This window comes from Schistocerca americana, chromosome 7, assembly GCF_021461395.2.
Source record: "Schistocerca americana isolate TAMUIC-IGC-003095 chromosome 7, iqSchAmer2.1, whole genome shotgun sequence".
Taxonomy (NCBI): Eukaryota; Metazoa; Arthropoda; class Insecta; order Orthoptera; family Acrididae; genus Schistocerca; species Schistocerca americana.
This window is the reverse complement of record NC_060125.1, coordinates 391,520,601-391,664,779: the sequence shown is the minus strand read 5'-3', so window position 1 is coordinate 391,664,779 and position 144,179 is coordinate 391,520,601. Positions and strand designations below refer to the sequence as shown.

The window sequence follows — 144,179 nt, the reverse complement described above, 5'->3', positions numbered from 1 at the left end:
ACTATGGGACTCAACTTCTGAGGTCATCAGTCCCCTAGAACTTAGAACTACTTAAACCTAACTAACCTAAGGACATCACACACATCCATACCCGAGGCAGGATACGAATCTGCGACCGTAACGGTCGCGCGGTTCCAGACTGAAGCGCCTAGAACCGCTCGGCCACCTCGGCCGGCTATCACAAGGACACAGCTGTGTAGAAAAGGGAGCAAGGTACTGCGTATTGATTGAAATAAGATGGTTTTTACATCATATGTAACACTAATAAAGCTCTGAACACTACAGGTGATCTTTTTAACATGCTACAGAATCATATGATGGAAGGAAATTCAACATTTTTGAAGAGTTATGCATACATGCACCATTAAAAGCCTTTGCCATTTATATGATTTTGCACTAAATGGGTGGGACGCTGTGTAGACTATGCGATTTGGTTCGTGGGAGCTGACTAAGTATACTGACATAGGATCCCACAAGCTGTTTCTTCTGCTTTGCTGTAGGACGCACATGGCTTACTTCGCAAATACTTTTGAAATGCATCCTGGAAGTACCCCTGCGATTCTGTTTGAGTCTCCTCCACAGTATCAAATCTTTGCTCTTCAAATTATCATTTTTGATGAGTGAGAGGAATCATCCGGAGGTAAGTTTGATGAGCAGGGCAGCTCGGGAATAACGTCACCTCGTTTTTAGTAGAAAACTGCTCCAGCTTCGCACGTATGACTTGACTGGGGTACCGGTGATTAATTATCTACACAGACCTTCCTCGTGGATCAGGCTATCTATCAATGAAAACTGCATCAAAATCCCTACAGTAGTTCATGAGTTAAGCCTTCACGTACAGAATATATAGTGATAGATTCCTCAGTAACGTAGGGTCATGAGTTGCCACGGTGGAGCACCCAGTAGCTCGTACAACAGTTCTGTGGGCATTTTCTCCCCGTGTTCTACCGCAAACATCTTAGAACAACGAGACAGAACTCTTTATTGAGCGTTTGACCAGAACGGTAGAACTCTTCTTGAAGACTTCCATTAACTTAAGAAGGATAAACAAGGACTTGAAATGTTACTTCTGACTAGTCGAGTTTTCTTCAGCTTACAAGTGGGAGCCATGACGTTTCGATCACGGATTTACTTCAGAATTTGTACATTTTTAATAGTCCATTAGAACAACATAATGAGCAAGTAGTAAGACGTCCTATAGTAAGACGTCCTACTATCGAGAAAATCGCAAGAGAAGTTTTATGTGTCTGAGATGGCGGCGGTCATGGACTCCTTAATCAGTAGATCGCTGGATCGAGGTACGCTTATCTTTTTCTTTATTTATATTATTTCGTATATATTATATCTGAAAGGCAATGTGATGAATAGGCACGTCTATTTGCATGAACTTTTGTAGAATTTCCAAAGTTATTTAGCTGTTTTCTAATTTTTATTAATACAAAAATATTACGCGACTTTCATTTCTATATGCAAGTTAAAAACTTTATCCAGCGCCTTCAAACTTGTTCATATTTCAACAGACCAGAAATTTCTTCTCGTAAAGATGCTGTTAAAATACACCCAATCGCATATCGCCAATTTTCGGCACCGATATTTGCGAAAATGTTGCTTTATGCACGGTTTGCATCCAGATTGTAGGAGGAAAAAGGAATTTTACAAAATATCAATGAGCTTTGTATTTTCCTTAGAAACTCTGAAGATCCCTCATGCACGCGTGGAAACTGCATTCATTCGTTGCGGTAGATGCCGTTTCAATTTATGTTTTACGTGTTTGTTTGAAAAATATCGCCCTGTAACTTGAAATGTGGAAATCATATCTAACGATTAATCGTACATTACCCTCACGTTGCATCATACACTCCTGGAAATGGAAAAAAGAACACAGTGACACCGGTGTGTCAGACCTACCATACTTGCTCCGGACACTGCGAGAGGGCTGTACAAGCAATGATCACACGCACGGCACAGCGGACACACCAGGAACCGCGGTGTTGGCCGTCGAATGGCGCTAGCTGCGCAGCATTTGTGCACCGTCGCCATCAGTGTCAGCCAGTTTGCCGTGGCATACGGAGCTCCATCGCAGTCTTTAACACTGGTAGCATGCCGTGACAGCGTGGACGTGAACCGTATGTGCAGTTGACGGACTTTGAGCGAGGGCGTATAGTGGGCATGCGGGAGGCCGGGTGGACGTACCGCCGAATTGCTCAACACGTGGGGCGTGAGGTCTCCACAGTACATGGATGTTGTCGCCAGTGGTCGGCGGAAGGTGCACGTGCCCGTCGACCTGGGACCGGACCGCAGCGACGCACGGATGCACGCCAAGACCGTAGGATCCTACGCAGTGCCGTAGGCGACCGCAGCGTCACTTCCCAGCAAATTAGGGACACTGTTGCTCCTGGGGTATCGGCGAGGACCATTCGCAACCGTCTCCATGAAGCTGGGCTACGGTCCCGCACACCGTTAGGCCGTCTTCCGCTCACGCCCCAACATCGTGCAGCCCGCCTCCAGTGGTGTCGCGACAGGCGTGAATGGAGAGACGAATGGAGACGTGTCGTCTTCAGCGATGAGAGTCGCTTCCGCCTTGGTGCCAATGATGGTCGTATGCGTGTTTGGCGCCGTGCAGGTGAGCGCCACAATCAGGACTGCATACGACCGAGGCACACAGGGCCAACACCCGGCATCATGGTGTGGGGAGCGATCTCCTACACTGGCCGTACACCACTGGTGATCGTCGAGGGGACACTGAATAGTGCACGGTACATCCAAACCGTCATCGAACCCATCGTTCTACCATTCCTAGACCGGCAAGGGAACTTGCTGTTCCAACAGGACAATGCACGTCCGCATGTATCCCGTGCCACCCAACGTGCTCTAGAAGGTGTAAGTCAACTACCCTGGCCAGCAAGATCTCCGGATGTGTCCCCCATTGAGCATGTTTGGGACTGGATGAAGCGTCGTCTCACGCGGTCTGCACGTCCAGCACGAACGCTGGTCCAACTGAGGCGCCAGGTGGAAATGGCATGGCAAGCCGTTCCACAGGGCTACATCCAGCATCTCTACGATCGTCTCCATGGGAGAATAGCAGCCTGCATTGCTGCGAAAGGTGGATATACACTGTACTAGTGCCGACATTGTGCATGCTCTGTTGGCTGTGTCTATGTGCCTGTGGTTCTGTCAGTATGATCATGTGATGTATCTGACCCCAGGAATGTGTCAATAAAGTTTCCCGTTCTTGGGACAATGAATTCACAGTGTTCTTATTTCAATTTCCAGGGGTGTATTATAACTCAGTGTATTATTGAATAAAGTTATTTACAGCTTTATTTAGCGATGACTGAGTTGGGCTTTCCAAGACAGATATGTGTCTGCAGATCGAAGCGTCCAGGGCCGGCCGGGGTGGCCGAGCGGTTCTAGGCGCTACAGTCTGGAACCGCGAGACCGCTACAGTCGCAGGTTCGAATCCTGCCACGGGCATGGAGGTGTGTGACGTCTTTAGGTTATTTAGGTTTAAGTAGTTCTAAGTTCTAGGGACTAATGACCTCAGAAGTTAAGTCCCATAGTGCTCAGAGCCATTTGAAGCGTCCAGGTGCGAAGCAGTTCTCGGTACTGTACCCGACTGCAGGCACAAGGGACTTCGGAAATCACGACAGTCATAGATTTCCAGGAAAACTTTATGCATTTGGTCGTTTACTTGTCCATATTTGTAAACATTTTTTGGATAGTGAAATTAGCAGACAACCAAATGACACTGGAAATTCAATAAAAGATTATGTATGTTTTTATAATATTACATTTCACGTGTAATATATATAAAGTACCATGACTAGCGCTGCAAAAAGAAAAAAAAAATGCCAGCGAACCACAGTTTATGGAGCTTGAACGCCAACCCCCTGGCGCCGCCATCTAGTGCTCAGCATCGCTGCGCACCGGCACACGCTGACGCATAAAACTTCTCTTGTCATTGGCTCGAAATCGCCTAAGCAGTACGCGTTACTGTTTGCATATTACATTGCCCCAACGTACTACTAAAAGTGTACAAAGTCTGAAGAAAATTCGTGATCCGAGCGCCATGACCTCCTCTTGTTCTTTCAGTGTCGTTGCCAGAAACATTGCTTTCATCGCCAGTGACAGTCTTTGAAAGGAAGCATGAGTCGTCCCGAAATTATTCGAGTTCTTTAAAGAAACCACACGGCGTTCCCTTTACCCAATTCACTCTACTGCTCAACTCTTCTGAAAGATCACCTAAGGGCGTACCATAATGCATTCCGCAGGGCGTTGCAGAGGTCTTTATAGGCCTGTTTACTGTCTTGCAGATCCCTCACATTCTGTGCATTTTTGATTCAATACCAGTTAACGATCGACCGGAACAGTCATCATCAGTCGGTGTTCGTCAGTTTTGAAACGCTTATATCAGTTTTAAGTCTATGTCTACCATAGTGCGTTGTGTCAAGAGGCTTTCTTCAACACTTGTTGCGTTTCTATAGTGATTTTTCCTAGTTTGAAACGAAAATTTATACAGACACGCTGCTCTTTCAAGTCGGTCATCGCAAAATCGTAATATCACGGAAAAACAAAAGTAGTAGATCAAGGTAATCTTTGGCACATCCCTGAACTCTGAGTTTGGGTCTAGAGATCTTGAGCTTAGGATCCGGTGAGGAAATCTTTGCCATTATTTGCGGGTAGCCTAGATCGGGGGCCAAGACGTCACAATCCGAGATGAAATTAAAATTTAAAAATATACATAAATTATCTGACGCAAAGGGTGGCAGCTATCTGTGGTGGTTGATGATGATACTGTGGTGTACGATAAAGTGTCGAGGTTGAGTAACTACAAGATTATTCAGACAAAATTTCTAGCTGGTGTGATGAATGGCAGTTAGTTCTAAATGCAGAAGAAGCAAGATAATGCGGATGAGTAGGGAAAACAAACCCGTAACTTCGGTTACAGCATTAGTAGAGTCCTGCTTGGCACAGTCATGTCGTTTAAATGTTTGGGCTTAACGTTGCAAAGCGATAAGAAATGGAACGTGCATCTGAGGATTGTGGTAGGGAAGGGGAATGGTCGACTTTGGTTTACTGGGAAAGTGTGGTTCATCTAGAAAGGAAACCGCATACAGGACTCTAGTGTGACCTATTCCTGAGTGCTGCTGACGTGTCTGGGATCCGCACAAGGTCGAGTTAAAGGAAGACATTGAAGTAATTGAGAGGTGAGTTACTAGATTTGTTACCATTAGCTTCAAACAACAGGCAAATATTGCAGAGATGCTTCGGGAACTCAAATGGGAATCCCTGGAGGGAAGGCGACGGTATTTTCGACAAAATTTAGAGAACCGTCATCTGAAGCTGACTGCAGAACGGTTCTGCTGCCGCCAACGTATATTTCGCATAAGAACCAAGAAGATAAGGTATGAGAAGTTAGAGCTCATACACAGATATATAGTCATTTCTCCCTTTCTCTATTTGCAAGTGGAACAGGAAGGGAAATGACTAGCAGTGGTGCAGTTTACCCTCTGCCACGCACCGTACGGTGGCTTGCAGAGTATGTGAGTAGATGTAGAAATACGCGTGATGGCATTGGGGGAAAATTTATGAAAATCTAATTAAACAGCCAATCACAGCTCAGTATTTTAAAAACTAAACTCCGTCCGAACAGGCCTTAAAGGCGAAACGGTATCGACCGACCGCCGTGTCATCCTCACCCCACAGGCGTCACTGGATGCGGACATGGAGGAACGTGTGATCAGCAGACCCCTCTCCCGGCCATTGTCACTTTTCGTGAGCGGAGCCGCTACTTCCTAATCAAGTAGCTCCTCAATTGGCCTCCCAAGGGCTGAGAGCAAGCCACTTGCCAACAGCGCTCGGCAGACCGGACGATCACGCACCCAAGTCCTAGCCAAAGCCGATAGTGCTTAACGGCGGTGATCTGACGGGAACAGGAGTTACGGCTGCGGCAAGGCCGTTGGCAGCTCAGTATTTTACCAGTCATTAAAACAAACAACCAATCAGAGCCCAATATTTTACCAGCCGTTAAAATGAAACAGTCAGTCACAGCATATTTTACCGAACGTTAAAACAAAACAATCAGTCAGTATATAGCTGCCATGTTGAAAAGTATCCGAACGATTTGAATTTTGCGCTCTGTCCACAAATATTCCAACGATCTAAATTATTTATCAGAATATGTAAAGATATTTACAATACTACAGTTTTTCCACGTCAAAAAACAACCAACTGTCCTATGTCATCAGTAAATTCCATCTTCAACTCTGTGTCTCACTCACTCTCTCTCAGTCTCTCACTCTGTCTTTCTTTCTGTGAGTTTCACTTTAATTTATGAAAACAGTGACACACTCTGTATGAGATCAGGACGCTGACAGACTAATCAGATAATGTCATCAGATAGAAAACCTTTAAGTGCATACATTGTCATTTCACAAGGGTTAGCTCAAGTGTGACAAACGTTATAAGGTGCGAGGTTAATGATTCACGTATTAAACTGAAGAAAATTTGGTTCGCTGGCGTTAGGCTAAGGGCGATTTGCAGTTTTCTTGTTTCGTGTTATGAAACACTAGTCGTCTATTGATGCGCGCAAACATCTTACTTGCCCTTTGATCGACGTTCATACTCTGTATGTAGGACACTCCCGACATTACTGCACAGCCACTGTGGCTTAATAGAGCGAAGTACTGATCGCAGAGAAAACGTCTGGCCCGTTGTTTGCTGATCTTCGGTATGCATTATTTAAGGTACTTTTTCACGTTTATACCTTGCTATGTTTCCTGTAGCACAAAGTATGGCTTCCTTTCTTGTTGCTGTATTTCGTTAAATTATAGAAGGCGGTAGGTTATTAAACGAACAAGACGTAGGTGTGTGCAATGCTTCGCTACGATTTTGCTTTCCCACTATTTCAAGGCACTACCAGGTTAGCTAAAGGAAAGTATTGTCTCCCCGACCCAACCTGTACTATTCGGTTACATAGTTTTTACCAAAGGATCTTTACTCTGTCGTGTGGAAAGTAGTACGCCTTTGCCAACAGTATATGGCGAATCTCTGTGTTTAACTGGCGATCTATCATATATTAAACCTTCAGTGACTCGTACATTAACGTCATTTTTTTTTTATTTTGTAAGGTAGTATCTTAATGTTGTACGAATTAATAATTATTTTCTTTGGTGGCTGTAGATTCTTTGTTTCATGGCACACCAGAAGACACCATAACATAATATATTCCAAGGAAAAAAGAAGAAAAGAAAATGACGCATCACAAAGAAATTATCCGAATGGGACGAAAATCGGTAGATGTTTCGTACATGTACAGGCAAACAAACGATTACAGTTTCAGAAAAACTGGATGATTTATTCAAGAGAACGAGTTTCACAAACTGAGCAAGTCAAAAACGCGTTGGTCCATCTCTGGCCCTCATGCAAGCTGTTATTCGGCTTAGCACTGACAGATTGAGTTGTTGGATGTCCTACTGAGGGAAATGTTGCCAAATTCTGTCCAACTGGCGCGTTAGATCGCCAATATCCCGAGCTAGTTTGAGAGCTCTGCCCATAATGCTCCAAACGTTCTCAATCATGAAGAGTCTGGCGACCTTGCTGGTCAAGTTACGATTAGCAAGCACGAATACATGCTGCAGAAACTCTTGCCGTGTGCGGGCGGACATCATCTTGCTGAAAGGTAAGCCCAGGATGGCCTTCCACGAAGGGCAACAAGACGGGGCGTCATATATCGTCGACGTACCACTGTAAGGGTGCCTCGAATAACATCCAAAAGGTTCAGTTGGGAAAAGAAATGGTACCCAAGACCATCATTCCTGGTGGTGAGGTCGTTCGGCAGTCGACAGTCAGGGTGGTATCCCACCACTCGCTGGTCATCGGGGCTCATTTCGAAGCAAGACTCATCAATGAAGTTAATGCTACTCCAGTCAATGAGATTCCAGGCCGAAGACGTGTACGGAGACCCTGACTGTCGCCAACCACACGACCTGACAGCCAGGAGTGATGGTCCTGAGTCTCATTTCTTTTCATAGCAGGACTCCTCTGGTTGTTACCTACGACACCCTTACAGCATAGTGGTCCGCCAACAATATTCTACGCTCTGTTAGGGTGTCCTTCATGGCAAGCCATCCTGGGCTTACCTTTCAGCAAGATAATGCCCGCTCGCACATGGCGAGAGTTTCTACTGCTTGTCTTCGTACTTGCCAAACCTTACTTTGGCCAGCAAGGTCGCCAGATCTGTTCCGAATTGAGAACTTTCGGAGCGTTCTGGGCTCTAATCCAGCTCGGGGTTTTGACGATCTAATGAGCCAATTGGGCAGAATTTGGCACGATATCCCTCAGAAGGACATCCAACAAGACTATCAGTCAGTGCCAAGTCGAATAACTGCTTGCATAAGGCTTGGTCAGTTTGTAAAGTTCTTTCTCTTGAATAAATCGTTAAATTTTATCAGAAATGTCTGTATATGTGTATCACAGCTACCGATTTCCGTCCCATTCGGACAATTCCTTCGTGGTGCGTCTTATTTTTCCTTATGGTTTATTTCGATAGTGTGTAGTACAATAGTGTTTATTGCGATAAGTTGAATTTCTATTCCATTTATAACGAACACACGAAACAAGTTTCTACCATCTTCTTTGATTTGTATGTTCACAATTGTAATAAATGAAGTCAGTTAGTTGCTGGTGGATCAATGCGGCCACGATATCCGGCGGCTTGCCGCCTCGATGTTACGGCCGGTGAAACGTACCAGGCTGAAAAATTGACTTAAAATGAATTGCATATTGTTAAGCTTTCACCACAAAAGGAAGTGTACAATTGATGAAGTTTTGTACTAACTGAGGGGCTCCTACTTGGATGATTTCGGTCTACAACGAGATGTTTGTTTTCAGCGAGAGTTTCTACTGCATTGGAGGGCAGCGTGGAGGGTAAAAATCGTAGAGGGAGACCAAGAGATCAATACACTAAGCAGATTCAGAAGGATGTAGGTTGCAGTAGGTACTGGGAGATGAAGAAGCTTGCACAGGATAGAGTAGCATGGAGAGCTGCATCAAACCAGTCTCAGGACTGAAGACCACAACAACAACAACAATGTGTACCTATTGCGATCATCAGGATTTTTTTCGGCTAGAAACTCGAGCCTTATGGAGAGCGGCAGTGACGTCATCTCCTGTGTCCGGACCACCGACCCACCAATTAGCCGTGGCTAGACAATCATGCTGCCTTTCACATACATCTGTTACTCGCTGATGAATAGAGACCGAATTTTTATGTAATACCAGTACGCAAAACTTTGACATTTATGTAATAAAATGTGTCAGATATGTAAGATGGTTGGTTTGTGGGATTGAAGGGACCAGACTGTCAGATAAGTAAGAAAATATTTAATAGCGCTTAAATGTTTTATTAAATTTTTAACATAATTTCAACTGAAATAAGCTTCTGATTTACACCATAGCCTTCTGTATTATCTTAACAAGCCCCTGAACGTACTAAAAACACGAAAAAAACATCAAAACGGTACACATTACATTACCTTAGTTTTATTTTGAAAGTCTATACTGCACTACTAAGCGAAAATTATTTTCGATCACGTCTTTTTACTAATATTTCCACCTTTCCCTTAATTATGAAGGTACCCACCCTTATTTTTAATTCTGAAGCACAATGAACAATCAGGAGCTTCTAATTTTCTGCATCCGTATGAAGTCAACAGTCAGGAAGCGAAATTTTAAAGGGGAAAAGTGATCTCTCCACATTACAAGACGTTGAAGAAGCAAGTTTTAGGACTCAACCACTGAGTATACTGCAGAAAGTAATAAAAGTTCAGTATCTTGGATTTCTTGCCAAAACAGCGGCGGACTTATTGACTAGTCTTTGCCCAGTATCACCTCTAATGGCAGTCAGCTTGCATTTGAGATTCCGAAAATGAAATGCGGTAGGGAGCTAGTGTTGTGTGGAATCGTACTGAGCCACAGAGGAAGACGGCACTGCAGTTCCTTCTCTAAATCCTCGCACAAACGAAAAAACGGCTGACATTGAAATAAGTGTCCAAGGAATAGAAAAGCAACTGAAATCACTCAACAGAGGAAAGTCCACAGGACCTGACGGGATACCAATTCGATTCGACACAGAGTACGCGAAAGAACTTGCCCCTCTTCTAACAGCCGTGTACCGCAAGTCTCTAGAGGAACGGAAGGTTCTAAATGATTGGAAAAGAGCACAGGTAGTCCCAGTCTTCAAGAAAGGTCGTCGAGCAGATGCGCAAAACTATAGACCTATATCTCTGACGTCGATCTGTTGTAGAATTTTAGAACATGTTTTTTGCTCGCGTATCATGTCGTTTCTGGAAACCCAGAATCTACTCTGTAGGAATCAACATGGATTCCGGAAACAGCGATCGTGTGAGACCCAACTCGCTTTATTTGTTCATGAGACCCAGAAAATATTAGATACAGGCTCCCAGGTAGATGCCATTTTCCTTGACTTCCGGAAGGCGTTCGATACAGTTCCGCACTGTCGCCTGATAAACAAAATAAGAGCCTACGGAAGATTGAAGAGTTTTTAGCAAACAGAACACAGCATGTTGTTCTCAATGAAAAGACATCTACAGACGTTAAAGTAACCTCTGGCGTGCCACAGGGGAGTGTTATGGGACCATTGCTTTTCACAAAATATATAAATGACCTAGTAGAAAGTGTCGGAAGTTACATGCGGCTTTTCGCGGATGATGCTGTAGTATACAGAGAAGTTGCAGCATTAGAAAATTGCAGCGAAATGCAGGAAGATCTGCAGCGGATAGGCACTTGGTGCAGGGAGTGGCAACTGACCCTTAACATAGACAAATGTAATGTATTGCGAATACATAGAAAGAAGGATCCTTTATTGTATGATTATATCATAGCGGAACAAACACTGGTGGCAGTTACTTCTGTAAAATATCTGGAAGTATGCGTACGGAACGATTTGAAGTGCAATGATCATATAAAGTTAATTGTCGGTAAGGCGGGTACCAGGTTGAGATTCATTGGGAGAGTCCTTAGAAAATGTAGTCCATCAACAAAGGAGGTGGCTTACAAAACACTCGCTCGACCTATACTTGAGTTTTGCTCATCAGTGTGGGATCCGTACCAGGTCGGGTTGACGGAGGAGATAGATAAGATCCAAAGAAGAGTGGCGCGTTTCGTCATAGGGTTATTTGGTAAGCGTGATAGCGTTACGTAGATGTCTAGCAAACTCAAGTGGCAGACTCTGCAAGAGAGGCGCTCTGCATCGCGGTGTAGCTTGCTGTCCAGGTTTCGAGAGGGTGCGTTTCTGGATGAGGTATCGAATTTATTGCTTCCCACTCCTTATACCTCCCGAGGAGATCACGAATGTAAAATTAGAGAGATTTGAGCGCGCACGGAGGCTGTTAGGCAGTCGTTCTTCCCGCGAACCATACGCGACTGGAACAGGAAAGCGAGGTAATGACAGTGGCACGTAAAGTGCCCTCCGCCACACACCGTTGGGTGGCTTGCGAAGTATAAATGTAGATGTAGATGTATTTATTAACGTTTCGAAAAACACTAATGAACTTATTTTTAAAAAGCAAAAATCCAAGAATAACATTAACAAACTGCCTCCAGAACTGAAAAGACAAAATTTCAGTAACACAACATACAGGAAACACCTCAGAACGACAACAGCACAAAATCGCTTTCTTTTAGTAAGGAATATTAAATGAAGTAAAAATACATTTACACTTCAAACAGCAAAACATATGATCAAATAAATATGTCAGAAATATCAATCATCAGCTATTGCCAGTATTTATCAAAACGCCATTGCCTTCGAAGTAACCAAAATGACTGGCAAATGTGGTTCAAATTTATGATGATAGATGAGGTGGCAGAGGCAACGGCATTAGCAATAATTCCCGCTTCTCTACTAACATAGGACGGCGGTTGCCGCTACCACAATACTAGAAACCTTCATTAAACATTTCAGTCATGGTACACAGGCATCTTTAACTAGACCACAGTTAACATGAGGTACAATCACTTATCCTGTAAAACAGAGACAACAACTCGTTAATTATTTAGTAAAAAACATACTACAAATGCAGGAAAGTACGAACGCTATACAGGAAACTGACTTGACTACTGAGCCATAAAATTTTTCTGTAGTTCTTTTTTGGTAGATGCAAACAATTTAGTAAACATTTCGAGCTCTTGAGACTAGCCAACAGGTAAATATAGACATGCCTCAGAAATAAGGTAGTTAGATTAAAGAATTTTCACTGACTAGAAAGTACAATTCGTAAATCAGAAGAATTACATCTGCATTCTATACCCTTTGATTCTAAAATCAGTTTGGTATAGTGACAGTCACAAGCCCCCATAGATTCAGCAAGTAGTACCTGGAAAAACTTTCATAAATAACACATTTATATATATTACAACTTGCAACCAGGATACGGTGTCAAAATAGCCACCACGCGACACCAAGTGGCGTGCACACTAATCGGATGCTCACCGTGATTTCTCGTAAAATCCATCGCCCATTGACAAACAAATGCTTGTTCAGAGAGCACTGAGAGAACGATGTAACGAAGATTACTCGCAGTCGGAAACCCACGAGTATCATCCAACAGACGCCACCGCTTCCACTACTTGCAAAGGGCAGACCGGAGTCCAACCGAGCACCACAATGGACACAAACTGCTTGCAATTTGAATAGCAGAGGACACGCCGAGTTGTGTGCGTCCAGCCGAAGTAGCTTTTAACGAGCAATGTTCACGGCTATGACCAACACTCGGCCCCGCCAAACCAGCTGTAAGCAAAGGCACCACTCTTGCCTAAGGGGCCATGTCAGACGCTTGGCCACAAAAACATGCCGCCTCACTTGCGCTCTTCGCCGCCCGTGTCACTCTCTCCTTTTTCTCCAGGACGCCGCAGCCCTTAACTACCTCCTCCCCCGACCTGTACTCTACCAGCGACAGTAACGCTCCATGTGCTCTTGTGGCCAATGGGATTCCAAATCCGCGGGAATTAAGCGAAATTAAAAGCGAGCTCACGGCACAGAAACATTTCTAATGTTTCCTGCAAAGGCAGCCTGACACATCCTGGCTCCTTAAAGCTACTGCCAAGGAATCCAAAGTTGCTGTGGATGTACGCCAGAGCGTTTTCGATTTTATATCCAATGAAAGCAATTTTTCCTCTAGTGCTAAAACTACAGATTCTCTCGCAAATGAATCAGTCACACATTTCACGGCTTGAGAAACCGACAACTTGAATCCATGTACCCCGCTTCATTCGGACAGACTAAGTCTGATCGTGTGGTCTGTGAAGTCCCTAGGTATTACAATTACGAACAATTTAAATTGGAAGGAACACGTAGAAAATGTTGTGGGGAAGGCTAACCAAAGACTGCGTTTTATTGGCAGTACACTTAGAAAATGTAACAGACCTCCTGGCCGGCTGAGGTGGCCGAGCGGTTCTAGGCGCTACAGTCTGGGACAGCGCGACCGCTACGGTCGCAGGTTCGAATCCTGCCTCGGGCATGGATGTGTGTGATGTCCTTAGGTTAGTTAGGTTTAAGTACTTCTAAGTTATAGGGGACTGATGACCCAAGTCTCATAGTGCTTAGAGCCATTTCAACCATTTTTAACAGACCTACTGCCTACACTACGCTTGTCCGCCCTCTTTTAGAATAGTGCTGCGCGGTGTGGGATCCTTACCAGATAGGACTGACGGAGTACATCGAAAAAGTTCAAAGAAAGGCAGCACGTTTTGTATTATCGCGAAACATGGGAGAGAGTGTCACAGAAATGATACAGGATTTGGGCTGGCAATCGTTAAAAGAAAGGCGTTTTTCGTTGCAACGGAATCTTCTCACGAAATTCCAATCGCCAACTTTCTCCTCCGAATGCGAAAATATTTTGTTGACACCGACCTACATAGGGAGGAACGATCACCACGATAAAATAAGGGAAATCAGAGCTCGTACGGAAAGCTATAGGTGTTCATTCTTTCCATGCGCTATACGAAATTGGAATAACAGAGAATTGTGAAGGTGGTCGATGAACCCTTTGCCAGCACTTAAAGGTGATTTGCAGAGTATCCGTGTAGATGTAGATGTAGATGTAAGTGGCAACACTAGGTTCGGCAGCAGTTCCTTGTAGAGTGACACACAATTTGGGGTTTTGAGAAAAACATTCTTGGTTTATTAAATTATTTAATTCACTTTTGGGTAGCTACCATGCACTACTTCGGTGACAGTTGCAGTACATGGGCCAGACAAGTGAAGGGGATTGAATGCGGATAGCACAAGCAAAAGGCCGTCTGCACGCATGCCACATCATCTGAGTGTATAAGAGAACTTTTTCTTTCCGAATTCTCTCAGGGAACTGCGCTTCAAGGCTGCCTTTCACAAGAAGAGCTACTGTTGAATGACTTGTATGCTCCAGCACTTTGCAGGAATTTAGCAATGGCATTGAGGGTTCTTCTCCGCCGAATTTGACAATAATGAAATTGACAATGAAACGTTCACATGCATCGATTTTTCCTCGATGGCCATCCATTTGTACTGTAAAGCGTCGCACGCTTTCCAGAGTTCCTGGTAACAAAAATAGAAATAGTTTTTCATTAACATTTGTAGAAACGCGTGAAATTCAGGCGCTTGAAGTCTGAACCATCGAATGTTCGCAGCAATAATAGCAGAGCGAATGTCATGAAAAATAAAAAAATAAAAACATTTTTGGAGTTTGGAGTCCTTTGGATCTGCGTCGGTAACACTTTCTTTATAGTCAATCGCACTGTTTTGTTCTTTGCGCTACAAATCAGTATGTATTGCTAAGATGGGGCTTCACAGACCACGCGACCAGATTATTGGACACTCGACTTAGAACAATCTCCCCACAAGAAGGGAAAGTGTCGTCCATCGTAATCCAAGATCTTACTTCAGATGATAATTTTGAAGCAACAGAAGACATCATGAACATAAAGAATCATGAACTCTGAAGTAGTACCATTTTGCAAACTTTTCTTGGTGCATACAATACGTAGTTCTTCTTCTTCAGTATAAGTTGCTGGTAGTCGGCAAACTTCAGGCTGTTAGTCTTATTTGACTCACTGGCAATCTCGACAGCACACAAAACCCTATGCTACACACAATAATGGCTGAGACAATGCTACACACACTGTTGTTATCATATCGGATTTGCTTCTGAGAAATGAAAAGTCAGATCTTAGATAATTAACTGGGCGCACGTCCTTCGTAATCCAGATCAAAGTACAATTAACTATGTTTTATTCCACTATAATGTATTTTTAAAGGTAATTTACTTCCTGTCTTCAACTTTTATGGTAGATCTGATTTAGATATCTCACTAACAAACAGCTTACTGAGGTTAATTAGAGTGAAAAAGCAGTAATACTTAATTTTATTTAGCATAAAGTTATAATGTATAAAACATATAATTATAGTTAAATACGTAAAAATGTGTAACCATAAAATATACCAATGCTGGCAACATAATTCGTGGACACCAGCACTTTTCACCCACAGAGGAATAAAGAAAAGAAATGTGTAAACACATAAAAAATAAGTGCTCCAACAGTGGGGTTTATTTCACTGATTATTTTCACACTCAATAATAGTGACATTTGGTACTATGAGAAAATGCTTGTAGTTTGCTGTGCCCACACTATCTACAAGTATACCAAACGAGATGGAGATGATTCTTGTAGAAGTTTGATTCTGTGTTGAACAGTAGGGCATTCCCTGCAATTCGTCTATACATAGCTGCAACACACTACACCCGGTAGCACATGTTAATGTAGCAGGTGGCACCACTGCCATGGCTGTATGTATTAGACTACCGTCACAGTGAACTATATATGCCATCAAGCCTATATGGCATGATTCAGCCCTTGTACCACAGACACCTATCCCGAAGACATGCTATAAGGTAATAGCCAGACACATATGCTTGATTTTATGAGGCTACTCTGAAATGTTTCAGAAGAAATTTGGACTTTGAGTATTTCATAAGATATGGGAATATCTATGGAAATTGAAGAATTTATGTACTGCAAAGTGAAGAATACATAACACTTCACAGCGTATATCTACAAGTTTCAGCAAAAATTGTTGCTAAATGCCCCCAAAACTGTGACAAATTGTTCCAAAATTGTAACAACTTGCCCCAAACAGAAACATGATGACAAGCCCTAACGCAGTCTGCTTGATAAGCAATCCAAGATGACGATCATGAAGGTATTTGTGCCGTCTGCATGATTATAAATTTAGAATTCAAGATGGTAATCCATAACGTCGTCGATGACTTCAGAATCCAAGATGGCTATGCAGAATTATGGACCTTGGGTTATGGAACAGCCTGTAGTGTTAGCAGTCCAAATTAGTAGTCCCAACTTCCATGGCACTACCCTTACCACTCATCCTCAGCGTCCAGGCTTACTAACCATCAAGTGTTTCCACCAATTGTGCTGCGTAGACCATAGTTAAAGGATGATCACCATCATGAAGTATCAGCAGAGAACTGCCATTTCCACACAGAAAAAAAATTACTAACATAGTTGGAAGTACTAACCCATTCGTCTCTCTCAATGGTCATTGTTATTATACATTATGTATATCCATGTATATGTGGTTTAATGGTTTTCTTCTACTTCTCCCACAGCCCAACCAATTCCTCATGTGGATGATGTAGTGTCTGGTACATTTGAGCAGCAGCAGAAATCAAGCCAGCATGCAGATAGGGAGTACTGATGCAGCATCTGAGACGCTGGAGTAGAAATCAATTCAGCATGTAGAACCGTTTCCAGACTTTGAGTTTCCACTATATCTTGTGTCAGCACTACTTGTCGAGCCTCAGAAAGTCGTTTAAGAATAGTGTGTGTTTAGTGTGTGTGTGTGTGTGTGTGTGTGTGTGTGTGTGTGTGTGTGTGTTTTGGCTTTACAGGCACTAAACGGAAAGTTTATCAACGCCCTGACATGTTAAAAGAGACCAATGTGGATAAAATCGCTGAAATTGTTGGACGCAGTGAGGATGAAACCTAAAAGAACGTCATTTACGCACTTGCTACCACCTCACTGGCGTTGACTCACATAGTCACTCTACATCATACCTCAGCTCTATGGAGAAAGGATGAAAGCTTCTAATCCAGGGAATAAAACACAAACAAAACGAAGTAAGAGCTAAAACAATGGCACAGGCAAATACGACCGGCAGACCATTTATCAAAAACATGGGTGAGCCAGTCAGCTTGCTAACACACTGACACTGTCTCCCTAAAATCTTGGGAATAATGTTGCGCAATTCACAAAACTTCAAAACTCTGACCATATTCAGTGTAAAGTCACTTAAAATAGAGGGCAGGTCTGTCGGCAAATCTGTCGCTACCCGCTGGTCTGAAAATAAAAGTCTATCTATATCCGGATCCCGCTCCAGCTATTGCCGGGTCTGGGTGCTGACGAGTCCTCTCCATTTGGCTCGGTTCTCCCACCAGTTTTCTTCCTCCACTTGCTGCCAGGTCACACTTCTCCTTTCCACAGATATTCTCACTCCCTTTTTCCACCGTGTTCTTGGGTGCCCTCTAGGCCATTTTCCATCCATCTTTAGTTCTTCCATAATTTTGGGAGTCTCTGCCCATGCATCCTCTTAACATGCCCATACCATCTTAATTTTTTTTTTTCAATTTCTTCTCTCATACTTTCTTGTTTAAGGTCCTTTCTAATATATACATTCCTTACTCTGTCTATTCTTGTTTTTGCCTTAACTGCTCTGAGAAATTTCATTTCCCCTGCTTGCAGTCTGCTCCAATCCCTTTCTGTCATTGTCCACGTTTCTCCACCACAGGTGACACTAGGGAAGTAATAATTCTTGTACATAAGGGGTTTTGCTTTTTCTGAAACTTCCTTATTCCAAATCAGGTGTTTTATTGTTTGGTAGAAATTGCCTCCCTTCTGTAACCTCCTATTAATTTCGTTGGTTATTCTTCCATCCTTAGATATTTCGTTTCCTAAATAAGTGAAGCTTTCTACCACTTTGAGGGGTTCTCCATTCAAGGTAATATTCCCGTTGATCCCTTTCTCTCTTCCAAATACCATTACTTCACTTTTATCTTTATTTATTTTTAATCCATACCTTTTCATTATTTCCTTCCATGCATCAAGTAGTAACTGTACATCTTCCTCTTTATATATTACCATATCATCTGCAAAAATCATCTTTTTGTCTTTTTCTTTTACTATATCTTTAACTGCCCTATTCATTTCCTCCATCACAACACTAAAAAGTGCAGAAGATAGAATACTTCCTTGCTTAAGTCCTTGTCTTACTTCGAAGTATTCAGAGTTCCCCAATGGTGTTCTAATTCTACAATTGTGTCCTCTGAACATTGTATTTATTACATTAATGTATCCATCTTCTATATCTATCTCTTTGTTTCTTCCCAGAGTCTTTCCCTGTTAACTGAGTCATATGGCTTTTCTATGTCTATAAAAACCATTATCACCCTTTTGCTATACTCCCAACTTTTTTCCAACACTTGACGGATAGAAAATATCAGGTCGATCGTGCTTCTTCCTTCCCTAAACCCATGCTGTTCTTCACTCATCTCCTTTTCTATCTCTTCACTTATTAGATTTAGCAAAATTCTTTAAAAAAACTTGGCTGTATGTCTCATAAGGGTTATTCCTCTGTAGTTTTTACAAAGTCTTTTATTGCCTTTTTTGAAGATGGGAACAATGTCTCCTCTTCTCTAATCGTCAGGTATTGTACTATTTCTCAACACACTTGATAGTACTCTATACAGCGACTGCATTCCCACTAGACCTGCTGCTCTTATCATGTCCACTGATACTTCATCCGGCCCTGGGGCTTTCCCCCCATTCATCTTCTTCACAGCTATTTCCATTTCTTACAGTGTAATTTGTCTTAATTCTGCTTCCCAACTTCTCTCAATTTCTCCATTATTTGTTGTTTCCTCGTGTACCTGCTCCTCAGCGTTTAACATTTTCTTAAAATGTTCTTTCCAGAGATCTCTTATATTCCCTGGATCTTCAACCACGGTACCGTCCACCGTCCTTTGTCTCCATCTTTACTTGAGAACCTTCCTTTTATTTTTCATCATTTTATAGAACATTTTCTTATTGCTCTTCACATCAAATAAAACGTAATCTAATAAAATGTAGCGCACAGTGATCTATACACCACATGCACCACTTATTGCAGGGTCCTCTGCAAAGCAAGAAGACGTGCATCATAGGGCTGTGGCGTATGGGAAGACGAGAAAGGAGAACCTCGTCCCGTCGACATGGCTGGAAGGAGATACGCCATGGCTGCCTTGTCGGTTTTGCTAGACGGAGCTTATTGTCTATCACTTCCGGCCACTCACCCAACCATCAACGCAAGATTCTGTATCTCAACAGGGAGGCTATAGCTTGCAGCGGGATAACACAGCGAACTACCTAACGATCACGACATGCCTCCCTAGCGGCTACATTCGCTCTTTCATTCCTCGCAAAACACATGTGCCCTGGGACCCGCAGAAAGACACCTCCCTCCCCAGCCATTGCAGTTGGAGGCGGGCGTCCTGGACGGTCTGGACTACTTTATCTGCTGGGCACTAGCGATGTAGACAGTGAATGGCACTCAGAGAATTGGAACAGACAAGGAATTAAGTGCCTGAATCACATTTCATCTGCTACAGTGCCCACAAGATAGCAAATAATTCTGTGTCGAAGATAGTGAAGTCTTGAGGTAGTCGGACCTTGAGGACACGATCAAGGAAAACAACAGAGCCTCCTACAGAGTCCCCCTGTTTCAACCCGTCTGTAAAGACAGCTGTGGAGTCGTGCTGCTCATTTAAAATGTCATAAAATAATGTACTGAAAACATATATAGGAGTGCCCCTGCAGTAACCAGGGGGCAGATGGTCAAAATCTTGGATTTTGGGTTGTACTTGCTCCACGCTGGGTGACTGCAGCGCATGCTGCATGCAGATCCCAAATGGCCTTGCTGCTCGTGGACAATTGGAGAAAAGGCGTTCCAGAGGCAGAGCTGTGAGGAACTTACATGTCTGACGCACCATGAGGAATTGTCGTCGGATTGTAAGTGAGAATTCACCAGCCTTAGAACAGAGACTAGTTTGGGGTTGGTCCTGTGAGCTCCCATGGCCAGTCTAATCCCCTCATGACAGATAGCGCCAATGATCTTCACGTAAGACTGCCTCGTCGATCCACGTACTTTGCACCCATAGACTAGCCATTAACACACAAAAGCCCTAAAAAATCGGAGCAGGCGCCCACTTTCTGCTCCCCAAGACCTGTAGCTCAGGAACTGCATAATATTCAATGCCTACAGGGTTCTGGCTTTTTGGTTTCTCAGCTGTGGAAGCCATGATAATTTGGAGACAAAAACGAAGCCCAGAAACCTCACTGTCTCCAAAATGTAGAATTGTATCCCTCATATGCAATTAGGTAAATTAAAAATGAGGGCTATAAACATACACATACTTACCTGCAGAAAACTGAAAACCTGTCTTTTCAGCCCACTCCTCTAACGTCCTCATTGTAAGATGCAACTGATGAGTTGATGTTGCAACACAAGAGGAGGAACAGAAAACAGCAAAGTCGCCCTCAAATAAGGAGCATTATACAAGGCCCCTTACTGTACATATGATACTGTTTATGGCCATGGCAAAGAGGGTAACACTTAAAACACTGCCCTGAGGGACACCATTCTCTTGCTCAAAACGATCCGACAGCGTGTCACCAACGAGGGATCTAAAATACCGCTTAGACAGGAAAGCCCATGTGAGGATGGGGAGGTCGCCACGAAATCCCCATTGATGAAGTTGCGTCAGAATACGGTGTGTCTAAGTAGCATCGTGCAACTTACTGTTGTCAAAGAAGATACTTATCCAGTGATGTTTACAAAGGCAAGCTTGCTGAATGACTGTCTCTAGCCAGAGGTGTACAAATTCCCCTTGCAGCCTGCTTGCCCCTAGCACCTCTGCAACCATTCATGCAGGTCAGCCTGCCGCGATGTAAACACAAGAGTGCGCGTGTACTGAGGCATAGTGGGCAATGCGGGCGATACAGGCTCCCGCAAGCCCGGGCTACCTGGGTTCCCACAAGCCTGCCAAGCTTCACGGGACCCGCTCAGCTTGCTGCGCCTGACAACAGGTTGCGCTGTCAAGCTACCGTGACTACAGTAGCCAGGTAGTTAGCCTGCAGTTCATTTATCGCAACGGTGGAGGCAGCACAATGAATAGGTCGAACTTTAGTGAGATTGAAAAAAAATTGACAACTGGCGAATACATGCTGGTAACGAAACAGAGCACAAGTGCCGCATGGGAAACGTTTTCGTGTGTTTATGAGGCCGTTTCAAATAAATCGGTAGGTGTGTCTCAATGCAAACTATGTAAAAAGCTCTTAAGTACTTATTCGGGAACCTCGAGTATGTTACGACATGTGTGCAAATTTGACAAGCAGTTTCCTCACTCCGTAAATATCTTGAAAGAGGACAAAAATTTAGTGGCCGAAAAGTGCGTCGAAATGTGTGCTAAGGACCTGAGACCATTTAGCAGTATAGAGGGAGAAGGATTTCTTAATTTAGGGCAGACACTGATCGACATAGGTAAAAAATATGGCTCAGTTGATATTAAAAATGTTATGCCTTCCCGAGTGACAGTAGCTAGGAAAGTTCAAACCTTAGCTGATAAAGTGCGCAGCAAAATGCTCCCAGATATAGTGCATGCGATTCGTTCTGGTATATGTGCCAGTACAATTGATCTATGGACAGACAATTACAAAGGGTGCATTAAATGTCCGTGACAATGCATTACATAAATTCAGACTGGCGTTTGAATAAATATGTACTAATGTGCTCTGCGTTTCCTGACTGCCCAAAAACTGGCTCGAATATTCGAAACGAGTTGGAAGATGGCTTAGAAACTATGGGTGTTTCTCGTGAAGACATTGCCAAAATTACGTTTGTCACAGACCAGGGCAGTAACATTGTCAAAGCTCTCGAAGTATATCAGCGTCTTCCATGCATGGCTCATAGTATAAACACAGTCTTGAAACATGTTCTGAGCGAACAGTTTTTGAAAGAAAATGTTCCAAATATATTAGCCATTCTTAATACAGTGCGGGCTACGGTTTCGTACTTCAAGAGAAGAGGTCTCTGTGTGAGACTGAACTCATCTTTAAAGCAGTGGGTTTCAACTCGTTGGAATAGTTATTTTGACATGCTTGTATGAGTCCATTCTCAGATTGATTCAGTGAAGGCTGTTTTACATAATGAAGGTGCCTCTGATAAGATGCTGGGTTATGACCACCATATAACTGGCCAGCTTATAGAATTTCTTAAGCCGTTTAAAGAAGCCACAGTTGATCTAGAGAGTGACAAGGATCCAACCCTACATTTAGTTCTACCGTGGTTTTATGCCTTAAAAACTCACTGTGCCGTACGGGATAACGATGAAGAGGTTTGTAATTTTATTCCATCTGAGATTGAAAAAAAATTGACAACTGGCGAATACATGCTGGTAACGAAACAGAGCACAAGTGCCGCATGGGAAACGTTTTCGTGTGTTTATGAGGCCGCTTCAAATAAATCGGTAGGTGTGTCTCAATGTAAACTATGTAAAAGCTCTTAAGTACTTATTCGGGAACCTCGAGTATGTTACGACATGTGTGCAAATTTGACAAGCAGTTTCCTCACTCCGTAAATATCTTGAAAGAGGACAAAAATTTAGTGGCCGAAAAGTGCGTCGAAATGTGTGCTAAGGACCTGAGACCATTTAGCAGTATAGAGGGAGAAGGATTTCTTAATTTAGGGCAGACACTGATCGACATAGGTAAAAAATATGGCTCAGTTGATATTAAAAATGTTATGCCTTCCCGAGTGACAGTAGCTAGGAAAGTTCAAACCTTAGCTGATAAAGTGCGCAGCAAAATGCTCCCAGATATAGTGCATGCGATTCGTTCTGGTATATGTGCCAGTACAATTGATCTATGGACAGACAATTACAAAGGGTGCATTACATGTCCGTGACAATGCATTACATAAATTCAGACTGGCGTTTGAATAAATATGTATTAATGTGCTCTGCGTTTCCTGACTGCCCAAAAACTGGCTCGAATATTCGAAACGAGTTGGAAGATGGCTTAGAAACTATGGGTGTTTCTCGTGAAGACACTGCCAAAATTACGTTTGTCACAGACCAGGGCAGTAACATTGTCAAAGCTCTCGAAGTATATCAGCGTCTTCCATGCATGGCTCATAGTATAAACACAGTCTTGAAACATGTTCTGAGCGAACAGTTTTTGAAAGAAAATGTTCCAAATATATTAGCCATTCTTAATACAGTGCGGGCTACGGTTTCGTACTTCAAGAGAAGAGGTCTCTGTGTGAGACTGAACTCATCTTTAAAGCAGTGGGTTTCAACTCGTTGGAATAGTTATTTTGACATGCTTGTATGAGTCCATTCTCAGATTGATTCAGTGAAGGCTGTTTTACATAATGAAGGTGCCTCTGATAAGATGCTGGGTTATGACCACCATATAACTGGCCAGCTTATAGAATTTCTTAAGCCGTTTAAAGAAGCCACAGTTGATCTAGAGAGTGACAAGGATCCAACCCTACATTTAGTTCTACCGTGGTTTTATGCCTTAAAAACTCACTGTACCGTACGGGATAACGATGAAGAGGTTTGTAATTTTATTCCATCTGAATATTATAGAACCACTTGTGAAATATGTATGTTGAAAAAATGTATTTTCAGGACATGAAACCTTTGAAACAAGCCGCTGATGCCTTCCTAGAACAGAAAATGTGCGTTAGTATGTTGCATAAAATTGCAACGTTTATGGTGGCTAACTACCGCCCATTAAGAAAGTTAACCGAGGATGAAAAAATTGAAGTTTACCAAGCAGCACGACAGATGTGTGCTGAAGGTAAGCTCCTAAGATAATGCATATATTCTTCATCTACATGTACATGGTTACTCTGCAAGACACACGCAAGTGCTTAGTTGAGGGTTCATCGAACCACTTTCAACTTATTTGTCTCCTTTTCTCGAATTTCGCGCGGGATAGAACACCTACAGCTCTCCGTCTGAGCGCTGCTTTTTTGTATTTTATTCTGATGATCATTTCTTCCAATGTATATGGGACTCAACAATATCTCTTCGAATTCGGAGGTGTAAGTTGGTGATCGAAATTTCATATATAGATCGCGTCACGTGAAAAAACGCCATTGTTGAAATGATTACCACCCCAACTCTTGTGTAATTTCCGCGACACTCTTTCCCCTGTTTTACGATAATACCAAACCAGCTGCCCTTATTTAGACTCTTTCGACCTCTTCCGTCAATAGTAAGGCTCTCCAACTTCGTAGCAATGCTCCAAAAGAGTGTTTTGTCATTAAAACGCCTACAGCATTTTCTGTGTGTCCATTCCTATTTAAGTAGGTCGTAATTGTAATCAGAGGTATTAAGTAGAATCTACAGCCTTTAGATTTGACTGGTTGATCTTGTAAACGAAGTTTAACGGACTTAGTTTAGTACACACAGGGATAACCTCGCTCTTGTCATTATTTATTGCCAACTACTAATTTTCACACCAAAAATATATACCTTATTTAAATCGTCCTGCAGTTAGTTTTGATCTTCTGGTGACTTTACAGGACGATAAATGATAGCATCATCTAAAACCTATTATAATTTCAACTATGTGTAGTACGATCTTCACATTATTCTGCAAATATTAATTGGAACCTGTACAGTTTCAGTACAAGTGCCCAATCACAGCAACCAAGAAACAAATCCAGGGCCGTACAAAATGGCGAAATTTGAGGACTGGGCAGAAGAGCCTCCTCTCCTACATGATGAAGTCAGCAGATACTTGCAAGAACACTGTGTGAACGAGGGAGATATTCTACAGTGGTGGTAAAATAACTCCCAACGACTTCCTCGACTTGCGTGTGTGGCAAGAAAAATATTAAATATACCAGCTACTAGTGCGTCTAGTGAGAGAATTTTTAGTTGCGCTGGAAACCTAATTAGCGAAAAACGATCACGTCTTAATGCAGACAGACTTAACGATCTCGTCATAATTAATTCAAACACTAATCAGCAGACACATTGAAAATACAGTAGAACATTAAACGGGAAACTATGAGTTTGAGCGCAAATTTACTAATTAAGAGTTCAGATTTCTTTCTTGTGCTTTCTGGGCGTCAATTTCTGAGATAGAAATTTTGTAATGCATACAGTTCATTTTTATTTTAGACTAAAATTTTTGATTTCAATCCTTCCAAGTGACATTAATTATTGTTTGTAAACCATTTTCTGTTACTTGGGTTTGCAAAAGTAGCCAAATATTTTTAGGAGTATCTGGTTTGGCCTAAATAATACTTTCAGGGGAACTGAAGGAAAATTTGTAAAGATTTTATGTTGAAAAGTGTTCTGCAAAATAAAATATTCATTTGTGGAGTAAGGCAATACACATTATGAGTTTAATTTACAATTTATTCTGTTGAGTTCCACACACATTGCAAAATGTAATTTTATTCTTGTATTTCTATATTAAGGGGAATCCCACATGCAGAGTCAAGATGCTGAAAACCTAGACACTACAAATACTCCTAAAATGAAGAGCGTCTTTTTCCATGAATGTATTGTAGTAGGAATATAATGGAAACTCTGAGCCACTCTCCACAGCGTCTATATCTACGTCATGAGGATTCAGACTCGTCGTTTAGGTCTGTGTTATGAGGGTCTAGAGTCGTCGTTTAGATTTGCATCATGCAAGTAAACACTCGTCGTCTTAGTCTGCATCATGATGGTCCAAAATATGGTCCCTCATGATGCAGACCTAGACTACAAGTGTGGACTCTCATGACGCAAACGTAGGAGCCGCGAAAAATGGCTCAGGGTCGCCATTGTATTCCCAGTACTATAGTTTTTAGACGAACTGGATACGAAACAAGTCCTTCGATTTTGTTAAAATGCATTTTGGCAATTTAGAATGATTTTTCCAACTTCGAATGAATTCACAGAACCAGTAAAATACATCCTGGAAACGTAGTTAAATATTTATATAATTGGTGTCATACTTGGCTGAAACATACTAAAGTTAAAGAATCTAGACTTCCAAAATCTTAATTTGGTTCTCATTGCAGTACAGTGGTTAATAGGGGCGTAGATAATTTATTCTTCTGGGGAGGTGACCAATCTTCTTTTTGGGGGGTGGAGGTTCACTTCTTTAGTACAAATATCCATCCGTTTCGGTGTTGAAAAGTGCAGCACAGACTGCATTGCGTTGCCTGGGCATTTATTTATTCCATACTCTCGTAGTCCATCTTCCCTCCCGTATTTTCTCTCTATCCATTTAGTCCTCTCCCACTATCTCTTTGATCACCTCCACCCCCCCCCCCCCCCACTCCCCATCCCTTGGCCGGCCGAAGTCGCCAAGCGGTTCTAGGCGCTACAGACTGGAACCGCGCGAGCGCTACGGTTGCAGGTTCGAATCCTGCCTCGGGCATGGATGTGTGTGATGTCCTTAGGTTAGTTAGGTTTAAGTAGTTCTAGGGGACTGATGACCTCAGAAGTTAAGTCCCATATTGCTCAGGGCCATTTGAACCATTTTTGAACCCATCCCTTGGCCCATCTCCCCCCCACCCTCTATCCTTCTCCTCGTCCTCTCTCTGTTGGATTCCGCCACCTCAGTTCATCTCCTCTTCACCTATCTATGAAAACTCATATATATCTGTCAACTTTTGTGGCGATCAGTGAATCAGTGTCAAAGTTTATTGCTAGGTAGCATTTATTGTAATACTTTTTGATACGCAGCATTGATAGTTTTGTTATCTGGTGCGTAAACAAATGAAGTTGAAGGTGTCCCGACAGGGCAATATGCGACATACAAATAGCCATGTGAAAAACATGATTTTCAAGATTGATGCCACAAACATATAACAACTGCCCCTGCGATTTATCTATCGACATGGCAAATGTAAGCTGCACTGGAAATTATAACCGTTTAAAGTCGAATGGCATGTCGGTCGGAATCTTAGTGATATTGGAATCAAACTGTCCTCACCTTTGTACTTTCCTTTTAAAATTGTGGCTTCGATTACGTTGTTCTTTAACTTCTTCCCCGCAAGCCGGGTGCCATTACAAAGACGTGGCTGGTTTACCTTTCGCAACATGATTGCCGATCCGACTTAATTACAGATTGGGAGGCGGTAATCCGGGGAAATCCAGCGAATTTAAAAATTCCGTAGGATAGTTGACTACATCATCTTGGTTAGTAACGGAATAAACCGACTTGTATGTCAGCAATTCGCCAGGTGTCATATTTTGAATCTGAAAATTCATTTCGTTAACATCAAGGTTTTTTGCAGCCAATATAACACGTTCACTCAACCAAAAATGGTTTGCAACTGTTAAACGACATTTGCTGTGCGCGAATTGTCCAACACGATGACTGTGAATGTGTCAGACAGCTCTCAAATTTCAAAAAGATCATAGACATTTCGTTTAAAAGAAATATATATATATATATATATATATATACTCATAGACAAATATATATATATATATATATATATATATATATATATATATATATATGTATATATATATATATATATATATATACGTACATATATATACTCATAGACAAATACATATATATATACATATACATACATATATACATATATATACGCATATACATATACACTCCTGGAAATGGAAAAAAGAACACATTGACACCGGTGTGTCAGACCCACCATACTTGCTCCGGACACTGCGAGAGGGCTGTACAAGCAATGATCACACGCACGGCACAGCGGACACACCAGGAACCGCGGTGTTGGCCGTCGAATGGCGCTAGCTGCGCAGCATTTGTGCACCGCCGCCGTCAGTGTCAGCCAGTTTGCCGTGGCATACGGAGCTCCATCGCAGTCTTTAACACTGGTAGCATGCCGCGACAGCGTGGACGTGAACCGTATGTGCAGTTGACGGACTTTGAGCGAGGGCGTATAGTGGGCATGCGGGAGGCCGGGTGGACGTACCGCCGAATTGCTCAACACGTGGGGCGTGAGGTCTCCACAGTACATCGATGTTGTCGCCAGTGGTCGGCGGAAGGTGCACGTGCCCGTCGACCTGGGACCGGACCGCAGCGACCCACGGATGCACGCCAAGACCGTAGGATCCTACGCAGTGCCGTAGGGGACCGCTTAGACAGGACCGCGTGAGACGACGCTTCATCCAGTCCCAAACATGCTCAATGGGGGACAGATCCGGAGATCTTGCTGGCCAGGGTAGTTGACTTACACCTTCTAGAGCACGTTGGGTGGCACGGGATACATGCGGACGTGCATTGTCCTGTTGGAACAGCAAGTTCCCTTGCCGGTCTAGGAATGGTAGAACGATGGGTTCGATGACGGTTTGGATGTACCGTGCACTATTGAGTGTCCCCTCGACGATCACCAGTGGTGTACGGCCAGTGTAGGAGATCGCTCCCCACACCATGATGCCGGGTGTTGGCCCTGTGTGCCTCGGTCGTATGCACTCCAGATTGTGGCGCTCACCTGCACGGCGCCAAACACGCATACGACCATCATTGGCACCAAGGCAGAAGCGACTCTCATCGCTGAAGACGACACGTCTCCATTCGTCCCTCCATTCACGCCTGTCGCGACACCACTTGAGGCGGGTTGCACGATGTTGGGGCGTGAGCGGAAGACGGCCTAACGGTGTGCGGGACCGTAGCCCAGCTTCATGGAGACGATTGCGAATGGTCCTCGACGATACCCCAGGAGCAACAGTGTCCCTAATTTGCTGGGAAGTGACGCTGCGGTCCCCTACGGCACTGCGTAGGATCCTACGGTCTTGGCGTGCATCCGTGGGTCGCTGCGGTCCGGTCCCAGGTCGACGGGCACGTGCACCTTCCGCCGACCACTGGCGACAACATCGATGTACTGTGGAGACCTCACGCCCCACGTGTTGAGCAATTCGGCGGTACGTCCACCCGGCCTCCCGCATGCCCACTATACGCCCTCGCTCAAAGTCCGTCAACTGCACATACGGTTCACGTCCACGCTGTCGCGGCATGCTACCAGTGTTAAAGACTGCGATGGAGCTCCGTATGCCACGGCAAACTGGCTGACACTGACGGCGGCGGTGCACAAATGCTGCGCAGCTAGCGCCATTCGACGGCCAACACCGCGGTTCCTGGTGTGTCCGCTGTGCCGTGCGTGTGATCATTGCTTGTACAGCCCTCTCGCAGTGTCCGGAGCAAGTATGGTGGGTCTGACACACCGGTGTCAATGTGTTCTTTTTTCCATTTCCAGGAGTATATATATATATATATATATATATATATATATATATATATATATATATGCACATGTAAATATTCAAAAACCTTCTCCATGGAAACATGCGTACATAGTGAACTTTCATGGTAACCCGCAAACGATGTCAAAATCTTTTGTAAGGTACTCTCTTCAATGTACTGTCCGAAATATTATGTAGACAGTGATGTTCCTCTTGATGGTCAAGTGTGCAAAATTTCTTCAAGATCGGAATAAAATTGTAGGTTGGTGTAGAAGTGTGTACGTAAAGTACCCTCCGCCATGCACCATTCAGAATTTTAAGCAGGCAGCGCCCTTCATCCTGCTTTGAATATCAAGTGTGCCAAATTTCATCAAGATCGGAATAAATACGTACAATTTGTCGAGTTCCGTTATGTAAAGGAACCTCTGCCATGCACCATATGAAATTTTATGTAGACTGTGACCTTCCTCTTGGTTTCAAGGTATAGTGTGCAAAATTTCATCAAGATTGTATGCAATACAAACACACGGACACAATGAAAACGCACTTTCAGTTTTTGTCAAATTTTCCAATTTTTCGGTCGATTTTCGAAAAATTTTATTTCATAAAAACCTTGTCCTGAGAATTACGAACACAGCAAAAAAAATTTGACCGAACTGGTCCAGGCGTTCTCGAGTTTTACGCTTATCAACACATTTGGCAATTAATTTTTATTTATATAGATAAGAAGCCCGAAATATACGCGTAATGGAAGAATATACGAATAAAACCAATATTTTTTTTACCTGAAATTAATACATATATATATAATGTTGGGGTTTGTCTTTTGGTGCTCAGGTAAAATAAAAACTTTTGATTAACGTTCATAATACGACAATGACGCGCGCAGACTAAACGGTTGCGTAGCGCAGCTCAGCAGTAATATGGGCAGGCAAGCAAGTTTCCCGCAGCCTGCCCGGGTTGGGTTCTGCTTGGCTTGGCTGGGAGTGAAGCAGCCTGCCCGTTCTGTTGACAACGCGCGGTGGCCTGCCCGCCTGGCCACCGGGCAAGCATGGGCGGGTTAAAAGCGGGACATGTACACCTCTATCTCTAGCAGGGTCAGTTTGTCGACTATAGACCGGAATTTCTGGAATCCACGGCTAAGGAGTTGCCTGATCGCTAACAATCAGATCAGATGGCAGTTAACCATTCGCTCCAGTGTTTTCTGATACAGCTTGTTAAGGCGATACTCCAGTAACTACTGGGATATATGTGGTCCTTTTCTGGTTTGAAGGGAAGGATCAACATTACCTCTCTTCAAGAGTTGAGAAATTAACCTGTCTGCCATATCAAATTAAAAAATTCGAGCAGCATTTCCTTTGACGCTGTAAGCAAATGCCGAAGCATGCAGTACTGGATTTGGTCGTGGTCAAGTGCAGTATCATGACTCTTAGAAAGTGGCGATTCCAGGTCCCGCATGGAGAAAGGGTAGTTGTAAGACTTAGAATTATTGGATCTTAAGTCCAATTTGTTCCTCTCTACAGTCGCAAAGTGACAGTCAAACGCCAGATTCTGGCTGGCACTGGTGGTAGTCTTTGGAAAATGCTTTGCTATGATCTGCAGAAAGAGAGGTTGATGGCTGAGAAAGTAACAGCACAAAAATGGCTGGAAGTACTTGTGTTGAGGAGCACAGCTCGTGAGATGTTAGGAGGCTCTCCAGAATCTCACCCTAAGGGCAAGTTGAGGTCGAGCCACAAAGAAATGATGTGAATTGAATCTTCCCAGCAGGAGAAGTGGTCGGGCGAGTTGTTCCATAAGACCTGTGAGAGCCTCAGAGTCTGTTACACGCTGCTGGGATAAATACAGCGAGCAAACTGTGATCCTCTGACATACGAATTTCAGCTGCAAATGTTTGCAGGTCAGTAGGCAGGCGAAGAACAGAAGAGTGGAGTACATTATCGACAAACACAGCGACCCCTGCCTTGGTGCTTTCTCCAGTCAGGTCATCTTTGCTGTAGAGTGTATAACCCCATAGTACAGGGGCATCAGACGCTTTATAATTGGTTTCCTGCAAACAAAAGCAAATGGGGTGCTCCTGTACTAGGAGTTTCAATTCCACCACGTGTGCCCTGACCCATTAATGTTCTGTAGGATGGGAGCCATCTGTGACAGGGGTAGCACTTCCAACTTGACTCTCTGCTGGAGAGGGGAACCTGCTGTGGGAGACTCAGTCTTGGGGCGAGTCGATTGTCCCAGTTCAACATCAAGGTCCATCGCTTCTGAAGAAGATTCGAGAGAGACATTAGAGAGGATGACATCGACATCATCGGACCGTGTACTTTCTGTCTCCATTGGTGGCGATTTCTTGCATTTGGCTTTAATTTTTGGTCTGAGGAGGCTTCAAAGACAACCGAGAAGTGGGAGTAACAGCACTGGACGGTGGATGAGACTGAATCTTTGGAGGGGCAAGGATCTCGCAACGTCAGCAACCATGGCCTCTTTTGAAGTTCTGGTAGAAGAGCCAGGATTTGAAATAACTGCAGCAGCTCAAGTGCAGTGACAAACGCAGGTACTAGTGCTGATGCCAGCAACCTCCGTTTGTGTAGCAGCATCAGCTTTCAGCACTGGCTGTTTAAGGACTGATGCAAAGGAGGTAGCGAACGTTGGGGACAGCAAGGCCTTATACAACTTTTTAGACTCTCCGTGCGAGATGTGCTTTGTAGTCTTAAGCTCTTGTGTCTTCCACCCTTCATAATACATGCTGCAGTTCCGACTCTTGGCAGGATGAGCCCCAGAGGACTTCACACCTCAAAGATGATGAACAAGGTGACACCCAAGAGTAGTATGACCAAAGTACTGGCCTTTCAAAGAGGCATAAGGCTGCATGCTTAGGCGAAGGAAACCTGCTTTAACGTGCTCAGGAAGTTTTGTGCAACTGAACGACAGGATAAATAAGTCGGTTTTTACAAGATCCCCATTACCCTCTTCGTGATGTTTTGCACAGCGATAATCGTACTGGAACACACTCGTTCTTCAGTTCCTCCTTGGGAATGTCCACCAGATCCCTGCACATCACAACACCTCTGCTGTAATTCAAGGTGGGCTGTAGTTGAGTTTCGACAGCATATTCTCCAAGGAACTAAGTTTTCTGGAGGTTCTAAACTTGTTGGGAACTAGATGTTGCTTCCAACAGTGACCGATTACACAATCACTTGAGTAATTTCATAGTGCCATTAATGCCCTCGAAGCGTATTTGAATATAGGAAGGCGAAACTTTCTCGAAACTATCTTCCTTCCTTTTAGCTACTAAAAAATATTGACTACCAGTATGTTTTCTGTTACTACGAACAAAACTTTCGGAAGGAACTCATGAGTCAGAAGAACTGGCTTCACAAGTGCTCTTTTTTTATTGGGTGTTAGTGCCTACCAGCGGCCCACCCTTACTGCTGGGAGGGGAAGCAGATAATTTCGAGGGTTCCATCTCGGACCCACGAGCAGCTAGTTGAATAAAAGTCCACCTAGACAGAGCCCCGTGTGCCTCGGTAAGTCTTGCACAACTGAGGTGCGGTAGGATCCCCAGAGGCTCTCTGATAATGAAGCCGTGTATCTCATCGGCACGCAGCACATTTTGGGACTGAGAATTTTTTTATTTGTGTTCCGGGCAAATCTCCCTGTAACACACAACGATCCACCACTGCCCCGCACAGTGGTTGCTGAAGCATGCCCAGAGCTTACGATGGCATTGGACTGGTGGCACTTGCCAGTCCCCAGCTCAGGAGCCCTGGGGTCGCCAGTCCCGTACCAGCAAATGAATGCTGAGCCCACGAGGGCAAGAATGCTGTTGTGCAGCACTACCTATCAATTGACTGCCAGTGGAGTGAAGTGCATTGGTTTGGCATTTGACTTAGACTTCGAAGTTGTTTTAGAAATAGATAACGTTTGGCGAGATACAGAAGGTGTAGTTCAGTGGTAAGGAGTGGGATCAACTGTACAATAAGCTGAAATACATAGAGGACTGCATGATATCAGAACAGAATTCGCTCCATTGAGACATCAATATTTTCATCAGCAACAACGAATCCATCGTTAATATCTTTGAGAGTGACACAATGAGGTTAACATCTGAAGACCCAACACAGTTTTTTTATTTAAGGAGAGTTGGAACGCCTATCTCAACAATGTTAAATTTAGTGACCTGGCTTCCCTGTATTTCAGAAACCACTGTAGCTGTTGACATGACACTTTTAGAGTACATTAAACTGTATGTTCTGAATCTACTGAACTGCAATAATTGCATTTCAGCCACTGCTTTCGGAAATACAATTAAAATTTTGTGTATTTTTTGTACAGCATCCTAAATAATTTTATTTATACATAACATTTTGTTGTTCTTTTACTTCAGTAGACTCAGGATATGTATGTTATTACTACCCAAAGATTTAAATACTCTACTCGATGTGGTTTCTGAGGTTTAGGGAAAAATGCAATAGAAAATGTAAATTTTCAGGAACTGCTTCTAAAGTTTCAAAAGACTATAACTCACTTAATATATGCTTAATTGTTTTTATTTTTAGTCACTCAGAGGCACCCTGCACCATACCGTATATCATCCTCTTGATGTTTTTCCAAGTTTTTTGTTCTGGACTCCTTAGTGACCAACTTTGCTGCATACTCTTCTTTATCAATGTGAACCTTGTCCATCCGATCAAGTTCTCTGATATAGTTTGCTCCAGGGTAGTTCCCCTATGGTGTAGCACTTTCACCCTACCAATGTTTCCAACATTAAAAGCAATAACAGCATCACTGATTCCCCACTTCAGTGTCTTCATTTCAAGAGAAACATTATTGGAAAGTGGGTCCATATAAGATTATTGAACGACTCATTGGGATTTTGAGTCTGACCATGCAGACACTTCTCCAGTAATTCAGGATTTGTCAGATCTCTGTAAATAGGTTTTATGATATTCATGACTGCTGCTGGGATTGGATGTTTATGACTGTATGAACTGTTTGAGTACTGGGCATTTCGGTAATTGCACCATGAATCAGGTCCAGGAGGGCAAAGGCAGTGTACTGGTTTTTCATTAGTTCCAGTGTGTGGAACACTGTAGCCCATACTGCCTGATTCATTTTCAACAAATCCTTAGTATTATGTCTAATGGCCATCCCATAATACTGCTGTAGCCCATCAATCATTTTGTCTATCAGCCTGCCTCTTATTGTTTTAATCAAACTTTGTTTCAACTTCCTCAACCTGGTACCCATCCTCTTCTGGACATGGACAATACATTCCAGTTTTGTGATAATCTTTTCACCATAAGGTTGAGCGGCTACTATACTGTTATATGCTTTTGAGTCTCCATCACCTAAGAACTTAGTGTAACACTCCCATTTCGTTCACAGATCGACTAAAAATGTCAGTAGCTGCAGAGGCCTACTTCATATCTTCTGTCACAGATATGCGTTTCTTCATTCCCTGATTTACACTTATAACAGTGTTTAGCTGAAATCTGGAAATCTATTACCTTTTCAGTATCCACAATGGTCACCGTTGCAACAGAATTCTTAGAACAGTAGCTGTGCTTTTGCCAAGTGCTATCAAAAGCTACTGGTATGTCAGTCATACCATCATTTATTTCAACAGCTTCGTTTGTGGTACCCTTCACTGTCTCACATGCAACACATTCCACAGGAGCTCCAGTAAATCCTGCATACTTTTCGGTTTTACAAGGTGGGCGTGGCATGTTCATCAGGCATACATTGTTTCTGCTGCAGTGTGTACTTTGCCAATAGCTCTCCATCCATAAAACCAACTAAAATTTACTTCAAAATAATTATCTTTACACTTATCAGAATTCCAAAATGAATGAGTATATTTACAACTGGCACAATTAATAATAAGTTCCCTAGCTAGTTCATTTGGCGCCTCACTGTCTTCATGTAAACTAACTGGCACTCCACATATTTTACAACACACACATTCACATAACACACTTGTTAGGAAGTGTAAATCTATCAGAATATAACCTAACCTACCATTTACATCACTTTAGTTTTGAGAAAACTGTGTATCACAATGTTTAATTTTAATCTTCGAAGCACTAATTGGTGTTTGTCTAGATATTGACGAATTTACTTGTATTTCATTGTCTGTAACTTCACACGCCATAAGTTGAACACAGTGTTTCCCTTTATTCGAAAATCTACTACCATGAAACCCACGTTTCTTAAAAAACACTTCGTTTTGGCGTCATACTTTGCTTTTTGAGAGATTCGTCGCTTTTCCTCGCAAAAATGTTAGCATTTCGACATACTGCGCGTGTTTATACTATGAAACGATACGATACTGTTTTTGACGGTGCTACCAACTTAACCTCTATTACCGAGCAATCCACAGCCTTCTATATAAAAATTTACCGATTTTATTAGATTCTGAAGTAATGCACATAAAATTTTTAACATTTTCAATCAATGTAGATTATATTTAAAAAAATAAAATAAACTACTTCCCATGTGAGTTTATAAGTGATAATTCGGAAAATTGCAAATTTCATAATGAGATAAAAATGTGAAAAAATATTTTTTCGGTTCTAACTCCCCTTAAAGCGTCCAAGTGTCATGCACATGCGTGACTTGTTTGCTGTAATATGGATCGCTATACGGAGACTAAGTCTACGGCGAACATACACTATGTGATCAAAAGTATCCGGACACCTAGCTGAAAATGACAAGTTCGTGGCGCCCAACATCGGTAATGCAAGAATTCAATATGACTTTGGCCCACTCTTAGCCTTGATGACAGCTTCTACTCTCGCAGGCGTATGTTCAATGAGGTGCTGGAAGCTTTCTTGAGGAAAGGGAACCCATTCTTCACGGAATGCTGCAGAGAGGAGCGGTATCGAGGTCGGTCGGTGAGGCCTATCACGAAGTCGGTGTTCCAAAACATCCCAAAGGCGTTCTGTAGGATTCAGGTTAGTTCTCGGTGCAGGCCATTCCATTACAGAGATGTTATTGTCGTGTAACCACTACTCCACAGGCCGTGCATGATGAACATGTACTCGATTGTGTTGAAAGAAGCAATCGCCATCCCCGAATTGCTCTTCAACAGTGGGAAGCAAGAAGGTGCTGAAAACATCAATGTAGGCCTGTGATGTGATAGTGCCACGCAAAACAACAAGGGGTGCAAGCCCCCTCCATGAAAAACACGACCACACCATAACACCACCACCTCCGAATTGTACTGTTGGCACTACACACGCTGGCAGATGACGTTCACCGGCCTAACCCACACCCTGCCATCGGATCGCCACATTCTGTACCGTGATACGTTGCTCCACATAACCTAATTCCAAAGTTCAGTCGTCCAATGTTTACACTCCTTACGCCATGCGAGGCGTTGTTTGGCATTTGCTGGCGTGATGTGTGGTTTATGAGCACCCACTCGACCATGAAATCCAAGTTTTCTCACCTCCCGCCTAACTGTCATAGTACTTGCAGTGGATCCTGATGCGGTTTCGAATTCTTGTATGGTGGTCTGGTTAAATGTCTGCCCATTACACATTACGACCATCTCCAACTGTCGGCGGTGTCTGTCAGTCGACAGGCGAGGTCGGCCTGTACGCTTTTGTGCTGTCCGTGTCCCTTCACGTTTCCATTTCACTATCACATCGGAAACAGTGGACCTAGGGATGTTTAAGAGTGTGGAAAACTCGCGTACAGACATATGTCACAAGTGACACCCAATCACCTGAGGACGTGCGAAGTCCGTGAGTTCTGCGGAGCGCCCCATTCTGCTCTCTCACGATGTCTAATGACTACTGAGGTTGCTGATATGGAGTACCTGGCAGTAGGTGGCAGCACAATGCCCTCATATGAAAAACGTATGTTTTGGGGGTGTCCAAATGTTTTTGATTACATAGTGTACGTTAAGACTCTATGCTATGATGTTGGCAAGTATGTCAGCTACAAACGGAAATGCCGTAACAACTGAGTTTACAGATGGCATACCTGAATCTGTTAGGGCTCCAGTTGGTCTGCGTGCAACGCAAGTTGAATTCAAAGCGTATAAGAATAGTTATATGGAAAATATTGCCGAGTCATGGATAGGGCTGATGTAGTAAAAACAGACTGACAAAATTTTAACAAAAGTTGTTTATTTTCCACAGTCCTCAAAGTACAGAAAACTATATTAACAATGTATACAACTTTTATCAAAATATTTAAAATAATGAATCCTATATTTCACAGGTATTAACACGTTTTACTCCAGCAAACATATATCCGGCGAGACTAAAAAGCTCAGCTGTCAGAGAGGTTGCCTTAGTAATCCACACATTTTCAATGTCAGAGAGACTTCACAATCTAGTTTTTGCTTTGTCGAAGAGACTTAGCACGTTTTTACAAGAGACGAAACTTAACAGTTCAGATGTTCCATTCATTGATACTGAATTTATTATGTGGAAAAATGCAGTCGCGATAGGAGAGGGAGCGGACTCTCTGCCTTCTATAAACGTCTTGCACGGTTCACCTTTTGTATGGAACACTGTTTTCGGTGTGTGATAGATAGTGCTGCAACTGGTAAAAATGGAGTTCAAAAACTCGAGAAAAATGCATTAGATAAAAAAATCCAGATATGTTCAGTAACTGCGAGAAAAGGTTGAAAGAAGTTTGTCCTCTCACCTTTCACTAACGCAATGCCTATTTGCAAGAATTATTTCACAGTAAGTGCTCAAAAATGTCACTGACCCACTTCTATGCACTCTTTTATCCGCACATGGAATGATTTGTTACAAGAGAGAAGTATTTCAAATGTAATCTTCTAATACGCATTGAATCACGTTTTCATGCATTGTTGGCATGTCATGATTTCACTCTTCAGGTAACCCCACAAAAAAAGACGAAGAAAGATTGGCCATCTTGCCTGTCAAAACACTGGATTGCCTCTTCTGATCCACCAACGATCGCACAAGATATCTAATACTTCCCATGCCGCTACAGAATAATGTGCTGGACAGCCATCATGTTGAAATCAGTTTGTGTCCCAAGTCCTAGGTAAGGTTTGCAGCTATACTCGAAGATAGTCCTCCAAGAATGTTCGACATTTATAAACAATTAAGGTGGCATCGATAACGAATGGACCAATGAGCCTGTCACAAATTATTCCACACCAGTCATTCACATTCCACGGACCTTGATGTTCAATGTAGGTTTTCCACATTTTATTAATGTATGTTTTATCGTATAATCGTACTATGTTTTGTGAAGGTTGATTTGTCGGAGAACAATACTCGAGCAAAGAAATGGAGCTCTCTATATTTGCTGAAGCGATCAATGGCAAAATGTGACCCAGTTCTGGAAATCATTGCCATGAACTTATTTATGGAGAGAAGTAAGAAACGGATTGTGTCTTCTACGGTTCAGAATTCAGCAAACGGTAGTCTGACTTATGCCCGATTCGCGACATAATTGCCGTGTCCTAATTATGAGTCACTGCGGCTGATATCGAAATTTAGTTATTTTCTCCAGAAACTGTTCTTCAACGTCCTTTTCCATAGCTGTACATTTCCCTACATCTACATCTGCATCCATACTCTGCAAGCCACCTGACGGTGTGTGGCGGAGGGTACCTTGAGTACCTCTATCGGTTCTCCCTTCTATTCCAGTCTCGTATTGTTCGTAGAAAGAAGGATTGTCGGTATGCCTCTGTGTGGGCTCTAATCTCTCTGATTTTATCCTCATGGTCTCTTCGCGAGATATATGTAGGAGGGAGCAATATACTGCTTGACTCCTCGCTGAAGGTATGTTCTCGAAACTTCAACAAAAGCCCGTACCGAGCTACTGAGCGTATCTCCTGCAGAGTCTTCCACTGGAGTTTATCCATCATCTCCGTAACGCTTTCGCGATTACTAAATGATCCTGTAACGAAGCGCGCTGTTCTCCGTTGGATCTTCTCTATCTCTTCCATCAACCCTATCTGGTACGGATCCCACACTGGTGAGTAGTGGAGGAGGATAATAGTGTTTAACGTCCCGTCGACAACGAGGTCATTAGAGACGGAGCGCAAGCTCGGGTGAGGGAAGGATGGAGAAGGAAATCGGCCGTGCCCTTTCAAAGGAACCATCCCGGCATTTGCCTGAAGCGATTTAGGGAAATCACGGAAAACCCAAATCAGGATGGCAGGAGACGGGATTGAACCGTCGTCCTCCCGAATGCGAGTCCAGTGTGCTGGTGAGTAGTATTCAAGCAGTGGGCGAACAAGTGTACTATAACCTACTTCCTTTGTTTTCGGATTGCATTTCCTTAGGGTTCTTCCAATGAATCTGTCTGGCATCTGCTTTACCGACGATCAATTTTATATGATCATTCCATTTTAAATCACTCCTAATGTGTACTCCCAGATAATTTATGGAATTAACTGCTTCCAGTTGCTGACCTGCTATATCGTAGCTAAATGATAAGGGATCTTTCTTCCTATGTATTCGCAGCACATTACACTTGTCTACATTGAGATTCAATTGCCATTCCCTGCACCATGCGTCAATTCGCTGCAGATCCTCCTGCATTTCAGTACAATTTTCCATTGTTACAACCTCTCGATATACCACAGCATCATCCGAAACAAGTCTCAGTGAACTTCCGATGTTATCCACAAGGTCATTTATGTATATTGTGAATTGCAACGGTCCTACGACACTCCCCTGCGGCACACCTGAAATCACTCTTACTTCGGAAGACCTCTCTCCATTGAGAATGACATGCTGTGTTCTGTTATCTAAGAACTCTTCAATACTATCACACAATTGTTCTGATAGTCCATATGCTCTTACTTTGTTCATTAAACGACTGTGGGGAACTGTATCGAACGTCTTGCGGAAGTCAAGAAACATGGCATCTGCCTGGGAACCCGTGTCTATGGCCCTCTGAGTCTCGTGGACGAATAGCGCGAGCTGGGTTTCACACGATCGTCTTTTTCGAAATCCATGCTGATTCCTACAGAGTAGGTGGTTCAAATGGCTCTGAGCACTATGCGACTTAGCTTCTGAGGTCATCAGTCGCCTAGAACTTAGAAATAATTAAACCTAACTAACCTAAGGACATCACACACATCCATGCCCGAGGCAGGATTCGAACCTGCGACCGTAGCGGTCGCTCGGCTCCAGACTGTAGCGCCTAGAACCGCACGGTCACTCCGGCCGGCCTACAGAGTAGAGAATTCCCTCCCTAGGCCCGACAAGACGCCTCCTGAGACGCGGCAAGGTAGGAGTAGGCAAAACGCAACAGGCAATAACAATATTAATGTAGTAATAGTAAACTGCAGGAGCGTCTATAGAAAGGTCCCAGAACTGCTCTCATTAATAAACGGTCACAATGCCCACATAGTATTGGGACAGAAAGTTGGCTGAAACCAGATGTAAACAGTAATGAAATTCTAAACTCAGATTGGAATGTATACCGCAGAGATAGCTGTGAAACAGCTTTGGAAAAAGACATTTAGTTTTTCGACCTTTAATCTGTCATCCTCTGTTTCAGTACCATTTTGGTCACAGAGTGTCTGGGCATTTTGTTTTGATCCACCTACCGCTTTGACATAAGACCAAAATTTCTTAGGATTTTCTTCCAAGTCAGTACACAGAGCTTTTCTTTCGGATTCACTGAACGCCTCTCGCATAGCCCTCGTCACACTGCATATCGCTTCACGTAATTTTTGTTTGTCTGCAAGGCTTTGGCTATATTTATGTTTGCTGTGAAATTCCCTTTGCTTCCGCAGCAGTTTTCTAACTCGGTTGTTGTACCACGGTGGCTGTTTTCCATCTCTTACGATCTTGCTTGGCTCATACTCGTCTAACTTCAGACAAAACTTTTGTGTTTAGCCGTCAAGTACTCTGAAATCTGCTGTTTGTCACTTTTGCTAAACAAAAAATCTTCCTACCTTTTTTAATATTTCTATTTACGGCTGAAATCATCGATGCAGTAACCGCTTTATGATCGCTGATTCCCTGTTCTGCGTTAACTGTTTCAAATAGTTTGGGTCTGTTTGTCACCAGAAGGTCTAATATGTTATCGCCACGAGTCGGTTCTCTGTTTAACTGCTCAAGGTATTTTTCATATAAAGCACTTTAAAAAATTTCACTGGATTCTTTGTCCCTGCCACCCGTTATAAACCCCACTCTATATCCAGCAAATTAAAATCTCCACCCAGAACTATAACATGGTCGGGAAATCTACTCGAAATATTTTCCAAATTATCCTTCAGGTGCTCAGCCACAACAGCTGCTGAGCCAGGGGCCCTATAGAGACATCCAATTACCATGTTTGAGCCTGCTTTAACCGTGACCTTCACCCAAATTATTTCACATTTCGGATCTCCGTCTATTTCCTTCGATACTATTTCACTTTTTATCGCTATAAACACGCCTCCCCCTTCACTGTCCAGCCTATCTCTGCGGTATACATTCCAATCTGAGTTTAGAATTTCATTACTGTTTACATCTGGTTTCAGCCAATTTTCTGTCCCAATAATATGTGGGCATTGTGACCGTTTATTGATGAGAGCAGTTCTGGGACCTTTCTATAGACGCTCCTGCAATTTACTATTACCACATTAATATTGTTATTGCCTGTTGCGTTTTGCCTACTACTACCTTGCCGCGTCTCAGGAGGCGTCTTGTCGGGCCTAGGGAGGGAATTCTCTAACCTAAAAAAAACCGCATGTGCACTCCACACTGACTTCGCTACCCCTGTAGCCGCTTTCTGCGTGTAGTGCACGCCTGACCTATTCAGGGGGACCCTAGATTTCTCCACCCGATAACGGAGGTCGAGAAATTTGTACCCCAGATCTCCGCAGAATCGTCTGAGCCTCTGGTTTAAGCCTTCCACTCGGCTCCTAACCAGAGGACCGCGATCAGTTCTGGGAACGAACCTACAAATAGTTAGCTCAGATTCCACCCCGCGAGCGAGGCTTTCCGCCTTCACCAACTCCGCCGACCGCCTGTACGAACTGAGGATGACCTCTGAACCCAGACGGCAGGAGTCATTGATGCCGACATGAGCAAGAATTTGCAGTCGGGTGCACCCAGCGCTCTCTATCACCGCCGGCAGGGCCTCCTCCACATCTCGGATGAGACCCTCCTTCAAGCAGACAGAGTGAACACTGGCCTTCTTCCCCGACCTTTCCGCTATTTCCCTAAGGGACTCCATCACCCGCCTCACGTTGGAGCTCCCAATCACTAATAAACCCCTCCCCCCGTGTGCGTGCTCGGACCTTGCTGAAGGAGCGGCCACATGTCCACTCACAGGCAGAGCGGGCGATGCCACACGGCCAGCCTCCACATTGACCCTCCCTCGGTGGAGAACTGTCGAATAACCCGACAAAAAGAAGTGCGTGTCGCACACTGTTTGGAGAATGTCGAGCATGAGGCGTTACAACAGTATCGACATTCCTGCCACTTTCTCCATAAATGTAAACATTTTCAGTTTTCTCTTCTATCGTAATAGCCCATACTTTAGCTAATAATGCACTCAGGTTATTAATAAAAGTATTGAAGAAATGAGGAACAACGTGCACATAATGATATCAAGTAAAACAATGAATGAATGGATGTTCCAAAACCGCGAAAACAGACGTCTGTGTTTATGTTTTTGTTAATTTTCCTCGAGATAATACCGTTTTGGAAATAAGTATGTTATTTGTCGATTACAGTGCTATACATTACGCAATGACAGAAGTTTTACACACAAAAGTGACGTACACTCATGTTCAGAAAAAAACAGAACACCTTGAACGACTAAAGATATGAAATTCATATTTACAGGACACGTGCACTAGTATGTTTTGCAGAAATTATGAGCATTTGAACCCTGTCGGACCTCAGGTCAACAGTGTGTTTTAAGTAGATGTGCAGGATGCGTCACAGACATACGCGCGAACCGTACCGTCAAATCAGTGAGCTTGAAAGAGGGCGCATTATTGGCATGATAACGTGTAATGCATATATTCGGAAAATTGCTGCTCACAGAAAAATTGCATGGGATTTTTCCTATTGTGCTGTTGGTACTGGTCTATGAGAACAGGCAGCCCTTGACCTTACTCTCTTCCGAAAACATATCAAAGACCAGAGGCGTGTTTTGACACACGTACTGTAGGAATGCCACATGTGGCGTAAATTTGATGAAAAAAGTATTTTGTAGGTAATGTATGTCGGAAGAAAGACGTATTAGTTACAGCACGGGGTGCAGCTAATACTGAACTTTAGGAAGCTGCAACAGCTGTTGGTCCTAAAACACCAAGTGCATAGCCATTTGAAAAGCATGAAACTTTGAGAGTCTTCGACAACGCTCACAAGTGTAAAAATGTGTATCGTTGAAGAGCTGAAGCGTTATTTTTTCCATGGAGACACATTTTGACGTCAAAATCGTAAGTGAACAACAGAGACATAAAAAAGTATATCACGTGATTATCACACCATAACAGCTGATACAAAACTATCTGCTCCCTGCGCAGCTTTGACGTCAGTCACACCAATGAGGCACAGCAAACTGACAATTAACTCACTGTACATTTTCAGAATAGGTGTCTGCCTGCTACAATGCTACGTTGGTTTGAAAGTGTGAATAGTTCACTGTAATGATAGTCTAATACATAGCGTCATGGCACTGCTAATATCTGCTAAGTTAACTGTGTCGTATTGGGTGTAGTATATTGCAGTTATCTATAGATTAATTGCAGGCAATGCCCTACTGTGAAATGCTGTGTGAAACTTCTCAGGGAACGGTCTCCGTCACATCTGGTATACTTGCAGATAGTTTGGGCGTAAGAATCGTTCAGTCTCATAGCTGAGGAATTCTGAGTCAATGATAGGAATTGGTGAAATTCTAGCACCACTATGCACAAATTTCTGTAACCATATGCTTGACAGTTACAGTGAGAGAGAGAGATCAGAGTGGGATAGTTTTCTTTTCTGTTCACGATGTTAGTAAAATATCAGTAGCATACTGTTATGTTCAAGCTTCAAATGCTGGAGTCCTGCACATCTCTACCTCTATCAAGGAGTTCGCTTTCATTGCATTGCCCAGTGTGACGTATATTTATAACAGTCGTCCGCAGCTCGTGGTCGTGCGGTAGCGTTCTCGCTTCCCACGCCCGGGTTCCCGGGTTCGATTCCCGGCTGGGTCAGGGATTTTCTCTGCCTCGTGATGACTGGGTGTTGTGTGATGTCCTTAGGTTAGTTAGGTTTAAGTAGTTCTAAGTTCTAGGGGACTGATGACCATAGATGTTAAGTCCCATAGTGCTCAGAGCCATTTGAACCATTTTTTTTTATAACAGTCATTTTTTGTAAGTGCAAACGATCACCAGCTGTGACAAATAATAAGGTGACAGCTTACCATAGACATTGCTTAAACCAAAAGCATGTTTGAAATACACTGTGTACAGGATCATTCCCGAGATTTCCAGAGAATTGAAAGGTATATCACCAGTTACAAAGATGAACGTAATGTACTCGAGAGATTCAGTATCACCAACATATGAAATTGCATAAAACATATCAAACCGATACGATTATGTTCCTGAAAATCTTCTGCAGTTGCAGTGGAATCATTGTTTGAGTTTGAAAAGTACAGGAGAGAGAGATGGAAGACTTACATTTGTTGTAACAGTTCTTGGAAAATATCATGTACTGTAAAGGAAATGACGTAGGAGACACTGCTAAGATGAATTAAAGAGATTTGTTTGGAGTACCTATGAAGTAAGCATGACAACGGATATGGAACAAAATCAGAAATGCTCTGCTAGGATCTTAACAGCTATGCATCGCCCAGATGAAAATGCAACAGCGTCGATTCACCTATTTAGCCATAAATTTCAATGGTTTTGAAGCAATATTCGTTGAAATCAGCATAAAACTGGCGTGAAAATTAGATGATTTGTTGTGTACGTGTCAGCTGTTTCTCTTTACACATCCTAAGGAGACGACTGATGGTACGTGTGGAAAAAAAAAAGCGCAGTGAAGCAGGAACTTAGGGATGTAAAAGTTCTGTGATATGGTTGTTATGTGGCGTTCGCCGAGCGAGTAACTAGATTTGACTCTTCAGTACACATGTTCACTGGTAAGGGAGTAGATCTGAAGCAGGAATTCTCTGGTTTACTTCAAAAAATGATTGATGTCGGTCTATGTTCACTGATTTCAACACAAAATTCAGTGTTGTCGGTTCTGTTCCACTCATAAATGGGTCTTCACTGGCCTTACGCAAAATGCACGTTCACAGCGGTATATCGTTCTGCAGTCTCCCCTTAAGTGTACTTCTGTACACTCCTGTATGCCCCAACACACTAGAGAAAGACACTGCGACGGCACTGCACCGAGTGTGCCTGGTAGTGCCGGCTCCTGTCTCAGTTCTCTGTGTGGACACCCATCAAGCGAAATTCTAAATTTAGAGTTCTAAAATTAGAGTGCGGACTTACATAATTGGTTACGTCGAGGTATACAGCCATGATCGGAGAACACGTCTAACCTTATCACAAACTGATGACACGGTACCAACCTTTTCAGATTTGTACCATGTAGGAGGAAGCGGTCAGTCTGGGACATGAAGCCGTCGCTGACGTGGGACTGTGTCAAGCCATTCAGTGTGGTGCAGCGTGCTCGAAGCATATTGGCACTGAGTTATATGAGGGCAGCCGACCTGGGCTGACACCTGTGGAGCATGCACAACATTATACCATCTTGTGGCGGCCACACGGCTGAGCGAAGTGCTGCAGTCGAATCCCTATCCATCTGGCGGCTGGAGACTCAGCAGCACTATGCTTGTTATTGATGCATCTAAAGACTGCAGAAGGGAGATGTTTGTTTGAATAAAGACGTAAGTGTTCCTATCATATTTATACTGCACATAATAGTGACAACCATACTCGTTGCATAGTCTCACCATTTTAAACTTGAGGCAAGTGATTTGTTTTGATTTTTCCCATCATTTTAAACACTTGTGTTTAAAATTTAAGGTAACTGGGATGGGTTAAACTGTTTAAATTGTGACCTCATAGGAGCAATTGTTTAAACTGTTGACAAGTGGGCTAGCAACATTTGCATTTAGGGCAGTGGGTTGACCTCGTGGAGTGTTTGTTCAAATAAAGACATAAACATGGCTATCCTTTCTCAGCAGTTGTTTAAGCACAGTACAAGTGGGTTTTGGACAAGTCAGATTGAAACTTTGCGTGACAATGGTTTAAACTTCAGCCTAAGAGGAGAAGTTTTTAAACATAGCACTAACGGACTGCAAATTGCAGCAAGTGATATGTGTGAGGTCAGGGGAAAACTCAGAGGCCATCTTGAATTCTGTACTTAGAACAAGTAAACTGAAAGTCGTAACTGCTGTAAATAGTTCTGCAGGTTCCTACGCATCTGCGTAAATAATAGCTTTCTACCAAGTGGTTATAATGGAAGTGCGACTACCCACAGAAGTCCAGCGTGGGCAGTAGTTCTCGTACGACAGCGAAATTTGGAAGATACGCTGACGTTTTAATGCGGAACCGATTTACGCTGGAAAAAATTGCTTCCAGTTTTGGCCATCAGGTGCTAATCTGGCGCTATAGCTGCAAGAAAGACGTCTCGAAATGTTTGTGTATGTGATGAATTAGAACGAAATTTTTCTATATGTGATGAATTAGGAACGAGACATGGGTATAAAAGGTCAAACAAGTGAGAAAGGTATTATATTGATTTTATTATTAACTGCCAGTTACACAGTTTGTTCGGTATGAGCACCAGAGACGTCGACGATACGCTGCATCCATAAAACGACGTGATCTGCAGCTCCTCGCAGCAGCTCCGGTGGAATCTGAGCTATGTGTTCCTGTACAGTGGTCTTCAGATCAGTTAGATGCTTAAAGAGTCCCTGGTAAATATCCCCCAGAGCCCTCAGATCAGGTGATCCCGCTGGCCATGCATCTGGAAAACATCTGGAGAAGGATGCATTAAGCGTATCTTTCACTGGGCGAGTGACAGAGGGTGTTGTTTCATTTTGCTTCAACACAATGGTTTCCTCGCAGTTGCGCTCTTCCAACGTAGGAATCAAGGTGGCACACCCGACAGACCCTCTGGGTGTATTCTCTTCAAAGATGAACGGACCGAGACTAAATATGCTTGTCACTTCACTCCACACAGTCACATACGACGAGTGGAATTGCTCTTTGTGCATAACACGTGGATTAACAGGACCCAAATTTCGGCAGTTCTGTGTATTTGCTGCACCTTGTAGTGTAAAATGTGCCTCGTCACTCCATAGAATACTCCCTGGTCACATGTCGTCAACATTGATCCGTGCCAGAAAACAAAGAGCAGATTGAGAATGTTACTATGGATCTTAAGGTTTCAGTTACTGCGCTGTGTGGATCTTGTGCAGGCCCCAGTAAATATAGGCCGCGAAACTTACCGTACTGTTGACCGTGGTATGGGTAACTCTCGGGCACCTGCTGCACGGTCAGTTACAACAACAGAAGCATCGTCAATGTCTTTACTAGATTTTCTACCAAGCTCACACGTTTTCAGATTGCATTATCATCTTCATTAAACCATTTGATGACATCGGGCCTTTCTTCAGACCTTTCAGAAGGTGATACTCTCTCAATGCAGCACTCTAATTGCTGCCGTTCACGTAATACAGTTCCACTAACAGCACACAGTCTTTCTTCGTGATAGTCGTCAATCATGTTATGGCTTGCCAGATGACTGTGTGGATGTCGTACTCTCATACGAACAGTGTACAGTGCTAGATTTGATTCTGGTGGCCAAAACTGTAACTAACTTTTTTCCAGCAAAAATCGATAGATATGCATTAGCACATCTACCACGTTTCGCTGCCATACGATTGTTACGTCTTACCATAAACTTAATAAACACAACAGATACACATAATGGAGACTTTAGTCGTCAATAATACATATTCCCTCACTGTTTACAACAGTCTGCCAATGATGAGGTAACTTTCGATTCCGTGACGGTAGAAATCACGTGGTTTTGAGGTAAAGAACTCGTTGAGCCATATTCGGAGCGCATTTTACTCCTCAGGGAAGCAACTCTTAGTACACTACACCTTCTCTGTTCCACCGGATGCATAAGATTATGTTTTGTGAACGCGTGCAGGTCATTGTACAGTGAGTTGCTGCTCAACCATTCCTTTCTTTTCCTTGCGTTAGCATAAAGACCCCATTTCTCGTCGCCAGTAATGACACTTGGTAGGAATGGTCGGTGTTGTTCATGAGCCAGTTGATGACGAACAAGGTAACTTTTGCGATTTTTGCTTAGAGCATGCGATACACTTACACTCGAGCCTAGCGGTCTAAGGCGCTGCAGTCGTAGACTGTGCGGCTGGTCCCGGCGGAGGTTCGAGTCCTCCCTCGGGCATGGGTATGTGTGTTTGTCCTTAGGATAATTTAGGTTAAGTAGTGTGTAAGCTTAGGGACTGATGACCTCAGCAGTTAAGTCCCATAAGATTTCACACACATTTGAACATTTTTGAATTTTTACACTCGATTTTTTTAAGCTTCCCCATTGCATGCAATTGTCGCACTTTGGTGAAATGGTCTCATTTCATCGCATTTGCCAGTTCTCGAGTACACTGATGTGGATTGTTGTGGATTAATACGATCTTCATCTAACCGCAAAGGTCTTCCTGAATGTGGATGGCCATTAATATCAAAACAATCCTCCTTAAAATGAGAAAACCGTTTGCTTTCTGTGTTCTGTCCAATGGAATTATCCCCATACACGACGCCAATGTTTCTGGCTGCCTCTGCTGCTGTTAACCTTCTACTGAACTCAAACAGAAGAACGTGTCGGAAGCGTTCCGATTTCTCCTCTTGGGACTCAGTTTTCTAGGGCCCATAGTGAACTACAAATAAAAAATAGCAATCGATTAATAATCGATTAATAATATGAACATGCAAAAAAAAGAAAAACGCTATGAACTTATGCACCAACCTAATATAATCACCTGGTACCTGCATAAGGAAACCATGTTAAGTGGTTTTTGATGTCGCTGAAAGTAGATCAGTTGTAGATAGCAGTCAATTTCAGAGTGGTTACTTCCACTTTGTCCTAGCTTACAGAGACCGCCATCTTGATTTCTGATGTCATAGAGCTGTGTCAGTATCCGTGGTCAGCCATCTCAAATTGTTTGTATTTCACACCAAAAGGATATTACACCATCTTGTATATCCCGCTAATTTGTACTTAGGACAAGAATCCTACTTCAGTAGTTAAATCAGAGGAGTTGGGAGAAACCTCTAGCACCTTTGGCTGTTTTGAATCTCCCATCACGTTTTTTACATAGGGGCAAATGGCCTATTAGGAGAAATCTGACAACAGCACAGATATCATGAGAGGGTGGTGGGTGAAATACAATGACGTCGTCAATGACGTCATAGGGGAGGGGTGATGCGATGACGTCGTCGGTGATTTCGTAGGGAAAGGGGGAGGGTGTGCGACATCCTTTATTCGAGAACCGACTCAGGCTGCTTGGGACCAGATGTGTAACCAGTGCGTTGCCCTGATTTTAAGACTCTTTTTGTGTACGTAATTACTCCCATTCCAATGGATGTGACTGCCCTTGTTAATGTTGCACATCATGACAAGAAACAGCACGTCGCTCACAGTCCGCAGTTCGTGGTCGTGCGGAAGCGTTCTCGTTCCCACGCCCGGGTTCCCGGGCTCGATTCCCGCCTCGTGATGACTGGGTGTTGTGTGGTGTCCTTAGGTTAGTTAGGTTTAAGTAGTTCTAAGTTCTAGGGGACTGATGACCATAGATGTTAAGTCCCATAGTGCTCAGAGCCATTTTTGTCGCTCACAGGAAACTGAACACCGGGTATAAATTGATTTCATCACGCCTTTATAAAATGTGATATTTCCGTGAAACATTCGTCTGTTCTGCATAACTCAGAAGTAAAAGTGTTACCATTCGTTCCTCAAAGTTTTAAAACGAGGTCTTAAAGTCTTAAACACTGATGTTAAATGTGCGCATGATGAACTGAAAAAGAGACATTTCCATATTTTAAAATGATTTGTATTGTGTTACAACAGGCAGTAGGTTTCTGTAATAAACATACAGCAAAATTTTTATGCGCTAACGTATTATTACTTGTCGATAACCCCGTTTTGGCGTCTTGATCTATTTATTAAGTATTACATTGTACACACAGACACACATTACATACAAGTAACAAAGCAATTCAGAGTGTGCATTCAGCAAACAAATGCTCTTGCGCTTGTTAATTCTTAAGCTTTGGATCTCAAACAGCTTTGAATGTCCTACGACATTCTTCCTTCATTACCCAAAGGGTAAAGGATACAATTTCATCGTTTAGGTATCAAAGTGATTTACCTTGAACATAATAAGTGGATAACTATCAACGACTGAGATGCAACAGCTGTTGTGTGCTGCATTAGAATCTTGTTTTTGGCTCATGACACATTTTGAGGCTCACAAAATGAGTAACACCAAAAACTGCAATTTTAGAATCTTACCCGCTATTTGAAAAATTGGGGACACTGACGTCCCAGCGTGTAATGTATTTCTCACGCTTCTACAAGTAACATTAGACGATTAGCTTACTGTAATTTACCAGGACCTTGGCAGTAGGACTGGCAGACAGTGATGAGGAGTCTTACATAAGCGCTGCTTCGGAAGGACACGTTGTTCCATGGACGTCTACGGTTCGTTTGTAGCCGACGCAATTTGTCCAACGGCCGGACGACAGCTGCAGCCGCTGTTCGTGTTATGTCGGCAAGGCTCGGGAATTTCCGCCAGATGGACCACTTACCTTCCCGGCGGCGTCGCCGCCGCTGCCAGACAGCTGCACCCAGACAACGTACGCTCCACGCTGTTACATTGTTCGGAGTCATTTACGTGTCACGTAAGTCATTTGTACGCTTTTCCGTTTATGTGGAATATTCTTCTTCTTCTTTTCCCTTTACCTGTTTGCCTTTTGGGTCGGCATTGTTATATTATTATAGTACTTGGGGCACCGGGCTTCGCTCAGGGAGTTGATATGAGATTGTGTGGTAGTTGGAAAAAAGGATAAGCTTTAAAGTGTAAGAGGTAAAAAAAATTATTGGAAACATTATAAGTATTTACAATACTTGTTTATAAACAACATTTTTCATTTTATTATCCTGGGGATGTATGCACAAAATTTTCTGATTTCCTACTCGAGAGCAAGCTACTTATAGTTGACCGTGAGAGAAGCAAAAGTCTTTCAGGTTGATGCCGCAATATTTTAAAGTTTGTCCTTGCGCTTTGTTAGTTGTAAAACTGTAGGCTAATTTGATTGGAAATTGCAGTGTCTTAAATTGGAATGGCAGTTCAGTAGAGACTAGTGGTGTTCTGGGGGTAAGTAGTTTATGCCCCTTGTTCTTTCCACTCATAAGTTCGGCTTCGATTACGTTATTCGATAGCTGTTTGACGATCACCCTGTTCCATTACTTGTCCGCGTCTGCTCTTCTCGCGGGGTGATTTTTTCGTGGCTAGCTTGAGTTCGCAGTCTTTTACTATAAGATTGTGTCGCAGTTCTTGATTCTTCAATCCCTTCATTTCGTTATTCTTCGGTTTCTCTACTTCTCGCGGTGCTCATTCTCGTTCGTTGGGAAATTAAATGTGCACTGCGCTTTTCGTGTGTTTCGTTTCTTCGTTGTTCTTTTTGTTTTCGCCGTTTTGCTTCAGACCTGGCAAGATCTCCTCTTTTACGATTGGGCATTGTCATTCACTCACTGCACCACTTTGTCGGTTCATCCCTTCTTCACTGATAAGAAACTGATATTCGAACCCACGACGGGTCTTGCTATATATATGCTTGCTACTGACCAATGGGTATGTTCCACAATGATGTAAGATGTTCCTGGATGTTTCCAAACATTCTGGAATCTTTCCAAATATTTCAGGCTATTCCCAAACATTCCAGAACAACCCGTCTCATTGTGGAACATTCCGAAACATTCTGGAATGTTCTACAAATATCTAGAGGGCGAAGCTTCCCAGCCCTTATATCTTCAAAAGCACGCCCTTCAGATAAAAATGGGAACCTTCTCCGTGGAGGGGGTAGAGGGCTACCACACTATATAACTCCCTTGATCGTACCGGCTCTCTTTTCTGAGTTTTAGCGGCACGCACATTGTATACTTACTTTTATAGTGTGTATTGATATTCCCTGGGACGAAATTTGTGTACTCCATCTTCCTGTATCTAGAGTAATCTCACGTTGAAGTGTTACAATTGTTTGCGTAGCGCGTATCGAAAGCGGGACGTGGGGACTGGCCCCCTGTTTCCCTAGACTGGTGTGGGAGACCGCTGAGAAAACACAAGATAATGTCATCGCCCAAGACTGTGTTTATTCCTTCATGCCACATTTCTTATATTATCATTATAATATTCTTTCCTTTCTGTCACAACGTGCCAGTTTTAAAGGTGATATCAACAAATACGGGTTCAGACACTATTGTAAATTTCCGGGCGCAACCGCTCGTGTGAGTAAAGTCGCTTCGCAACTGAGGTTACATTACGTGCATAGTAGCACATCCAATTGTTGTCATCCCGTTTTCATTGCTTCTGAAAACTCGAAAATGTAGTAAGAAAAGCAATAACAACAACAACGACGACGACAGAAACAACAACAAAACGTATTTCATCACAATGTGTTTATTATCTCCCACGAAACCTGGGGAAAACGCCGAATGTTCGTAAGTTGCTGTCATGACATTTGCAATTTATTCTTCTTTCTTCACGTATGAAATGGTTTACACCTGTGCTGTAAGCTGGTCAAAAACTCTGGAGCGAAATATTCTGGCAATAAATTTTGGACAAGCAGTGGGTATCCCAAAATCTTATGGGTCGAACAATTCAACAGGAATATTTTGGGTGTAATAATCGTTTTACAGTGACAGAATATGTAATACTAGTATTTAGTGCTAAAGTTTACAGGCATCATCTGCACCAAGTACTTATATGCGCTATGAAGCAAATAGCCGTTGTATGCATAGCTTCAGTTTGGAGGTAACAAAAAATAGAAGGACAGTACGAGCTACAAACGTGTTTCCAACGAGCAAACAGACTGGCGATAGACACAAAATTTGAACTGCTGTAATTATGATAAGATTGTTTATATATGAGGCTGATATCTGTCCAGATATCATTGGTGATCTTGCAGCTCTCGAAGAATGAAGTTATAATGAAATATAGACCTTACGCTGCTTACAGGCGTTGAAAAATATCAACGGGGACAGTTGAAAAATGTGCGCCCCGACCGGGACTCGAACCGGGACACATTTTTCAACTGTCCCCATTGATATTTATCAACACGTGTAAGCAGCTAGATTTCATTATAACTTCATAGGTTGGTTATAGGTTGTGGTGACGTTGGAATGTGATAGCTTCTTTTTCTGCAAGCGGGTCGAGCGGTGCGATCAAGCTGACAGAAGGTTAGCGCCTATTAATGCGTAGGCTTCCATGTCCGGTGTCAACGTCGTTAAAATTCTTGCCTCAGAGGACCGCTACAACTCGGGTGAAACATCGATTTATTTTAAAATTTTGTAACACGACGCGGCGGTACACCGAGGAGGATTTTAATGAGGAGTAGATCTCTACGTCTACATCTACGTGATTACTCTTCTATTCACAATAAAGTGCCTGGCAGAGGGTTCAATGAACCACATTCAAGCTGTCTCTCTACCGTTCTACTCTCGAACGGCACGCGGGAAAAACGAGCACTTAAATTTTTCTGTGCGAGCCCCGATTTCTCTCATTTTAACGTGATGATCATTTCTCCCTATGTAGGTGGGTGCCAAAAGAATGTTTTTGCAATCGGAGGAGAAAACTGGTGATTGAAATTTCATGAGAAGATCCCGTCGCAACGAAAAACTTCTTCGTTTTAATGATTGCCACTCCAATTCACGTATCATGTCTGTGACACTATCTCCCCTATTTCGCGATAATACAAAACGAGCTGCCCTTCTTTGTACTTTTTCGATGTCATCCGTCAGTCCCAACTGATGCGGATCTCACACCGCACAGCAATACTCCAGAATAGGGCGGACAAGCGTGGTGTAAGCAGTCTCTTTAGTAGACCTGTTGCACCTTCTAAGTGTTCTGCCAGTGAATCGCAGTCTTTGGTTTGCTCTACCCACAATATTATCTAAGTGATCCTTCCAATTTAGGTAATCCCTAAGTATTTACTTGAATTTACAGCCTTCAGATTTGTGTGACATATCGCGTAATCGAAATTTTGCTGATTTCTTTCAGTACTCATGTGAATAACTTCACAATTTTCCTTATTCGGGGTCAATTGTCATTTTTCGCACCATACAGATATCTTATCTAAATCATTTTGCAAGTCGTTTTGATCATCTGATGACTTTACAAGACGGTAAATGACAACATCATCTGCAAACAATCTAAGACTGCTACTCAGATTGTATCCTGTGTCGTTAGCATAGATCAGGAACAACAGAGGGCCTATAACACTTCCTTGGGAACGCCGGATATTACTTCTGTTTTACTCGATGACTTTCCGTCTATTACTACGAGCTGCGACCTTTCTGACAGGAAATCACGAATCCAGTCGCACAACTGAGGCGATACTCCGTAGGCACGCAGTTTGATCAGAAGATGCTTGTGAGGAACGGTGTCGAAGGCCTTCTGGAAATCAAAAAATAAGGAATAAATTTGACATCCCCTGTCGATAGCACTTATTACTTCAGGAGTATAAAGAGCTAGTTGTGTTTCACAAGAACGATATTTTCTGAAACCGTGCTGACTATGTGTCAATACATTGTTTTCTTCGAGGTACTTCATAATGTTCGAATACAGTATATGTTCCAAAACCCTACTGGAAATCGACGTTAGTGATATAGGCCTGTAATTCAGCGGATTACTCCTACTTCCCTTTTTGGGTATTGGTATGACTTGAGCAATTTTTCAGTCTTCTGGTACGGATCTTTCTGTGAGTGAGTGGTTGTATATAATTGCTAAATATGGAGCTATTTTATCAGTATACTCTGAGAGGAACCTTACGGGTATACAATCTGGACCAGAGGCCTTGCCTTTATTGAGTGATTTAAGCTGCTTCGTTACGCCGAGGATATATACTTCTATGTTTCTCATCTTGGCAGTTGTTCTTGATTGATCTGGTTTCGATGTTGTGGTTAGCAGCGGATAAACCAAACGTCTGAACAAGCTGAAAACCCCAATTGATAGAATTCTCATTTACGCGTGTTTGTCTATTTGTCCCAGCAGCTGTGTTCTTCACCGAAAATAAAGTTTAATAGCACTCTGGGCTCTGTTATTTAAAATTTGTTTGCTTATAAGTAAGCTTTACTTGCTAAGATCGATAAAAATTATCTCATCGTTATGTAGTGGCTCCTCTGCCACTGTTACTCTGGCATCTTAGCTTCCCCTGACCGCTTGTAGCGGTTGATACCAATACACACTGCTTGGATGAGGCCTCAAACTATTACCACGATTTAGTTTTTGTCATTTATTTAAGGTATCCAGCATGACAAACACACTTATTCAATTTGTATTATTATATGTATATTCAGCTGAAGGATTATGATGATTAAACCTCTATCACCTGACTTTCGATCATTCTACTTTAGCTTCTTCTAAAACCTTTCGTCTGGTGAACTTCTGTCTTAACTACTTCGAACTACATTGTTCACTGTAAGGAAGTATCTTGTTACAGATTTTTTTAAAAAACATGTGAACTAATTTTTTTTGTAATGTGATTGTTAGGGACTTTTTCTCTGTTCTATGATGCTACAATACCGATCACAAGGCAGATGTGTGGCTACTACAAGGACACTTGTGACTGATTTAGGAATGGGAAAAGTTTTATGTGAAGGGTGTATGCAACTGAAACGGCCCTCTCGTACAGTACCTTACCTATAGCTAGATAGTCCACCCAAGGATATGACTGAAAGAAACACTACGGTACAGGATTTTTCATTAGCTGGTGAGCTTTTGTCCTAACTTCTCCCTACCTCAGCCAAATATGAATGAAATTGTATTTCGTGCCCTATCTAGTGCATTCAGCTTTCCTTAAATTCTTTCCTAGTGAAAGCTTTATTTACTCAAGTTGTTTCTTAAGAACGAATTTGTAACTTGTGGCACAATGGCTGGATGAAATCAAAATGAGGGTTAGAGAGCAAAGCGAGATGCATTCAGTGAATTTCAAAATTAAATTTCGCCAAATCATCTGATTAAAAATTCTAAAAAGTTTTAGCCTTAGATAAAGTTAGTAAGCAGATCGATATCACCTGCTGCAGGGGCGACCAAGAATTCAGCTCACGCGCTCAGCCTGCCTCCACACTCCCCCCACCAGCAGATCATGATGTCTGAGCGATATTTAATGGCAATACAGGCGCACTGCGTGCGACATGGTTTCATATTTTATTTGTCAACAACATAGAGCACAAACGAAACTAATTTTCAGTATCATTAATTTTTTGCGTAATGAAGACATCATTTTTACGTAATACAAAATGTCGGCATATGGACAGACGCAGACAGTTTAAAAGATTTTCCCGCTCAGGTAGCCACGTATTTCTGATTTATTTAGTTTCATAATCATAAATGGTTTTTCACACAATTAGGTTTATCAAAATGTTGTAGTGCTTTTGCTACGTAATTATGGAGACGTGGAAACTCTACCTGAGGAGAACAATGTAGATGTCCGGGACAGTTTTAATGTAGATTACTCAGTTCCAGCTCGAGATGGACAGGAGCCTTTCAACTCAAATGGCAAACTGTCTCGAAAACAGTTCGAAAAAATGTAAGATCGGCAGTGTCTTCAAAATGTTTAAGAAAGAATGCCTGTAATTCTTTCAAGGCGACAATGAATTATTCAAACGTCGCATTTTCTTTAACGCCAGTGACCTTCGGGAACTGCACTATATTTTTTGTCAGAAATTGTCCCTTCAGTCTTCAATGCGGTTTTCTTTTTAAATGCGTCCGTCATCAAATCAAAAGATTTTTTTCACCTTGAAATGTCTTATTGTTAGCAGTGTGAAGTCAAGCCCCTTAAAATTCAAGGTCTGCAATCCATTGCAGATGTTCTCATTTTCGTCCCTGCTCTCCTCTTACCTTCATAAATTCAGAAATAGCGGATTTTAAATCGAAAAATCGTACCAGGCATGCCCTTTAACTTTACCAACGTACTTCGCGATAACATATAAAGTTTCCATACTCTTCGTTGATTTCCATCGAAAACTCTTGCAATTCCGGTGGACTATTGTAAGCGTCTTCAGAAATTTTACTGCTCGTACCAGCAATTCCTTCACGTGCTCCATGTCTGAAAATGTAGCAGAAAGCGCTTCTTGATGTACTGGACAATAAATCCCGTGGGGTATCATATAAGTTTTTGCACTTTCGTTGTCAGCTAATTCATGAAATTCTTTGTGCATGGTGCTGTAATATAATTTCATAGCAAATCTGCGGTATCCGTTGTTTACGCAACTGTATAAAATATAATGGGAATTCTCATCCGTCTTTCTGTCATTTCCATTCATTTTTTGTGACAATAGATAGCTAGACTGCCTCTTTTTATGCAAACAGCCACTGAACCTGTGAATGTCCTTCGTACGACGAACAAATAGCGAAGGGTAAATGGCGTTGACGCCATGATTCTCCCAAACTGAAGAGAGTTGTGCCGATAAAAAGTCCCAAACCACAATACTCAAGGAAATGTAGCACTGTTCCGGGTACTCCCCAGAAGGACCAAGCAAAGCTGAGACAGATCAGGTCTCGGTCGCACATGGTCTGCACAACGTGCGTGTGTAAAGTTTGCCATGCCGTGGCAGACCCTCCTCTATGGTCCCTGCCCTTCAGTGTGTGACGTTCACCCGGTTTGTCTAGCTGTGGTTGCTCCTTCGCGTTTCCACTTTACTTTCATATCTCCATCAGCCTATTTGGGCTGCTTTAGAAAGGTGGAGTGTCCATGATGAATTTGTTACCCAGGTGATATTCAACAAGTCCACAATCGAAGTCACTGAGCTGTCTGAACCATTCTGCTGTTACTGCTTCCATAATGACAACCACAACACTCCCCGTCTTCTTTGATACTGAGGTGTCCACCTCACGTCACATCTAGAGGTCAATTACACATTACGTAGGGGTTTCCGGATACTTTTGATCAGACAGTATCTATCCATTGCATCCATATCACGCGATCTTGAGTCAGATAACTGTAGTAGTGATCGTATGGTACATCTGGCTGTTCATGACTGTCATGCTGATCGCCACTACAATGTCTGGCTTCAGATTTTTCAGGAGGACTATACTTTAGGAGATACTAGTGTAGAATAATTCGAATACAACATTCCATATAAGATGTGTCCTATCTTTACTGTTACAGGCATACAGTTGGTTACTGAGATCGGTTTCCATTTCGCGTTTTGACGCTCCTCTGTTTTTTCTACAGTGGTGTGAAAAAGTGTGCTGTCTAAAAGATAAAAAATGCGTAGTTCTACAGAGCAACTAAAAATGAGACTGCAACTGTCAGTGTCAAAACAAGAAAAACGTCAACGATGTGCTAGCAGAGCGTATTTCCCGATGTAGGAAAAAAATCAAGTGAAAACCACCATCACTGACGATGCTTCACCTCAATAAAGCGAAACGCATCTAGTGAAAAAAACACGTATTTTTTATAGTTGCAACGACAGAACGAAAATACCCTCAAGAAATCAGAAACTACAACTGTGCACTTCACAAAACGAAAAAACGTTGTATCCTATGACTATATCATCAGCGAGTCACAGTTGGAATCGGACAGCTCATACAAATATCTGGGTGTAAGAGTTCGTGCATATATGGAAAGCAATGATCACATAGCCTCAGTCGTGGGTTATCAGGTGGTAGACTTCGGGTTATTGGTAGAATACTGGGAAAATGCAGTCAGTCTACAAAGACGAATGTTAAAGAACCACTCGTGCGACCCATATTGCTCAAGTATATGGGACCTGTGCCAAATAGGACTAGCTTGGGATACTGGACATATACAGGAAGGGTAGCATAAATGGTCATACGTTTAATTTACGGATGTCCATCTTATTGCACGGACGAGTGACTTCAGCTAATGATATGTATGAGAAAAAGTAGCACCACAGTGTATCTTGAGAATGTCTTTATTCTATCACACGAATAGTTTCGGCGGCACATTACCGCCATGCTCAGGTTCATCACTGCCAAAAGAGTAATTTCCTTGGTGGTAATGCGCCGCCGAAACTAGTCGTGTGATACAATAACGACATTCTCAAGACACAGCTGTGTCTTAGGTTTGTTTGTCCCGCGTTGGAGTGTTTACAGAGATGCAGAAGAAACTGAACAACAGGTTCTTGAAGATAAACGTAAATTATCTCGAGAAAGCCTACCTGCAAAGCGCCGAGGAATATACTGCAACCTCCTACTTATCGCTCGCATAGGGATCGTGAGGACAAGAGTAGATTAATTAAAACCACGCAAAGAGGAATTTAAACAATCATTCTTTCCGTGCTCAATACGTGAATGGAACGGGAAGAAACCCTAACTAGCACAACTCCGCCATACACTACACATTGGTTTGCAAAGTATAGATGTAGACGTAGAGCATAATTCACTGTGTCGAGACGTTGAATTTGAACCCTGCTCCTGCCCTAACACGAGTACAGTCACACAAAACTTTGCCACCTCGCCCGGTGGCTTTATTAGATACTAGAAATCATTTGCAACAATTGTCGAAAGAGTATAATACTGTCTCTTTCCTTGTGCCTGTGTCCCGCACGTTCGCAGGATCGGCATGGTTATCGTGTGATTTGGCAAGGTTAATTTAAGGGGTGATCCGATGCCCTTCCTGTCGCCACCCCTGTGGGTGAAATGATGATGAAGACAACACAACACAATGACGAAGACAACACAACACCCAGTCCCTGAGCGGAGAAAATCCCCGACTCAGCCGGGAATCGAACCCGGGCCCCCTGGCGCGGCATTCTGTCGCGCTGACCACTCATCTATCGGGGTGGACTCGAAAGAGTATAATATCAAAATTGACGATTAGGTCACTGTTGCTTTAAAGAGCAGTTATTAACTGTGTAATTATTGTGACTGTTTCCATGGCACAGTGCACACTTACCAGCATTAACTTAGAGATAACTGTCGTGTTCGCCTGTGTCGCCGGGCTCCACTCGGAGGTAAGCTATTTAGATTCTTGGCGGTGGATGAAATTTTCGCTGCCAGTATTTGTCCAGCAAAGGTAATGTAGGTGGTATCGTGAAGATCCCGATCACCAGTCTTTGCGCGTTGTACTGAGTTAAATTCCAAATCTCTCCGCACTGTCATGAAGTGAGGAAATGTGAAACTGTTGATTGTGGTTAGTCCGCGGGATGGGGACGCTTGTCTTGGCTGCTCCATTTGTGTTGTTCGAGAGGAATAGGTACATTCTAGCACTGGGTTTCATCATCTCCCATCTCCTAACACCATCATTGCGCAGTACAAACATAACACTAAACTACACAGGGTGTCCCAGGAAGGTTGCGACAAATTTCGAAGAGTTGTAGAGGGTGTCTTGAGGAACAAATCGAGGATAGGAATCCGTGTCCAGAAACGTCATCCAACGAGGCCAGAAACGTCATCCAACGACGCTGCGGAGCGTCGAAGTTATTGGCAGCGGCGCGTGCCGGTAGGACATCCCTGCGGCAACAAACGTGACTTTGTACGCTGACGGACCACAAGCGGAACGTCTCGCAATGTTGTTTTTCAGTGATCGTGACTGACTGACACGATCGCCAGTGGAGAAGATGGAGCCAGCTGCTGCATAGATTGGCCTCGTCTCCTATGAATGAGATGCTCTGCTGCTGTGGTGGATGACGGTTTTGGATATGGGTTTCCATTTGCAGTTTATTTCTCTCCTGTACACCGAAAACCATTGGAGAGTTTAGAGGGTTTCAGGAGAAAGATAAACTGCGGGTCGAAACCCATGTCCGAAACCGTCATCCGCAGAAGCAACAGAGTATCTCATTCACAGAAGACAAGGCCTTTGTACACAGCAGTTAGGTCCATCTTCCCCATTGGCGATTGTAGCAATCAGTCACGATCACTGAATGACAAACAACGTGGCGAGACGTACCGCGTATGGTCCGACAGTGTTAGAGGACCGCCGGTGCCTGTAACTTCGACACCCTGTAGCGTCGTTGGATGACGTTTCCAGTCACGGGTTCCTATACTCGATTTGTTTCTCAAGACACGCTCACACGCTCAACAACTCCTCGAAGTTTGTTGCAACACTTCTGGCACATTTGTGGTAAGTTCCTATGAGACCAAACTGCTGAGGTCACAGGTCCCTAGGCTTACATACTACTTAATCTAACTTAAATAACTTACGCTAGGGACAACACACACACACCCATGCCCGAGAGAGAACTCGAACCTCCGACGGGGAGAGCCGTCCGAATCGTGGCAAGGCACCTCAGACCGCGCAGCTACACCGTGCGGCAAAAAATACGCACATGACAACTCTCACATATCTAGTTTTCGCAAAGAAAGGAGCCAATGTGTGGGGGGAAAAACACCTTCCAGACTGCTGAACCGATCCGGGTGGTGGTGGAGGGGGGGGGGGGGGGAGAGGAGAGGGGGGGGGGTAGTGGGGATATTCCAGTCAAATGCCATATAAGCCAGTACAATTAGTTCCAAAAATGTGGTTGCGTTTCAAAAATTACTGGAATACTTGAAACTGTTTTAATCACTCAGGTAGGCCTCTGACATGAATAATCTAAGTTTGACCCGATTTCCGATCGGAGCTTCAGCCATGATTCAAAGAAAACCACCAAAATTTAAGACATTTTTTAAAACTCCTGCGAAACTAAGCGTTTAATCGGAAATTCCAAGGTTACCAAAACTGAAAAGCAATAAATTCTGCATCGACTGAGGTTAGTTACAAAAGTTTCGTGAGGAAACTTATTTTCAGTTTTCAAAAAACACTCGTTTGCTGCAATAAAACGTGTAGCATCTGAGAATTAGGCAAATCCACGCAAAATTTTATGGGATAAAAGTTGTGGACCATCAAATTATGTTTTCAATGAATCAGAGAAACTGACAAAAACCTAACTCCTAAGTAAATATCACCATTATTCAATTATGGATGTTTGTGATGTCCCTAGGTTAGTTAGGTTTAACTAGTTCTAAGTTCTAGGGGACTAATGACCTCAGCAGTTGCGTCCCATAGTGCTCAGAGCCATTTGAACAATTTTTGATTACAAAAAGTGAAAAAATTTGACTATGTGTATTGATCGAAGAAGAACGTGCATCTTTCTTATCTTAGAACAGTGGTTCGCTAAAGAGCTGAGAAATTAACTTTCCTCTCGTAGACAGTGACGTTGATAGTCTAGTCGCCAAAGATGCGTTAAATAAAAAGGTTTGCACCTGGTTGGAACCACCAACAATGTTCTACAGAAATACTTCTAACATCGCCAAAACGTGGTTAGCGACTGTACACTCGAAACAGGTGATACACAGAACAAGATGCACTGGCTTAGATAAACGAATGAAGCCTCACCAAGTGAAATACAATCATATTGTGCAGATAAGATTGCAGTAAATCAGCAGGAACTATGCCTCAGTCGCCTTGAGCCAAGTTTAAACCTTATCTGGCAGAAATATCCAGTGCAAGTGGCAAACACGCTGACGGACGACACTGATCGACAAAGCTCTCCATCACGGTACACCATATTCTTGTAAACAGCCGGTACAACCTGTACATTGCAAGGTATGTTTCCTCTGCACTCTTCCACGTCATGCCACGCACGAAACAAAAGCTTTAGCGCACGACATCTTCTTTTTGTCCTTCCGTCATGCGGCGTTAAATCCTCTTTCCTCTGTTGTATGCCTCCTATCTGCCCGCGCCGAAGACCATTGCGATGCAGTGCAGCAACACTGCCTTTGACCTTTCTCATCAGGTATCGATACGAGCAGACGCACGGTTCAACCTTCCAGCCCTAATCTGAGGGCGGGGGGGGGGGGGGGGGGGGGGGGGGAGGGGGAGGCCTTCTGGGTCTCAGCTCTTTACGTCTTTCATCTGGCTTAAATGATTCCTTGGTAACTTGCCTGTTGTTGTACTTAGTACCCAAAACGTGACTAGTCCAAGGACCTTCCCAACTTCATAGGGACCGACAGAACGCCTCAATAGATCCCCAGTAAGTTTTTCGGCATCCTTAATTTTGGGATGAATATTTTTGACTCTACCTAAAACCCCAACTTTCACTGAGGCAGGGCACCTCCTCTCAGTTTTCTCCAGCAGCTTATCATCGTATTCACTAATGTGCTAATGGTGAATTAAGCAGATACGTGAACATCAACCTTGCTGGCATGGTCTTATGCGACCGCCGCATTCAGGGAAAAGTTGAGCCAGCACAGAGGTCTCTCCCAAGCAGTTTGCGATTTGTCATGAAATATTATTAGGGCAGATTTTGAATTACGGTTGATCCTCTGAATAAATGAGGACTGCAGGTAACAGGGATCGATGGTGACATGGGATATCGTATTGCCAAAATAAAGCTGCGAAGCTCCCTAGATGTAAGTGAAGAGGCGTTATCACTCACCAGCACATTCAGTGGACCAAAGCAGGAAAACAGACCTCCCAGATGTTTAATGGAGATACTAGTGGTCATTCACCTGCTAGGGGACAAGCAGAGAAAACGGCTAAAGAGATCTACCACGACCAAAATATATATATTTCAACTGCTGATCCAAGAAAGTGGCTCCATATAGTCGACGAACAAGTTTTTCATGAAATTCTGTTTCCACTTAGAACTCAAAAAATCTCTGCGGTTATTCGGATTCGACTTTACCTCTGTTGTTTCCGTACCTTGTAATTTTATCATATCGAAATCCAACGTGGGCAATGTCGGATGCTCCTTAATTTTTGGAATACTTTTGTAGGTCCCTTAGTGTCCTCCCACACAATGTCTAATGGAGATTGCAAGCTGTATGGGTAAACAATTCTTTGGTCTCCCGTCATGGCGGGTACAATACCACAAAAATCCTTTAATGATTTGGAATCCATTTATTGACGAACTTCCAGCATACTGCTGCGCTGCTCTGTAACTGTTCGTTGCACATTTTCGGCATGGTTTTCACATCTTCGGAAATACCATTTTTGACTATGTTACAATGATTTGAAAATGGGTCGCGGCCTAAAGCTAGTCATCGAGTGAATAAAAAAAGTAAAATTTGCAACTCTGGCCTGGACTTCCATTGTATGATTCGTTATTGAGTCTCCTTCCCTCAACTGCCTCTTAATACCCCCTAAGATCTAATCCCTATTCTGTTCATCCTGTAAATTTTCGAATGGAGAAAGGCTCTCTGTTAAATTGTAGAATTCGATAAAACCTGTTCTCCGGTTCCTTGTACCTCAGCGACAGTTTTGCTAAAATGCAAATGGATCTAAGCACTATGGGACTTAACATCTGAGGTCATCAGTCCGCTAGAACTTAGAACTACTTAAACGTAACTAACCTAAGGACATCACACACACCCATGCGCGAGGCAGGATTCGAACCTGTAACCCTAGCGGTCGCGCGGTTCCAGACTAGCGCCTAGAACCGCTCGGCCATCCCGGCCGGCTTTCGAGAACAGATGAAGACCAAGAGGTTTAACCAATAAGCCGCTGCGATCCCTGTTACTCCTGAAACAAAACTGCTGTGACCCCAGCATTAGACTCCCAAAATCTGAGATGGCTAGAACAGGTGTGTTAGTTAAAATCAGCTTTAAAGCATCGAACACCACCTGTTACCTTTCAGACCAGCAAAAAATTTCACTTTTCCTATAGAACTGATTAACGGCGTAGCTAGTGTGTAGACCTGGGGATGAATTTGTGAAGAAATTAACCATTCTTCGCATCACGCTAATATCTTATCTAAATCGTTTTAGAATTGGTTCTGATCTTCTGATGACTTTATTAGACGACAGACGACGTCACCATCTGCAAACAACCTAAGACGGCTGTTCAGATTGTCTCCTAAATCGTTTATATTGATAAAGAACAGCAGAGGGACTATAACACTACCTTGGGGAAGACAAGAAATCACTTATGTTTTGCTCGATGACTTTCTGTCAGTTAGTAAGAACTGTGACCTCTCTGACAGGTAATCACGAATTCAATCGCATAACTGACACGATATTCCAAAAGCAAGCAGTGTGATTACAAGCCGCTTGTGAGGTACGGTGTCAAAGCCTTCCGTAAAGCTAGAAATACGGAATCAATTTGAAATCCCTTTCGCTAGCACTCAACACTTCGTGTGAATAAAGAGCTACAGTAATGGTATTTCACAAGAACGATGATTCCTAAATCTGTGTCGACTATGTGTCGACAGACCTCCTCGAGGTAATTGATAATATTGAAACACAATATACGTAGGTTGGAACCCTACTGTGGAGACACTATGCAATGGGATCTACTATTGCCGCTTATAGCACACGTTGTTGACATACATACCTAACCTCCGAGCAAATTGACTCTCCCGTTCCATGTCATCGGCGTGCGCACAATCGAGGGAAACACAGTCACTTCTGAGCAAGCTGTCTAACGTAATGTTTTCGAAACAGGAACAAGGGAGTTGGATCAAGATTGATTGTGCCAGAGGTCGTACAGCACGACAGTGTCATCAAGGTCTTCATGAGGCGTGCGGGGAATCAACATTGCCGTACAGAACAGTGGCACGTTGGGTAAAGATTCAACGAAGGTCGGCAAACTGTGGCAGACATGAATCGGGCAGGTCGTCCTAGCATGTATGAAGAAGAAGTGCTTGCTGTTGCCGCATTAATGGACAGTGATCGGCGCCATACGATTCGTGAGCTCGCCCACGAAACCAGATTAGCTCTACGACTGTGCTTCGCATCCTGAAGAATCGCCTGGGCATGCGAAAATTTGCATCACGATTGACGGAAGAAATGGATGCGTTACGACGCTACTCAGACGCACTTGGACCGCTACGAGCGCGAAGGAGAGGCTTTCTTAGGCCGTATCGTAACACTGGATGAGAGATGGGTCATATCGTACGTGCCAAAACTAAAACGCCAATCCAACGAATGGCCTCATTATAGGTCGCCGCGAAAGTCGAAAGTGCGTCAAAGCGCCAGTATGGTGAAAGTTATGGTGATTATCATGTACGACTGTGATGTTGTTATCCTAACACATTACGTTCCTCCACGGCAGACTGTCATTGCACAGTATTACTGTTCGTTTTTGGAGCATCACCTGCGACCTGCTTTGCGAAAGAAGCGGCGACACTTTCTGCGCACGCCTCCCATCATTTTGTACGACAATGCGCGGGCACATACGGCGCAGGCTGTGGCTGCTCTGTTCGGTCGATGGGGCTGGGAAGTACTGTACCATCCGCCATACTCCCGGAACTTAAATCCTTGTGACTTTGATTTGATTCCGAAGATGAAGGAACCACTTCGAAGCATTCGATTCAGAACTGTTCCAGAGATTCGACAGGTGTAGAACGTTCCATTCGCACCATCAACAGAAGAGGCTCTGCTAACAGTATACTACGCCTTCCACATCGCTGGCTACGCAACGCTGTTGACTACTTTGGAGATTAGTAACAGGTGCAAACATGTAACTCTTTTGTATCGGTTGTGAATAAATAGTTGCCTCTGTTTAAGTTTTAATCCTCGTATTATTCATAGTCTCCCTCGTGCACCAGCTTATTTTTTCACAAAATTATCTACTTTCCATTTGATCATTGACGTGTCTGTTCTCCTAATGTAGTCTTAGCAGTGGCAGTGGTAGTATGTAAAGTCGTTATACACTGAAGCACCAAAGAAACTGGTAGAGGCATGCGTATTCACATACATAGATAATTATCTATGTATGTGAATACGCATGCCTCTACCAGCTCTACAAAATAAAATTTTTTTTTCGTTGCCAGGGAAGTTTGAACGAAAATGGGATATTGTTATGATACTCATTCCGAGTATATTTGTACTTTTTCCAAATTGGCTCTGGTTTTTGAGATATAGGTTATTTGTGGAAATGAGAGTTTCATGTGGATAATATCGACTGCAGGGTCCATATATGGTGTAATGTATTTGCTACCTGTTTTTTTAATTAGTGATATTGTACTATCTTTATTAAACAATTGTGCTCAGGGAGTGCATCTGTGTGGTTGAGGATTACATCATGCAAACATCACACTGTCAGCATGTGTTCAGTCCTGTTGTGCGGTGCGTGTGTTGAAGATATTGAGGGTTGTGCAGATTTGAATTCGGCGGTACTCGACATTCATTTGTTGGCCGAGGTAATCCCCGCAACAGCCGATAGGTAGCGTTCAGTGTAAACAAGAAAAATGGCGAAGGTCGAAAGTCACACACATGTGCAGTGCAGCTTCAAGGAGATAGAACCTTTTCATCATGACGTAGCAAATAAGAGGTGAGTATTCATTTCACACAAAACAATTAATGATGTTTGTTGAATGTGATTGACATGCAAATACAAGAAAGTTCTGCATAATATGTAGTATTTGTGCAATTTTGTTTTAGGAAAACATGAGTTCTTCACGCCGTCTTTGCGTGAACCATCCAGATGAGTTCTGCTACATTTGTGGTGAATACGTTCTTCAAAAGAACAGGAAGAATATCACTCCTTTTGTGAAGGAAGCGTATCTGGCATATTTCGGAATTAAACTTGGAGATCAAGACAAGGCATGGGCACCCCATAAAGTTTGTAAATGCTGTGTGGAGTGCTTACGGCAGTGGACAAAAAGAAAAAGGAAAAGCTTAAACTTCGGAGTGCCTATGGTATGGCGAGAGCAGAAGAACCATACAGATGATTGCTATTTTTGCATTGTTAATGTGAATGGTTTTAATAGGTTCAAATAACGAAAGTGGGAATATCCCGATTTGGAGTCAGCAAGAAGACCGGTGGTGCACAGCAACGATGTTCCTGTACCAACCTTCACAACATTACCCACGCTAACATCATCAGATGACGATGTGCACGGCGAGGAATGTACAAGTAGTGGTTCGGAATACGAAGGACGTGAGACACAACCCCAGCAGTTCGACCAGAAGGAGCTCAGTGACTTGATACGAGAACTCAATCTTTCAAAGCAAGCATCAGAACTCTTAGCATCCAGGCTTAAGGAAAAGAACTGTCTTCATCCAAGTGTTAAAATAACAGCTTACCGGACGAGAGAAGAAAACCTTCTTCTATACTTCAACCAAGAAGAGGTTATAGTGTATTGCAGCAATATACCTGGACTTTTACTCGAATTGGGGCTGCCGGAATATAGACCAGAGGACTGGCGTCTCTTCATAGACAGTTCCACTAGAAGTTTAAAACGTGTTCTCCTACACAATGGCAATCGTTACGCATCTATTCCAATTGCCCACTCAACAAAACTTTGTGAAGCATATGCTAACATCAAGATGGTTCTGCAGAAAATTCAGTATATGCAGCACCAGTGGTTGATTTGTGTTGATTTGAAAATGGTAAACTTCTTGCTTGGACAACAAAGTGGATACACAAAGCACCCATGTTTTATCTGCATGTGGGATAGTAGGGCAAAGCACGAACATTGGAAGCAGAAAACATGGTCTCCAAGGGAACATATGGCTGTTGGTGAAGCAAACATCATTAATGAACCTCTGGTTAGTAGGGACAAGATTGTTCTTCCACCATTACATATTAAGTTAGGACTAATGAAGCAATTCACCAAAGCTTTAGACAGAAATGGTAATTGCTTCACATACATCTGCAATACGTTCCCTGGACTCAGTAGTGAAAAACTTAAGGCAGGAATATTTGATGGTCCTCAAATTCGCAGGCTCATCAACGATATCAATTTTACAAGTGTCATGACTGTCACTGAAGCACCGGCCTGGAACAGTTTTGTCGCTGTTGTAAAATGTTTTTTGGGCAATCATAAAGCTCCCAATTACGAGGAACTGGTCAAAAACATGCTCACTAACTTTCAAAACTTAGGAGCTAACATGAGCATAAAATTGCACTTCCTTCACAGCCACTTGGATCGATTTCCTCGTAATCTAGGTGATTTCAGTGAGGAACAAGGAGAGCGGTTCCATCAAGATATGAAAGGAATAGAGGAAAGATATAAAGGAAGATGGGACAGGCATATGATGGCAGATTATTGCTGGAATCTGCAACGTGACTGTTCTGAAGAGACCTATAAAAGGAAAGCGTGCAGGAAGCGGTTCGTCATGGACGGAAAATGATATACTTATAGAGAAACTTTTCAATTATGTTTTATACGTGGACAAATGCCTATCAGGTTTTCATAGAAGCTATTTATAAAGATTATTTTCTTTTTTCATTGTAGTTTGTAGCGCTCGAGTTCAGTATTAGCAATTTTTTCTAATTTTTTGAATAAATCATGCATTATCTCAAAAACTAGAGCCAAACTGCATAAATGGTTGCTATATTCGTCCTCAGCACCACTAACCCATCCTAAAGCCACTCAAATATCCTTGGCAAGAAAATGAGTGTTGACCAGTGTAATGTAAACAGGTAGAATACGGCGCTGCGGTCGGCAACGGGTATATAAGACAATTGTCTCGCGCAGTTAGATCGGTGACTTCTGCTGCAATGGCAGGTTATCAAGATTTAAGTGAGTTTGAACGTGGTTTTATAGTCGGCGCAAGAGCGATGGGACACGGCATCTCCGAGGTAGCGATGAAGTGGAGATGTTCCCGTACGACCATTTCACGAGTGTACCGTGAATATCAGGAATCCGGTAAAACATCAAATTTCCGACATCGCTGCCATCCGAAAAGGATCCTGCAAGAACGGGACCAACGACGCCTGAAGAGAATCGTTCAGTGTGACAAAAGTGCAAACGTTTCGCAAATTGCTACAGATTTCAATGTTGGGCCATCAAGTGTCAGCGTGCGAACCATTCAACGAAACATCACCGATATGGACTTTCGGAGCCGAAGGCTCACTCGTGTACCCTTGATGACTGCACGACACAAAGCTTTACGCCCTCCTGGGCCTGTCGATACCGACATTGGACTGTTGATGACTGGAAATATGTTGCCTGGTTGGACGAGTCTCGTTTCAAATTGTATCGAGCGGATGGACGTATATGGCTATGGAGACAACCTCATAAATCCATGGACCCTGTATGTCAACTGTGGACTGTCCAAGATGATGGAGGGAGTGTAATGGTGTTGGGCGCGTAGAATTGGAGAGATGTGGAACCCCTGATTCGTCTAGATGCGACTGTGACAGGTGACACGTACGTAAGCATCCTGTTTGATGACCTACATTCATTCACGTCAATTGTGCATTCCGACGGGCTTGGGCAATTCCAGCAGGACAATGCGGCATCCCATTATGTCCAGAATTGCTACAGAGTGGCTCCAGGAACACTCTTCTGAGTTTAAACACCCGCTGATCACCAAACTCCCCAGACATGACATTATTGAGCATACCTGGGATTCCTTACAACGTGTTTTTCAGAAGAGATCTGAACCTCCTCGTACTCATACGGATTTATGGACAGCCCTGCAGGATTTACGGTGTCAATTCCCTCAGCACGACTTGAGACATTAGCTGAGTCCATGCCACGTCCAGCTGCGGCACTTCTGCATGCTCGCTGGGACCGAACACAATGTTAGGCAGGTGTTCCAGTTTCTCTTTACAAGTAGCTGTTGCAAACGGACACTACTCCACGAGACAAACAAATTTAAATACAGCAAACAGAGACGTCAATGACCGGACGAAAGTTCATAATTTTGTGAAAAAAAAATATGGCATGAGGGAGATCTGAACGCGGATCTACTCCAGCGCGGTCCAACACCGTGAGCACATAAGAACGACGCAGTGGACATTGGAGTGCGCTCGATGATGTAGATCTTGAGCATGGACCATTCACCGTTTCGATTTTGCTTCTTTTTTCAGTTCGGTTCGCCTTCTTCCTGTCTTCCTGCTCGATCTGTGTCCAGTTTTTAACGGGCCATCCACGGGGTCATCTTGCCACTGTATCTGAGGGGGTGTAATGCGGTGTTTCCCTTTTAAGGAATACTGTTCAGACACCTCCCATCGCCTCCTTATCTTATTGTATTCTACTGTAGAAAAGTCGGAGAGGCTCTGTCCCCGCGGCAGCCGCAGTGGTCGACAACTCCACGACGGCTACCGCAGTCCACTTCACGTCTCCGCGCCCCACGCTGAACTCAGGGTTATTGTGCGGTTCAGTCTCCAGTGGAACCCCCCCCCCCCCCCCCCCCCGCCGCCCCCAGGGAATGTCTCACACCAGACGATTATAACTCTTAAGTTTTCGTTGTAGAGTAATGGTGGTGTACTCGTACGTGGAGAACCTGTTTGCACAGCAATCGCCCACATAGTGTAGCTGAGGCACAATAAGGGAACCAGCCCGCATTCGCCGAGGCTGATGGAAAACCTCCTAAAAACCATCCACAGACTGGCTGGCTCACCGGACCTCGACACAAGTCCGCCGGGCGGATTCGTGCTAGGGACCAGGCGCTCCTTTCCACTCAGGAAAACCGTGCGTTAGAGCACACGGCTAACCAGGCGGGCACCTCCTTATGGTAGTTATACTGCATTTTCAATATATTTGATTTTTGTAGACACTAAGACGTTATTTCATCTGTTTAATAGTTACCGAGATTGCAGTGATAAGAAGGAAACCTTCCTAGACGCGGAAACTTCTGTTTCAAAAACCAACGTAACACCCGCCCTAATTAAAAGAAAGAAAAGATGTTGGATGTGCAAAGAGATACCACTGAAAGCGATACTACACGTAAATTTCAGTATTTTTGCATTATTTTTTTAGGAGATAGAGACTTTAAACTTCATTCTTGTTATGAGTTAAATACCGACACAGTTGCACGCTGTTTTCAGAAGCATAATATTACAGGGTGAGTCAAGAAGAAACTTTGGAATGATATAGAAAGTTATTGAAATAATTTACAGAATCGGTACTATGCGGACAGTATATCGTGCCATTCGGTCGCGGCAGAAATCAAACGCGAACTTAGCTGTCGTAGGGAAGCGGTGTGGGGGAATAAGCCCCGCCCCCTCTCGAAGGGCTGCCATCCTACGACCGCATTCCGTGCTGCCGCAAAATCAAAACTGACACAAAGTCCATAAGGATTGCTCTGATTTCTTTTGTTGTCGTGAGAGTCGCATTCGAATCGCTTTATGCACTGGGATTAGTCTCTTCACTTGAGTAAAAATGAAACAAAAAGAAATCCACAACACAGAGCAAATTGTAGTACACAAAGCATTTGGAAGTGGCTACAGCGTAATTGTTTGCTGCGGTTGGCAATGGTGATTCAGACCCGACCTCTACCTGTATCTTAACCAAACATAGTTCAAAACACTCCACATTTAAAACTGCCACGTCCTCACAACAGATGTGTCATTTTGCAGCAAACAACCTCAAGTTTGATTCACGTAGCCCATCAGTGCCCCATTCCGCCACGAGTAGCGGCAGCGCAGTGCACCGTTAAAATGTCTGCTTTCACTGGTGACAAGAGCGCTCGCTGTATGCTTTCTTTGAGGTTTCATTAAAGACCGTGTATATATCCCCCCCCCCCTATCCATCAGACAGTTTAGCCAAAATGGAAAATCGAATGTACGCTGCTATTGCACAAGTTACCCCCATTTGCTACAACGAATGTGGGGAAGAAGCAGATAACCGGTTGAATTTCGCTGCATCACAGATGCTAGTCACATCGAACCAAAACGACACTTGACAATTTTATGTGATGCTTGAGGCTGTTTACTACAAATTGACACATCCACCGATTCTGCAAGTTATCTCAATAAATTTCTGTATAATTCCAAAGCTATAAAGTCCTTTTTGACTCACCTTGTATATAGGAAAAGCAGTGCAGTTCGAAAATTGTAAAAAATTCATTGCCAAGAGAGATATTTGAGTAATCAAGGAAAAAGAGTATTGCTGTGAGAGCATTAGTTTTTGAGATATAATGTGACACATTTGAAGCTGTTTACGAATGCGAAAATTGTACCTAATTAATAAAACTCTTTCTCTAACTGAAATTAGTATTTTTACTTGATTTTTATGGAAGGTAGAGCCTTTTTCCATCGCTGCGGAAAGCGGTGCGCTGTGGCGCCTGCCTGCAGAGTCTACTCGACGAGACAACGCCGCAACTTCGGAGCTTAAACGTCAAGTGACAACTAGTTTAAATCAGTCTATAAATATCACGTTAGCCAGCTACAAGCCGTGTGCCGACGGCGCGGTGCCTTGTAACGTTGGGTACCCCGCTTGCCTATAGCTGTTGCGTCCCCTGTGTCGTCGCCTTGAAAATCATCACGTCTCCTCCCTTCCTGAAAGTGCATTATCTCGTTGCGTGTCACCCAAAAATCAAATTTGTTAATAGCTTATCCTTCATCAAATTATCCAGAAAATCTTTAGAAAATGCTAATGTAACTGCATCGTCCTTAAACGACACTAATAAAAGTTATCTAATGAGTAACAGAACGATATGCGATTATTTTTGTTTTACGCAGACAGTGTTGAGAGTAATATAAATTTTCGAGTATACATCTATGGATGAGATGGCGCCGAGAATGTACTGAAGCCTTCAATCTAGAAATCTGCAAAGTCGAAGCAAGACTGCTCACGTGAATTATTCTTTTCTCAACATAAAAAATGGCAGTTTCGTATTTAATGTTTCAGAACAATACTAAAATTATGATATAGGAAGGAAGTTTAGAGTCAGGGAGTAAGGATAATAGTGGAGGATACCCCATTCAGTAGGAGGAGTACACCTTTCTACAGTAATTAATCTTTAAAATAATGGTGTTACTTCTTAGTCGCGCGGGATTAGCCGAGCTGTCTGGGCCGCTGCAGTCTTGGACTGTGCGGCTGATCCCGGCGGCGGTTCGACTCCTCCCTCGGGCATGGGTGTGTGTGTGTGTGTGTGTGTGTGTGTGTGTGTGTGTGTGTGTGTGTGTGCGTGTGTGTGTTTGTCCACAGGATAATTTTAAGTTAAGTAGTGTGTAAGCTTAGGGACTGATGACCTTAGCAGTTAAGTGCCATAAGATTTCACACACATTTGAACATTTTTTTTGTAACTTCTTACATCTGTTTTCAGACGCAGCTTGAAAAGATGCCGATAGTTCTGTACCATTTTCCTCTCAGCCCGCCTTGCAGAACAGCTCTGTGCACCGCTAAGGCCCTTGGGCTTGACGTCACCATCAAAATCGTCAACCTCATGGAAAGGGAACACCTCAATGAGGACTACGTTAAGGTAATGTGGCGGCTAAAACATTCTGGATTGGGTGCACTGTCATGGTTAGTAACGCAGATGCGCACTTAAGCGTTTTTTAAGCACGTTTAATGCACTTCTGTAATTGTACTATATGAGGCTGCGAATAAGGTGTTAAATGTGGATCATATATACACCCTGTATATATATATATATATATATATATATATATATATATATATATATATATATATATATGTTTAAGGCATGTGAGCTATGAGATACACATTAATTAATGTATACATTATCAATATAAATGTCTAGTGTAATAAAGTCGTTGGTAGTGCCTTCGCTATAGGTAGGGACAATTGTTATGTATGTTCTTCAGAGGAGTCGGAAAGTCGCAGGATGGTAAAAAATAGCATTTTCAGTTGTTAAACCTATAAAATAATTTGAAATTTTCTATTTAAAATACTGCAAAATTTATTAAGAAATTCTAGTTGGTAATATTTTTATTTCATTTTTCAAATTTGTATGTGTTCTCAGGAAAATTACCGAACTTACGGTGTGTTCGTATTCAGACCTTTGCATTTTCGAAAATGTTACACACAGATGACTGTGGATTTCACTCTTCTGTTATAGAAACTCTGACCTTTCGGTCGATATCACTGTCATAGCAACCAGCTGTGTTTACAGTTCAGGTTTTGATCTGTGAGCTAGTGTTTTGAGTCTCGAGTTTTGTTTGTGCGTTATTCGGAGTTTATCCGTCTTGTTGTTACTTTTAGTGCTGAGTCTCATAAATACATCAAAAAAAGTTTTGCATCACCTCGGTTCCGAGAGTTCCGGAACCTGTACAGAAAATTGGAATAGTGATCAACACAAACATCATTTCCGCCCCTTTCATTGCCCATGTAGTACCATACAGCGAGATCTTCAGATGTGGTGGTCCAGATTGCTGTACGGACCGGTACCTCTAATACCCAGTAGCACGTCTTCTTGCATTGATGCATGCCTGTATTCGTCGTGGCATACTATCCACAAGTTCATCAAGGCACTGTTGGTCCAGATTGTCCAACTTTACGATACGGCGTAAATCCCTCAGAGTGGTTGGTGGGTCATGTCGTCCATAAACAGCCCTTTCCAATCTACCCCAAGCATGTTCGATAGGGTTCATGTCTGGAGAACATGCTGGCCACTCTAGTCGATCGATGTCGTTATCCTGAAGGAACTCATTCACAAAATGTACACGATAGGGACGTGAATTGTCATCCTTGAAGACGAATGCCTCGCCAATATGTTTCCGATATGGTTGCACTATCGGTCGGAGGATGGCATTCCATGACCACCAGTGGCGTACGTCGGCCCCACATTATGCCACCCCAAAACAGCAGGGAACCTCCACCTTGCTGCGCTCTCTGGACAGTGTGTCTAAGGCGTTCAGCCTGAATGGTTCAAATGGCTCTGAGCACTATGGGACTTAACAGCTGTGGTCATCAGTCCCCTAGAACTTAGAACTAGTTAAACCTAACTAACCTAAGGACATCACACACATCCATGCCCGAGGCAGGATTCGAACCTGCGACCGTAGCAGTCATACGGTTCCGGACTGCGCGCCTAGAACCGCGAGACCACCGCGGCCGGCGTTCAGCCTGACCGGGTTACCTCTAAACACGTCTCCGACGATTTTCTGGTTGAAGGCATATGCGACACTCATCGGTGAAGGGAACGTGGTGTCAATCCTTAGCGGTCCGTTCCGCATTTTGTTGGGCCTATCTGTTCCGTGTTACCTGGTGTCGTGGTTGCAAAGACGGACCTCGCGATTAACGTCGGGAGTGAAGTTGCGCATCATGCAGCCTATTGCGCACAGTTTGAGTCGTTAACACGACGTCATGTTGCTGCAAAAAAACATTGTTCAACACGGTAGCGTTGCTGTCAGGATTCATCCGAGCTATAATCCGCAGGTGGAGGTCATCCACTGCAGTAGTAGCCCTTGGGCGGCCTGAGTGAGGGACGTCATCGTCAGTTTCTGTCCGAACAACATTGCCTTGGTTCACTCCGAGACGCCTGGAAACTTTCCATGTTGAGAGCCTTTCCTGGCACAAAGTGACATTGCGGACGCGATTGAAACGCGGTATTGAGCGTCTAGGCATGGTTAAACTACAGACAACACGTGCTGTGTACCTCCTTCCTGGTGGAACGACAAACTGATCGGCTGTCGGACCCCTCCTTCTAATAGGCGTTGCTCATGCATGGTTGTTTACATCTTTGAGCAGGTTTAGTGACATCTCTGAACAGTCAAAGTAACTGTGTCTGTGATACGATATCCACAGTCAAGGTCTATCTTCAGGTCTTCAGGAGTTCTGAGAACTGGGGTGATGAAAAACTTTTTTTGATGTGTGTAGTAAGAAGTCTAGTAGCCCGCGTCTAAATTGATTTAAAGTCTTTCTTTAATCCGATCTGGTAGTGATCCCAAACACTCGAGTAGTACTCTAGAATAGGTCGCACTAGCGTTATACATCCGGTCTACTTTACAGGTGAGCACACTTCCTCCAATAAACCGAAATCGACCACTCGCCTTTTCTACCACAACCCTCACATACTCGTTCCGTTTCATATCACTCTGCAACATTACGCCTCTGGAGGTTCAGCTACTTGGAGACCATTCGCAGTCTTTCATGGATGCCGTGTTCCAAAACAACGATGTAATTTTTATGGACGGCTATGCTCCATATCACCGGCCACAGATGTTCGCGATTGGTTTGAAGAACATTCTGGACAATTCGTGGGAATGATTTGGCCATCCAGATCACCCGTCGTGGGTCCCATCGGACGTTTATGGGAGACAATCGAGAGGCCGCTTCAAGCACAAAATCCTGCACCGGCAACACTTTCGCAATTACGGGCGGCTATAGAGGCAGCACGGCTCAGTATTTCTGCAGAGACTTCCAACGACTTGTTGAGTCCATGACAATTCGTGTTCCTGCTCTACGCCGGGCAAAAGGGGGTCTGGCACGATATCAGGAGGTATCCTTGAGTTTTGTCACCTCAGTGCAAGTTTGTTTGATTAAGAGCTGTGTGACTAGCGAATGGTAAAATTATTGGTATTATTTTGCGGGTGAGAAATTTTAATGTGCACAGGGATCGCCAAAGTTCGCCAAAAAGTGTCTAAAAATGTACTCTCTTTATCTGAATAATTAACGAACTAAAATGTTATCTTGGTGAAAGTATGCATTCTTGTAAACCGAAAATTTGGTGCTACAAAACTATGGCACTAGATTTTTGAAAGAATTTCACATTAAGATTGGAATATTCTGGAACATAAAAATTTTCAACATAAATAATTTCTGAAACGTAGAGTTTTGGAAAAAGTGTAACCTACGTTGCAAAGCGAAGAATAAGGGCTTAAATAAAATAACAAATCTAGCATAATTGAATTTTGACGTGCACATGGTTCCTAGTTATCTTAAATTACGAATATTTGTTTAAACAAAATATTTCCAGATGAATTAAATATGTTTGTTCATCGGCAGTAGGCAATTTATACAGTGAAAAATGAATTGTCACTTGAATAGGAAATTAGTTCGTGTAACTATTGCAAGTGTACTGCTAATGGGAAAAAAGATGTGAAAAGAAAATGATAGTATTGGCTTCAAGAGTGGTATAAGAACAACGAGGATAATTCCACCTTGATCTGTTACAAGCAACAGTTGGATTCCGAATGTTAGAACAACTCTACAGAATACAGGAACTAGTAAACGAGACAAAAACAGTAAGGCGAGAATGTGTCTTGTATTTACATTTGTCTTTATGCCTATTAAAATGTGAGCGTATTTATTCTGTCTCTGAGTAATTTTGCCATGCATTGCAGAGATTACTTACACGAACAAAACAAATACTGTATTCTAAACCATTGGCAACTCGCAGATCTGAGAATGATTAAATTTTGTAATATAACCAACATTGTTAAGTTCAGGAACTGACTAATCTAAAACTTTTTAGTGTAATCTGTATATTCTGCTGCACGGATGAAATGTCTAGTTTCGCATAATGTAAGACTAATGTGACTGCGAGTTGTGACCAAATCCCTTCGTTTCAGATGAATCCAGAGCACACAATACCGTCTCTGGACGATAATGGTTTGTTCATATGGCACAGGTAAGCATATTTTGTTCAGTTATAATTTCTGTAGTGAATAAGATTTATTATTTTCTGTTCCGAAGTATAATGCCGAGTCGCATTATTATAACAGTCAGCTAGTGTCCAGGGTAAATGCTGTTAGCAACAGAGTGAAGAGATGTGAAGCAGACGTGCTCAGTCTTGAGTAGTTAGGCCTCGACAGTATCTGCAGCCATGCTGTCTGCTGTGTTCCACACACCTACTGAAATGCATATGAATAAAGACACAGTCTTCGACATTTGGTGTGGTTTATTATGCTAAACGGTTTCGGCCTTCGTTGCAGGTCTTCCTCAGGTCCGTACATCTATTCACTGCGAAGCTCAGCTAGTCGACGTGGCAAAGATACAGTTAAACTGAATAAAATAAATCAAGTGACTCAGTCCGTGTCTTTCTTCATTAGCAATTCCGATATCCTGGTTAAACTGTTTAATTCTTCACTGTTGTCGTCGTTGTCGTCGTCGTCGTCATTGTCGTCAGATGTTTATGGAAGCCGCCATGAATGAGGCTCAAACGTATTTAAAAAACTCGCGGTACTGTCATAGCAGTGTCGCATTGCAAGCAAAGCGCATATTTGTGCGTAAGCTTCCCTGACTAAAGTGCTAGCCCTTCGTAAAAAATAGCTGAAATTACGCCGTAGTTATTTTCATTATCGCGGCTAATGAATTAAAACATTATCTTTGTTTCCCTTAATGCCACAATATCCCTTTATCCACCTGGGACCTACCTCCTCAGACAGTGTGGAATATCATCTGTTCCTGTCCGTAGTCCAGTGAGGTGATTATTTTCTCCGTTACATAAGTGCCTGTGGAATGTAAGTGGTAATATGCTATCTAATATTATGATTATCGGTTCTTGCACTTGTTGGTAGCGGAAATGGGGACTGCTCATTGCGTCTATGGCATTCAATAAGCCGTAGGTGTATTGTGGATGGCACAACTCCAGTAATAAATATATACTTTGAACAGAAGTCTGTAGCTAAGGTAGAATTTTCAAAATTTTTGGGTGTGTCCATTGATGAGAGGTTAAACTGGAAACAACACATTGATGGTCTGCTGAAACGTCTGAGCTCAGCTACGTATGCTATTAGGGTTATTGCAAATTTTGGTGATAAGAATCTCAGTAAATTAGCTTACTATGGCTACTTTCATTCACTGCTTTCGTATGGCATCATATTCTGGGGTAATTCATCGTTGAGTAGAAAAGTATTCATTGCTCAAAAACGTGTAATAAGAATAATTGCTGGAGCCCACCCACGGTCATCTTGCAGACATCTATTTAAGGATCTAGGGATCCTCACAGTAACCTCACAGTATATATATATTCACTTACGAAATTTGTTGTTAATAATCCAACACAGTACAAACGTAACAGCAGTGTCCATAGCTATAACACCAGGAGAAAGGATGATCTTCGCTATGCAGGGTTAAATCTGACTTTGGCACAGAAAGGGGTAAATAATACTGCCACAAAAGTCTTTGGTCACCTACCAAACAGCATCAAAAGCCTGACAGATAGTCAACCAACATTTAAAAATAAATTAAAAGAATTTCTAGATGACAACTCCTTCTACTCATTGGCTGAATTTTTAGATATAAATTAAGGGATGGAAAAAAACCTAAATTAAACATTAGTGTCATGCAGTATTTTGTGTAATGTAATATCTTGTACAGACATCTTTTATTAACCTGACACGTTCCACATCATTACGAAGTGTCGTATTCATGATCTATGGAACAAGTATTAATCTAATCTAATCTAATCTCTACCAAATGATGAGCAAATTAGGAAGCTCGGTTTCGTTGCTGGGTACGGACTAGAACAATCTGGAGTTGTTGAGCAACGGGTCGGTGAGCGCTGGCAGTCCTTTGTAACCGTACATTCTGGGCGGGCTTCAGTGAGGACGGGGACCTTGGCTTCACCGCCTGTATCACGATGATGGTACAGATTTCTCGAAGAAACTCCTCAACCTCTGGGTGTGCTACGTGTCGATGTGATGGATGGCTACTGAGCCGAAAAAGTAGTTAGTGGACATCCTGTAATTAACCTGCCGCACCTCAGTTATGTAAGGATTATACAACAAAACGGGGCTCTGTCTGGGTGGACACCTATTTCCATAGCTACTAGTGTCACAGCAGAAGGTCGTACAGAACAATCAGTAACTACGAAAAATGTACACAATGACAGGATTCATTTATATAAAAATGAACTTACATTTATTGATAAGGAACTAGGGGTATTCGAAAAGCGCTAGAATTTATAACTAAACCGCTAAAATCAGTGAAACGGCTTGTAAGTAGGCTGTTTACGTTTTTTTTATTGGTAACGCCACGTAGCGCTCTATATGAAAATCACTGACTGTGCTGTGTGCAGTCTGAGGCTGGTCGGCATTGTTGCAATAGTCGCTATTGTAGTGTTGGGCAGTTGGCTGTTAACAGCGCGTAGCGTTGCGCAGTTGGAGGTGAGCTGCCAACAGTGGTGGATGTGGGGAGTGAGATGACGGATTTTTGAGAGCGAATGATCTGAACGTGTGTCCATCAGAGACAGTAAATTTGTAATATTGGATATCATGGACTTATATGTTTGTTCTCTATCAAAATCTTTCTTTTGCTAACTATGCCCATCAGTAGTTAGTGCCTTCAGTAGTTTGAATCTTTTATTTAGCTGGCAGTAGTGGCGCTCGCTGTATTGCAGTAGTTCGAGTAACGAAGATTTTTGTGAGGTAAGTGATTTGTGAAAAGTATAGGTTAATTTAGTCAGGGCCATTCTCTTGTAGGGATTATTGAAAGTCAGATTGCGTTGCGCTAAAAAATATTGTGTGTCAGTTTAAGCACAGTCATGTATAATTTTTCTAAGGGACGTTTCAGGCTTACAATCCGACCAGCTGCTTAAATGAAACACCTACATCTAAGTCTACGTCTACATTCACATAGCCCCAGTTCACATTTAACAGCTTGGCAGAGAGTTCATCGAATCAGTTTAATACTATTTATCTACTGTTCCACTCTCAAAACTGTACAGGAGAAAAACGAATTCTGAAACCGTTTCGTGAGAGCACTGATTTCTCTTATTTTATTACGATGCTGATTTATAACACTTGTTGGTGTACCGAGCCAATTGCCACTTTTCGCAATATGCAGATATCTTGTCTACATCATTTTGCAGTTGGTTCCCATCTCCTGATGACTTTACTAGACCCTAAACGATAGAATCATCTGCAAAAAATTTGAGTGTTGCTGAGATTGTCTGGTAAATGGTTTATGTAGATCAGGAACAGCAAAGGCCTATAACACTTCATAGGGGAACGCCAGATATTGTTCTGTCTTCCTCGATGATTTTCCGTCACTTACGGCGGTTGCCTCTGTCCCTCAGCCAGATGCTGTCGCTTGTCCTGTTTGAGAGTAAACTTCTCAGAATGCAAGATCCGGGCAGTCACAGAGGGTGTGATTATTGTGGTTGGGAGCTCCAATTTTAGGTGCATTATGGGGCCCCTTAGGAACATGGCTGCCAAGCAGGGGAAGAGAGCCAATGTGCACTTCGTGTGCATGCCGGGTGGAGTCACTTAAGACGTGGAACAAATCATTCTGGATGCCATGAAGAGCACAGGGGCAGCCAACTGCAGGTGGTGGCTCACTTCGGTACCAGTGATGTGTGTCGCTTTGGATCGGAAGAAATACTCTCTGGTTTTGAGCGGCCATCCAGAAGTGATAAAAGCTGCCAGTCTTGCTTGCGAGATGGACAGGGCCGACTGCGGACCTCTGATACAGAGCCGAGTGGAGGGTGTCAATCAGAGGCTCAGACGGTTCTGCGACCGCGTAGGCTGCAGATTCCTCGATTTGCGCCATAGGGTGGTGGTGTTTCGAGTACCGCTAAAGATGTCAGGAGTCCATTGCACGCAGGAGGCGGCTAGCAGGGCTGTGTTGTGTGGACTGGGCGGTTTGTTAGGTTAGACGGTCTCGCGAAACTCAAAAAGGGCTTCAGTCTCAAACGGAGCAAGTAGAATTCAGGAAGAACGTAGATCTAGGAACCATCGGTATAACAGTTGTAAAGTGTCATAGTTGTGTTGGCAAGGTACCAGAGCTTCAAGCGCTGTTAGAAAGCGCTAATGCTCATATCGTTATAGACTCCGAAAGCTGGATAAAACTGAAGACACGTTCAGCCGAAATTTTTGCGTTGGAGCCAACGGTGTTCAGAAAGGATAGACTAAAGACAGTTGGCGGTGGGTTCCTTGCTGCTGGTAGAAGTAGTTTATCTTGTAGCGAAATTTAAGTGGATAATTCCTGTGAATTAAAAGCCATTCTTGGCAACCAGAAGAAAAATGATAATTGGATCTCTTTACCGAAATCCCAACTCAGATGATTCAGTTGCTGAAATGTTTAAAGAAAACTTGAATCTTATTTCAAACACCTACCCGACTCATACAATTGGTGGCGACGTCAATTTACCCTTGATATGTTGGCCAAAATACATTTAAATCCGGAGGTACGCATAAAACATCATCCAAAATTATACTAAACACATTCTCTGAAAATTATTTCGAACCCACTCGAATAGTGAACAGTTGTGAAAACACACTCTTAGCAACAAATAATCCTGAGCTAATAACGAATATTAAAATGGATACAGGAATTAGTGACCACAGAGTTGCCGTAGCGAGACTGACTCCCGTAACTCCCAAACCCTCCAAAAATAAACTAAAAATATATCTATTGAATAAAGCGGATAAAAATTCACTTTATGTCTTCCTGAGAGACAATCTCCACTTCTTCCAAATTACCGGTGTCAGTGTAGATCAGATGTGGCTTGAATTCAGAGAAATAGAGTCGACAGCAATTGATAGATTTATACCGAATAGATTAACAGATTACGGAGTTTATCCACCATGCTACACAAAACAAATAAGAACACTGTTGCAGAAACAAAGAAGAAAGCATGCCAAATTTAAATTAACGCATAATCACCTAGACTGCTGATCTTTCACAGGCGCTCAAAATTTATCGCGGACCTCAATGCGAGATGTTTACAATACCTTCCACAATGGAACTTCGTCTCAAAACCTGGCAGAAAATTCGAAGAGCTTCTGGTCGTATGTAAAACATGCTAGTGGCAAGACACAATAAATGCCTTCTCTGCGCGATAGCAAAGGACGTAGTGTCAATGACTGTGCCACTAAAACTATTGTGTTACTAAACACATCCTTCCAAAATTGCTGCACCAAAGAAGACGAAGTAGATGTTCGAGAATTCGAATCAAGAACAGCTGCCAACATGAGTAGCTTATAAAGTGATATCCTCGGAGAAGTGAAGCAACTTAAACCACTTAATAAAAGCAAGTCTTCCGGTTCAGACTGTATACCAGTTAGGTTCCGTTCAGAGTATGCTGATGAGATATCTCTGTATTTTGCAATCATATACAACCGCTCGCTCAACGAAGATCCGTATCCAAAGACTGGAAAGTTGCACAGGTCACACCAATATTGAAGAAAGGCAATAGCAGTCATCCACTTAATTACCGGACCTTATCATGAACGTCAGTATCCAGCACGATTCTGGAACATACGTTGTGTTCGAAAATTGTGAATTAATTGAAGAGAACGATCTATTGACACATTGCCAACACGGATTTAGAAAACACAAGACAACTAGCTCGTTACTCACACCAAGTGTTGAGTGCTATCGACAAGGGATTTCAAGTTGTTTCCGTATTTCTAGATTTCCAGAAGGCTTTTGACACTTACCTCCCAAGCTGTTATGGAACAATGTTATGGAATACAGTCTCGGATGTGCGACTGGATTCCTGATTTCCTGTCAGAGAGATAACAGTTCGAAGTAATTGACGGAAAGTCATCGGGTAAAAAAGAAGTGATTTCGGTGTTTCCCAAGGTAGTATTATAGGCCTTCTGCTATTCCTTATCTGCATAAACGATTTAGGAGACTATCTGAGCAGCCGTCTTAGGTTGTTTGCAGATGATGCTGCCGTCTATCGTCTAGTAGAGTCATCAGGAGATCAAAAGCAATTGCAAAACGATTTAGATAAGATATCTGTATAGTGCGAAAATAGTCAATTGATCCTAAATAATGAAAAGTGTGTGGTCATACACATGAGTGCTAAAAGGAATTCGTTTGAACTTCGGTTACACGATAAATCAGTCACATATAAAGGCCGTAAATTCAGCTAAACACCTAGGGGTAAAATCTGTAGAAAAAGACAGATTGCACTACATCCTGCAAATAACTGAGGACGTAGGTTGCGAGTGCTACTCTGAGATGAAGAGGTTGGTACAGGAAAGTAATTCGCGGCCGTCCGCATCAAGCCAATCAGAAGGTGACTCAAAAAGAAAAGGAGGGAGTAGAGTAAAGACTGCACTGCTGCTTTTGTTTTTAATTCGATTATTAATGAAATGTTTACTGAAGTCCACAACCACATACCTGTATTTAGAGACAGGTCTAAGCAGGGGGACACTCTTGAGTGTTCAACGATTCACCCTTATCACGTCCTCGAGATTCACTTCCCAATACAATTTACCACTTTAACGCAGAGTTACATGCAATCTTAAGCGTACTGAGTCAAGAGGAATGTGTTCATACCTGCAAATTTCAAGTTTGTTCCGACTCCCCGAGTGCCCTTAAATGTTTTTAACTAATGTACTCTGGAGACAAATGAGTCCGTAACACTCAGGTCTGTTCTTCACCTGCGAAGAATGGGGCTATCATTCTCATGAATAGCAGGGCGCAAGCGGATTCATGATAATGAACTGAAGGGTTTTGCATCCACGGACGCGTGTATTCTAAATCAAGTGGGTCAGTGTGCTGCCCCCTACGTGCTATGCCCTCGCATTTTAAGCAGGTAGATGTGGCCACAAGAAGAAGAGTGACTGGAAGCGGTGGACAATAATTGCGACTGGTGGAACCATCTACTAGGCTGTGGCGTAACTCCTTTCGGCTACTAAGGGGACGTGAAGAACTTCTCTCGCCACTTCGAGTAGGGCATAGTCTGATGACGTATGGATTCCTGTTCTGGAGAGAGAATCCTCAAATAGGCGATGTTGGTGACGTTCCGATTTCAGCACACCACATAGTAGATAAAAGTACTCTCTCAGACAGAAAAACTACTTACCACGAAGGAATTATCCGAATGGAAAGAAAACTGGTAGGTGTGATGTACATGTGCAGATAAAGAAATTTCTGATAAGTTGGATGATTTACTCATGACAAAAGGACTTCCCAAAATCATCAGGCCAGCAACGCGTTGGCCCATTTCTGTCCGTTATGCAAGCAGTTACTCGGCCTGGCATTGGTTGATAAAGTCGTTGGATGTTCACCTGAGGGATATCGTGCCAAATTCTGTCCAATTGGCGCTTTAGATCGTCAAAATGGCGAGCTGGTTGGAGGACCTTGCGGGCCAAGGTGGGGTTTGGCAAGCGCGAAGACTAACAGCAGAAACTCTCGCCGTGTATGCACGTGCATTACCTTGCTGAAATGTAAGCCCAGGTTGGCTTGTCGTGAAGAACAAGAAAACGGGACGCAGAACATCATCGAGGTATCACTGTGTTGTAACGGTGTCGCGGATGACAATCAAAGGGTCCTGCTATAGCCCCTAAGACTACCAAATCACTACCAATATCAATCATCGTCGCTAGAGCGTAGGTAGAATGAGTATCTGTAGCTAGCAAAATCACCTTATTAACTGCGTCTTAAGTTGACTTGCGTCTCGTAAACCCGTACTGGTGAGGGCTCATTCCGTTTAACAATATGTCATCTTGTAACCTTTTCAAATATCTTGCCAAGAACTTTCAAAAGACAAATTGGTCTGTAGGATTTGGGTATAATTGGATCCTTATCTTGCCCTTTACTGATTATGACCATTTCATCGTTCTTCCACGGTGCAGGGGCTGTTCCTTGCAAGATACACTCATTGCACAGCTCGCACAAGTAACTATCTAATTGGTCACATAAGGCTTATATTACTTCGGCAGGGACTCAGTCCGGTCCTGGAGATTTTTTCTTTTTCATTCTTAAAATTATATGCCTAATTTCTTCTTGTGAGAAAGGATACACAAGTTTATTGTTCTGTATTCTTCCCATAACATTTCCTGTAACCTACGCTGATTATCCGTCTCGCCTTCTTCTCCATAGTCAGGAAGTAGTGTTTCCATTAGCACGGCTGGCTCTTTCCAATTTTCTGTCACCGTCCCATCATTCCTTCTGAGCGTGTCTAAGACTGTTGGTGATAGTATTTTCTCGCAGACTATTTTATATGGTACACGCCAGCGATCGGTTCTAAGTTAGCCTCCACGAATTAATTCCATCGTTCCATGTTCGTTTTCCCCAATTCTTCCTTAGAACGTTGTTTTAAATACCTGTATCTACGCAAGCTACGGGCTCTTTCTTCTTGAGTGGTGCTGCCCTGGCACAGCTCCGTGGCTCTTCTTGTTCTGCATCTTCAGAACTTCTGTCCATACGCGAAGTTGTTATTGTTGTTGTTGTGGTCTTCAGTCCTGAGACTGGTTTGATCCAGCTCTCCATGCTACTCTATCCTGTGCAAGCTTCTTCATCTCCCAGTACCTACTGCAACCTACATCCTTCTGAATCTGCTTAGTGTATTGATCTCTTGGTCTCCCTCTACGATTTTTACCCTCCACGCTGCCCTCCAATGCTAAATTTGTGATCCCTTGATGCCTCAAAACATGTCCTACCAACCGATCCCTTCTTCTAGTCAAGTTGTGCCACAAACTTCTCTTCTCCCCAATCCTATTCAATACCTCCTCATTAGTTACGTGATCTACCCACCTTATCTTCAGCATTCTTCTGTAGCGCCACATTTCGAAAGCTTCTATTCTCTTCTTGTCTAAACTATTTATCGTCCACGTTTCACTTCCATACGTGGCTACACTTCACACAAATACTTTCAGAAACGACTTCCTGACATTTAAATCTATACTCGATGTTAACAAATTTCTCTTCTTCAGAAACGCTTTCCTTGCCATTGCCAGTCTACATTTTATATCCTCTCTACTTCGACCATCATCAGTTATTTTGCTCCCCAAATAGCAAAACCCCTTTACTACTTTAAGTGTCTCGTTTCCTAATCTAATTCCCTCAGCATCACCCGACTTAATTCGACTACATTCCATTATCCTCGTTTTGCTTTTGTTGATGTTCATTTTCTACACTCCTTTCAAGACACTGTCCATTCCGTTCAACTGCTCTTCCAAGTCCTTTGCTGTCTCTGACAGAATTACAATGTCATCGGCGAACCTCAAAGTTTTTATTTCTTCTCCATGGATTTTAATACCTACTCCGAACTTTTCTTTTGTTTCCTTTACTGCTTGCTCAATATACAGATTGAATAACATCGGAGAGAGGCTACACCCCTGTCTCACTCTCTTCCCAACCACTGCTTCCCTTTCATATCCCTCGACTCTTATAACTGCCATCTGGTTTCTGTACAAATTGTAAATAACCTTTCGCTCCCTGTATTTTACCCCTGCCACCTTCAGAATTTGAAAGAGAGTATTCCAGTTAACGTTGTCAAAAGCTTTCTCTAAGTCTAAAAATGCTAGAAACGTAGGTTTGCCTTTCCTTAATCTTTCTTCTAAGATAAGTCGAAGGGTCAGTATTGCCTCACGTGTTCCAACATTCTACGGAATCCAAACTGATCTTCCCCGAGGTCGGCTTCTATCAGTTTTTCCATTCGTCTGTAAAGAATTCGCGTTATTATTTTGCAGCTGTGACTTATTAAACTGATAGTTCGGTAATTTTCACATCTGTCAACACCTTCTTTCTTTGGGATTGGAATTATTATATTCTTCTTGAAGTCAGAGGTTATTTCGGCTTTCTCATACATCTTGCTCACCAGATGGTAGAGTTTTGTCAGGACTGGCTCTCCCAAGGCTGTCAGTAGTTCTAATGGAATGTTGCCTACTCCGGGGGCCTTGTTGCGTGAAGTACTTCTTTATAATGAGCTTCGCTGATAGGTACCCATGCATCCATTGCTCTATGTATAGCCACAGTCAGTTTTTGCGCTTTAACGTCTACATTATCAAACTCTTCTTAGTTCTTCCCACTTAGCGTCCTTGATCTCTTAATTGGGCCTTATGCGCACGTTTTCTGTGACGTCTTGAGATTTCCCTCCCAGTGATGGTATAGTGTGCGATATTGTGGTCACTCGAAGTCATTCCATTCCCAACCTTCCAGCCTTTCACAGGGCGCGCCCCTGCCGTATTTGCTAAACTGATGTCAATATTTGACGTTGCTCCGACCTTCCCTTCGTAGGTTGGCGGATTGTAAGGTGCCTTCAATACCTACAGGTTCAGTTCCACAATGCCTCTTCTAGTTGTCTTCCAAGGCCATCAGTCAGGCGGTCACGTCGCAGCCGGTCGGTGCTGCCGAGCGGTTCTATTCGCTTCAGTCTGGAACCGCGCGACCGCTACGGTCGCAGGTTCGAATCCTGCATAGGGCATGGATGTGTGTGATGTCCTTAGGTTAGTTAGGTTTAAGTAGTTCTTAGTTCTAGGGGACTGATGACCTCAGATGTTAAGTCCCATAGTGCTCAGAGCCATTTGAACCATTTTTTTGAGCCACGTCACAATACTGACTTCTCATTTGCATCAGTGTAGTACATAAGAGGCTTAATTCGTCCTAGGTGATTAATATCCTTTAGTCTTAGCAGATACTCGTCGCTCTCATCACTAAATTGAAAATACCTGGAAACCAGGATGCAATCGTCCCTTCCGTTTCACGTTTCGACACAGATTACATGTTCCGAACAGTACTGCGATATTTTTGTCACTGTTATGGCCTTGTTAAGTACTTTTATTGGTGCCATAGGGTCAGTTATTGGCGTACTGGGGATATTTCCTACCTTCGTATACAGTTCTAGGAGGCACACTACATCTAACTGCAACTCTTCTGCCACTCTTCTTAGCCTCATGCAATACGCTGACACTTCTCCTGGCGTTAAGCTATCCTATCTTTATCTCCATTATGGGTGACGCGTATATATTCGGCAGTCTTGTCCTACTCGCCTGTAATCGCATGCTGTACGACCATGCGTCATCACAATATGCTTGTACAAAGCGTCTAAGGAAAATGATTCATTTCTTCTGACAGAAACCTGCTTCAGTAACTTCTACAGCTTTTCCACTTATATTCGCAGATTGTTTACTCTGAGATGGACTCTGTCTACGAAATCTGGTACAGGAAAAAACGCTGTAATAAACGTCTTCGGGTCTCGGAGTCTAGTGAGTTGCATAACGTTTTCTATGGTTTCATATATCTGTCGCGGATCTGTTCTGGTCTGTGTTTTTGTTGTTTACTCCTTTGTAGAAGATGTTTGTTTCCTGTACTCGCTGGCTCTCGTACTGTTTTTGTTGCAGATTCATTTTTTGCATTGGAGAATCTTGTTTTACTTTTGTAGGTAGCGTAGTGTATTCCTCAGGATATGTGCTGTCGCGTTATACGTACAGCTGCCAGTTTGTGTCACCAAATCCTATTCGCCTATATCATGTCACTCCTGCATCCGTCTGCGATCTTGCTTCTCTGTTGTACCATATAGATCTGAATTTTCGCCCAAAACTTCTTTCCTGCTTATTCGTAGATGAACGATGCTCTACTTTAGTCTGTGTCGCATGCTATGTTCTATGGTACTTACCACTTACTTTTTACCAGAAAGTCCTCGCTCTTTCGGTGTCCTGATGGTGATTTATGTTTCTTACATAGACGGCACTTGATGGTATCATTGCTTTCTGCTGTTATGAGACGCCTACTCATAATCCGTTCTCAAAATCTACCTTGTTAGGAGGGTTTGATATGTGTGCCATTCGTTTCTGTTCCATGCGCATTTTTACCCCTATATTTACAAGGCACACACACTGCCTCTTGTTTGATTTTATTGCAGTCTTTTCTGATATGGTCTTCTTCCCGACAATGTCCACTTATTACTACTTGATTATCGCAATGTCTTTCCCAATGACCAAGGTCTTGACATTGAACACGCCCCCTCACTACTAGACAGTGTTTCACTGTAACCGAACGGAACCCAAATATACTTTATGTCGCTTCATGAGAGTTGTTCTAACCTCAGGACTCACTTAAATAACTTGATACCACTTTTCTTCCCCCTTGGTCCTGACCTGAATCATACTGCAAAGCCGCTTTCGAAGCTTTCCTTACTCAGTTCATCTTCAAGGATCTACATGTATCTTGTATCTTTGAGTGCCTTTGCACCTGTGACCGCTGGGATGTCATACAATATAATTAAAGGTCTCTTTTTCTTAGGCTGTTCACGAATCAGTGTCACTTGCACTTTTTTGTTGTTCACTATCTTTTCACTTTGTGCACCCCTCCGGTCAGTGGTGGTTGGTTGATTGGGGGGAAGGGACCAAACAGCGAGATCATCGGTCCCATCAGATTAGGGAAGGATGGGGAAGGAAGTCGGCCGTGCCCTGTCAAAGGAACAATCCCGGAATTTAGGAAATAACGGAATACTTAAACCAGGGTAGCCGGACGCGGGTTTGAATAGTTGTTCTCCCGACTGCGAGTTCAGTGTGCTAACTACTGCGCCATCTCACTCGGTCGACAGCAGTGTGATAACCTGACTTTTGCCCAGCATACGGCCTGACAACTGGTACCCCTCGGGTTGTTACCCGCGTCACCCTCACAGCATAGCGGTACGTTGACGATATTCTACGTACTGTTTTGTTGCTCTTCATAGCAAGTCATCCTGAGGCTATATTACAGCAAATTAATGCATGCATATACAGGTTGTCTTCGTGCACGTCCAATCCTGCCTTGGTCAGCAAGGTCGCCGAATCTGTCCCGAGAACGTTTGGAGCTTCATCAGCCAGGCACACCAAACAGCTCGGGATTTTGGAAAGCTAACGCGTCAGTTGGACGGAATGCGGCACGGTATCCCACAGGAGGACATCCAATAACTTTGTCAATCAGTATCAAGTCGAGTAATTGCTTGCATAATGGCCAAAGGTGGACCAACGTCTTACTGACTTTCTCAGTTTGGAAAGCTCTTTCTCTTCAGTTTTCCTGCAATTTTAGTCATTTGTTTGTCTCTATATGTACATTATATTTACCAGTTTCCGTCCCATTCGGATAATTCCTTCGTAGTGTGTCTTTTTCTTCGTCTTAGAATGTATTTTATATTCTGACAAGAGGGGAGAAATTAGTTTACCAGCTGATATGCCCTCTGTTTTAGCTGACGATACGTGATACGACTTTTAAGGTTCCCAGGAATGTCTGATTTATTCCCTGTAAAATTAGGGCTAGGGTTTTAACGTGTTATCAGAGTGACTGGCTCATCTTTTTTTTACAGGATGAACTAGCCACGCTGCCTGAATGATTTCTAATTACATTCCTCCCGGACTAATTTGGGAAATGCGCCGCACACACACACACACACACACACACACACACACACACACACACATACATACACATACACACACACCCAAACGCAAACACGCACGCGCAAGCATATTGGAGATCCTGCAGTATGTGTTTCATTTTTACTCAAGTAATACGTGTAGTCCAAAACATCTCAGTTTCTTGACGGGACGACATTTAAAACTATAGATTTTAATTTTTCATCTTCTCCTTTCATAATGTTTTGGCTCGTAACTGTGTATTGTACATTTATGTAGATATTTCTATTTATTGTAATTCATAATTTTTAATACTAACTCATAGTTTATCTTCCGCAATGAACATCACAATACAGTCCCGGTAGCTAATTTCCCATAAAAAGCAGTAAATTCAGAATACATGGCTAACCTTAAATCTGACACCTTTCTACACGTCTACACTTCAGGCTTTAGTGCAAGTGTGACATGCAGAGGCGCTTAACTGAAAGTTATTTACGGTAGGACATATATTTAAGAAAGTATTGTGCTTATTGACGTCGCTGGCAGTTGGGAATTTTGCTTACAAAGTAACGTGTACCGGGAATATGGACCCCGGTACCCTGATAGGGAGAATTAACACATCCTGTCACCACAGTTCTTGTGTAAGATGTGAAGTCGATGGCTTGACCACCAATGTAGCTCCTTCATTTCCTTCAAGGCACATACAGTATAAAATAGGAATTTTATTGGTATTGCCACGGGGAATCCATTAGATTTGACTCAAAATAATCGAAACTTGTTCTGCTTGTGCTGAAGGATCGAGACCCATACATATATTCGCGTAAAGACTGTATTCACTTAGCATCACGTCATTTTTTTTTCTTTTTTTTTTTTTTTTTGCAGTAGGAGTGTAACGTTGCTGTCAATTGACACACTGCCACAGTCTGTCAGAAATGAATTACTGTAATGCTGTTTTCTGGATGTATGCTTAATAAATCAATAAAAATAAATATTTTTGGATAAATTGGCAAGTCGATTAAAAATTTCATCAATGATAGAATAGTATGTGCTTAAGCTGTGCCTGATTAAATTAAATTTTAGAGAAGCATCCTTCTGTATCAGCTTAGGGACAGTTCCAAAATGTTCCCAACATTCATACTCCATCCCGAACCGCAATGCATTTCTACTTGCCAGTTTTAATCTCATGGTGCTAATGACGCCTTTACTTGCGGCAGCCACGCAATCGCCACGTACCTGGTGTCCAAGTACGGGAAGGACGACTCTCTGTACCCGAAGGATCCAGCCAAGAGGGTGGTTGTGGACCAACGACTCTACTTCGATGCCACCACGCTGTTCCCTCGTCTGAGAGCCACTACTGTGAGTATTCTTGCAATCACTTCCAATACACAATTACACAGCTATAAACGTTTCGAATTATGTCGTTGTAATTATTTCACTTAAAACTTCCCGGCTGATAGGTGTTGGCCGACGTACCTGTGGACTGGTTTATTTTGGTACCACGGTTCAAAATGGTAACCTAAGGACATCACACACATCCATGCCCGCGGCAGGATTCGAACCTGCGACCATAGCGTTGGTACCACGAAAAGAAGTGTTAACACCCGTCTGGTTGAACACGGAAGGAATTGCCGCCTGGGACATACGGACAAATCAGCCATGTCGGAATATGTTTACCAAGCGGGTGATCATGAAATAAAATTCACTGAGACGAGCATCATATAGAAAACATCGCATTATCATGCGCGCATTTATAGAGGGGCTGTGGAGATTTACAAAAACCGTAATAATTTTAACAGAAAAGAGGAAAGCGATAAATTAAATAAAATTTGGATGTCAACGTTACAACTGTAATAAGGATGATCGATTACTTTCAATTGAGAATGTTGGCAATACCAGAGACAATCTCTTAGCCGACGTCATGTGATGGGCTGTGGTGCCTTCTACACAGGTACTATACATTCGGTGCTCCCTCCAATTCTTGTTGCAGTTCGCCGCTTTACCTCTGAAGATGTCTCCACAAGTCGGAGATGAAACGTTAGGAGCAAGTTTTATACATGGACCACGGGCTGGAAGTCAGTAACAGCCGTGAAAGCCTACATTAAATGATTGTAATAACTGTATCATGAGCATGAGCAACAGAATTAGCTGGCGGAGGAGGATAGATTGGTAGATGAATGGTGGAGAGAGAGAGGGAGAGAGACTGGAGCAGCTGGGCGTGGGACGTGGCTGGATTGTTGCCAGGCCGTCTTCTGGCAGTCGGCCCGGCAGTCGAGCACAACATTAACAACATGCGCTCTTCCTGAGCATTTGTTCGCAAGACCAACGCGTTCAGCTGATGCATGGACCACTATACTGTGTTCAGTATATGTTAGTTGATGGGCTGTCTAAGCGTGTATTGGCTGAAGTCGTTTGTTGATTACCTTGCAGTATTGTGGGAAGTAGCCGTTTTTGTCTGCTTTGTTACTGTTTTGTAGTTCACTCCGTACTGCTTCTGTTTCTTGTCACAAGAACGTAGTTGTTGCAGTTAGGATCTTTATTAATAAGACTCTTTCAGTTTAAATTGCGAGCAACATTTAAGTGACCTTTACGTTCGTGCAAGCCGGACGTCCTCATAATCATGATGCTAATACCTTGTACCGCCACCTCTAGCCTTGATAATGGCTTCATTTCGGGGAGGAAGAGAACTCACAAGTTTATTATGGTGTCCCATATCCAAGTGAAACCTCTCACTGATAATTAGAACCCTACAACATTCCCCCGTGGTGAAAAACCTCCTTAAAAGTTTCTCAGTTTGGCCATGAGTCATTACAAAACGGTATAGGTGACGTATTGTATAATTGGTCATGCCATCACACTCAAGCCTGTCCAATTTAACCATTTCCTGGATTACTTTAATGCGTCGGCGCGTGGGATTTCCTCCAACCTGTTTTCTGTGAATCTCTCATAACGTGTCCCTCGAAGCAGTTCTTGTACCACATTGGATTTTTAGAAGATGAAAATAAGTCCCGGGGTACCACTACGGTGCATTTTTTAGGAAACACAGTAAAGCAAATTACAGTAGTCCAAAAGAAAAACGCCTTTTGCGTGCTGCACGAATTTTTTTTTTTTTTTTTTTTTTTTTTTTTTTTTTTTTTTTTTTTTTTTTTTTTACGAGGGCTATGTCTCTAAAATCCGATGAAGTTTTCCATAGATGTGTTGGGCAGTTTCGCTAGTACTCCTGTCGATCGCATCATGTCACTCTTTTCAGTTCCGAGTGCACAGTGAGCGCGTAAATATGCCTACAACTACAGTGTCTCCCGCCAACTACGAGAGCCCAGTGAGAATTTTCGCCTGAAGCTATGCTGCCTGCATACCATAACTATGAAGCATTTCCTTCTTCAAGGCAAGTTTCAGCCGCATTCTGCAGGGGCACTGAAGATGCTCCTGCAGCGTTTCCGATGGGAAGTGTTTCATCGCCGCAATACAGCCCGTAATTGGTTCCCTCTGATTTTCATCTAAGCTATGAAGACAAAATTTTGACACAGTCAACAAGCTGCAGACCAGCGTAGAGAATTGGTGGACAGCACTGGGGGCTGAATTCTATGGTGAGGGTATTGGAAAGTTCGTACAACGCACCGACAAATGTCTAAGTCAGACTGGCGTTTATGAAGATAAGTAGCTCGAAGTTGTAGATAACCGTTACAGATAAAAATTTTTGATTTTCAGTGGTTTCCATTTTGTGACAGGTGGGTCATATAAAGACACCAAACGCTTAAGACCCCTTAAGATGGATATTTTGCTTTAACATGTATGTGAATAACTTTTCAGTAATGATAGCCTAACTTGTATACGATGTAGGCCTTTCTTTCCAACAGTAGTTTATTTGCTTCTTTTCCCAGAATATTTCTCATCAGTAATTGTCAGTTTTTCAGGAAAAACCAAACATAGCACAATTTGAATGTACATCTACTTTGATCATCTGCTCGATTGTACTTTTGAATTTCATTTTGAGGTTTTCAAAGTATATAAGTGATACACCAATTGTCAATTACTTAGTTTCATGTTCCATGTAACATTTTCATGATAAATCATAATGATATGGAATGAGTTATTATAATTATATTGACATCAATTTTTTGTTGTTGTAAGTATGCCTCCATGCTGATTATTTATTAGGATTTACGTTCTTCAGTTAAAGATGGGCAGATGTCAGTCTATGTAAAAACATAGACTATAAGATAATAGACTGTGTAAATCACTTAGGATCTTTAAAAAACTTGACCTTGCACTAGGGAAACTTAAAAATACTTGCAGAACTATAGTTCTGTGTGGCGATTTTAATATTGACCTCTTAACACACAGCCACCAAAGAGAAAAATTCCTTAATATTATTCAAGAATATAATGTGTGCACTAAAATAAACTCTCCTACAAACATAACAAAAACTAGTGCTACACTTACTGATCCGATCTTTGTAAACACTGACATGCACACCTCAGAAAACTGTAATACCGGCTACAGTGACCACAATGCACAGCTACTTGCCATATGCGGAAGTGTTGATTTGTCTAGGAATGGAAGTGTTATCTACAAGAGAGAATTCAGCATGCAAAATATTGAGCACTTCAAACATATGCTAAGTACCCACTCGTGGAATAAAATCTACAACAGTTACAACACAGATGAAAAGCTGGATAATTTCATGGAAATTTACAGACATTGTTCCGAAATTGCATTTCCAAAAAAGAAAATAATTTGTAAAGGCGCCAGCAAACCCAAAACTTGGATTACATCAGGGATCAAAGTATCATGTAGAAGAAAAAGAGAACTTTTTGCACTATCAAAAACAGATAGCAGCCCTGAATTTGCTCACTACTTCAAAAAATGCAAGTTATCTCTGTCGTGTAATAAGGGAAGCAAAATTAAGGGAAAATGACAAACTTATTATAGAATCATCAAACAAAGCTAAGACAATGTGGAATACGGTACAGAGACTTACTGGAAAGGTGGAAACACACAAAAATATTGTATTGTCACAGGTGGGCAGCAAGATCACTGATCCAAAATTAATTGCTAACCACTTCAATTCTTACTACACCAATATTGCTCGTGAGTTAGCGAAGGAACAAATGGGAAAAACACCAAACAAAATATTACAGGAAATTTCTGGAAATAGTGTAACAAATACATCCATGTTCCTCTGACCAATAAGTAGGGAAGAACTGTTAAACAGCATAAAGTCATTAAAAAGTATATATTCAGCCGGAGTCGACGATGTGCCAGACTATATTATAAAAGTATCAGCTGAACAGATACTCGCACCACTGCTAGATATATGAAATTCTTCACTATCAAGTGGTATTTTCTCACAACAGTTAAAAACTGCGAAAGTTGTACCCCTTTACAAAAAGGGCGATCGGCAGCAGGTGGTCAACTATAGGCCTGTGTCACTCCTATCAGGTTTTTCAAAAATCATTGAAAAACTAGTTCTGCTACAACTAACTGATTTCTTTAACAAAAAAACATGATTTCAGGATGTCAGCATGGCTTCGGGCCTCAGTGCAGTACTGAAACAGCCACTTTTAGCCTCATAAATCGTATTTTAAATTCAGTGGATAGTCACAAAAATGTTTCGGGGATTTTCCTGGATTTAACAAAAGCATTTGATCTAGTAGACCATGAAATTCTCCTAAGAAAGTTAGAGTGGTATGGTGTAAGAGGCCTGCCCCACGAGTGGCTGAAATCCTACCTAGAAAATCGCTCTCAGATAACAGAGGTAAAACACATGGGAAAAAACGAACTCCAAGCTTATCAATGGAAACCTTCCACATTAACCCACAGTGTACCACAAGGCTCAATTTTAGGTCCCTTTCTCTTCCTAATTTTCATAAACGACTTCCCCCTACACGTTCAACACTCCGAACCAGTGCTATTTGCAGATGACACAAGCATATTTATTGAAGGTGAAAATGAAATGGCTCTAAGTTTAAATGCTAGAGTCACAAGTGAAAATGTCTCAGAGTGGTTTATGAGGAATAAATTACTGATAAACCCTCAAAAAACAGTCGTCTTACACTTCCATACACAACAAAATAAAAACCCATTAAAACCAAACATGTCAATGGAAAACCAAAGAATTAACAGTGTCACTGAAACAAAATTTCTTGGCATCTACTTACAAGACAATCTTAAATGGAATTCCCACATCACTTCATTAAATTCTAAACTATCCAAAATGACTTATGCGATGAGGATTATATGGAACAACACAAGTCCTGAAACAGTTAGAGCAGTGTATTACGCTTGCATACACTCCCCATAGAGATATGGCATCATATTCTGGGGAAATTCTCCTCATAGCATAACCACATTCCGGAAACAAAAAAAGATTGTGAGGATAATGAAAAATGCCAACAGCCGAAAATCATGCAAACCATTCTTTAAAGAACTGGGGATTCTATCCCTACCATGTATCTATATACTATAAGTTGTAATGTTCCTAAATAAAAGCATGCTAAAAAATGGAAATGTATTTATTCAAAATAAATCTGTACATGAACACCATACAAGGACAAATACTGACATACACAGACATCATTGTTACACCACACTGTTCAAGAAAGGTGTATATCACTCAGGTTCACATTTGTTTAATAAGCTACCAAGTAATCTAAAGGTCACAAACAAAATCCATAGCTTTAAAAAATCTGTAACATCATACCTCTTGGAAAACTGTTTTTACTCAGTAACACAGTATCTTGAAAAATAAGTTAATTTTGGTTGTAACAATATAAAAATGTAATGTAACAATATAGCAATATAAAAATGTAACAATTTATAAATGTAATGTATACAATCAGTGTAACAGTATATTAATGTAATGTCATTTTGTCCAACATCTAAGGTATGGTATATGTACCACAAAGATTCAGGACGTAAATAAATAAATAAATAAGTCACCACTTACACATTACAGTAACAGATACTCTTCCGTGTATATATGTTATCAAGTAGAAACGTTTTCAGTTTAGTTTTAAATTTTGCGTGGCTGTGTGTCAGGCGTTATATCAATGCGTCAGTAATCAAAACTTTTGGTTGCAGCATTGTAAACCCCTGCTCGTGCTACAGGCTAACTTAATGTGGCGCAATGAATATCATTTTTTCTTTTAGTATTGTAATTATATACATCATCGTTCCTCTTGAAGTGCAGTAGATTCTTTACAACAAACTTCACGAGTGAATAAATATAGTATAAAACGGATAGATTGCTATTCACACGCCTAGCACAACGCAGGCACGACGAGAAGTGTGTTCACATAAATCAGCCAAAGCCTTCTTCAGAAAGGAAGCACAGCACACATACACATTCACAAAAGCTCACACATACATGACAGCTGCCACACTCTTTTTGAAGGGTAAGAAAATGTGAACAGCTATAATAATGTGAATAATAATAGGCGAGAGGAATTTTGGGCATCAGGTGCTGCACCAACAATCAGCGCGGTTACGTAGCCGTGTGTTGTGCGGATCGAGACCGTTAAGACAGTGTGGCTTGGATGTCGGAGCATTTGCGAGTTGCAAGGCAATAAACAACACAGAAAAGAAAAGAACGGACACAAAATGAAGTAAGGCAAGTCTGAAGTCGGATGGTAGAAATAAAACCACTACAGTAAAAGTAAACATTTCAACAATAATTCATGTATACAAAAGAAAATATTGCTTGATTAGCTCCAGTTATGAATGAAATGTGATTCCTTAAAGCTTTAGATTACGATCGGATCGATTAGTACACCCGTAAACAATACAAGCTGGCATTTTTGATGAAACAACTACGTCTCCACAGAATCAACGCACCCAACACTGTCGAAATTGGGCACGGGCGTGTCTGAGTGACGTCACGGGGAAGTATTAGCGCAGTGAACCTTATGTTTTGGGCTGGTTAAGATGGCGGACATCGGCTTAAAGTTCGTAACATAGTGACACCTCCTTTCTGTTTTTACCGCCATGTTTCAGCCACTCACGATTATAAGTAACGAATGATGAGCAACATTAAAGTTTCTGAGGGGTAACACTTGATTCGTAACGATTTACGCAAACGCGACGTCATTTTGATGTCACACACAAAACGATCGGCTATCTACTTTTCTTAGCATTCGATACCCGTCTCTCTCAAGATCTCATGTGCACGTATCAGAGATTTACAAAAACACATAATTCTTGGAACGATTTGTTACAATTATTGCGATAATATAATGTCACGTCATGATTTATCCTGTGCAAGCTTCTTCATCTCCCAGTACTTGCTGCAATCTACATCCTTCTGAATCTGCATAGTTTATTCATCTCTTGGTCTCCCTCTACGATTTTTACCCTCCACGCTGCCCTCCAATGATAAATTTGTGATCCCTTGATGCCTCAGAACATGTCCTACCAACCGGTCCCTTCTTCTTGTCAAGTTGTGCCACAAACTCCGCTTCTCCCCAATTCTATTCAATACCTCCTCATTAGTTATGTGATCTACCCATCTAATCTTCAGCATTCTTCTGTAGCACCACGTTTCGAAAGCTTCTACTCTCTTCTTGTCCAAACTATTTATCGTCCATGTTCCACTTCCATACATGGCTACGCTCCACACAAATACTTTCAGAAATGACTTCCTTACACTTAAATCTATACTCGATGTTAACAAATTTCTCTTCTTCAGAAACGCTTTCCTTCCCATTGCCAGTCTACATTTTATATTCTCTCTACTTCGACCATCATCAGTTATTTTGCTCCCCAAATAGCAATGCTCATTTACTACTTTAAGTGTCTTATTTCCTAATCTAATTCCCTCAGCATCACCCGACTTAATTCGACTACATTCCATTATCCTCGTTTTGCTTTTGTTGATGTTCATCTTACATACTCCTTTCAATACACTGTCCATCCCATTTAACTGCTCTTCCAGGTTCTTTGCTGTCTCTGACAGAATTACAATGTCATCGGCGAACCTCAAATTTTTTATTTCTTCTCCATGGATTTTAATGCCTACTCCGGATTTTTCTTTTTTTTCCTTTACTGCTTGCTCAATATACAGATTGAATAACATCGGGGAGAGGCTACAACCATGTCTCACTCCCTTCCCAACCATTGCTTCCCTTTCATGTCCCTCGACTCTTATAACTGCCATCTGGTTTCTGTTCAAATTGTAAATAGCCTTTCGCTACCTGCATTTTACCCCTGCCACCTTCAGAATTTGAAAGAGAGTATTCCAGTCAACATTGTCAAAAGCTTCCTCTAAGTCTACAAATGCTAGAAACGTAGGTTTACCTTTCCTTCATCTTTCTTCTAAGATAAGTCGTAAGGTCAATATTGGCTCACGTGTTCCAACATTCTACGGAATCCCCGAGGTCGGCTTCTACCAGTTTTTCCATTCGTCTGTAAAGAATTCGCGTTAGTATTTTGCTGCTGTGACTTATTAAACTGATAGTTCGGTAATTTTCACATCTGGCAACACCTGCTTTCTTTGGGATTGGAATTATTATAGTCTTCTTGAAGTCAGAGGGTATTTCACCTGTCTCATACATCTTGCTCACCAGATGGTAGAGTTTTGTCAGGACTGGCTCTTCCAAGGCCGTCAGTAGTTCTAATGGAATGTTGTCTACTCCCGGGGTCTTATTTCGACTCAGGTCTTTCAGTGCTCTGTCAAATTGTTCACGCAGTATCGTATCTCCCATTTCATCTTCATCTACATCCTATTCCATTTCCATAATATTGTCCTCAAGTACATTGCCCTTATATAGACCCTCTATACACTCCCACCTTTCTGCTTTCCATTCTTTGTTTAGAACTGGGTTTCCATCTGAGCTCTTGATATTCGTACAAGTGGCTCTCTTATCTCCAAAGGTCTCTTTATTTTTCCTGTAGGCAGTATCTATCTTACTCCCAGCGAGATAAGCCTCTACATCCTTACATTTGTCCTCTAGCCATCCCTGCTTAGCCATTTTGCACTTCCTGTCGATCTCATTTTTGAGACGTTTCTCTTCCTTTTTGCCTGCTTCATTTTCTGCATTTTTATATTTTCTCCTTTCATCAATTAAATTCAATATTTCTTATGTTACCCAAGGATTTCTACTAGCCCTTGTCTTTCTACCTACTTGATGCTCTGCTGCCTTCACTACTTCGCCCCTCAGAGCTACCCATTCTTCTTCGACTGTATTTCTCTCCCCCATTCCTGTCAATTGTTCCCTTATGCTCTCCCTGAAACTCTGTACAACCTCTGGTTTAGTCAGTTTATCCAAGTCCCATCTCCTTAAATTCCCACATTTTTGCAGTTTCTTCAGTTTTAATCTACAGTTCATAACCAATAGATTGTGGTCAGAGTCCACATCTGTCCCTGGAAATGTCTTACAATTTAAAACCTGGTTCCTAAATCTCTGTCTTACCATTATATAATCTATCTGATACCTTCTAGCATCTCCAGGATTCTTCCATGTATACAGCCTTCTTTTATGATTCTTGAACCAAGTGTTAGCTATGATTAAGTTATGCTCTGTACAAAATTCTACCAGACGGCTTCCTCTTTCATTTCTTACCCCCCCAATCCATATACACCTACTATGTTTCCTTCTCTCCCTTTTCCCACTCTCGAACTCCAGTCACCCATGACTATTAAATTTTCGTCTCCCTTCATTACCTGAATGGTTCAAATGGCTCTGAGCACTATGGGACTTAACATCTATGGTCATCAGTTCCCTAGAACTTAGAACTACTTAAACCTAACTAACCTAAGGACATCACACAACACCCAGTCATCACGAGGCAGAGAAAATCCCTGACCCAGCCGGGAATCGAACCCGGGAACCCGGGCGCGGGAAGCGAGAACGCACTACCTGAATAATTGCTGTCATAGGAGTGAGTTAATATTGTCAATAACTTACAAATTAAGAATGAAACACACTTCTTTTATAATTTGCAATATGCCGCTTCAACGCAATGGAGCATTGAAAATTTATCACAAACACATCACAACTATAATTAAATCTCGCTCTATAACGTATCAACGATACAAGCATTCAAGACAGAATATGATAACCAAGACGGGAATTAAACATCGCATGGTTAAGTGTTAGGGTGATTAATAATGCCGTGGTTGCTGGAATCGAAAATTGTTGGTTCGCGTCCCGTTGCATGCATTTTTTTTCGTATTAGCGTTCTTAACATGCTCTGCTTCTTTCTTTTGAATCTAATACATGTATGTTTTGCAGTATTGGATACTATTTACACTCAGCCTCATCTGAGAACGGATGAAATAAATATTTAGCGATTAGGCAGGGACCTAAGAGGACAGATTAAATTGCTGCGACTGAATCGAGCGACTATGAAATTCATATTCTTCCTTCCACAAATATTTGGCTGTATATTTCCGAATATGTGCCGCCTCTAGAGTGTGTGGAGAGACAGGAACCTAAGAGGACAGTTTAAACTGCTGCGAGTGAAACGAGGAACATTAACATTCATAATCTTCCTCCTCCTCCTCCTCCTCCTCATCATCATCATTTAAGACTGATCATGCCTTTTCGTCGTTCAGTCTGGAGCATAGTCCCACTTATAAAATTCCTCCATGATCCCCTATTCAGTGCTAACATTGGTGCCTCTTCTGATGTTAAGCCTATTACTTCGAAATCATTCTTAACCGAATCCATGTACCTTCTCCTTGGTCTACCCCGACTCCTCCTACACTCTACTGCTGAACCCATGAATCTCTTGGGTAACCTTGCTTCTCCCATGCGTATAACATGACCCCACCACCGAAGCCTGTTCGCCCTGACTGCTACATCTATAGAGTTCATTCCCAGGTTTTCTTTGGTTTCCTCATTGTGGACACCCTCCTGCCATTGTTCCCATCTACTAGTACCTGCAATCATCCTAGCTACTTTCATAACCGTAACCTCAACCTTATTGATAAGGTAACCTGAATCCACCCACCTTTCGCTCCCATACAACAAAGTTGGTCGAAAGATTGAACGGTGCACAGATAACTTAGTCTTGGTACTGACTTCCTTCTTGCAGAAGAGAGTAGATCGTAGCTGAGCGCTCACTGCATTAGCTTTGCTACACCTCGCTTCCAATTCTTTCACTATGTTGCCATCCTGTTAGAATATGCATACTAAGTACTTGAAACCGTCCACCTGTTCTAACTTTGTTCCTCCTATGTGGCACTCAATCCGTTTATATCTCTTTCCCACTGGCATTACTTTCGTTTTGGAGATGCTAATCTTCATACCACAGCCCTTGCATTTCTGATCTAGCTCTGAAATATGACTTTGCAAACTTTCAATCGAATCTGCCATCACGTATGCGAGACTGCATATTTTGTGTTCACATATCTCAATCTCACCCAGCCAGTCTATTGTTTTCAACATATGATCCATAAATAATATGAACAACAGCGGAGCCAAGTTGCAGCCTTGTCTTACCCCTGAAACTACTCTGAACCATGAACCCAATTTACCGTCAACTCTAACTGCTGCCTGACTCTCTATGTAAAGACCTTTAATTGCTTGCAGAAGTTTGCCTCCTATTCCATAATCTCGTAGAACAGACAATAACTTCCTCCTAGGAACCCGGTCATATGCCTTTTCTAGATCTATAAAGCATAGATACAATTCTCTGTTCCACTCATAACACTTCTCCATTATTTGCCGTAAGCTAAAGATCTGGTCCAGACAACCTCTAAGAGGCCTAAACCCACACTGATTTTCATCCAATTTGTCCTCATCTAATACTTGCACTTTCCTTTCAACAATACCTGAGAAGATTTTACCCACAACGCTGATTAAAGAGATACCTCTGTAGTTGATACAATCTTTTCTGTTTCCATGTTTAAAGATTGATGTGATTACTGCTTTCGTCCAGTCTGATGGAACCTGTCCCGACTCCCACGCCATTTCAATTATCCTGTGTAGCCATTTAAGACCTGACATTCCACTGTATTTGATGAGTTCCGACTTAATTTCATCCACCCCAGCCGCTTTATTGCACTGCAATCTACTGACCATTTTCTCCACTTCCTCAAATGTGATCCCATTTCCATCATCATTCCTATCCCATTGTACTTCGAAATCTGAAACATTACTGATCGTATTTTCACCTACATTGAGCAACTCTTCAAAGTATTCCCTCCATCTGCCCAAGGCATCAACAGGATTCACCAGCAGTTTTCCTGACCTGTCCAAAATACTTGTTATTTCCTTCTTACGTCCCTTTCGAAGACTGCTAATTATACTCCAGACTGGTTTTCCAGCAGCTTGACCCAAAGTCTCCAACCTGTTTCCAAAGTATTCCCAAGATTTCTTCTTGGATGCTGCAATTATCTGTTTGGCTTTGTTTCTTTCTTCAACATAACTCTCTCTGTGTACCTGAGTTCTAGTATGTGGCCATTTTTGATACGTCTTCTTTTTCCTTTTCAAGCTGCCTTGACTGTGTCATTCCACCAAGCTGTTTGCCTCATCCTACCTTTACACACTACTGTTCCAAGACATTATTTAGCCACATCTAGTACTGTGTCCCTGTACCTTGTCCATTCCTTTTCCAATGACTGTAATTGACTACATTCAACTAACTGGTACCTTTCTGAGATCACTGTGATGTACTTATATGTACTTGTATGTACTTGTGCCTGATTTCCTTATCCTGAAGTCTCTCCACTCTTATCCTCCTACATATGGACCTGACCTCCTGCACTTTCGGCCTCACAATACCAATTTCACTGCAGATTAAATAGTGATCAGTGTCTTCAAAGAATCCCCTGAATACACGTGTGTCCTTCACAGCCTTCCTGAATTCCTGATCTGTTATTATATAGTCAATGACAGATCTGGTTCCCCTGCCTTCCCAAGTATACCAGTGAATGTTCTTATGTTTAAAAAAGGAGTTTGTGATTACTAATTCCATACTGGCACAGAAATCCAAGAGTTGTTTCCCGTTCCTGTTGGCCTCCATATCCTCTCCAAATTTACCCATAACCTTTTCATTCCCTTCTGTTCGATTTCCAATGCTGGCATTAAAATCACCCGTGATCAGAACACTGCCCTTGTCCTTTACTCTAACAACTTCATCATTGAGCGCGTCATAAAAACTATCCATCTTATCTTGATCTGTCCCTTCACAATGCGAATATACTGACAAAATCCTAATTTTCTTGCTAGACACTGTCAAATCTATCCACATCAGTCGTTCGTTTACATACCTTATTGCAACCACGCTCGGTTCCATTTCTTTCCTGATGTAAAGCCCTACATCCCATTGTGCTATTCCTGCTTTGACTCCTGACAGGTAGACCTTGTGTTCTCCCACTTCCTCTTCTTTCTCACCCCTTACCCGAATGTCACTAACAGCTAAAACGTCCAACCACATCTTACTTGCAGCCTCTGCCAGCTCTACCTTCTTCCCAGACTATCCCCCATTGATATTAATAGCTCCCCATCTCGTTACCATTCGTTTGCCGAGTCGTATCTAAGGAGTCCCTGGTTTGTCAATTAGAGGTGGGACTCCGTCACCTCCAAAGGTCCGAGACATTTTGCTCTGATTGTTCCCAGCATCATATTTAAAGTACCAGGGAAGCAGGTTGCTAGTCTTACTTGCCCCGGGTCCCATTGAGTTTTACCCCTAACGGTTCAGGGACTAACCGGTGGATTTGGTAGTCTTTGCCGTCAGAGCACAAAGTCTTCCTTATCACAAATATTTCGCTGTTTATTTACGGATGTGTGGCGTTTTCCGAGGGTGTGATTAGGCAGGGAATAAAGAGTACAACATTAAATGCTGCGGCTAAAACGAGCTGCAATAAAATTTGTATTTTTTCTTCTCACAAATATCTGTCTCTTTATTTACGAATATGTAGCGACTTGCGAGTGTGCGGTTAGGGAGGAACCTAAGAGGACAACTTAAATTGCTGCGATTGAATGGAGGAGCAATAATATTCATATTCTTCCTTGTCACAATGTCGATAGCCGATCATGCGTTCGTCAATATTGCACGTAACGTCAAAATGAAGTAAAGTTTGCGGGTATTGTTGTGTAAAGAGCATTACCCGACTCCGAACGGTATCAGGGATAATATAAAGCAGGAAGAGATGTATATGACTCACTCACAAATAAATTGCTCCAGAAAATTCACAACCGTAGCCTCTAAGTATTGCAGAGAGCGACGTTCAGTGCAAGAGAAAACATATTGTATCACTCTACCCTTACAATAAATAACTGCCAAGGGGAAATTCCTCATCGTTTATGTCAAATAACTTTGGTCCAGTATATGTGTATGTTTTTGTGTAGCTTGGTGTTAGTTTCAACGCAAACTTTGTATGTTTATGAATATTCTTTCTCCATAACTTGACCGTAATTTAACCAGCGTAGGTGTTCTTGCATTTTAAACTATTTAAAATTTCTCTAAAAAAATTCCACACTTCCGAGATGATAGGCAGACATGATAAGAAAGTATTTTAGTTGTCTCGGTATAGACTCTTTCGAATGACTTTGGCAGTTAACTCTGGGCATGGCAGCTTACAAATACAAACATTTCGTACAAAACATTTGCATTAACATTTGTAGGTTTGTGCGGACTAATAAAACGTTTGCAGAGATTTACAAGATAATAACGTTACGACATGCGTCAAAACAGGAACATGAATTAAAATACATCTCACCTGCACGGTTCGCTGAGATAAAAAAATTATCGTAAAATAATTATGTTCTTAAGGAAGTAAGTTTACGCAAGATGTAAACTAATGTGCCCATAAAAATTAAAACAGTTTTTTTTTGTTTTTTTTTTTTTGTTTTGCAACAAAAGATATCCTCTAGTGCCAAAAATTTCCCCAGATTTTGGAGGAAAATTCTGAAACTTAACTTTTGAGAACAGGAGTGCGTTGTACTACAACGTAGAAATTACGGCAACACGAAAAGAAGAAAGTAATACAGTATGAAATAAACCGGGTTAAATATATTGTTGGGAACCTTCGGCATAGTAGAAATACACAGAAAAGTTACACGCATAGAGGAATTGGAAAGGGCGTAAAAGCAGACTGTTATGCTGTAAGCATAAGGGGAGCGCTCAGTTTCAGTAACACGTTTACACATAAAACTGTTATACAACGAAGAAAACTTCAAGTGGAATGACATAACTAGGTTTTGATGTACGAAAGTTTTAAGACACGTTATTGCAAAATGATTCACCGAGCAAAAGTGGCACTAGACATCGTAGTTATCAAGTCTATAGTTCAGTTGTCAGAAATGCATTCACATTAACCTGTTTGTAGATTTTTGATGTTACGGCAAAGAAAAGACTAACTTCTCCCCTGTTCTGCCAGGCGCAGTATTCTGTATTTCTTAATGTGTCTAGCAGTTAACGAGATTAATTCAAATGTCATCATGTCGTGTTTTGCAGTTTCCTTTGATGTTCCTGGGAAAATCTGACGTGGAACCGGACAAGAAAGCTGCCATATACGATGCACTGGGGATTCTGGAGAAGTTCCTGGAGCCCACTGGATGGGTGGCGGGAGACCACGCCACGGTGGCCGACATCGCCTGCGCTGTGACCACGGCCACTCTGCAGGTGAGCTGCTTCAGGTTTCATAGTGCGTTGACCTATGGTGACAAAACGCCGGCCATGCACCCGGAAAGCCGACACATTAGCAAATGATTTGGAGGGAGCGTCCTTTTGCAAGAGCACAATTTTGTTTGTTTCAACCCAAATATGTTTCACCACTGTGGTAGCGTTATCAGTGAGCCTACGTTTATGTCTTTTGAAAGTATAATGGTTCAAAATATGAAGTGTGTGAGAGAAGTAATAAGACAGACAACACCGTGAGCGAGCTGGCAACACTGTATTGTTCTAGTTGTGTACACCCCTGTGTTCATCCCCTCCAGTTGCTCAGGCCAAGCTTCAGCTCTGTACAGCCATCACGTGATTCTCGATAGCGCCGTCAGTGAAGTTGTGTTTTACGAAAATGGAACGGCGGAATTTAGAGCAACGTTATTGTATCAAGTTTTGTGTTAAACTTGGGAATCCGCGAGTGTGACCTTTGAAAAGTTGAAACTGGCTTATGGGGAACATTAATTACCAAGACCACAAGTTTTTCGCTGGCACAAATCAATTTGGAAGGCCGAGAACGCACCATAGATCTCATGGAGACCTTCAACTTCAAAAAGCGACGAAAACGTAGAACGCGTGTTTGCTCTTGTGGGATCAGACCGACGTTTAAGAATAAGGATGATGGGTGACCTGTTAGACACTTGCACCGTACATCAAATTTTGATGTCAGTTTTGCACATACGAGAGAATTATGCCAAAACGGTACAGAAAAACCTCACTGAGCAGATGGACAATGGAAGAAACGTGTACGTTGCTCTTCTTGTGAGGATTGTCATTGACCATGAATGGTTCAGTCGTGTAATCACAGGTAATGAATCCTCGATTTTTGAATATGGTCCTGAGACAAAGTGGCTAGGTGAGGACTGGCATACTGAGGCATCTCTTTCACTGAAAAAAGCTCGAATGAGCAAATCAAAGACCAAAACAATTATTTGCATGCTTTTTTGATATTAACGGTATTGTGCATACAGAATTTGTTTCTCCAGGGCAAACTGTCAACCAAATGTTTTACAAAAATGTCTTTGATAGGCTCAGGAAAAGGGTGAATTGAGGACATTGCAGGCAAGCGTATGCTGCATCATGAGAACACACAGTGTCACATTTTGACATCAAAAGGCATTGCTGTTGTTCCACTGCCCCCCTATTCGCCTGATCTGAGTCCTTGTGACGATTTTCTCTTCTCGAAATTGAAAAATTTTAAAAGAACGTCATTTTGCAACTCTGTAGAGCATCCAAAAGATATGACCAAGACGGGGAACAACTACTTTCCTGGCGTATAGTTGCCGAAGGGAACTACTTTGAAGAGGACAATATTGTTGTTTGAAAAAAATTAAAACTTTGGTAGATAACAAATCAGTCTAATAATTTTTCACATACACCTCGTATGTGACTCTAGAATTCGTAGGCACTAAATTTATAGCTATTGTTAACGCTACACTCTAGTTTGCAGTAACATACTTGTAGCTTACACTGTTTTTTCTTTGCAACTCTCCAATTACTACGAGGTCGTGCTGAAAAGTAATGCCTCTGATTTTTTACGTAAAATCTCAGAATATTTTTTAAATAACACAAACTTTGTTAACGTTCTACATTCTCATTCTTCATGGCTACGTATTTATTTCTCAACACAGTCATCCTCGAGGCGAAGACTTTTCTCCGAACGAGAGACTAGTTCGTTGATTCCGTCACAGTAGAATGTTTGACTTTGTTGACGAAACCACACCCTCGCCTCTGCTCGTACTGCTTCATCACTGTCAAAGTGAAGTTCTCGAAGGTGTTCTGTAAATTTTGAAAGCACATGCAAATCGGATGGGACCGTGATTGCTTCGAGAATGATCGTTGACAGTGAACCCAACGCATCGGATTGTTGTAGATAAGCTGATCAGCAAAAAAAAAAAAAGGATAATTAAACATATCGCCAGCTCACTAGTGCAGTGAATATCCAAAATCCTAAGAAAGGTAATGACAAAACAAATTAAGCATATAATCACTGGCGTGGCGACAGAAAGTTGTCACGCTTTTCCACAACACAACAGTTCACGACAAAATAAACGAACGAGAAAGCACTGAGTTTGTAGTTATTTATTCTGAAATACTGAACTTTGAAAGTAAAGTTAAATTATGTTCCTGATTAAATTAATGATTGGCCGTAACTAAAACTTCGTTACGTAAAGAATGACTTCCAGTAACCTCAGCGTAACGTAATGCAACATTTGTAAAAAGACAAGCAATTTACTTTTAATTATTGAATGTACTTTTAGCAAATGAGCAACTGATATTACTTTTAACATAAGAACAATAGAGTACGTATGAAGCCAGCAGAAGACACTCGATAAGCTAAATACGGAATAAATGAAATTGCGCAATCTTAATTTGTGCTGCGTCTTTAGTTATTAGTTTTGCCAGTGAAATTTTACGTTACTGTAAGTGATTGAATTGCATACTCGTTAAGCCTCTGTTATGCAATACAAGAATGAACAGTTACTGAGCAGGCCGGAGTGGTCGTGCGATTCTAGGCACTACAGTCTGGAGCCGAGCGACCGCTACGGACGCATGTTCGAATCCTGCCTCGGGCATGGATGTGTGTGATGTCCTTAGGTTAGTTAGGTTTAATTAGTTCTAAGTTCTAGGCGACTGATGACCTCAGAAGTTAAGTCGCATAGAGCTCAGATTCATTTGAACAGTTACTGAGGCAGGTGAAGTTAGACTGAAACTGGTCATTAACAAGGAAAAAAAAAACTGGCAGTAAGTAGTTAATCAGTTTTCATATTTTTACGACACTCGGTGATTGCATGGAAAGGAAAGGGACCCTGCTTCATAATAATGCCTGAGGACAACGACAACACAGGTGCCCTACAAGTTTTAACTATTGTACGTTATTATTCGTGAAAGTTAGTCAATCTTTGTGAAAGAAATGTCACTGGGTAATTGCCGTACAATATTGTTTACACTCTCAGCTAACAGTCTTACAATGTTGTAGCTGTGCGAGCGATGAAGAATGTAGCCGACGACAATACTGAGCTGCTGCTGTTGCTGGCTGAGAACCACGAGTCGTCTCCAGAGCCACGGATAATCATGGGACAGGCAATTGTGAGAACTGCAGCTTTCTCCGTCTGTTCACGCCTACCGGGCTCTCAGTAATCGCGGGTCAACGCAGTAGTGGCGCCTACACCGGCGCGATCATAGCCGCACACCGCATCTGCGGGAGCGCCCAACTCTTTCATGACTCAAGCTGCTCTGCTTCTTCTCTGCTCGCAGCGCGACTGATACTCTCCATACCCAAAGATAAACAACGGCACATCTACTGCATTTCGTCGTTCCTATCGATACGTTTAAAGTCAGTTCCCTTGGCTATTATCCTGCAATTTATTATATTTGCATTATAATCACAATCAATTATATACATTCACAAATAAATCCACTTTTATATCAATTACATACTAAATACAGTTGGTGTAAGAAAGCTTAGAGATTCAAAATTAAAAATGTGGTACAATTTATGAACGGATATTAAATGTAAAAAAATTTTGGATGGTGCAGAAGGTATTTTACGCTCCTGGAAATTGAAATAAGAACACCGTGAATTCATTGTCCCAGGAAGGGGAAACTTTATTGACACATTCCTGGGGTCAGATACATCACATGATCACACTGACAGAACCACAGGCACATAGACACAGGCAACAGAGCATGCACAATGTCGGCACTAGTACATTGTATATCCACCTTTCGCAGCAATGCAGGCTGCTATTCTCCCATGGAGACGATCGTAGAGATGCTGGATGTAGTCCTGTGGAACGGCTTGCCATGCCATTTCCACCTGGCGCCTCAGTTGGACCAGCGTTCGTGCTGGACGTGCAGACCGCGTGAGACGACGCTTCATCCAGTCCCAAACATGCTCAATGGGGGACAGATCCGGAGATCTTGCTGGCCAGGGTAGTTGACTTACACCTTCTAGAGCACGTTGGGTGGCACGGGATGCATGCGGACGTGCATTGTCCTGTTGGAACAGCAAGTTCCCTTGCCGGTCTAGGAATGGTAGAACGATGGGTTCGATGACGGTTTGGATGTACCGTGCACTATTCAGTGTCCCCTCGACGATCACCAGTGGTGTACGGCCAGTGTAGGAGATCGCTCCCCACACCATGATGCCGGGTGTTGGCCCTGTGTGCCTCGGTCGTATGCAGTCCTGATTGTGGCGCTCACCTGCACGGCGCCAAACACGCATACGACCATCATTGGCACCAAGGCAGAAGCGACTCTCATCGCTGAAGACGACACGTCTCCATTCGTCCCTCCATTCACGCCTGTCGCGACACCACTGGAGGCGGGCTGCACGATGTTGGGGCGTGAGCGGAAGACGGCCTAACGGTATGCGGGACCGTAGCCCAGCTTCATGGAGACGGTTGCGAATGGTCCTCGCCGATACCCCAGGAGCAACAGTGTCCCTAATTTGCTGGGAAGTGGCGGTCCGGTCCCCTACGGCACTGCGTAGGATCCTACGGTCTTGGCGTGCATCCGTGCGTCGCTGCGGTCCGGTCCCAGGTCGACGGGCACGTGCACCTTCCACCGACCACTGGCGACAACATCGATGTACTGTGGAGACCTCACGCCCCACGTGTTGAGCAATTCGGCGGTACGTCCACCCGGCCTCCCGCATGCCCACTATACGCCCTCGCTCAAAGTCCGTCAACTGCACATACGGTTCACGTCCACGCTGTCGTGGCATGCTACCAGTGTTAAAGACTGCGATGGAGCTCCGTATGCCACGGCAAACTGGCTGACACTGACGGCGGCGGTGCACAAATGCTGCGCAGCTAGCGCCATTCGACGGCCAACACCGCGGTTCCTGGTGTGTCCGCTGTGCCGTGCGTGTGATCATTGCTTGTACAGCCCTCTCGCAGTGTCCGGAGCAAGTATGGTGGGTCTGACACACCGGTGTCAATGTGTTCTTTTTTCCATTTCCAGGAGTGTATTTACATTTTCGGTGCTACAACTCCACTACTGGTTTCAGGCTTTATTTTAAGTCATTATCAAGTGGTTATGAAAACTGCCAGAAATATGATAAATATATAAATATTGTATGCAATAGAAGATGAAAAAAACAAGGTTTATGTATGTACAATGTAAGTACAGAAGGAGTTTAAAATTCAAGCGTGCTGTAGAGAAGCAATGTCAAGTCATAGAAAAAGTACATGTCAGCTAGATTTAAAAATTTACGTGACCAATGAAATCGTGAGAAAAAAGAGCACGTCAAACTAATAAAAACTGTACAGTTCAATACGTACATACCTTAAGACAATGTTATCTTGTTGTAAGATGCCTATTCCGTTATTCGTCTTAATAACAGACAACTTTGCCGGCAGGAGTGGCTGAGCGGTTCTAGGTGCTACAGTCTGGAACAGCGCGACGGCTACGGTCGCAGGTTCCAATCCTGCCTCGGGCATGGAGGTGTGTGATGTCCTTCGGTTGTTTAGGTTTAAGTGGTTCCAAGTTCTAGGGGACTGATGACCTCAGAAGTTAACTCCCATAGTGCTCAGAGCCATTTGAACCATTTGAACAGACAACTTTCTCTCTAAAACCAGTTGCGCTGATATAGCCATGGCGGTCGTACTAATTTTATGTCTTACAGCTTAGAGTGGGCATCTTACTCCCAAGGAATAAAATGTGACAATGCGCCTACTGGTACATGCCATATCAAATCACCATACTTGCCATTAAAAATCTTTACACTCTGTTATTTCTAATAGATATGAAAAAGATTCGAATGGAGACATGCCTTTATAAAACTGCAAGTTTTATTGTCTCTAGTACAAGGCACGGAATACGTTCCTAATGTTTCTAAGCACACACATTAATGTTCAGTCTTATTTCAGCTTATTATTACTATCCTGAGATAACCATTGCTTCTACCGATCTTTGCTAACAACTTGCTTCTAATTTTGGTGGGTTCTCAATCCCACCCACGAACACTGTAACATTCAGCTGCCTTCCGCACCATGCGGTCGCCGCCATACAGAGCTTCTGGATCACTGGGGGTTCCGCTGGCAGTAGTGCTGATGTGATAGACTACTTCGTGTAAGGTACAGAATTGATACTCAGTAACTATATGTGTAACCTTACACTGATCACTCATGTCATTATAACGGGTCACCAAAGGTTACTGCATTTTTGTCAATTTATTTTTTCTCTTCTCAACAGTTCATTAACTCAGTTCGTCATGTTTTATCTGGTTGTAAGAGAAATAGTTTTACTTCACGTTTTTATCGAAATAATTCTTCCCAATTTAATATTATACTGCCGCATGGGATTAGCCGAGCGTTCTAAGGCGCTGCAGTCATGGACTGTGCAGCTGGTGCCAGCGGAGGTTCGATTCCTCCCTCGGCATGGATGTGTGTGTTTGTCTGTAGGATAATGTAGGTTAAGTAGTGTGTAAGCTTTGGGGCTGATGACCAGTTAAGTCCCATAAGATTTCACACACATTTGAACTTTTTTTTAATATTATACTGAACTTTAACCATTGCCATCTTTGAAGGGCAGCTGAGAGACTCTTTGGCTGCATCTTGTTTAAAACCTTTGATCTCACAAAAATTCACACACACAAACATACTTATTCTTGGAAGTATGGTTCGTCTAATGCAACACAATGAAAGATTCTGAGTATTGAGCCATAAACATTTCACTTCTTTCTATTTGTGAAGAATGTTCAGTGGCTGTAAAAGAGATTGAGCAACAATATAAGGCATAAAAATGACATATATCAACCTTTGTAACTATTGATGACTAGTAGCCCATATCTAATTAGTTAAGTAATGTATAATGTAGAACGTTGAACAAATACCATGTGTTTTTTATTCATAAGTTATAAAATATTATACCAAGAATCAACAAAACAACCAGTTAACACAAGGAATATTATTGTCTTTACATTGTAGTCTGCACTGGTAAGATATTAACTTACTTGGTATAAAACCTTTCGAGCACTTAATTAAATACTTGTGTATAGGGTAACACCCACGTATTTAACTGTGGACCAGAAATGAATAATTTATTTATAAATTAGAGCAATTATGGTTTCTTTTAATGACATTTCTCTAATGGGTGCACCTTTTCCTTTAATAATGTTACTGATTGTAATAGCTGCATACGAATGCATTATGTTAATTAGTCTGTCTGTCTGCGATTTCCCTCACTTATGTAGAGTATTTATAAAGAACAAATGTAATTAATATACATTATATCCTTAAGCTGCACGACATAACAAATCCGTCACTGTACAAGGCTTCCCGAAAATATGCATCATGATCCCACCAACGTCTTTCGGCTTCCACGAGACACATCTCGAAAGCAAATGAGCGAATTAACTACTTTGAAGTAAATAATATCACATCCTACACTACTGGCCATTAAAATTGCTACATCACGAAGATGATCTCGTATCAGTAGCAGTTGAGATGATAGGCATCTAATCCGCACGGCTGTAATGGATCGTGCAGCCACTTCTCGATCCCTGAGTCAACAGATGGGGACGTTTGCAAGGCAACAACCATCTGCACGAACAGTTCGAAGACGTTTGCAGCAGCATGGACTATCAGCTCGGAGAGCATGGCTGCGGTTACCCTTGACGCTGCATCACAGACAGGAGCGCCTGCGATGGTGTACTCAACGACGAACCTGGGTGCACGAATGGCAAAACGTCACTTTTTCCGATGACTCCACGTTCTGTTTACAGCATCATGATGGTCGCATCTGTGTTTGGCGACATCGCGGTGAACGCACTGTGGGGCGGTGGGTGGAATAATAGAATAGATGTTTTATATTTATGCTGTTTGCCGTTCTCAACACTGACTCTCTAACTACAATATTGGCAACCAGAAAGTGATTAGCAAAACGTGAAGCCTGTAATTAGAATTCCTAGTGCCCACTTCAACTGAGAAATACATTAAATGTTTAAGTGAATGCTCGCCATAATTTGATGATAATGTTCATCAAACGCCACGCTAAATAATGATAGAATGTCTGTCCCGTGGCGGCACGTGAAAATACGACATACGCAAACTGAAGATAGATCATTAAAGTCATCCCAGAATTAACACTTCACTCGAAAACGATTTCATGGTTACGTACACTACACGCAGTAGACGAGCTCTGAACTTGCTCTTTGGAGATACGCTATAGCTATAGTTTTATATTATTCTGTTGAAACTTCTCACATTTTTATGATTATAGCGGATCTCCCTTCTACTTAAATTTAAACATCCTAGCTTTATTTATTCGCCTACTTAATCTATCTTGTTTCCTTAATTTCTAAGACAAAACCCAGAAAATCATGAATTTCAACTAAAATTTTAATTTGTGAGATCCAGAATACTAAATTATTATGCAAAAGGAATCTAAATATAATTTTTTCAGTTTCTAGCTCTTTTCTGTTGCGTCAATGATTTTTACAGAAAAACATCCAAATTTCGAAAATGGTTAAAGTTATTGAACTGATATCCAACACATATTGATTTTGTATTACTCCTGACATGCTAGAAACGTTTCAGGTTATTTACTTCATTTTAAAGTATTGCGCAATATTTATGACGTCAGAGCTAGTTACAGCGGACTAGGCTGGCACACAATGGAAAGACTGATGTGAATTTTATAAGGCGTGAGTATGCTGCTTCCTTACATCACCCTCTACTTAATTTTTTTGAATGTAAATTAAAAAAAAATTAATTACGGAAAGGGAAGCAAGAGTACTGCTTAACTCGCTATGAAAATTAAAATTGAAATGTAAACATGTAGAAATATTAAAAGAAAACTTATTACCTACTTCAATTATTTAAATTGCTGGCATGTTCACTGCCTCTTAAGCAACATTATCACTCAAAATTTAAGCAAAATCAATGAAACACTTTGGCATACAAATTGCCTTAGACAGACAAACACATAAAAATATGTAAAATTATGAAAATCTTAATTCCATTAAATTGTCTGTAAATATTTTTACATACACAAATTCAAAGTAAATAACACAGTTATTCATGATACATAAACAGATAATTATATCTTAGCAGTCTTTTCTGAACCTGAAAGAAAATTTCACAAATCATGACAATTTCATTTTTACACACGTGGTTGTAGCCGCTTTGGCTGGCGTTCTACACTTCCATTCACAAGGGTAGAGGAGGGGAAATTTCACGGCATACAATCATAAATCCTATTTAATCTCAATTTATTATTTCTGGGCCGGAACACTGAACCAATGCTCGGTACATTCCTGACAAATCTGTATTTTATTTACTTAACTGACTCATCTTCGATTACCTTATTCTTAGAGATAGTATATTTGATTAGCAGTTGTCTTCTCAGCCTCTTTGTACATGTGAGTAACTTGTGTTAATAGTACAGTTCTGAGTGTTCAAAACACACTACGTTTAGTTGACTACTAAATCCACTTATTGGTCCTCTGGTGCTGTGTCAGTTCCACATCTGCAATTATGTACTTACTTCATCGAAGTGTATTTATGCTGAGCTATAAATAATGTTTCACGTCTGCCATTATGTTACTCAATTATGTTGCTAGTGTATGTACTTATTTAACACTCACTCTATTAACATTTAACGCATAGGATAGCACATTTATTTCATATCTATAGTGTATTGCAGCTGATCAGTTTGCTCATGTTGCAATCCATTTCCACTCGATTCGATGCTGAAACCACAGGTAGTCTCTCTCGACCTGCCACAAAAGTGCATTAAGTAATTATGGCCGAGCGTAATGCTAAATTCCTTAAACCTATAGGACACCATGAGCTGCTCTGTCTCATTTAACATAAGGGCACCTATGGTCGCATTCACGCCTCCAACTCATAACCTCAACACGTGCAGGTGTGTCCTGTCACACACTACACCAAATAACGGCCAGCTCCAACCTTATAAATATTTCAAGGACGTGTCCTTCACGTCTCAACCAAAAACACTGTTCAATTCTATTACACTACCATTCCTTGCTACACAAGGTGAGTTCATTCTTACAACTTATCTGCATATTTTTCATAACACTAAGCAATCTCTTTTACCATTAACTAGTTAGCTTTACAGCATACAATAGGGTTCACTGCCACTTCAGATCCTGCTTGTACACGAATTTGTATATCTTTTTAAATTACTGTTGGTGGACCATTTCCAATAAAACAACAACTTTGTACTTATAATATTACCAGGGTTCTATACATACTTGTTACTCAAATACCTTTGTATCTTAATTACATCATACTTCTCCGTTGTTTACGTCACTGTTAGATTTGTCACATTAGGTATTTTCTTCACTAATCGGTGGATAGAATGGTTATAGAACTCATGGCTTGATAGCCATGACGGAAAATTTTTGTATTGCAAAGAAGGAGTCGAAACTTTGTGGATAGGAAAGATGAAGAATGAGTGAGACCTGAAAAGGAAAGAAGATCTCACACAGCTGGGACTGCACAGCTGCCACACTGTGTAGAGGTTACAGAACAACCTCCTCCCTACAGAATTCATTCACTACCTGTGAACTTCTTTAGGTCGATCACGTTCCTGAGACCGAATAGCTTTTTACTCTTAGGGTACTCTAGCCTATATGCATTGGCATGTGGTTTTCCTATGATACTGAAAGGTCCTTGGTATACGAACATGAATTTCTTTGTTTCTGCATTTATTTTCTTTGATTTTTCCTTGGTTTTGACAAGGACTAACTGACCTATTTCAAAACTGGTGGGTACAGCTTTTGCGTCATGACGCTCCTTTCTTTCTAATGTTCTTTTCCTTATATTTGCCCTAGCCCTTAACTTCTTTTCGTTTGTGGATATTTGCGTTAGAAGAGGGAATTCTACGATATCTGCAACCTTGGCCAAACATCAATTCGCAAGGCGCAAAACCAGTTGCATCATGCCTTAAGTTGTTAATTACATTCTCAAAATACTTCATGTGCTCTGCCCAACTTGGGTGTTTCCGAGCACAATAAGTCGTGCAAAGCCTATTCAATTTTCTCATAATACGTTCACTCATATTTCCTTGGGGGAAATACGCAGATATTTTCCGATGTTTCACTCCGGCCTTATCCAGACATTCTTGAAATTGTCTGACAGCAAACTCTTCGGAACGCCAACGTTCATGAAGAAATCTTTTTCCAACTTTTCTACCAACGTTTTTGCATTTGCTCTTTTAATTGGGTATAGCCTAACATATTTACTAAATCCATCCACAACAACAAAAACATGGGTGCACCCACCTCTCGAAGCAGGAAGAGGGCCAAACAAATCACAAGCCAGTAATTCTAGGGTTTCAGTTGGCTCTAATGAATGCATATCCCCTTGTATTTTGGTGTTAGCAGCACAGACTTTCTGGCACACTACACAAGATGCTAGACGCTTGGTAACACGGCGGTACATGTTGTCAAACACAACCTTCTCTTTTAATTTGGCAATGCACTTCTTTGCACCATAGTGCCCATACCTCAGGTGTACATAGTCGATTAGTAAGTCTACATGTTGTGAGGGAAAGCACGGCCTCCGCTCTGAAACTCCTACATTTTTCCTTCTAAACAGAATACCTTTATGCAGACTATAGTATTGCGAAACCTTAAGATAGTTCGCATTTCCTAAATAGCTCTTCGCTAATTTCAGCTGGTCATCTGCATTCTGCTCACGTCTCAAGTTCTTAATCACCCTCTTTAATGCACTTTCTTCCTTTACTTCGTGCAAAGCAAACATCCGTACTTCACTTAGGTCAGTTGCTATAATTCCCGCGTCATCACATAGCTCCACACTTCTAGATAACCCATCAGCTACCAGATTGTCTTTCCCTTGAATATATCTAACCTCAAGGTCAAACTGCTGGAAGTACAATGACCGTCTTACCAAACGAGCATTCCTCAACTTACAGGTTTTTAAAAAGGTCAACGCCTTATGGTCACTGTACACAATTATCTTGTGACCTAATAGATACTGCTCAAATTTCTGTACCCCAAATACAATTGCCAATGCTTCCAGTTCTGAGATACCATAATTTCTCTCTGCTGCCTGTAAAGATCGACTTGCGAAAGCTATAGCCTTGTGCACTTCTTGTTCGTTCTCTATTTCTACTTGGAATATCTCCACAGGTATACCATAGCCACTAGCATCAACAGGCATACAGAATGGTTTTTCAAAATCAGGATGATGTGATATAGGACTATTAATTAAAGACTGTTTAAGCACCTCGAACGCCTGTTGGCATTCTGCTGTCCAAACCAAAGGCGTATTCTTTTTCAGCAGGAGGTGAAGACAGGGTGCATTAAAAGCCTGATCACTAACAAAACGCCTACAGAAGCCGAAAAGACCGAACATCGATCTCAACTGCTTCTTGTTTCTGGGAGCCTCAAATTTTTCAATGACTGCTAGCTTGCCTGGGTCAGGCAGAATACCTTTTCCACTTGTCATATATCCCAAGAAACCTATTTCCTCTTAAACGCACTCTGTCTTTTCAATCTTTAGTTTCATGCCACCTCTCTCAATAGCCTCTAACATTTCCTCTAATAAAACTATGTGTTCTTCCCAGGTAGGAGTTGCTATTAACAGATCATCTACGTAGACTTATTTTATTACTTGAGGCTGGTCCTAAAACATGGCACATCACACGTACGAAGGCACAAACAGAGATATTAAGTCCGAAAGGTACCACACGGTATTGGTAACAAACTCCTTCGTACAAGAAAGCTGTGTACTTCCTTGCACTTTCCGCCAGTGGCAAATTCCAGTATCCACACGTGATGTCCATAGAGGTTAAGAATTTTACTCCCCGGAATTTTTGCAATAACTCGTCCATGTTCTGCAGTCTATCACTTTCCCTAACCACTATTTCATTCAACCAACGACCGTCCAAGACCAATCTGACACTCCCGTATCTTTTTGGTACAACAACAAGAGGATGATTGTACTCACTAACCGCTTTTTCAATCACACCCCACTCTAGCATTCTCTGTATCTCCTTTCAAACTGCCTCCTTTCTAGCTACATGTATTTGGTATGGCTTCCTGAAAAACATTTGGCCAGGTTTCACCTTGAATTGACATTCATAACCTTTGACCACGCCAGGTCGATTTGAATATACCTTATGATGCCTTTTTAAAACCTGTCTCAGTTCTTCCTTCTGATTAGCTGAAATTTTACCGATTTCCTGCAATTTAGCTTCTTTTTTGTCCAAAATAATTGCTTCTTCTTCTTCTATGTTTAGCTTACTTTTACTTCGTCCCAATATCTCCTATTTTTCAGAAATCGTAAAAGCAGCTCCCAAGTTTCATCATTAGTTACTACATGTTTATCAATAAAAGGTACCGTAATTACTCCGGTTATCGGCAAGACCAATTTTAACAGGTTTTTTCAAAGTCAACAACACTCTGATATTTCGACAAGAAATCTATGCCAATTAAAACCTCAATACTGAATTTTTTTGCAGTTAAGCATGGATGATCTATTAAATTACCATTAATATCAAAGGGCAGTAAAGCTTCTTGCTTTACCGTTTTTGACGCCTTGCCAGTAGCACCAATTATTCTTAGTCCTGATACCCTCATTACTGTAAGCCTGTCTTTACCAGGTAATGCAGCAAAGGAGGACTGAGATATCGCACTCACCTCACTTCCACTGTCTAAGAGACAACGTACATTGATACCCAACATATTCACTATTATTATAGGGTGGCTTATTCTAGGTTGTACAGGTGGTTCCTCAAACTCATCCAATAGTTCCTTTTGGATTTGTCTCCTACTAAAGTGATCGACATCTGTCTTCATTACATTTAGGTCAAAGTGTGTAGGGGTTTCCTGAACTACATTTTCAGCTGCCTTTTCCAGTCGGTCTATTAATTTCAAATCGAAACACCGCACGACTTCATTACATTTAGTTTGCTGAACATGACCCAAATTACTGCAGTCTGAGCGATTCTTCACCTCCAGACCGGGCATAACACTAGTTACAGCTAAACCACTTTCACTATTATCGTCGAGTTCCTTCTCCAGTGACAACTGGTCACAGCTACTGGATTCATCGACCCCCAACAGGCTATCCTCTACATTCTCACTTACCTCCTGTCCTAAATCTATTAGTACAGTATCAATATCCTGCACAGGCACTTTAGATAAGAGCACATCATCCTCATCGTAAATATAAGCATGAATTTCTTCTGCTTCTTCACCTGACAATTCAGTATTCTGTAGCTCTTCCCTACCGTTACACTGCTGCGCCTTCTCTTTCTCTTCCCACTTAGAAAGCGTCTCTAACACGGTGTCTATCAAATACTGTGAGTGGTTTAATATTTCTGCAGTATCATTGGATGCTACCGACCCATCAACCGAATCCTCAGTTTGAGTATTCTGATCTGTCATACTAATTACTGTAATTACTGGCTTAGGAAAAACAACCGCCTGGTGAGCGCCAGTATCCTCATAGACGGGAACTAGTTTTCCAGCCTCTGCCTACTACTGTTACCTTTATTTGCATTATAGTTAACTGGCACAGCATTGCTTTCAACACTGTTGTTTACTTGCTCATTTTTGTTAGGAACAAAATTACTATAATTTGGATGCCATTGTTGGTTCTAGTAATTATTTGTCCAATTCCTACCTTTCTTAGGATGGCGAACACCTACTGTTCTGATGTTTACATTGCCATTCTGCTCGTTCTTAAAATTACTACTAGTGTTATTAGCATTTCTGTTATTACGTGCCCGCATCTCGTGGTCGTGCGGTAGCGTTCTCGCTTCCCACGCACGGGTTCCCGGGTTCGATTCCCGGCGGGGTCAGGGATTTTCTCTGCCTCGTGATGGCTGGGTGTTGTGTGCTGTCCTTAGGTTAGTTAGGTTTAAGTAGTTCTAAGTTCTAGGGGACTGATGACCATAGATGTTAAGTCCCATAGTGCTCAGAGCCATTTGAACCATTTTTTTGTTATTACGTGCTTGCTCCTCATTGGCAGCAACACGCTCTACACGTTCCAAATACTCAATGAAACGATCCAGATTGTCTCTAGGGGCAGATATAATTCTAGTTTGGCAATACCATGGCAGTTTGGCTTCAAGACCTAGTATTATCATTTCAGGTTTTAGCTTTTCAGCCAAATGTGACAAACGTGAGATCCATGACCTGGCAAACTCTTTAATAGATTCCTTGCCTGCATTGAAGCGTTTTCCACTCCAAAATTCTCTCAACACTTCATTTTGCTTATTGCTAGACCAATACTCATTAATGAAAGCTGTTTTAAATTCCGCTAATGTTTTACACTTCAACATAACATCAGCTGACCAACACATGGCGTCACCTGCTAAATGGCTTCTAATAAATGAGATTTTCTCTCGTTCAGACCAAGTTGGCGGAATCACATCTTCAAAATCGTTCCAGAAATCTAGCGGGTGGATATTTTTATCTGGATCGAACCGCAAGAACTGCCGACACCCGATAAAAGCGGCGTTTGCAGCTAAAACTTGTTGTATACTACCATTACCAGAAGTTACTGAAGCTACTTTACTCTCAATGTTAGCAATGTTAGTACTAATATTTTCTACTTTCATTTCAACATTATCTACTCTTTGCACAATATGAGTAGTATCAGTTTTGATTGCGTCTACTTCTGCTTGGCATATGTTTACTTTTATATTAACATCTTTAAACCTATCTGAGCACAGTTCAGATTCCGCCTCGATCTTTTCTGTTAACTTGTGCTCCAGCTTCGCATCTTCCATTTGGAAGTTTTTGTGAACCTCAGCAATTTCGGATTTTACTGTTTTATACATCTCAGAAAATTGTTGAGCAACTTTTTTCTTAATATCCTCATGGTTGTAATCAATTTTATAATTTAAACTGTCCAGATCCTCTTTCAACTTATTGCAACCAGTCTTGAAGGAAGTTTCTAATTCAGCTTTATTGGATTCTAATTTATTGTCCATTGCCTCAAACCGTTTATTAAAATTGGTTTGCTGGCCACAATCCTGTTATTTACCTCAATTATATCAGATTTTAACTCAGCTGTCATTCTAGCATTACTGGCTGGCATTTTTGCATTACTGGCAGCTATTGCTTGTAATATTACATTTAAATCAATAGCCCCAGTATCTTTGGGCTCCTCACTAGCTGGCTTTTTATCACACTCAGGTGACGAAAAACTAGCTCCAACACCAGAATCATCAAAACTAAATGAAACTTCTGATTGATCAGTCATATCTAACTTCTCCTTTTTAAACTCTACCATCTCTGATGACTGTTTCATTTTTAATTCATCAGAGAAACTATCATCCAATAACTTAACACTTTCTGATTTCTGCTTTACTACAGGGGTCTCTACTATTGAATCGTTGCCCTTTTTCACACTACTGTCAGGAGACACTAGCTCGGATTTCACTTTGACATTACTGTTTTCATGCATATTTACACTTGAACCGTTGTCTGGATTTACAGTTCCTTCAACAGACATAGGTCCTGACTTAGGTTTAACTTCTGTTTCTTTTTGCGGTTCCATCGCCGACTGTCTTTTAGTGCAGGTTAGTAAAAGTTTTAACAGCTTTTCACTTACCTTAGTTCCTTCTGCACGACATATGGCGTTGCCGGCGCGGCGTACCAGGATTACTGATGTGACGCGGCGCGTTGAACTGCAGACGGCACCTCGACAACTGCTGTGTTGTGGGCGTGGCCCGCAACAGCAGACGCGGCTCCGGTCGCTCCGACACATGACTGCAGTGCGGCGAGACTGACTTCTCGCGATGCCAGCAGTGCAGCTACTCAGCGCCAGCTCCGTCAATCCAGATGCGTTGTTAATCCATTTGCGTCGTCCACATGCGCACGTAACACTATCACTGTTCCATTGCTCAGTTGCGTGTCGCATTTCACTTCCGAATCCGAATATTTAAAAATCACTTTCACTTTTACTCAGTTTGTTTCCCGGCCGATTAGCAACATGTGTGGGGCGGCGGGTGGAGTAATAGAATAGATGTTTTATATTTATGCTGTTTACTGTTCTCAAAACTGACTCTCTAACTACAATATTGGCAACCAGAAAGTGATTAGCAAAACGTGAAGCCTGTAATTAGAATTCCTAGTGCCCACTTCATCTGAGAAATACATTTATAGCTACAGCTTATAGCTCTGAAGAATTAGGAGATTGTCTGGGATTCATAATCAAAAACCATTCTCTCTAAAATGTTCACTACATTCTGAAAGTCACAGACCAAAAAGAATCCACACAATCCAACTACCAGAGCAGTTCAGAGTCTAATGCGCTGATGCCACTATAACTGTTCAAATTAAATGTTTAAGTGAATGCTCGCCTTAATTTGATGATAATGTTCATCAAACGCCACGCTAAATAATGGTAGAATGTCTGTCCCGCGGCGGCACGTCAAAATACGACATACGCAAACTGAAGATAGATCATTAAAGTCATCCCAGAATTAACACTTCACTCGAAAACGATTTCATGGTTACATACACTACACGCAGTAGACGAGCTCTGAACTTGCTCTTTGGAGATACGCTATAGCTATAGTTTTATAGTTATTCTGTTGAAACTTCTCACATTTTTATGATTATAGCGGATCTCCCTTCTACTTAAATTTAAACACCCTAGCTTTATTTGTTCGCCTACTTAATCTATCTTGTTTCCTTAATTTCTAAGACAAAACCCAGAAAATCATGAATTTCAACTAAAATTTTAATTTGTGAGATCCAGAATACTAAATTATTATGCAAAAGGAATCTAAATATAAATTTTTAAGTTTCTAGCTCTTTTCTGTTGCGCCAATGATTTTTACAGAAAAACATCCAAATTTCGAAAATGGTTAAAGTTATTGAACTGATATCCAACACATATTGATTTTGTATTACTCCTGACATGCTAGAAACGTTTCAGGTTATTTACTTCATTTTAAAGTATTGCGCAATATTTATGGCACACAATGGAAAGACTGATGTGAATTTTATAAGGCGTGAGTATGCTGCTTCCCTACAGCACATTGGAAGCGTGTATTCGTCATCGCCATTCTGGCGTATCACCCTGCGTGGTGGTATGGGGTGCCATTGGTTACACGTCTCGATCACCTCTTGTTAGCATTGACGGCACTTTGAACAGTGGATGTTACATTTCAGATGTGTTACGACCCGTGGCCCTACCCTTCATTCGATCCCTGTGAAACCCTACATTTCAACAGGATAATGCACGACCGCATGTTGCAGGTCCTGTACGGGCCTTTCTCAACACAGAAAATGTTCGACTGCTGCCCTGGCCAGCACGTTCTCCAGATCTCTCACCAATTGAAAACGTCTGGTCAATGGTGGCCGAGCAACTGGCTCGTCACTATACGCCAGTCACTACTCTTGATGAACTGTGGTATCGTGTTGAAGCTGCATGGGCAGCTGTACCTGTACACGCCATCCAAGCTCTGTGTGACTCGATGCCCAGGCGTATCAAGGCCGTTATTACGGCCAGAGGTGATTGTTCTGGGTACTGATTTCTCAAGATCTATGCACCCAAATTGCGTGAAAATATAATCACATGTCAGTTCTAGTATAATATATCTGTCCAATGAATACCCGTTTATCATCTGCATTTCTTCTTGGTGTAGCAATTTTAACGGCCAGTAGTGTAGGTATAAAAATGTGAGAGCAAGACCTGGTACAGGCGAAGTCTCATAAGCTAGACGTCATGGATGTATGTATGAAACTATTCATTTGGGATACAGCATCAATTGGAGAATGTGGGTTTCGGTACGCTCTGCAAAGAATTCAGAAGAATTTCATGTGTGATGTTACGAAACGTGACCAATAAGTAGAAAATTACTTTCTGAAACGAAAAGATAGTAGAGAAGTATAGTATATTCAAACCTTTATTAGTAGGAGAGTCATAATGGTTATGAAGAAGTTAGCCATCTAGAATTAGGTACCGGAGAAACGACGCAAACAGTAAATAGGAGGGGAATTATTTTGGACAGCAAAAATCATTGTTTATAGCATAGATTTCCGACGTCATTGCGTGCACCGTGCAGAAACAAACTTCTACAGGTTAGAAACAGGAGAAAAGGAAAACAAACCAGTTGAATGACTATGGAAGAAATTCAGTCTTCTAAGACTTTATTTCCTGAAAGAGGTATTTGCAATTAGTTTTTCAGATGTAATACATCCACTTGTCCGATAAGTTATTACACACGCATATGTTATAAATAGTAAATATTTGACAGTCATGTGACTGTTGATTTTAGCGTACGTGCAGATAATTTTTTTTTCCAAAAGACGGATAAATGTACTTTTATAAAAGAAGTTACATCTGTACGTTTCCAACAATTTCATACCGAATTACAATGCTGAGTTACGTGACAGTTTAATACAGCGAAATCTGCATCTGTTGGTAATTGTATGATCACATCTCTTTCGTCTCACAGGACATCTATTCAAATAAATTGAAAGCATGTAAATTTCATTATGTTTCAAAAGCCACATGGTGGAACTTGTTGCCATTAATGTATTAGCCCCACTGTTTGTTAAGCTACTTTATGTCGTGATGGATGCATTATAACCACCCACTACACTTTTGGCTAATTAGGACTGAAATGGACCGTGTACCTCAAGTTTCCTGTTGCACATGGCGGGCATCTATCCGAAGAATAAATGAAATCCGTGAAATGTTGGTGCAGTTATAACCGAATCACCGTTGCTCTGTATTTGGAGCAATGACGACAAGAAGTAAAAACTATGATAACGTTAAATGAATTTGGCTGCAAGGAATTACAGTAATTAGCTAAATTTGAAAAGTGATATAAGTTTAATTGATGAATTAAAGAAAATTAATGGTTTATACTCACTGTCCGCTAATGGTGAAAAACTTGGTAAAAATGTTTGGTTTTGTCGTAAGGCGAAAACAGTAAAAAAAAGTTGATAAATATTGCTCCAGCGTGATATCAAATGGATATGTCACAGAGAAAAAACTCTTTCAGTTACATACCAGCTCATGGAAATCAATTAGTAGTAATCAAAGAACATAATTCATTACTAATAAAAAATTAGGAAATGCAAAAATTCGTGAGGTCATTCACTGTAACGGTTACTGTCTTTCATTTTATTCAAAAGTTATTTGTGTTTTGTTCATTATTGAATGCTGTCATTTAGCTTATAATTTATCGTAGTGATAGCGTCATTCAACAATCACTTTCCTGTGAGTTACAGTAACGTAATTTGCGAAGTTAAAAGTTTGATTGCGAAAGAATGGAAAAGTTCGTGGTATGATTTTACTGACTCATTGGTTTCTATTAACGTCAGCTTTTATTACTATTCATTAACAAGTACTGCTAATTACTTTGTGCAATTACTACCATTATTTGCTCAAGACTTTAGCACACATTTCTTACTGATTGCACTTGCGTAAAAATGAAAACCTCCTTATTCATGAAAAAGTACAATAAGAAACTGTCTTTTACTGAATTTTATTTTGTTAAGCAATGTCTTTCAAAATAAGTTTTACTGGAGTGAAGCACTTAAGTAATTAATAATTGTTTTGCATATTATTGAATTTTTAATTTCTGTTATTTCTTTAAAAAACTGTATAATAGTTCCTCAATCATCAGAAACTCTCAGATCATCAGTAATGTCTTAAGTAAAAGTGAAGATCATCACTTTGGTGTATTTCGGTATTACTGAAACACAAAATGAACTGTGACGCAGGCAAAGTCTGACCAAGTAAGTGGTTGGATCTTAATTCAGGATGAGATGCCATTAGTGCAATGTAAGGTATTGTTGGTTGACAATGTGCAGCATAGGCTGATCTTCCTGTAACTCCGTAACAAATGATATTGGGCCAATAGTACTCTTCATGTTAATTTGCATCCTCTTGCGGTTATTGTACTGTTCCCAGTTACTGCCATATACTCGGCCAGCCCTCACCAAAAAAATGGAAGGAGAATCACAGCTTCACTCAACTGAACTGTCTGTCTCAACATTCCCTCCCGCCTCCTCCCCCCCCCCCCCCCTGCCTCTCCTCTGCACGGTAATGAACTGCTGGCGCACAGCGATAATGCAACTGCCAGTTCACTAGAATCTCTGACAATATCGCATCGCCATGACTAAACCCAGCGTATCTACTTACAACTAGTACTTATTTATCTTTACTATGAGAAAACATTCAATTTCATCGGACATGTCCGAAAGAATAGACACCGCACGTTCATATAACTGACTCGTCTAGAAGGGCAAAGGACCACCTCCTTCAGTGAGGATGCACAAGTACGTCCCGCGTCCTGGGACTCACAGAGTAGCGAGCACGGAGGAAATGGACAGGGACTGCAGATGGATGGTGCTTGGTGGGAATGTGGGTCTGCTATGAGACGTGCTGAGTTAGTCCATGCAGTTACAATAACGCTCTGCCCCGGATGGCGCAGTGGTTAACGCACCTCCCTAGTAAGCAGGAGATGCTGGGTTCGAAACCCCATCTAGTAGACATTTTCATTTGTTGCCTCTGGTTCCGCATAATGTCCCAATGCAGCTGACATCAGTAATACCATTCCTTTCTTTCCCAATCTCCCACCTTGACCTTCAATTTACATATTAGTTAACTTATTTAGAAACTTTGATTCATAGAAAAAATACATCGAAAAGTAAAACTGCAAGGAAAAAATTCGATAGTCCACAGAGTTTTTCTGTTACATTACTACACGCTTAATTAATGATTAAAATGCACTACAATGTGTCAGTTTAATCAGTAAAAAATAAAAGTATTAGATGTAATTAAAGTGCATTATAACTATTTGTTATTTCCATGGAACTGGTCTATTTTGGGCCACAGTTAAATAGATTGAGGTTACCCTTGACAAGATTTAATCTCAAACATTTAACGCCTTTTTATCAGACACTAAGATTAAAGAAAACGTTAATATACCCATCACACTAATGATGAACTCCAGTGATCCGCCTGTTAATGGTGCTGGGTATTACACCCAGAAGAAGAAGAAGAAGACTGAGCAGTTTGCTGTTTTTGTGTTAAGAGGATAGAATAAAACTGGATCAGGCTTATAATGGCAAAGACTCTGACTGATAACCACTGGTTCCACTCAGAAATAGTTTTGAGCGAGTTTCCAGTAGATACAGAAAAGAAATAGAAATGTCTCCCGTAACAGCCGGAAAAAGGGCTACATGTCTGTCTCCTCACTGTCCCGGCATTCTGCAGACTTTGTTGTAGGCGTTTCCTAAAGTTCTGATTATTTGCCATTTACCATTTGAATTGCATTTTAGCAGCTTTCAGAAATCTTAGGTAATGTCCTCTTTTTCCATGTTAAAGGAAACAGACACTTACCAAAAAATATCTGTTCTAAAAGCAGTCTGTTTAAATTGACGAATTCTCACTGGATCTGCAACGTCTGTTACCTTGCCATTCTCAGCCTGTTCCATTGATCATTGTTGACGCATTGGTCAACAGGAAGCCATGCCGCCGAACCCAAGCCTCCAATAGCACTCTTGAGGAAGAACCTATAGCGTCATTTCCTGGCGAGCTTCTTTCCTCCGTGTCTCTGACGCACCCTTACTACGGTGTGTGTGCGAAAAATGGTTTGATTCTGGTTCCATTCCAGAATGCTCTATGCAATCCTCTTCATCCCTGCTTAATTACTGCAACCTACATCCATCTGAATCTGCTGACTACTGTATTCAACCCTTAGTGCCCCTCTACAATCCTCTTCCCTCCCCCCCCCTTCCTCTCTCTCTCTCTCTCTCTCTCTCACACACACATACACACACACACACACACACACACGCACACACACACACACTCATTTCTGTTATCAAACTGACAATTCCTTCATGCCTCGGATGTGTTCTCTCAACTGATCTCTTCTTACAGCTGAGCTGTGCCATTAATTTATTTTCTCCCCAAATTTGTTTGTCCTCATTAGTTTTTGATTATTCCATCTAATCTTTAACACTTTTCTGTAGCATGTTGTTTCAAAAGCTACAGTTCTCTTCTTGTCCGAACTGTTTATCATCCACATTTCACTTCTGTGCAAGTCAACATATACACAAAAAGGATAACTGACAAGAATTGCTCGTCCAGCATAACTGAGTCATTTATCATCAATGTGCTACGCTCTTCATACTAGAAAATTATAAATGTAACTAAAAGCAAAAAAATGGCAGGTTTGAAAAAAAAGCTCTTGCTTTTCTAGCTACTTTGAGTATTTAGCACTAACTGATACAGCTTAATTAAAAATTTATTTTTATGAACATGTCATGAGGTACCTGAGATTCTGTTTATCCAGTGTTTTGTCATCTGAAATGTATTGTGAGTTACAGAGGGTTGACAATCAAGCAGCTTTTTTTTTTATAGATGTCTGGATGTATCTAGTTTGAACTGTTACCAAGTAGCAAGAGCTCCCGAAAGTGTACCAAAGCAGTCTGGAGTTCTAACGACACAACGTGAAAGTATCTAATGGAGTGTTTCAGTTACGAAAATATTCGCAAAACTACATAAAGGATGGTCAGTTGACGAATTGATATTTGTTTCAAATATAAGTATCTTAGTTACCAATAAATGCAACTGTATCGTCACATATTCCTGTGAAAGCTTTTCTCATTTATTCACTAAATTGATGCAAATGCCAGGAAAGGAAATTTTGTGCCAGACGAGCGCCTAAGCCGACCTGTTTTTATCGTCACTGAGGATAACTCTTACTTTTGAACACTACTACCAGATGTTCTCCCACGGTGTATGTACATCGGAGTAGCACACTTTATGAACGTACCCTGCCACCAGAAAATAAATAAACAGATAAATATAATTAAATTTGAAATAGATTCACTTAAATGTAACCATGCCTTCAGAATACCACTAATTTTCATTTGCCACAACACACTCACATTTTGCAGGCTAAACATTTCTGAATCCATTTCATCGCTGTTGTCTCATGTACTCACAATTGACTGATTTAATCCAAATTTATTCCACTGATTTCATTTTACTAACCTAGTTCAGTTGAGAAGGAAACGAAATTTTAGTTTCTTCTCTAAATGACTTATTGGTCAGTGCATCAGAAATAATAAACCATTGGAGGACCTTGGGAATATATTGTAAAGATTTTCTGTAACATAAAGCACTTTACCATTATTGTTTTAGATTTACTAATATCATAACATATGCTGGTTCTCAAGGAATAGTGACACAGCTAATTTTTGTTTTACAGGCAATGGGAGTAGTCCTTGATGCGTACCCAAAGATAAGGGAGTGGCTGCAACGATGTAACAGCACCATCCCCCACTTTGAAGAGGAAAATAAGGAAGGACTGAAGGATGTCACAGAAGCCATTAAAAGCAGAGTGACTTATAATGTATATGCGCCGTAACCATGAGGCTTCAAATATCTGTATTTGAAAGTCAGTTACTTATCAGTATGACTGGAGTATTCTTTTGATTATAAATTGCTTACTACCTTTTTTACTATATATTTACTGCTGTCTTTGCTTCCAAGTTTTGGTTTCCTTGTTTCAACTTCTCATGCTTATTAAAAGAAAACAAATCATTGGGACCTAAATAATTAGCAATGACATATTTTAATGAAATTCTATAGCACTAAAATCTATGTATGTAAAAAGCAGATTTATCATTCTTACCATTACCGTACAAAAATAAAACAAGTTTGAAGTGACACCCAAAACTGACAAAGTCAAATTTGTGATATTCATTCGTATCATTGGATGTGTAAATTTATTTAACGAAGTATGTTCTGAGAATAATTCTTTCCCAGTTGTTGAATAATTCCTCTTAAGTTACACCTTTCTTTGATTTCGTATTCAGTGGTTTACCAATCTCTGCAGACACCTGGACAAATTTTCGGTAATAATTACCCAACCCAATAAATGACTGCAATTGTATAGCTGTGTGTGGTGTTGCAAAGTCATGTACAGCAGAAGTGAGGTGAGGATTGGTCCTCATTCTATCCTAGTAGATAATTAGCCCTGTGCAATTCACCTGTGCGTGAGCAAAATGACGGCTGTTAATGGTAAGTGTGAGACGTGCAGATTTTAACCTGTCAAACGCTTTTTCTAGTCGTTCTGCATCTTTGAACAAATCTTTAGAAAACGCTATATCTTGGAAATAGACTATGTACTTTTGGGTTTTTGACTCTGGAGAACTCCATTGAATAATCACTGGAAAGTAACAGACACAATCTTCAATTCAAAAGACATTCTACAACACTCGTAGTAGTAGAATATGGGCAGGCTGAGCCTTTTCCATGAACAAGCTTTTGACGAATTCACTACTTTTATACAGCATTTTTTTCTGGTTACACTTAACCCAGTCAAATTAAAAAGTGCAAAACGTTTTCTATCTAACACCTTCCACTCGTTTCCAAGTTTCAGGCTTCTGACCCTGTGTACACGACGCTTAACGAAGACTAAATTCAGAATTAACTGAATCGCTCCATATTTTTTAGGTTGTTGGTTGGTTGTTTGAGTTGGAGGAGGGGACCAAACAGCAAAGTCACCTGTCCTTCTCTGGTTATTAAGTACGCAGGCGAGGAAATAAAATCCTTTGTCAGATTGCTAGCCAACCCCGCATTTGACACACTTAAGACTTCGTCAGCTCTATGGCCACATTCCTTCAGTCGACACACTCACACGTTTGAAATGAAGTATGTTCCTGTATTAATGTAAATGGAACTTACATCAGAGCCATCTGTTCTTCAGTATACAAACGACACACGAGTAAGATGGAAAGAGGGATAACAGGCACAGCCTGCAGGAAGATGTGATTTTATAGCAAGGAGTGCGACCTTTAGACTAAGACAAAATTCAATGCCCATAGCTGGCGCATTTAGTCAGCCTGGAGGCTTCATACAGACAGAAATTATACAATAGCCCTCGTCTGTGGGTATCCAGAAGCAGATTAATATATAGATTTTAGTTTATTTTTCAACCGATTTTAAAAATTCAAAATGTTATCATAATCCATTAAAATTCTCAGTTAAAATTAAATTCTGTGCTGTGTGTCGTGTCAAATTCTTTTTACCATACATTACAATATATGCAAGTGTGTCATTAGGAATTTTATCATTAAAAGTGGCACACAGTTTCATTGTTGTTTTCTGAGCTGTTAACACATTCATTTCTCTAGACATACTTATGACATATATAAAAAAGTTCCAATAAAATTGAAGGATGTTACATTAACATCAATATTCAGTTGTCTGACTCTTCAAATCTAGTAAAGCATCATATGCGTTTAGACAATTATTTGGCGGATCTAGATTCCACATTTTTTGAGGAAAAACTTTGTTTTGCTAATTTTTAAAGTATATATTCTGTAGCGGTCGAATAAAGAAGAATCAATCAACTGATTATTTTTTCCCTTAGTTTGGAAAACAACGAAAATAAAGTAAGGTGTATCAAATTCAACAGTATCGTAGTAACTGGTGATATCTAACTCAAATTTCTCTTTCCACTTCATCCAGCAACCTCTAAGATTTGTGGTTCAGAGAAAGAAATGGGAATTTTCGGTTTTTCAGTCTTTCTTGTTCTAGCTGGAGTGAATATTCCAATTAATTTTTAATGACTGGAACACGAATTTCCATCGATTCCACAAAAAGTTTTCGTTACTGCTGCAGTAGTACTAGTCTAGTCGTAGGAAAGGGGAATTTTGTTAAAATTCAGTAAAGGCGCGGTTGGGTGATGAAGTCTGGCGCCACTGACAGTGTGTGGTAATAGTCGGCAGCCAGTAGGCCAGACAGGGTAAACATGGCGCGGAGCTGCAGCGGCGTATTGCAGGTACGATTTGTTTGTAGTGGAGCAACAGCCAAGCAGGGAACGGGAGCACTGCTTTAAATTATTCCGATGTATGAGGCGAGGCAACAGGCCAGAGCCGAGAGTGGCCATGTGTAAGGGGCTGACGTATGGAAATTTACCCCTGCCATAGTTTCTGTCTCTCTCTGACACTATGTCAGAAGCAAGGGGAAAAGCAGTATAAATAGTGAGGCACTTTTAGCTTGACGGGTGTACTAAGTCAGTCGAGAGTCGGATCAGACCTGTGCTGGTCTATGCTTATAGGGGCCAGACTGGCAGCGATGTTGTAAATATTATGTGTAAACCTGTACTTTGTTTGTATGTACTTGTTCGGGCTCTATTCTGCCTCCGGGGACACGACACTAGGGTGGGACAGAATGGCAGCTGGGTACTTGGGGATTGCGTGGTCTGCCTAAAGGAGGGCAGTGACAGCAGTCTGCAGCGGGTCCAGGATGGGCTATGTTCGCTTCCTACCTGGCGCACCGGGGTCCAGGCAAGGCGAACGCTGCGAGAGGCGCAGCAGAACTGATAGTGTATTAGGGACGGCAGCAGGTGTTGCCATCCGACAAGCACCACTAGCAGCAAGTTGCGGCACGGCGTCCAGGAGGGCGCGGGTTCGAGTCCGGCCCTGTCCTGAGAGCAGCAGCGGCCGAGGCCACAGGTGACCAGTACAACCACCTTAGTCCCATGGTCGGACGGAGCAGACCAAATGGAGCGGAGGGTGGTGGGGACCAGGGACTGTAACAGTCTCTGGACTCAGGGACAGCAGAGCGGCGCCAGTCTTTATGCCTCGGCGGCTGGTGACCTGGTGAGGGCGGCTGGCTTCCATTGTTGGGCGGCCGTGATGACAGCAGCAGCGGTGTCGGCAGTCCAGAAGTGCTGAGACGGAACAGCGCGCAGGCGGTGCACCGACATTATGCTTCTGTAACCTAGCTGAATAAAGGAATACTTTTGAATACTGCTGTATCACTCTGCACTGTCCCTTGACACTATTGAACTTGCTCGGCCTCCTGACGAAATATGGCGTGGTGGGTCCCGACTTCAGCTCTGCCAACTGGAGTCCCGGGTTCGACCATCGACAGGCCGCAACAGTGGTGTCAGAAGTGGTGCCGGTTACAACGCTGGTACTGGATTTCCACTCCCACATCTTATCTCGAGCAAGTAGTGTTGAAGTGTGCCTGTCTGGAGGGGTAGTTGAGGTGTTTGATTGCATTCATGACGGGTGTTCGTACATTTCTTGTTATGTCTTGTCGTTCGGGAAGTGTTTGTTCATACCAGTATAGGGAGGAAAGCAGGACTGTCACCTGTGCACGAGCGCGATGGGGATGGGTGAGTGATGTTTGATTTGTTGTTTATGTGTCATTCTTTTGTGTTTTAAGGGGTTAAGTGTCAATTAGTATGGACTTTTTGAAGGTGCCTTTTGTAAGTCCAGAGGAGCAAGTCGATTTTTCTGAATTCAGGGGAAATGGGGGACATGACGACGTAGCGCCTAACCGATGTAATTTTTGTAACCTGTCAGGTCACGGATTACTGTGTACAAAGTGGGGGCCAAAGAGTTGTTTTATTTGTAACAGATTTGGACATTTGGTGCTTAATTGTTCAGAATGTAGATGGGCGATGATTCGCCGCAAGAACTAAGTTTTAGGAGTAGCAGACTGGAATTAATACTAACAGAAGAGCTATAAGCAAGAATGGAGGAAACACGGCAAGCAGCGGAGGCTGTGGCAGTGACTACAGCAGAAGCTGTAGCTACTCTAACTGAGCAAATTGGGGTATTGTCAGAGGCAAGGATAAGGGACAAAGAAAACAATGAAGAATTAGCAGGGAAATTTGAGGCATTGCAAGTAGGGGAAGGGACGTTGGGTGAAAGTAAACTGCAGGTCGGGGAGTGTCATAGACCGTTTCACCTGGCAATCACGGCATTGATTAACACCAGGTAAAACAACGGAGGATGTGTTGGAATTCCTTAATGACGTTATCACAATGGCTGAGGCCAGTGGGTGGTCGGATGTTGTAATGTTGAGGGTGGCGAAGTCACGCTTGATAGGGGATGCCAAGTCGTATGTACTGTACCATGAAATGTTGAACAATGTGGGGACGTTTGCAGAGTTTGAGGCTGGGCTACGCCAGAGGTATCAAAAACAAAATAGTACCAGGTTTTTTCGGGAAAAATTAAGTGCATTAGTTATGAGAAGTAGGTTTTCTCAGGCAGGATTCGAAAGCTGAATGCACAAACGTTCAAACTGTCACCGAATGGGGAGACGAATAGAGTGCTGTTACAGAAGGCCGAGAACTGGGCGTTAGATGTGTTTTTGCGGGAAGTACCGCCGGATATGTCACGTCGGGTGCGAATGGAGAATTCCAGTGTTCTTGCTGCGGCTCTAAGGATTGCCACATACTTGTAGGAGGTATATTATGCGACGAAGCAAAGGGTGGAGCATAAAGTTCTGGCAGTGGAAATTAAGTGTTTTGGTTGTGGCCAGGTAGCGCATATTAGGAGGCAGTGTCAGCGTCAGTTGCGGTGTTGCTCATGTGAGAAAATTGATCACTGGGCAGTGAACTGCAGGAGTAAAAGTAGGAGGCAACCTCGGCGACAGCAGCCGTTAAGCGAGAATGGGACTGCTTCAACCGTCGGATGGCGGTCCCAATGAAATTAGGTAATGCGCTTGTAGGTGCACAGACGGAATGATGCTTATTAGGCTTGGTGAACGGAAGGGAACAGAGGTTTCTGGTTGACAAGGGGGCACACGTGTCTGTTATTAGTCCTGGTTAGCAGGAGAAGGCTTGAGCCACCACGTCATAGGTTACTTGGGGTGGGGCATAATAAAGTGGAGTCATTGGGTACGACGGTACTTCAATTTGTGATCGCAGGAACTAAGTTTAGTGAGCAGACAGAGTTGTTACCATGTGTGGGTGAGGGGTATTCGGTGATTCTCGGTCTGGACTTCCTTGACAATATATATATCTTTGGTAACAAACAGTGGAACGATGTTTTGCATGGGAGAAACGGTTGCAAATGGACGAATGTCGCAAGGCGCACTTAACGCGGTGGTGACGCCGGCTAAACTGCGAACGGATTCATTATAGGTCGATCGGCAGGATAACATACCGACAGGTACAGGGAAGTTAGTCTGGGTTTCGATAAATACTGACTTACCAAAGGATACGTTGTACAAGGTGGAGCCACTCTCGAGTAATGAGGAGTTGGATAATTCGCACTGTTTTGTGCGGAGGAGTTTAGCTCACACAAGTTATGTGGGAGGAGATTATAGGGTTCCTGTTAAGTATAGATAGCTTCGGCAGAGCGGATTTTAGCATGTCGAAAGGGTTGTTAGGCGAAATTGGGGTTTTTTGATGAAGATGACCTCGATAGGGAGGATTTAGAGGCGAGTCATAAGCAAAACGTGGATGCAGCGCAGATGAGCGAAAAATTACACCATTTGCTTGGAGACGACAGGGTCGCGTTGGAGGAATTGTTATAGACATTTAGCGATTTATTCGGAGCGGAGGGTAGGTTACTGGCAACACCGATTACGAAGCATCACATACCAACGGAGGATAATACATTAGTGTTTATGAAACCACATAGGGTAGCACGTCACATGCAACCGCTGCTAGAGGAGTTTATAGAACAACAACTACGGGATTGAATCATAGCGATAGTCCTTATTCAAGCGATGTAGTTTTCGTACCTAAGAAGTCAGTGGATGGTACAAGGAAATATAGGTTTTGTTGTGATTATAGGTTTCTGAATGCGAAAACCATTTCGGACGCATATCCGATTCCCAATATCACGAACACATTGGATAATCTGGGACAATGTAAGTATTTTAAGACGATGAAGTTACGAAGTGGACACCGCCAGTTGGAAGTAGCGCCAGAGGATAGGGCAAAGACAGCTTTTACTGTTCCTGGGGGACACTATCAGTATATACGTATGCCGTTCGGGTTGAAGAATGCACCGGTCACTTTTTTTCGATTGTTAGATGGGATTTTAAGGGGATTGAAACCAAAGACATGTATGGTTTACCTAAATGACATTATAGTATTTTCGAATGATATACCAGAACATGTATCGCGTTTAAGAGAAGTCCTTAGGAGATTGCGGTCGGCACGGTTAACGTTAAGATTAGAAAAATGTAACTTTGCGCAGACGCAGGTCAAATATTTAGATCATGCAGTCATTGAAAAATGGGTTCAAACCGATCCTCGGTTAACAGAGGCAGTTCAAAATTACAATCGTATATTGGGTTATGTTCATATCATCGTAAATTTGTAAAAGATTTTTCTAAAATAGTCGAGCTGTTAACAAAGCTTTTAAAGAAAGGGGTTAAATTGCAATGGATGCAGGAATGCCAGCAAGCATTTGATAGGATTAAAAATGAGATTAGTTTCTGATCCGGTGTTGGTGTTTCCGAATTTTGAAGAAGACTTCATATTATCATGTGACGCTTCAAATGACGCAGTAGGATGTGTTCTGGGGCAAATGGTAAAGGGACAGGAGCATCTGGTGGCGTATGCTTCCAGACAGTTAAATAGGCAGAGCGGAGTTATTCCACAACGGAAAAGGAGATGTTGGCTGTAATATACGGAGTAACATATTTTCGTTGTTACCTTTATGGCAGGAAGTTTAAGGTCGTGACAGATCATGCGGTTTGAGATGGCTTCTGCGACTCAAGGATCCTTCTAGTCGGTTAACACGGTGGGCTCTAAAATTAAGTGAGTTTGACTTTCAAGTAATTCATAAGCCAGGGAAGAAACACGGGAATGCAGATGCATTAAGTCGCAAGTTAGACGTATTAGAAGGAATGGCAAAGGGCACAAGCACAGGATGAGGAGTGCCAGGGCTTTAGAACTCAACCACATTTCATTGTGGAGGGAAATTTGTTGTGTAGAGTTACCAGGTGTGGACCACGGTTAGTGGTACCAAAGAGTTTGAGACAGGAAGTCGTAAAGCAGGCCCATGATCATGCGCTTTCAGGGCATGGGGGTCGTCGAGCAACGGAAAGACGAGTAGCAGAACGATTTTGGTGGCGCACATGGAGAAGGAATGTGGAACAATTGTAGCAAATTGTGCACCGTGTGCACAGTGAGCACATGTGACACGCGCAAGAATTCCATTGCAACGGTTACCAGAGGCTTCGAAACCTTTCGAGTTTATCGGGCTAGATATCTGCAGGCCATACGACAAAACACCGGCAGTCAAGCATTACGTTTTAACTACACTCCTGGAAATTGAAATAAGAACACCGTGAATTCATTGTCCCAGGAAGGGGAAACTTTATTGACACATTCCTGGGGTCAGATACATCACATGATCACACTGACAGAACCACAGGCACATAGACACAGGCAACAGAGCATGCACAATGTCGGCACTATTACAGTGTATATCCACCTTTCGCAGCAATGCAGGCTGCTATTCTCCCATGGAGACGATCGTAGAGATGCTGGATGTAGTCCTGTGGAACGGCTTGCCATGCCATTTCCACCTGGCGCCTCAGTTGGACCAGCGTTCGTGCTGGACGTGCAGACCGCGTGAGACGACGCTTCATCCAGTCCCAAACATGCTCAATGGGGGACAGATCCGGAGATCTTGCTGGCCAGGGTAGTTGACTTACACCTTCTAGAGCACGTTGGGTGGCACGGGATACATGCGGACGTGCATTGTCCTGTTGGAACAGCAAGTTCCCTTGCCGGTCTAGGAATGGTAGAACGATGGGTTCGATGACGGTTTGGATGTACCGTGCACTATTCAGTGTCCCCTCGACGATCGCCAGTGGTGTACGGCCAGTGTAGGAGATCGCTCCCCACACCATGATGCCGGGTGTTGGCCCTGTGTGCCTCGGTCGTATGCAGTCCTGATTGTGGCGCTCACCTGCACGGCGCCAAACACGCATACGACCATCATTGGCACCAAGGCAGAAGCGACTCTCATCGCTGAAGACGACACGTCTCCATTCGTCCCTCCATTCACGCCTGTCGCGACACCACTGGAGGCGGGCTGCACGATGTTGGGGCGTGAGCGGAAGACGGCCTAACGGTGTGCGGGACCGTAGCCCAGCTTCATGGAGACGGTTGCGAATGGTCCTCGCCGATACCCCAGGAGCAACAGTATCCCTAATTTGCTGGGAAGTGGCGGTCCGGTCCCCTACGGCACTGCGTAGGATCCTACGGTCTTGGCGTGCATCCGTGCGTCGCTGCGGTCCGGTCCCAGGTCGACGGGCACGTGCACCTTCCGCCGACCACTGGCGACAACATCGATGTACTGTGGAGACCTCACGCCCCACGTGTTGAGCAATTCGGCGGTACGTCCACCCGGCCTCCCGCATGCCCACTATACGCCCTCGCTCAAAGTCCGTCAACTGCACATACGGTTCACGTCCACGCTGTCGCGGCATGCTACCAGTGTTAAAGACTGCGATGGAGCTCCGTATGCCACGGCAAACTGGCTGACACTGACGGCGGCGGTGCACAAATGCTGCGCAGCTAGCGCCATTCGACGGCCAACACCGCGGTTGCTGGTGTGTCCGCTGTGCCGTGCGTGTGATCATTGCTTGTACAGCCCTCTCGCAGTGTCCGGAGCAAGTATGGTGGGTCTGACACACCGGTGTCAATGTGTTCTTTTTTCCATTTCCAGGAGTGTATAATCGGTCACTTTTCGCGGTTTCTAGCAATGGTCGCAATACCAGACCAACAGGCAAGTACTGTAGCACAAGCGTTAGTCAGTAACTAGTTATTGAAGTTTGGGGTGCCTGATACTACCGTATAATTACGGATCAGGGAACGAACTTCAATTCCGAATTAATGACACTGTTGTGTCGGTTATTGAGAGTTAAAAAATTATGGACCAGTCCATTTCATACACAGGCGAATGGGAGAACGGAGCGAGTACATAAGAGAATTTAGAAAATGCTAAGTTATTATGTGAATTGAAACTGAGACGTTTATCTTCCGTACATGGTATCGAGTTATAGCACCAAATACATTCGGGGGGCGGAATATCACCGTTCGAAGTGGTCTATGGAAGAAAGATGCCATCACCGTTTGAAGTTCTATGTCCTAAATCGGGAGCTAAAGGGTACGCAGTGAGGAAATTTGCACGGACAATACGGGAAGTCTGGAAGAGGGTACAGAAGGCCAATAAGAAAGTGTTGGAAAGGCAGGAAGAACAGAATAAGCGGTTGGGACCTTTACCACAGTAGAGGGTAGGTCAATGGGTACTGACCACGAATCCATATACACCTAAGGGAAAGACGAAAAAATTCTTGACGAAGTACCACGGACCATACTAAGTTGTGGAGATGACTTCGCCTGTAAATGTTAAAGTGCAGCTGCCAACAAAAACATCCGTTATCCACGAAAGTAGAGTAAATCCTTTTAAAGGAATGGTGGAAGGAATACCTCCATTACAAGGAAGTGACCCAATTGCAGAGGCTAGGCAAAGCAAACAGAAGAAGAAGGTCGTGGCGGAGGGACAACAGCGGATGCATAGCGTTCCGTATGCGTTACGGGCACGGAGGGAGTAAATTATTATATGTGTAATATATTATGTAAATTATTATGTGTGTAATATATTTTGTTTTCTAAGGGAGTCACACCTAGTGATACGTGGCTGGCGACCACGGGGCCCCGAGCTGAGTCCTGGCATAGCTTTCACTTACTTATGCCAGTAAGGCATAATGGAAGAAGTAAAGTCTGCCATTGCTGCAATGCAAAATGGCAAAGCAATAGGTACAGATACAATACCGGGAGAAATACTAAAATGCTTGAACCACAATGGAATAAGAGAAATATTGAGGTTATGTAATAAAATATATGATAGAGGTGAATGGCCTGAGGACTTTTTGACAACAGTAATGATTCCATTACCGAAAACACAAGGAACCAAGAAATGCAGCGAGCACAGGACAATCAGCCTCATTTCACATGCCGCCAAAGTGATGTTAAGAATAATTGATAAAAGACTTGAAAAAGTAATAGAGGAGAATCTCGGCGAGGAGCAGTTTGGCTTTAGACGGAATACGGGCACCAGAGATGCAATAGGGCTCCTACAAATCTTGGGAGAAAGGTTTATTGAAAAAGGAAGAGACCTATATATGGGCTTCATCGATTTAGAAAAGGCATTTGACAATGTGGTTTGGGACAAGCTGGCGACTATTATGAGGGAAAAGAGAGTGGACTGGAAAACCAGAAGACTTATAAACCCATTATACCTTAATCAAAAAGTTTCAGTTAAAGTGAGAGGAGAAAGTACAAACTGGATCAGACTAGGGAAAGGAGTAAGACAAGGATGCTGTTTATCACCTACTCTTTTCAACCTGTACTTGGAAAATATGATTGACCAATGCTCATTAGATGACAAAGAAGTAGAAATTGGAGGAAGAAGAGTAGGGTGCTTGAGACTTGCTGATGACATGGTCCTTCTAGCCACAGGGGAAAAAGAATTACAGGATTTGGTGGACACCATTGCAACTAACGGAAAAAAATATGGAATGAAAATCAACACAAATAAAACAAAAGTATTGGCAATAGGAGGAAATAAGGAAATAAAAATTGTGCTGAATGGAAAAACACTAGAACAGGTGCAAAATTTTAAGTATCTTGGAAGCAGGATAGACACCGACTGGAAGTGCACCACAGAAATTAAAACAAG

At 42.2% G+C, this 144,179-nt stretch overlaps 1 protein-coding gene across 1 annotated transcript; it reads left to right on the top strand.

Moving 5' to 3' along the window:
- The first annotated feature begins 51,153 nt into the window (after positions 1 to 51,153).
- On the top strand, positions 51,154 to 133,398 carry LOC124622607 (glutathione S-transferase D7-like). The gene is made up of 6 exons (XM_047148368.1): positions 51,154 to 51,247; positions 74,458 to 74,613; positions 78,668 to 78,726; positions 93,334 to 93,475; positions 108,521 to 108,688; positions 132,929 to 133,398. Exons 2-6 carry the CDS (start codon positions 74,473 to 74,475, stop codon positions 133,085 to 133,087), a joined length of 669 nt encoding a protein of 222 aa, XP_047004324.1. The 5' UTR covers positions 51,154 to 51,247; positions 74,458 to 74,472; the 3' UTR covers positions 133,088 to 133,398.
- The last annotated feature ends 10,781 nt before the right edge of the window (positions 133,399 to 144,179 follow it).

Coding starts and splice junctions, on each gene's coding strand:
- LOC124622607 (XM_047148368.1), top strand. CDS start 74,473: ATGCCGATAGTTCTGTACCATTTTCCTCTCAGCCCGCCTTGCAGAACA. Junction 78,727..93,333: donor GGTTTGTTCATATGGCACAG/GTAAGCATATTT, acceptor TACTTGCGGCAG/CCACGCAATCGCCACGTACC. Junction 93,476..108,520: donor CTCGTCTGAGAGCCACTACT/GTGAGTATTCTT, acceptor CGTGTTTTGCAG/TTTCCTTTGATGTTCCTGGG.